We start from the raw sequence: 144,179 nt of genomic DNA on the forward strand, positions 1-144,179 counted from the left end.
ACCTGAAGGTACCACGCTCATCTGTACAAACAATAGTATGCAAGTATAAACACCATGGGACCACGCAGCCGTCATACCGCTCAGGAAGGAGACTCGTTCTGTCTCCTAGAGATGAACGTACTTTGGTGCGAAAAGTGCAAATCATTTCCAGAACAACAGCAAAGGACCTTATGAAGATGCTGGAGGAAACGGGTAAAAAAGTATCTATATCCACAGTAAAATGAGTCATATACCGATATAAGCTGAAAGGCCGCTCAACAAAGAAGAAGCCACTGCTCCAAAACCGCCATAAAAAAGCCAGACTACGGTTTGCAACTTCACATGGGGACAAAGATTGTACTTTTTGGAGAAATGTCCTCTGGTCTGATGAAACAAAAATAGAACTGTTTGGCCATAATGACCATCGTTATGTTTGGAGGAAAAAGGGGGAGGCTTGCAAGCCGAAGAACACCATCCCAACCGTGAAGCACGGGAGTGGCAGCATCATGTTGTGGGGGTGCTTTGCTGCAGGAGGGACTGGTGCACTTCACAAAATAGATGGCATCATCAAGAAGGAAAATGATGTGGATATTTTGAAGCAACATCGCAAGACATCGAACAGGAAGTTAAAGCTTGGTCGCAAATGGGTCTTCCAAATGGACAATGACCCCAAGCATACTTCCAAAGTTGTGTCAAAATGGCTTAAGGACAACAAAGTCAAGGTATTGGAGTGGCCATCACAAAGCCCTGACCTCAATCCTATAGATGATTTGTGGGCAGAACTGAAAAAGCGTGTGTGAGCAAGGCAAACAAACCAGACTCAGGTACACCAACTCTGTCAGGAGGAATGGGCCAAAATTCACCCAACTTATTGTGGGAAGCTTGTGGAAGGCTACCCAAAACGTTTGACCCAAGTTAAACAATTTAAAGGCAATGCTACCAAAAAACTAAAAATGTTATTTGATTTAACCTTTATTTAACTAGGCAAGTCAGTTTAAGAACAAATTCTTATTTTCAATGATGGCCTACTAAGGCCTATGAGCATTTACAATAACTAGAGTGAGATCACTGGGGGGTTATTGATGGGTAATGTGAAAAGTAATGCATGGTTCAGAGATTTGGTAGTCAAAGTGAAAGACACGTGGTGATTCAAGGCAGGCTCATTCAAATTATGCAATTCAACACCAGGCCAGGGAAGCAGAATATTCCAGGTGCATGGTTTATGACACCCGGCATGTGTGAAGTCATTTTTCTCTGGGTCCACTGATCAAAGGGGTACTTTCTACTTAGGCTACAGTATGTTTACATGCCTTTACCCTCTTCAAAACTGACCTCGGTTTTTGAGATGCTGGACAGTGTACCTCTGTTTTTGAGGAATTCATACTCTGTGTTGTGTGAGTGTGTAAAGAAAAGTAAAGGACTTAAATCTGTTTAGATCAGCTGACAACACAAATGCGTAGTCCTATGAATACCATTACCAAGAGATAGCAGGAGACATATGGAGAGCAGGCGAGAGGTAGACATTCACAAGGGAAGAGAGGATGAATGAGGAAGAGCGATGATGCTCGTGTGAGAGAGCGAGAGAGAGAGGATCGATTGTGAGAGGAAAAGAGAGAGAGGAGAGACAGGAAGAAGTGTAAGTGTGTGCGAGAGTTTGAGGAATGAAGGAGTGCAGTCGCACTGAATAACGAGTGGGCCATCCCTCAGACTCGATGCATCATAACAACACTGACCAATCACATCACAGCCTCATGCATCTCCATGGTAACTGGGCTTCCTAGCTCCAGAGGAGGTGGAGACGGGGTGGAAATAAAAAATAATAAAGTGTGGAAGGGGAAAAGAGGAAGAGAGAGAGAGCGAATCGATGTCTTCTGTTTTTTTTCCTCCTCTGATGTCTGGTTTCACACCAAGCGCTCCTGTCCTGCTGCGTTAGCCACATCACAGCTGACGAGACCACAGACCAACACAACAACAGCAGAGACAATAACAACAACGTAGGCTTACCAGACTAAGGCCAGTCGGGGATGGTGCTACTGTAGGAACGTCAGTATGTCAGGCTGATGGGGCTGAGTGCGGGAGATGAGATGGCCCTTCAGTCACTTGATTGGATCTGTTGGTTATGACAAGCTGTCGAGCTGTCTTCCTGCTTCTAAAAGGTAAAACGTATTGTTCTGAGACTGCTCTTCTGTATCAGTTTTGCCGGTTTTTGGTTTGGTGCGTGTCAATGTCTGTGTGTGTTCTTGTATGTCATGCAGACTGAGGAAAGGACTGGAGGAGAGGATGCCACTATAGACTGTTGATACATGCAGCCCTGGAGTATAGCTGGTTTAGGGGGAAACAAGTGGAGTGTGTGGCGTACTAGTCGTAGTGCGTTGCCATTCACCATATTATCACATTCATTCTTCGTGCTAGAACCTCGACTTGTGAGGCTGTACGTGGAGGCTGAACGTCTGCTTTAGGTTAGCTACTGTACGTTTTAGCTGAGCCTGATTGTGTTGAGCCTGAATGTGTGTACTGTGTGCTGCCGGAGTTGTGTTGTTGTTGTTGGTGATCCTGCCACTGAAGCCTGTATTGATCACATGCTGTTAAACATTGATAAAAGTCTGGCATGTCTGTCTGTCTGGCTGGCTGGCTTCAGGGGCAGCAGCGATGCGTTTCAGTGGAATGGAGGCTTGTGATGTGCTGGGAGCCATCACTGAAATTATTATTAGGGGTTCACACAAGTTTACATTTTTTTGGCTTGTTACAGGCTGTTATCCATGCTAGATCAAACAATGATGTGTAATACACAAAGTTAGGCTGGATTCCTTTTTATTTTTTTAAAGGCAATTTGCAATGGGTTTTCAATGGGCATAATCGAAACCATAATAGATTATTTTGTCAAATATCTTGAAATTCTCAACAAAACCTTAGTGGAATATCAAACAAACACTTACACTGTAGAATGGAGGAATTCATAGTTACTTTTGATAAAGTTATAATGCTTTAAGATATGCAAAAATACAGAATGGATAAAAATGTGTTTTCTGCTACAGTTGTGGTCTGTAGCACCACCAAGGACTAGTCTATTATGACATAGAACCCTTGAGAAAACTGTAGGAGACCCCACTGAACCAGAACTTTATCTAGTAAAAATCTGACTTTCTGGGCCAGAGATATTAAAACTGGAATGTAATTTTTAAGAGGTAAAATGTACAAGCAGCCAAAAAGGACAGTCACAGATTTTAACCAAATGTACTAAACATATCAATATAAACTGACTAATGAATCATGCATACGTACTTAGAGTATAGAATAAACATGTTACTTTTGTCATAAATATTATGCTTTAAGTCATGCATATACACAGAAAAAATGTGCGAACAAATACCTTTCTCAGACAGTCAAACTTGGACATTAGCGACCAAATATCTTTCTCAGACAGTGTAGATCCCCTCTATTCAGAAAGGCACTTCTGAACAATACGCACTTTACCTTGTGAGGATCTGACATTCTGGGCAGAGATATTGCAGTCAAAGATGACTTTTTTTTAGGTAATGATAGATTTTGTCCATATTCACAGAATACAAAGATTGAAGATTAATTAATGTATGGTGCATTCGGAAAGTTTTCAGACCCCTTGACTTTTTCCACATTTTGTTACGTTACAGCCTTATTCTAAAATGGACTAAATAGATTTTCCCCAAGGCCTCCCGAGTGGCGCAGTGGTCTAAGGCACTAGCTAGGCACTAGCTGTGCCACTAGAGATTCTGGGTTCGATTCCAGGCTCTGTCGCAGCCGGCCGCGACCGGGAGACCCATGGGGCGGCGCACAATTGGCCCAGCGTTGCCGGGTTAGGGGAGGGTTTGGCCGGCAGGGGGATGTCCTTGTCCCATCGCGCACTAGCGACTCCTGTGGTTAGCCAGGGACAGTGCACGCTGACACGGTTGCCAGGTGTACAGTGTTTCCTCCGGCACATTGGTGCGGCTGGCTTCCGGGTTCAGTAGGCATTGTGTCAAGAAGCAGTGCGGCTTGGTTGGGTTGTGTTTCGGAGGACGCACGGATCTCGATCTTCGCCTCTCCTGAGTCCGTACGAGACAAGACTGTAACTACCAATTGGATACCACAAAATTGGGGAGAAAACTGGCAGCTTCATTAAACACTACCCGCAAAACACCAGTCTCAACATCAACAGTGAAGAGGAGACTCTGGGATGCTGGCCTTCTATGCAGAGTTCCTCTGTCCAGTGTCTGCGTTCTTTTGCCCTTCTTAATATTTTCCTTTTATTGGCCAGTCTGAGATATAGCTTTTTTCTTTGCAACTCTGCCTAGAAGGCCAGCATCCCGGAGTCGCCTCTTCACTGTTGACATTGAGACTGGTGTTTTGCGGGTACTATTTAATGAAGCTGCCAGTTGAGGACTTGTGAGGCGTCTGTTTCTCAAACACTAATGTACTTGTCCTTTTGCTCAGTTGTGCACCGGGCCTCCCACTCCTCTTTCTATTCTGGTTAGAGCCACTTTGTGCTGTTCTGTGAAGGGAGTAGTACACAGCGTTGTACGAGATTTTCAGTTTCACCTGTACCTGTCCTGCTGTGTGTGATGTTCGGACGTACCGATCCTGTGCAGGTATTGTTACACGTGATCTGCCACTGCGGGGACGATCAGCTGTCCGTCCTGTCTCCCTGCAGCACTGTCTTAGGTGTCTCACAATACGGACATTGCAATTTATTGCCCTGGCCACATCTGCAGTCCTCATGCCTCCTTGCAACATGCCTAAGGCACGTTCACGCAGATGAGCAGGGACCCTGGGCATCTTTCTTTAGTTTTTTTTCCAGAGTCAGTAGAAAGGCCTCTTTATGAAAAGCTAACTGACATTTACTCCTGAGGTGCTGGCATGCTGCACCCTCGACAACTACTGTGATTATTATTATTTGACCATGCTGGTCATTTATGAACATTTGAACATTTTGGCCATGTTCTGTTATAATCTCCACCCGGCACAGCCAGAAGAGGACTGGCCACCCCTCATAGCCTGGTTCCTCTCTAGGTTTCTTCCTAGGTTTTGGCCTTTCTAGGGAGTTTTTCCTAGCCACCGTGGTTCTACACCTGCATTGCTTGCTGTTAGGGGTTTTAGGCTGGGTTTCTGTACAGCACTTTGAGATATCAGCTGATGTACGAAGGGCTTTATAAATAAATTTGATTTGATGATTTGATTTAGTGTCCTAAGTTTTCATAACTGTGACCTTAATTGCCTACCATCTGTAAGCTTTTAGTGTCTTAACGACTGTTCCACAGGTGCATGTTCATGAATTGTTTATGGTTCATTGAACAAGCATGGGAAACAGTGTTTAAACCCTTTACAATGAAGATCTGTCAAGTTATTTGGGTCCTGAAAAAGGGGCGTTTCTTTTTTTGCTGAGTTTATACAGTTGAAGTCGGAAGTTTACATACACCTTAGCCAAATACATTTAAACTCAGTTTTTCACAATTCCTGACATTCAATCCTAGTAAAAACTCCCTGTTTTAGGTCAGTTAGGATCACCACTTTATTTTAAGAATGTGAAATGTCAGAATAATGATTTATTTCAGCTTTTATTTCTTTCATCACATTCCCAGTGGGTCAGAAGTTTACATGCACTCAATTAGTATTTGGTAGCATTGCCTTTGAATTGTTTAACTTGGGTCAAATGTTTCGGGTAGCCTTCCACAAGCTTCCCACAATAGGTTGGGTGAATTTTGGCCCATTCCTCCTGACAGAGCTGGTGTACCTGAGTCAGGTATATTTTTGTAGGCCCCCTTGCTCGCACACACTTTTTCAATTCTAACCACAAATTTTCTATGGGATTGAGGTCAGGGCTTTGTGATGGCCACTCCAATACCTTGACTTTATTGTCCTTAAGCCATTTTGACACAACTTTGGAAGTATGCTTGGGGTCAATGTCCATTTGGAAGACCCATTTGCGACCAAGCTTTAACTTCCTGACTGATGTCTTGCGATGTTGCTTCAATATATCCACATAATTTTCCTACCTCATGATGCCATTTATTTTGTGAAGTGCATCTGCCCCTCCTGCAGCAAAGCACCCCCACAACATGATGCTGCCACCCCCGTGCTTCACGGTTGGGATGGTGTTCTTCGGCTTGCAAGCCTCCCCCCTTTTTCCTCCAAACATAACGATGGCCATTATGGCCAAACAGTTCTATTTTTGTTTCATCAGACCAGAGGACATTTCTCCAAAAAGTACAATCTATGTTCCCATGTGCAGTTGCAAACCGTAGTCTGGCTTTTTTATGGCGGGTTTTGGAGCAGTGGCTTCTTCCTTGCTGAGCGGCCTTTCAGCTTATGTCGATATAGGACTCATTTTACTGTGGATATAGATACTTCTGTACCCGTTTCCTCCAGTATCTTCACAAGGTCCTTTGATGTTGTTCTGGGATTGATTTGCACTTTTCACACCAAAGTACGTTCATCTCTAGGAGACAGAACACGTCTCCTTCCTGAGCGGTATGATGGCTGCGTGGTCCCATGGTGTTTATAATTGCGTACTATTGTTCGTACAGATGAACGTGGTACCTTCATGGATGTGGAAATTGCTCCCAAGGATGAACCAGACTTGTGGAGGTCTACACATTTTTTTGGCTGATTTCTTTAGATTTTGCCATGATGTCAAGCAAAGAAGCACTGAGTTTGAAGGTAGGCCTTGAAATACATCCACAGGTACACCTCCAACTGACTCAAATTATGTCAATTAGCCCATCAGAAGCTTCTAAAGCCATGACATCATTTTCTGGAATTTTCCAAGCTGTTTAAAGGCACAGTCAACTTAGTGTATGTAAACTTCTGACCCATTGGAATTGTGATACAGTGAATTATAAGTGAAATAATCTCTCTGTAAACAGTTGTTGGAAAAATAACTAACTTGTCATCCACAAAGTAGATGTCCTAACCGACTTGCCAAAACTAGAGTTTGTTAACAAGAAATTTGTGGAGTGGTTGAAAAATGAGTTTTAATGACTCCAACCCAAGTGTATGTAAACTTTCGACTTCAACTGTATATACACAGTATATAGTTTATTATGGTAGTATGATTCTGCGACCGACAGTACTACCATCCTAGCAAGGTTCCACAGGACAGAATAATAGACCCATGGCCTTGTGAAATGGTGTTTTGACTTCACAAGAGTCATTCTACTATATTATATTAGACACATTTACTGAGTAAAATATCTATGAGATGTCCAGTACATTGAGCTGATATGGCTTGCCCCAGTGTGAAAACCAAACTCCCAGTGAATCCCCAAGGATAAGGTTTTAGTTTTCGGACTGGGCAGCACTGCAACAATCTCAGCTGGACCCAGCAGTGGACATCCCCCAAAGTAATCACCATTCTGGAGCTCAGCCACCTCAGACCCCATAGGGAGAGGATATGACAGACGGACGCTGAGGAGAAAAGCATTAGGCTACCTCACCAGCGGACAATAAAATCCCTCCTGCATTGGTTGGCATGAAGGATGGAATTGGCCCGGAACAGACCCCAAAACAATACACACACACACACACACACACACACACACATGCACATCGGCACACACACGCAGAGACACACACGAGTGCGCAAACACACACACACTGGCTGTGGTATAAGATGTATTGGAAGTGGCCTGCTCACTGCCAAGGCAGACCCTAGCAGTTTTAATGTGATGGTGTCCAGCCTAAGTGCTCCAGCATATTACTGAAGACTGAATACAATACATCACCGCTTGGATTGTCCTGTCTCTGGTCCAGCAATACAATACCTATAGTGCAAATACAATACCCTACCGCAGTGCAAATACATTACCCTACTGCAGTGCAAATACATTACCCTACTGCAGTGCAAATACATTACCCTACCGCAGTGCAAATACAATACATTCAGTATTTTCAGTGCTCTCACATAGAGGAGATGGTGAAACTTCAAAGAGACACTTGGTTATAATATGACTAATACTTTTCTGCTGTGGTCAGAGTTTGTGTGTGTGCGCTACATGTTTTTATCAAATTAAACCTCCGTTAGAACAGCAGCTCACATTAATGTAGGTAACTATAATGGGAATCATTTTAAGCCAATGACGTTAGTGCGGAATGGTTTCAAGCCAATGACATGTAGCAATCTTTGGGAGGGGGAATCCTGTTACGTCAATGACGTAGATTGGTGCATTATTTGGGCAACAATAACTTTAAGCCATTGACATACTGTATCACATTGTTAGTGTCCAGTATGCTCTAACCCAATCTTAATCCAAGACCACCTGTTAATCTCTCTCTCTCTGCCTCTGCGTCCCCTCTGGCTTCCCTGTGACACTCCACTAGCCTCTGTCTCTATCAATCTATTAATCTGTTGGGCTGGAGTGATTATGCCCCTCTCTCTCTCTCTCTCTCTCTCTCTCTCTCTCTCTCTCTCTCTCTCTCTCTCTCTCTCTCTCTCTCTCTCTCTCTCTCTCTCTCTCTCTCTCTCCCTCTCATGCTCTCCCCCTCGAGCAGCCTTCCAACCCCTCTCTCCCATCTCTACTTTCCTCACTCAACCCCCCCTCTTTCTCACTACCCTTTTCCCCTCTCTCCCTCCCTCTTATTCCCTCCCTCCATTCTCTCTCTCCTCTCCTATTAGACAGAGTTGTGTGGTGCTGTGTGTTTAATCTGCCTTATACTAAGCCACCTCAGTCATGTGACTCCCTTAACTCGTCCCTGTCTGTCTGTGTGTGTTGCCATGCTGCCTTGTATTTTGGGAGGCTTGAGCAGACCTCTACTGAAGGAAACGTTGTTTATATTTTGTTTTGTCATTACTTGGACATTGATTGGATGTTGATGCCTGGGACTTGCCGATTGTGGAATTGCATTGTTAGCAGACTGCTGTTACTGCACCTCTACAGTGATTTTAGGAATAACTTTTGGCATTTAGTTTGGACGTTACTGAGAAGTGGCTGGAACATTGGATATAATGTGGACTTATAAAAAATATATAAATATTTGATTAGTAGGTAAATGTTTTGATATATCTGATTCAGGGCTGAATGGTGACTGAGGACATACACACACAAGATGTGGAGAGGAAGTGTTGTCTTGATTGGATTAAGGATTTATATGTGATTATGTCATTCAGTGTCAAGTATTCTCTTCTTACCCTTGCGCGTGTGTGTGTGTGTCATCACACAGACATTTTCTGAGACTACTGATAGTTCTCACCACATAGACTTGACCAAATCAAGTATTATAAGGTTTCCTCTCACCCAGTGTAACTCCTTTCTCTCCTCCTACAGGTCTGAACCATGATGCTTTCCATCGAGGCTGTTTGATGCTGCTGCTGCTTGGGTAGAGCGGCTCGTTGAAACGACTCTCCGCCCCCCCCCCCCCCCCTGTTACCCCCACCCACCAGCCACCATGTTGATCAAGGAGTACCGGATCCCCATGCCCATGAGCGTGGAGGAGTACCGCATTGCCCAGCTCTACATGATCCAGGTGGGTGGTTGCTGGCTAGCATAGAAAATACAGCACACAGAATACATATACAGTTGAAGTCGGAAGTTTACATTCACCTTAGCCAAATGCATTTAAACTTCGTTTTTCACAATTCCTGACATTAAATCCTAGTAAAAATTATCTTTTTTAGGTCAGTTAGGATCACCACTTTTATTTTAAGAACGTGAAATGTCAGAATAATAGTAGAGAGAAGGATTTAGTTCAGCTTTTATTTCTTTCATCACATTCCCAGTGGGTCAGAAGTTTACATACACTCAATCAGTATTTGGTAGCATTGCCTTTAAATTGTTTAACTTGGATCAAATGTTTCGGGTAGCCTTCCACAAGCTTCCCACAATAAGTTGGGTGAATTTTGGCCCATTCCTCCTGACATAGCTGGTGTAACTGAGTCAGGTTTGTAGGCCTTCTTGCTCGCACACGCTTTTTCAGTTCTGCCCACAAATTTTCTATAGGATTGAGGTCAGGGCTTTGTGATGGCCACTCCAATACCTTGACTTTGTTGTCCTTAAGCCATTTTGATACAACTTTGGAAGTATGCTTGGGGTCATTGTCCATTTGGAAGACCCATTTGCGACCAAGCTTTAACTTCCTGACTGATGCTTCAATATATCCACATAAGTTCCTACCTCATGATGCCATCTATTTTGTGAAGTGCACCAGTCCCTCCTGCAGCAAAGCACCCCCACAACATGATGCTGCCACCCCCGTGCTTCACTTTTTTTTCTGAGGTCTTGGCTGATTTCTTTTGATTTTCCCATGATGTCAAGCAAAGAAGCACTGAGTTTGAAGGTAGGCCTTGAAATACATCCACAGGTACACCTCCAATTGAGTCAAATGATGTCAATTAGCCTATCAGAAGCTTCTAAAGCCATGACATAATTTTCTGGAATTTTCCAAGCTGTTTAAAGACACAGTCAACTTAGTGTATGTAAACTTCTGACCCACTGTAATTGTGATACAGTGAATTATAAGTGAAATAATCTGTCTAAACAATTGTTGGAAAAATTACTTGTCATGCACAAAGTAGATGTCCTAACCGACTAGACAAAACTATAGTTTGTTATCAAGAAAAGTGTGGAGTGGTTGAAAAACGAGTTTTAATGACTCCAACCTAAGTGTATGTAAACTTCCGACTTCAACTGTATCATGTAGCATAGTATTGCATGGCTAACATGCGTCAATCAGGATACAATACCTAGCATAGCATGGCTAACACACTGCATGCAGAATACAACATATAGCACATCACGTAGCATTTACGGAATATAACATCGTCCTAAAACAGTGGTCTAGGTCAGAGAGTCATCAGATTGTTGCTGTGACCCAGAAGACCTACTGACCCTAGATCAGGTGTTAGGTGGTGAGGTGAGCTGTGTGTGTTGGTGTGTTCTTGCTTGTTTGTGTGTGTAACATGGTGTCTGGTTGTGTTCATGGTTCAGGTCACCAGTTTAATGTGAGCTTTCTAAGGCCAGCTGGCTCTCCATATGTTTGTCTCCAATGTTTTGCGTACAGTCTCTCTTCTCTCTCTAGAGGAGGAAAATATTAGCACGTTGGTTTCGGGGATACGAACCCACGGTACAGTAGCTACTTTTGAAGAGCAGTTCTTTCCTAGGACAGTCGCAGCCAACCAGACTTCAGGACATTATCCTAGAGGATTATGGGTGATTAGGTCACCTGGTGACCCCTGACGGAATACAGTCTGCTAGACCAACACTTGATGAAGCTCCATGTGCTGCCTGTTTTAATGTTAATGTAAACGTTGTAAACCTTACCCACATCTCTCCTCTGGGGCAGCGTCACAGCTGAGCGGTTGGTAGCCATGGTAACCAGTGACATCAGCAGCAGCGTGGCAGTGGCTGCCGTCATTTGTTTGCAATGAGAATAAAAGACAGAGAGAGGGAAGGTGATTGGGGGAAGCAGATAAAGGGGGCACGGAAGGGAAACGGAAAGAGGGAGACTTACAGAGGAACGGGCAGAGACTGATGGAAAGAGACAAAAAAGAAAGAGAGAGGCAGAGATTGAGATGGAGGGAAATGGAGAAAGAAAAGTCAAAATGATCCAGCCAGTGTTTCCATGACAATGTTACACTGCTGATTTTGCAGTGGTGGAAAAAGTACCCAATTGTCATACTTGAGTAAAAGTAAAGATGCCTTAATAGAAAATGACTTAAGTAAAAGTGATTCACCCAATAAAATCCTACTTGAGAAAAAAATATTTGGTTTTAAATACACTTAAGTACCAAAAGTAAATGTAATTACTCAAATATACTTAAGTATCAAAAGTAAAAGTATAATTTCAAATTCCTTATATTAAGCAAACAAACAGCACCATTTTCTTGTTTTTTTATATTTACGGATAGCCAGGGGATGCTCCAACACTCAGACATCATTTAGAAACGAAGCATGTCTTTAGTGAGTCTGCCAGTTCAGAGGCAGTAGGGATGTTCTTGATACATGTGTGATTTAGAATATTTTCCTTTCCTGCTAAGCATTCAAAATGTAACAAGTACTTTTGGGTGTCAGGGAAAATGTATGGAGTAAAAAGTACATACTTTTCTTTAGGAATGTAGTAAAGTAAAAGTAAAAAAATATAAATAGTAAAGTAAAGATACCCCAAAAAACTACTTAAGTAAAAATACTTGAAAGTACTACTTAACCAAATCACACTGGTGTAAAGTACTTATCTCCTCGATTGGAGTGTGTGTGTGTGTGTGTATGTATGTATGTGGGTGTGCCAAATTAGAGACTAAACACGGAGAAAAGAGGACAACAGACAGTAGGATGGAGAGCCACCTTATGGTGGTCCTATTCAGTATGTCCATTGAAAGACTGGAGAGCTGCAATGTGGACTGTGCTTCATATGATGTATATAATTGGTACTTATTGATACATTACGGTCACTAATTGGTCACATACTAGGCCGACACACACCTGGTTTCCTTGGGCTGAAGTAAGCATTTGTATGGCTGGAAGAGACTGACTCTGCAGTGTAGACCTTGAGGACCTGTTTCATGCTAACTTTGTGTGTTTGTGTGTCTTTTTGCTAACCTTGCGGTATCATATAAAATATTCAGCGGTAACTGGGGCCCAGCAGAAATCAGACCTCAGCAAAGCCAAGACATTACTATTCCTGTGGTACTCTCGGTCTCCGCTGCCCTCTCAGCTTCCAGCCCAGCACAGCATGCCACCATTACTCACACTCATTTCTCTCCATATTTCTCTCTTTCTATCTTTCCCGGGCTGACCCTCCCTGTCCCTCCATGCATGTCTTCAGGCTCAGATACTGTAACCAAGGAACTCTCTTTTGGCTCCCGGGACATTTTCTTTTGTCTTTTTTTTCTTCTTTTTTTAACTTCTTATCTATTTGTCCTTGGTGCCTGGGCTTTACTGTTCCTCTCAGCACACAACTTTCAATCTTCAGGCAGATTCCTGGAAACACTCTTTTCACACTTTTCTGTCCATGACATTGTTTTTCTCACGTTCAACACTTCTCTGTCCTTCACCCTTGCCAGCACGATGTCATAGACGGAAGTACTTTGGGCATCTCAGTAGTTTAAAGTGGCTTCCTCACCTCCTTTTCTCCCTCTGCACTGCTGTCAATGTCAAACCACTGGACAAGTGAAAGCAGATTCCTAGTAGGCTTCCTAACATGTCTCTTTTCCCCACCTATGTCACGTTTTCAAAGAGGAGATGAGGAAAGGAACAGACCTGGGTTCAAATACATGCATATTTAATGAATTGTTATTTAAATACAAATGTTCTGTTCATTTGAGTATTTTTTAAACATTTACATTTAAGTCATTTAGAAGACACTCCCCACTGGGTACACCACGTCATTTCAACGTGAACATTTTGTTCATATTTGGTTGAGACGTTGATCAATGAGATTTCAACCTCTATTCACCCACTCAAAAAGACAGAAGTTTGTTGAATTCCTAATGGGTTATCACTATGCTTTCAACCATCTAAAAGTACAACCAAATTCCAATGGGACTACAATGTCAAATATTTATGCAACAACTTAATGACTTATCACTGTGCTTCATCTAATAGCACAACCAAATGAACAGGATTTTAGTTGAGATTACATTCATTCAAAGTACAGTTCAATGATCAATACTGTTCAAGAGTGTAGGACCTGCCTTGTTGATAGTGTTGTTGAGAAGGCAGAGTAGCGTTTTAGTATGGACAGACTTCTCCCCATCTTAGCTACTGTTGTATCGACATGTTTTGACCATGACAGTTTACAATCTAGGGTTACTCCAAACGGTTTACTAAGGGTTGGTAACAGGCTGATTGGTCGGCTATTTGAGCCAGTAAAGGGGGCTTTACTATTCTTAGGTAGCGGAATGACTTTTGCTTCCCTTCAGGCTTGAGGGCACACACTTTCTAGTAGGCTTAAATGTAAGATATGGCAAATAGGAGTGGCAATATCGTCCGCTATTATTCTCAGTAATTTTCCATCCAAGTTGTCAGACCCTGGTGGCTTGTCATTGTTGATCGACAACAATAATTATTTCACCTCTTCCACACTCAGAATTCTAAATTACAATGCTTGTCTTTCATTATTTGATAAGTTATACTTGGATGTGTAGTGTCAGCGTTTGTTGCTGGCATGTTATGCCTAAGTTCTTGCCAATTAAAAAAATCATTAGAGTAATTGGCAATATCAGTGGGTTTTGTGATCATGAGTCAGTGAATGATGGTGCTGAGTTTGCCTTTTTGCACAAAATGTAATTTAAGGTGCTCTAGAGCTTTTTTTATTGCAATTCTTCATATAATTTATCTTTGTTTCATAGTATAGTTTGTTCTTCTTTTTATTCAGTTTAGTCACATGATTTTTCAATTTGCAGTACATTTGCCAATCGGTTGTGCAGCTAGACTTATTTGCCATTCCTTTTGCCTCATCCCTCTCAACCATACAATTTTTCAATTCCTCATCAATCCACTGGGATTAAAAAAAATGTACAGTCATTTTCATAATTGGTGCATGCTTATTAGTAACTGGAATAAGCAATTTCATAAGTGTGTCAAGTGCAGCATCTGGTTGCTCCTCATTACACACCACAGAACAACAAATATTCTTTACATCAACAACATAGGAATCATTACAAAACTTATTGTATGACCTCTTATACACCATATCAAACCCAGCCTTTGGAACTTTGGTTTTCCTAGATATATTGTGATCACTGCATCCAATGGAATGGGACACTGCTTTCAAGCTCATTTCTGTAACGTTAGTGAAGATGTGATCAATACGTGTTGATGATTTCATTCCTGTGCTGTTTGTAACTACCCTGGTAGATTGACTGATGTGGGCAGCTTGATGAAAGCCAGTCAATATTTAAAATCACCCAGAAACTATACCTCTGTTGATATCACATATACATTATCAAGCATTTCACACATGTTATCGAGACACCGACTGTTAGCACTTGGTGACTATAGCAGCTTCCTTACAAGAATGGGCTTTAGGTGAGGCAGATGAACCTGAAGCCATATGACTTCAACAGTATTTAACATGAGATCATCTCTCATCTTTACAGGAATGTGGTACTGAATATAAACAGCAACACTTCCACCATTGGCATTTCTGTCTTTTCTGTAGATGTTATAACCATGTATTGCTACCACTGTATCATTAAAGGTATTATCTAAGTGAGTTTCAGAGATAGTCAGAATATAAATGGCATCTGTTAATAACAAGCAAGTTATTCATTTCATGAACCTTGTTTATTGAGCTACATATTTTACTGTGGGCTATTTTTAGCACTTTTCTGGGATGCTTGCTTGATTTAATTGATTTACTGGGAAGCTTAGCAGAAGTAGACATGTTCATGTTATTTATGTTAGTGCAGGGTGAGCTGCACACAGTGGACTTCCTGCTAGGGCACACCACCTCAGTGCTAACAGCATAACGCTGGTCTGTAGGCACGTGATTACTGCATACATTAGCGGTAGCATCAGCAGAGGCATTCAGGGCAGTCAGAGGGACATAAATTAGGTTACTTACATTGTGTCTACCAACACCCCTGGTATAATGTACATTTGCCTAAGCATTATGACAACTCAGTGACACAATGGTAGGGATTAACTGAGCTGGGCTTGGGTCATTGATAAGTCATTGTCTCAATGCAGCCTTATAATGCTGTGAAATGATCCAGGAACCCAAATTATTCGGGTGGATCCCATCCTCCTTATAAAACGTGTTTTGTTTCCAAAAGGTATTGGAATTGTCAACAAAAGTTACACCCATTGAACTGCAATAATCACTTAGCCAGTTGTGAAGAGAGAGAGAGTCCTGCTAAAGCGTTCAATGCCACGATTCAGAGGGCACAGGGCCAGATATGATGAGTCTTTTATTAGTGTCTAGCAGGGAATCAATCAATCAGCTCTTTAAAATCCAGTTTCAACTGTTCAGAGCTGCCTTCATAATGTCATTAAAACCCACATGGACTACGATAGAATCGATTTCCATGTCCTGGCGTAGTACATTCGGGAGCAACTTAGTAATGCCATTTACTCAAGCCCCGGGATAGGACATTGTTTTTGCACTAGGAACTGTCACATGTCTTAATATGGAGCTGCCCCAAATCACGGCTGGCGAGAAATGTTACTAATTTTAAAGTTCAATATATAGTGTTACATTAATTTGTAAGAGCCATAACTTTAGGCTATTTTTGTATAACAAAAGTATTATTGAATTGTGTTTGGTTGACAACGCAACCAAATAACATTTAAAGAATGTCTAATTCTTGGATAATTTCATCTGACCCACTGGCTTAATCCTATTCTTTAACTTTTATTTTTGGTTTAGTTGGAGACATGAAACCAACATAGAATTTGTAACTTGTTGACATGTCAATAAGCTATTTACTGTATTGCTAAAGTGATATTGAACTGTGTTTGGTTGTCAATGCAACCAAATATACACAATTAATGTGCTTTTAAAGATTGATTTGATTAGATTGTGGATTGAGATGGAGACGTGAATCCAAAATATCAATGATTAATTTGTAGACAAACTGGAATTAAAGCCAGAGGAACAGATGGAACTATGCAAGCAGGTTCCATGTTATCCAGAATCCTTGGGACGTCCCAACTTTGACGTTCCCCATTGAAGTTGAAAATGGTTAAGGTTGAAACATCACATCACAGTTGAAAAATATATGGCAAATAGAAATAGATGGTCTTCAGAGACAGATGGGAGGGGTTGAGGGTAGCTGAAGGATGGGACTAAAAACGAACAAAAGAGAATTATTGTAAAATATACTGTTTGTAAAATGTATATTGTATGTATACGCTGGAAGTAGAAGCTTAAGTGTTGGTTTCAATTAGGGGAGGGATGGTAGAGTTAGCGGAAAATAATAACGGGGGGGAAAAATGGCTTACGGTTGGGATTAAGGTTAGGGTAGGGGTTTGGGTTTAGGGTAGGGACGTCCCAAGGCTCCCTGATAGCACTAACCATCCAAGTAGAAGATACATCTCCTTCAAAGGTTGATATTTGGTTGTGCTGACAACCAAACACAATTCCATTTCTAGTTTGTCTACAAATGAATATTTCCTATGTTGGATTCATGTCTCCATCTCAACCAAAAATCGGTGTTAAAGAATAGGACTAAATCTAATCTAATCAAACTTTTAAAGGTGCACAAAACGCTCTGCATTTCCTGGTTGCTAAAATTCTAATAGTTTGCCTAATTTAGTGTAGAGAATCAGTGTACCATCTAAACCGCTGTGAAATATATTTTTCATAACCAAAAATATTGTATTTTCAGCTGTTGTACAAAACCGAAAGGAAAAGATACAAAAACAAAATGTAAGAACGGGAAGAAATAATGCACATAGAACAGCTCTACCAATTCTCTCTACTTGCTTTCAATGAGAATTACATATCTATAACTCGTGTTGGCCAAAAAGTTACATATTGCAGCTTTAAATGCACTTTAAATAAAGATTGATTTGATTTAGTACTATTCTTTAACTTAGATTTTTGGTTGAGATGAAGACGTGAATGGGAGACCTAAAGAATAACTGTAGATAGATCAACCCTCCAGTAGGAGGTGCTGCACAGCCTATAGTTTTTTTCTGATAGTGGATATAACGTTGAAGATCTGACGTTGTTTCTATGGTACAAATTCAACATATTTTAAACAAGGTTTCTCTATGCTAAAACTGGGTTACAATGATGACATTATCCTGTGGTTGAAATTTCACCCTCAAAACAATACTTAACAATAAAAATCCAATGTATCCAATCCAATGTATTTTCCAGGTAGATTCCACGTCACAATACAACGACAAATTACGTTGAAACCACATTGATTCAACCAGTTTGTTCCCAGTGGGTCTCATCCAGAGCGACTTACATTTAGTGCAAATAATGTGGACAAATCAGCAACTTTGATTTGAAGTATTTGAAAGTATTTCCAAATAACTTCCTATAAAAAGCCGAAACTATTTTCAAAAAATACTTATTTCCAAATACATTATTTCAGATACCCATAGCAACAAACTAGCCTCGCATGTCACTTCTCTCGAGTTTACATGAATGGTTCGCTATCCATGCAGCGAACCATTCATGTAAGCTTGACAGATCAGGGTGGCATGCGAGGCTAGGACCAGTTTCGTACGCATACAGTCCACACTCAAAGTTTCCAAACGGCCAAACATTCAATGAGATCCAGGGATATGGTGCAACCAAAAGGTTTATTCTTCTTATATCTAACAAAAAAAATATTCTCCAATCAACTTAAGGCAGAGATTACTTGACATGGAAAATACATAATATGACCTGTTTGTATGTCTATATGGTCAAAAAACTATACCACTCCCGCGTCTAGCTAGGACTCCTCCCCCCCCCGAAGGCCCAACTTCCTGCCTTTATCCTAACACACTTACCACAGTACAATGAATGGGCAAGAGGGGGGGCAAAAACTAAGTTACACTAACAACAAATGAATACATCTCAATCAGGTAAATATAAATCATAAAGGTACATACCTAATATTTCATCATATACATTCATATATTTACACAAATGTACATGGAGCTCTGTATGTTCTGTTTTTTATACAAATATGTCCAAATCGGCTCGAACACAGATAACAGACAGGTAGAGGGCAGAACACACACGGATCCCCTACCAAATCAAACCCACCCCGACCCCTCCCCCATGCTCTAATAGAGCCCCACCCCAAAGCCAGACTTAAAGCAGACATGATATACAATGAGTAATATATTCCAATAGTAAAAAAATACAAAGGTATTATAAGACAAAGTTTAAAAAAAAGTCAACTAGTTGTATTTTAAAATAAAAAATATTCTTACTTTGAAATGTCTTTGAAAGTTATTGAAATACCCTAAATAGTATTTGAATTTCTGGAGAGGAAATCACTTTAGACCATTGAGATGATCCCCACCTAGACACTCTCTTACTTCCTTTCTTTCTCTAACTGACGCCTTCTGTTCTGCCCTCGAGGCAACAATTCTCAGGCACAGATATCTCCCTCTCTCTCTCCCTCTCTCTCCCTTCTGCTGTGGAGGAACACAATTGATGATGGGCAGCTCAACCATGGACTCTGTGCATGCATGTGTGTTTTGTCGGGTGTGTGTGGTGTGTTTGTGTGTGTCAGGGCTGGCGTGATGTGACCTGTCAGCGCTGTAATGAAGTGCTGGTCTGCTGCTCCCGCAGTGAGAGCAGACACAGCCACGTGCCTGTGTGTGCGTGCGTGATCCAGCATTAGATTTCTCCCTTGGGGCTGTATCAAAACTAATGTCACATTTCCTTATTAGAGTCTTTCCACCAAATCAATGTTTCCAGACCCTGGTCTTCCAGTACCCTCAACAGCACACATTTTTGGTGTAGCCCTGGACAAACACACCACATTCAATTCATTGAGGAGTTGATGATTAGTTGACAAGTTGAATCAGGTGTGCTTGTCCAGGGTTACAATAAAATGTGTACTTTTGGGGGTACTTGAGGACCAGGGTTGGGAACCACTGCTGCACAGTACACTGACTGAGTCCCTAACCAGACACTCTCTGAGCTTCCACTCATATTATGGAGAGTTTCCACTCATATTAAGCAACAATTACTCCATTCCCTGTGGTAGAGGCCTTCAGAGGGGAGGGGAGGGTAATGTAAGGCCCTCAGTTCTGCTCCTATATTAGATTACATACTAAATGACTGCAATTTCCGAACTGTTCCACCGCCTCTTATGACCTTCACTCCTCACCACTCCCTAAAACCCCATCTCACATCTACAGAAGGCGAGAGAGGGTGCGTCCCAAATGGCATCCTATTCCCTATATAGAGCACTACTTCTGACCAGGGCGCATAGGGCTCCATTTAGGAAACAGCCTTAGTGAGGCCTGGAGGCTACGTTGGAATAATGGGAATTCTGCTGGTGTGATGGGTGACCTAGCTTCTGTTGGATTAACCAGACCCTGTGAGATCAATCTGCTACAGTTTCCCAGCTTGACTGCCGTATTATGCCCTGTTAGGTCTGATGCTTCTTCAGACCTGACTCTGGCCCAAATGGCACCCTATTCCCTATTTAGTGCACTACTTTTGACCAGGGTCCATCGAAAGTAGTGCACTATAGGGAATAGGGTGCCATTTCAGACACAAACTTATGGTCTCAGAGACAGTATCTAAGTCTGAGTGGTGTGTTACTGTGTACCTCCCCACATGAGTAGAATAAAACACTGGCTAACTTACGGGGTCTGACATCTGTCTCCTAGTCTACCAGTGCCAGGGTAGACAGTACACTCTTATAAAAAAGGGTGCTATCTAGAACCTAAAATGTTTTTTCGGCTGTCCCCATAGGAGAACCCTTTGAAGAACCCTTTTTGGTTCCATGTAGGACCCTTTTCCACAGAGGGTGTAGGAGTGCCTTAGGAATTGAGAGGAGCAATCTCTTCACACACACATAAGCAGACAGTCGCATGCGCACACACACACACGCACGCACGCACACACACACACACACACACACACACACACACACACACACACACACACACACACACACACACACTGGTAGCAGCTGAGACATGTAACAGTGCTAGTCGGGAAGGGAAAGTTGCATGATAGTCAATATGCAGCGTATTGATTACTGCAGTAGCAGTCCGTACAGTGCAGCAACTGACTAGAACTCCCTCCCTCATTCATTCTGTCTCTCTTTCTCTCTCCTCTCTCTCCTCTCCATCTGACTCTTATTTTTCTCTCTGTCTCTCTCTCTCTCTTACTCGCTTTCTCTCTCTCTCCCTCTCTCCTCTTCCTCCTCTATGAGGAAAGATGAAAGCTAATACACCACCAGACTGCCAGGAGAGGAAGAGGAGGAGAGAGAGCAGGAGGGAGGAAGGAAAAAGGGACTGGAGAAAGGAGGAGTGACAGGGAGAGGTTTTATTTGGGGGAGGGGAATATTTTGACGTGGCAGACATTTTTCTCCTAACTCACCACTTTGGTCATCATTATGATTAGAATACATTCAGCTTTGAGACGAGGATGAAGTCGTGTGTGTGTGTGTGTGTGTGTGTGTGTGTGTGTGTGTGTGTGTGTGTGTGTGTGTGTGTGTGTGTGTGTGTGTGTGTGTGTGTGTGTGTGTGTGTGTATGCATGTGTGTGTGTACGCTGCAACCAGTTCCACTGAAAAGCAGGCCCTGACTCCTCCGTTCTTCTTCTTTCCACTCCTCTTGCAGAAGAAGAGCCGAGAGGAGAGTTGTGGTGAGGGCAGTGGGGTGGAGATCCTAGAGAACAAGCCGTATGAGGATGGTCCAGGCGGGTCGGGACAGTACACACACAAGGTGTACCACATCGGGAAACACATCCCCTCGTGGTTCTGCTCCATCCTGCCTCAGGCTGCTCTACGCGTGGAAGAGGAGTCCTGGAACGCCTACCCATACACACGCACACGGTGAGAGACAACACACACATACAGATGTAGGATCTTAATTTGAGCCAGTTTGCTACAGATCAAATTTTATGACCAATTTATGCAGAAATCCAGGTATTTCCAAAGGGTTCACATACTTTTTCTTGCCACTATATGTACACACACTTACATCATTACACACACACAAATGTGTGTCCCTGAGGCCCGGAGTTGTGCATCTCTACCCTAGACCCCCTACCTTACACGCCTACACAAATACAAGATGTAAAAGTGACATTCTCCTAAAGCTTCCCCTCTTTCCACAACACACATCCCACTCTATCTCCCGCTCCCCCACTCTCTCTCATTCTCTCTCTCTCTCCCCTTCCTCTCTCTCTCTCCAGGTATACCTGTCCATTTGTAGAGAAATTCTCCATAGACATTGAGACGTATTATAAACCTGACACAGGGACCCAAGAGTGCTTCAATCTGTCATCAGCAGAAAAAAGAACAAGGACTATAGGTATGGCACACACACACAAACACACACACACACACACACACACACAAGCCTACACGCCTTCTCAAGCCTACTGTTCTCAGTCTGTCTGTCTGGTCTTCATGGATTTCAGAGAGCAGTCAGCAATTCGCTGTTTCACACACACTGTGGTCTTTAAGATGCAGACAGCGTGTGTTCCGTCCTATGCTGCTGCTAGTGTGTGTGAGTGTGAGCTGCTGGCTGGCTTAATACTGCAGCGCCACTCCCACAGTGCAGTGTGTGATAGGTGTGTTGTCTGGCCCAGACTGACTCTGCGGGGGACAATTACATAACCACACACACACACACACACACACACACACACACACACACACACACACACACACACACACACACACACACACACACACACACACACACAGAGTAATGTGTATGGGGATAGTAGATCAGTGTTTGTTGCTGCTCTTTGTGTGCTGCAGCACATCTCTCTGACACAGACACTCAAGCACGCAAGCGCACACACAACACACACACACACGTAGCAACACACTCAGGTCGTAGAGCAGAGCAGTGGAGACCTCTAGTGGCTTCTAGCCAGCAGTACTATTGTTCCTCCTTTTCTCAGTTCTATTCTGGTTCCCTCTGCCCTCATTCACTCCAAAATTAGACATAGTCAAGGAATGTCAATAAGTAATCGTCTCATAATTCACTACATGGATCATTTTGGTCCGTGTACTGACTGTGTTTGTGTTCTTCCTCCAGACCCCATTGACATTGTGAAGGACTACATTGCACCCCATGAGTACCTGGTTGAGGAGGACCCTAAGCTGTACTTATCAGAGAAAACCAAGCGAGGACCACTGACTGACGACTGGATCAAACTCATCAACCAGAACCCGACCCAGAACACGGTCATGTGTGCCTACAAGCTCTGCAAGGTGGAGTTCAGATACTGGGGAATGCAGTCCAAGATAGAACGCTTCATTCACGATGTTGGTAGGTACTGTGTGTGTGTGTGTGTGTGTGTGTGTGTGTGTGTGTGTGTGTGTGTGTGTGCGCGTGTGCGCGCGTGCGTGCGCATAGGCGCCTGAGTAATGGCACAAACAGAGCAGCTGTACCCCCACTTTCAAAATAAGGGTGTACATGTACTTTTTTTGCCAGAAAGTTATCACAATCCATTTGGGTAATTTCACATTTTCAATAATTAGTGATGTTTTGAGCTAGTCTGTATTAAGATAAATGTGTCCATTTCTATATGATATAATAATGAACAGATTGCATTTTGCACCCCCTCCCCTGTCGCCTCAAGGTGAATGGTTTTGACCACTCAAAAGTTTGGTTTTGCTCCTGCCACTGTGTTGGTTCAGTGCAGTTAGAAAGCACTAGTTACACCACTGGTGTTTAAAATGAATAGACACCTGCAAAATAACACTGTTTATCTATTTTGCAGTGGTGTAAAGTACTTAAGTAAAAAATACTACTTTAGTCGTTTTTGGGGGTATCTGTACTTTACTTTACTATTTATATTTTTGACTACTTTTACTTCACTACATTCCGTTAGAAAATATTGTATTTTTTACTCCATACATTTTCCTTGACACCCAAAAGTACTCGTTACATTTTGAATTCTTAGCAGGACAGGAAATTTGTCAAATTCATGCACTTATCAACCGAACATCCCTGGTCATCCCTACTGCTTCTGATCTGACAGACTCACTAAACACACATGCTTTGTTTGTAAATTATGTGTGAGTGTTGGAGTGTGCCCCTGGCATTCCTTAAATATTTAAAAATATTTAAAAAATAATTGTGTTAAGTATATTTTAAACTTTAGACTTTTACTTGATTCATTTTCTATGAAGGTATCTTTACTTTTACTCAAGTATAACATTTGGGTACTTTTTCCACCACTGCAATTTTTATGTGCTGTTTAAATTTGTATCGTTGTTTCATGTCCGATGCACTCAGCGTATCGTTATTTTATTTGAGTGGCGCGTGCAAGTTGGGCTAGCCTTGGTGGGCTAGCTCAAAATGCGTTTCCACTGCCTCCAGAAATTAGATGTCATGTTGCTAGGTGGACAATATTTTACTGCAGCTGGTTTCGCTAATGTTGCTAGATAGGTTGCTAGCAAAATTATTTAATTCACCCGTACCATGTTGCAACTAACGTTACCCCATACTCTGCCAGTTCCAGCCAGACTCAGAGCCATGTATTTAGCTTGCTAACGTTAGCTAGCTAGCTAAAATACTACCTTGCTTGCCATGGCATTGGCTATTAGTTGGTTAGCTAATCAAGCAAACCAGACGACAGGTTTGATATTATGTAGCTAGCTAGCTTTCAATATGACCTGGCCAGCTAAAATGACTGCTATAGCTCACGTTAGCAAGCGAAAATAGCTCACGTTAGCTAGCTTGTTTCAACAGTGATTTGCTAGCTAACGTTAGGTAGATAGCATTCGAGGGCTGACTGTTCTCATAAAAGTTTATTGTGTAGTGCAAACATTTATGATGGATCCAGCTATGGTGGAAAACTGCATGGCCGGTAGCTCACGGGCTGTCAATGAGTAGCTCACAAGTATACTGAGAAATAATCAGTAGGCCTATATTACATAATTTAATCTGTGACATATTTTTTCTCCCCAAGCTGTTTACAGGCATTTAACATCATTTTTGTTATCTATTTTCCAAACATCAATCGGTTAAATCACATTGTTAAAATGTTTTCATTCAGTCCATTATTTGTGACAAAAGGAAAACTTAATGTGCAATTTAACAATGATTTTACTTAACCTAACAAGTACAACATTCTAATTATTATTGGCAATATTATTCCTCCCATTTTCCTCATTGTCATGTTATCCTGGCCACATTCTTAACAGTTTGGCCTGTCAATCGATCACTGTGGCTGGGATTGTCAGGGAAGGCGGTGGGATGTTTGTCAGTCACTGCGTTGGTCAAGTTTCAGACCTGGAGAGATGTGTGGCTGGGGAAGGGAGAGAAAATATGAGAAAAAGACGGAGAGTAGGAATGAGAATGAGAGAAAGATGGTGCGGACAGAGAGGGCTGCCTCGCTTCTAGTTCTTAGGAAACTTTGCAGTATTCAGTTTTTTATGTATTTGTCAACAAAACAAAGGAGATGATCTCGGACTTCAGGAAACAGCAGAGGGAGCACCCCCCTATCCACATCGACAAGACCGCAGTGGAGAAGGTGGAACGTTTCAAGTTCCGCGGTGTACACATCACTGATAAACTGAAATGGTCCACCCACATAGACAGTGTGGTGAAGAAGGCACAACAACGCCTCTTCAACCTCACGAGGCTGAAGAAAGTTGCCTTGTCACCTAAAACCCTCACAAACTTTTACAGATGCACAATTGAGAGCATCCTGTCGGGATGTATCACCGCTTGGTACGGCAACTGCACCGCCCACAACCACAGGGCTCTCCAGAGAGTAGTGCGGTCTACCCAACGCATCACCGGGGGCAAACTACCTGCCCTCCAGGACACCTACAGCACCCAATGTTACAGGAAGGCCAAAAAGATCATCAAGGACAACCACCCGAGCCACTGCCTGTTTACCCCGCTATCATCCAGAAGGCGAGGTCAGTACAGGTGCATCAAAGCTGGGACCGAGAGACTGATAAACAGCTTCTATCTCAAGGCCATCCGACTGTTAAATAGCCATCACTAGCGCAGAGAGGCTGCCGCCTTTATACACAGACTTGAAATCACTGGCCACTTTCATAAATGGAACACTAGTCACTTTAATAATGTAACTTTAATAACGTTTACATATCTTGCATTACTTATGTCATATATATATATATACTGTATTCTATACTATTCTACTGTACAGTATCTTAGTCTATGCCGCACTGACATTGCTCGTCCGTATATTTATACACTGCTCAAAAAAATAAAGGGAACACTTAAACAACACAATGTAACTCCAAGTCAATCACACTTCTGTGAAATCAAACTGTCCAATTAGGAAGCAACACTGATTGACAATAAATTTCACATGCTGTTGTGCAAATGGAATAGACAAAAGGTGGAAATTATAGGCAATTAGCAAGACACCCCCAAAAAAGGAGTGATTCTGCAGGTGGTGACCACAGACCACTTCTCAGTTCCTATGCTTCCTGGCTGATGTTTTGGTCACTTTTGAATGCTGGCGGTGCTCTCACTCTAGTGGTAGCATGAGACGGAGTCTACAACCCACACAAGTGGCTCAGGTAGTGCAGTTCATCCAGGATGGCACATCAATGCGAGCTGTGGCAAAAAGGTTTGCTGTGTCTGTCAGCGTAGTGTCCAGAGCATGGAGGCGCTACCAGGAGACAGGCCAGTACATCAGGAGACGTGGAGGCCGTAGGAGGGCAACAACCCAGCAGCAGGACCGCTACCTCCGCCTTTGTGCCAGGAGGTGCACTGCCAGAGCCCTGCAAAATGACCTCCAGCAGGCCACAAATGTGCATGTGTCTGCTCAAACGGTCAGAAACAGACTCCATGAGGGTGGTATAAGGGCCCGACGTCCACAGGTGGGGGTTGTGCTTACAGCCCAGCACCGTGCAGGACGTTTGGCATTTGCCAGAGAACACCAAGATTGGCAAATTCGCCACTGGCGCCCTGTGCTCTTCACAGATGAAAGCAGGCTCACACTGAGCACATGAGCACATGTGACAGACGTGACAGAGTCTGGAGACGCCGTGGAGAACGTTCTGCTGCCTGCAACATCCTCCAGCATGACCGGTTTGGCGGTGGGTCAGTCATGGTGTGGGGTGGCATTTCTTTGTGGGGCCGCACAGCCCTCCATGTGCTCGCCAGAGGTAGCCTGACTGCCATTAGGTACCGAGATGAGATCCTCAGACCCCTTGTGAGACCATATGCTGACACATGCACATTTGTGGCCTGCTGGAGGTCATTTTGCAGGGCTCTGGCAGTGCACCTCCTGGCACAAAGGCGGAGGTAGCGGTCCTGCTGCTGGGTTGTTGCCCTCCTACGGCCTCCTCCACATCTCCTGATGTACTGGCCTGTCTCCTGGTAGCGCCTCCATGCTCTGGACACTACGCTGACAGACACAGCAAACCTTTTTGCCACAGCTCGCATTGATGTGCCATCCTGGATGAACTGCACTACCTGAGCCACTTGTGTGGGTTGTAGACTCCGTCTCATGCTACCACTAGAGTGAGAGCACCGCCAGCATTCAAAAGTGACCAAAACATCAGCCAGGAAGCATAGGAACTGAGAAGTGGTCTGTGGTCACCACCTGCAGAATCACTCCTTTTTTGGGGGTGTCTTGCTAATTGCCTATAATTTCCACCTTTTGTCTATTCCATTTGCACAACAGCATGTGAAATTTATTGTCAATCAGTGTTGCTTCCTAAGTGGACAGTTTGATTTCATAGAAGTGTGATTGACTTGGAGTTACATTGTGTTGTTTAAGTGTTCCCTTTATTTTTTTGAGCAGTGTATATTCTTAATTCTATTCCTTTACTTAGATTTGCGTTGGGTATATGTTGTGAAATTGTTAGAGATTACTTGTTAGATATTACTGCACTGTTGGAGCTAGAAACACAAGCATTTCGCTACACCCGCAATAACATCTGCTAAACACATGTATGTGACCAATAACATTTGATTTGATTTAGTGAATAAGAGAGTGAGTAACAGTTGGAGGGAGAGGTATAGAGAACCATGGTGGTAATAAAGGAAGAATGATGAAAAGGAAAACAGGGAGAAGGAGTGAGAGAGAGAGAGAGAGAGAAGATAAGAAAGGCAGCAGGATTAATTTCCTGCCTGTGTTCTTCTGTCAGCTCATCAGTCTGCATCATGACAGTGATTTACTACTGCTTAAGGAGTCAGCGTGCATCAGTTCGACGTTATGCTGGCGACTAGCCACACCAGCCAAACTCGGCTAGCCGAACTGAAGGAGTGTGCTTGTATTCTCCTTTTAAAAGCCATTCACTTGAAAAATGCAAAAAAAACGTAAATAGTACTATTTGTCCAATTTTATAAATGCCGTAGCCAGTATTTCCTCAAAATAGTCAGAATTAATAAGATAACTCAAGAAATCTGTCATTATATATACACTACCGTTCAAAAGTTTGGGGTCATTTTTAAATGTCCATGTTTTGAAAGAAAGGCAATTTTTTTGTCCATTTTAAAATATCTTCAAATTGATCAGAGTAGACATTGTTAATGTTGTAAATGACTATTGTAGCTGAAAACAGCAAAAAAAAATAATGGAGTATCTACAGAGGCCCATTATCAGCAACCATCACTCCTGTGTTCCAATGGCACGTTGTGTTAGCTAATCCAAGTTTATTATTTTAAAAGGCTAATTGATCATTAGAAAACCCTTTTGTAATTATGTTAGTGTAACAGTATAACTTTAAACCGTCCCCTCGCCCCGACACAGGCGCGAACCAGGGACCTTCTGCACACATCAACAACAGTCACCCACGAAGCGTCGTTACCCATCGCTCCACAAAAGCCGCGGCCCTTGCAGAGCAAGGGGAAACCCTACTTCAGGTCTCAGAGCAAGTGACGTAACTGATTGAAACGCTACTAGCGCGTACCCGCTAACTAGCTAGCCATTTCACATCCGTTACACTAGCACAGCAGAAAACTGTTCTGATTAAAGAAGCAATAAAATTGGCCTTCTTTAGACTAGTTGAGTATCTGGAGCATCAGTGTTTGTGGGTTCAAAATGGCCAAAAAACAAAGACCTTTCTTCTGAAACTCGTCAGTCTATTCTTGTTCTGAGAAAAGAAGGCTATTCCATGCGAGAACTTGCCAAGAAAATGAAGATCTCGTACAACACTGTGTACTACTCCCTTCACAGAACAGCGCAAACTGGCTCTAACCAGAATAGAAAGAGGAGTGGGAGGCCCGGGTGCACAACTGAGCAAGAGGACAAGTACATTAGAGTGTCTAGTTTGAGAAACAGACCCCTCACAAGTCCTCAACTGGCTGCTTCATTAAATAGTACCCGCAAAACACCAGTCTCAACGTCAACAGTGAAGAGGCGACTCCGGGATGCTGGCCTTCTAGGCAGAGTTGCAAAGAAAAAGCCATATCTCAGACTGGCCAATAAAAAGAAAAGATTAACATGGGCAAAAGAACACAGACACTGGACAGAGGAACTCTGCCTAGAACGCCAGCATCCCGGAGTCTCCTCTTCACTGTTGATGTTGAGACTGGTGTTTTGCGGGTTAATTTGATGTTATTTTAATGGACAAGAAATGTGCTGTCTTTCAAAAACAAGGACATTTCTAATTGACCCCAAACTTTTGAACAGTAGTGTGTATATATATATATATATATATATATATATATATATATAAATGAAATCACATTTACATAAGTATTCAGACCCTTTACTCAGTACTTTGTTGAAGCACCTTTGGCAGTGATTTCAGCCTTGAGTCTTGGGTATGACGCTACAAGCTTGGCACACCTGCATTTGGGGAGTTTCTCCCATTTATCTCTGCAGATCCTCACAAGCTCTGTCAGGTTGGATGGGTAGCATTGCTGCACAGCTGTTTTCAGGTCTCTCCAGAGATGTTCGATTGGGTTCAAGTCCGGGCTCTGGCTGGGCCACTCAAGGACATTCAGAGATTATTTTTTGCACTATTGGTTAGAGCCTGCAAGTAAGCATTTCATTGTAAGGTCTATACCTGTTGTATTCAACGCATGTGACAAATAAACTTTGATTTGTCTTGGCTGTGTGCTTAGGGTTGTTGTCCTGTTGGAAGGTGAACCTTCACCCCAGTCTGAGGTCCTGATCACTCTGGAGCAGGATTTTATCATGGATCTCTCTGTACTTTGCTCCGTTCATCTTTCCCTCGATCCTGACTAGTCTCCCCAGTCCCTGCCACTGAAAAACATCCCCACAGCATGGCAAACTCCAAGCGGGCTGTCATGTACCTTTTACTGAGGAGTGGATTCCGTCTGACCACTCTACCATAAAGGCCTGATTGGTGGAGTGCTGCGGAGATGGTTGTCCTTCTGGAAGGTTCTGCCATCTCCACAGAGGAACTCTGGAGCTCTGTCCAAGTGACCATCGGGTTCTTGGTCACCTCCCTGAACAAGGCCCTTCTCCCCCGATAACCCATCCGTAACCGCCCGACTATATGTGATAAAATGAAAATCTGAGGCCAGCACCAAACCTAACCCGCAAATATAGAAAATTTGCTGTACAGTTCCGTTCCCCCCCCCCCCTTCAACGTTTATTGAACAATTAAGTTTTTCTTCCACATTTATTCAAATCAAATCAAATTGTATTTATCACATGCATCGAATACAACAGGTGTAGACTGGTCCGTGAAATGCTTACTTACGAGCCCTTCCTCAACAATGCAGAGTTAAAAAGTAAATGGTAACACGAAGTAACAATATTGAGACTATATATTAGGAGTACCGGTACTGAGTAATTGTGCAGGGGTACGAGATAGTTGAGGAAATTGAGGTAAAATGTACATGTAGGTAGAGGTAAAAGGGACTAGGCGATAATAAGCAGAGTAACAGCAGCGTATGTGAAGAGTGTTAAAGTGTGTCTATGTGTGTGTGGCATCAATATGCATGTGTTTGGTGTGTGTTAGCGTATGTAGTGTTTGTGTGTGTTGGAGTGTCAGTGTAGTATGTGTGAGGTTGTGGGTAGAGTCCAGTGAGTGTGCATAGAGCTGGTGCTAGAGAGTCAGTGCAAATAAAAAGGGTGTCAATGCAAATATTCAGGGTAGCCATTTGATTAACTGTTCAGCAGTCTTATGGCTTGGGGGTAGAAGCTGTTCAGGAGCCTTTTGGTCCCAGACTTGGTGCTCCGGGACCACTTGCTGTATGGCAGCAGAGACTTGGGTGGCTGGAGTCTTTGACAATTTTTAGGGCCTTCCGCTGACACCACCTGGTATAGAGGTCCTGGATGGCAGGGAGATCGGCCCCAGTGATGTACTGGGCCGTACGCATTACTGTCTGTAGCCAAGCAGTTGTGATACCAAGCGGTGATGCCAACAGATGCTCTCAGTGGTGCAACTGTATAACTTTTTGAGAATCTTTTCAGATCTTTTCAGCTTCTTGAGGCGTTGTCGTGCCATCTTCACTACTGTGTTGGTGTGCTTGGGCCATGATGGGTCCCTAATGACGTGGACACCGAGGAATTTGAAGCTATCTACCCGCTCCACTACAGCCCCGTCAATGTGAATGGGGACGTGCTCGGCCCTCCGTTTCCTGTAGTCCACGAATCAGCTCCGTCTTACCGCATTTGAAAATTTAGGCCTATTGAACAGGAGCCTAATGTTTTTCTGAAACAACACATTTCAAACAATAGACAAAGTCAAACAATAAATCACACCTTCCGCATGCTTTTATGAAAAGGCCTACGCACTAATGCCCGATTTTTAAAAATAATGAAAGAAAGAAAAAACACAATGTAGCCTATAAATATGAATTGCACAGTAATTATTATAGATATTTTGGTATGCGTTTTTTTCTCTTTATTCACCACCCACCCGCTGTTCATCCACATAATATTTAATGAACCTAAACCTGCCCACTCCATGGATATAACCGCAGGGACTGCAGGTTATGAGCCAACCCGCGCATCACTAACACACACTGACCTACTGCTGTTTGTTCATATACACTCTCTTCATTTTTACACACAGCTCATTTAATCCTCTCGTGTTACGGCTGAGTTGAATGTTGAATCACCTGCTAGGTGTGTGTGCGTGTGTGTGTGTGTGTTGTAACTGTGTTTCTAGTATGTGTGTGTTGTGTGTGCGACTGCTCTGTGTTGTTGCTGCTGTGTGGTGCTTGTTCAGTACATTATGACTGACAGGTTCATTAGTTTATTTCTAATGAATGTATGCACGATTGATGGGTATTGAGAGAAAGGAAAATAATTATATTGATTGGAATTGAGCGCGAGATCGCTGTGATAATGTTATTAATCTCCTGCTCTTCCCTCTCCCCTCCTTCTCCTCCCCAGGCCTGCGTAAGGTGATGGTGCGTGCCCACCGGCAGGCGTGGTGCTGGCAAGATGAGTGGTACGGTCTGACCATAGAGGACATCAGACAGCTGGAGCTGGAGACCCAGCTAGCCCTGGCCAGGACGATGGCCCAGTACAGTCTCAGTGACACCGAGGAGGGGGCGGAAGTGACCAACGGGACCCCTGCCACCCCCGACCAGGACCAGGAGGGAGTGAAGGCCCTGGGGGAGGGGGGAGAGGTGGAGGGAGGACGGACAGGGCTGGGAGATGCGTTACAGACGCGTGGAGAGCTCACCAAGCAGTGGTCAACTTCGTCCAAGTCGTCTAATAGATCCTCGAAGAGAGGAGGTGAGTGGGGCGATGCATTTCTCTGTTCAATAATTACCAAGTCTCAAATCAACCCAGAGCATGAGAAAATAGTGCCCTCAATCTATTTCCTTTTTCCTGTCCACACAGGAAGCCCCGTCCACCAGAACATCTCAGAGTGGCGGATGCAGAGTATCGCTCGTGACTCCGAGGACAGCACGGACGACGAGTTCTTTGACGCTCACGGTTTGCTATGACATTTTATTTCCAGACCGCTATTACAGTTACTTCATCAGCTGTTACTTACTGGGGTTCTATGACTGTTATTACAACATCAACTGTTACTGATGTCTGTCTCCTCAGAGGACTTCTCTGGGGATGAGGAGATGCTGTTACATGCCAAGGAGATGACCAAGTGGAGTTCCAACGACCTAATGGACAAGATGGACACTACAGAGATGGACGAGGGCCAGGGTAGGACAACACACACACACACACACCTAGTTAAGGCATATATATATGTAGTAATGTATGCGTGTAAGTCTGTAATGTCTATGTTAATATTTTTAAATGTATGTCAATTGTAAAGTATTTTTGTCTATAATATCTTTTTTGTTATGTGTCGGACCCCAGGAAGACTAGCTGTCGCCTTTGGCATCAGCTAATGGGGATCCCAGTAAAATCTAAATCAAAACACATACTGTACACACACACAAGCTCCGTTCGTCATTAAGATTTCAGATCTTCATGTCTTATATCAGGAAGTTAATTTGTTTAATGAAAAATAATTGTCTGTGTGTGTGTTTACAGAGAGCCTGTATCAGTCGGGTGAAGAGTATGCCGCGACCAGTAGTGACGAGAGACTTCTTGAGGTATGCTTCCAACACCTCATCTAGACCCCAGGAAGAGTAGCTGCTGCTTCTGCAAAAGCTAATGGGGATCCAAATCAACAAATAGCAGTATGAAGAATGTATGAGAGTAGCCTAGTAAACAACATGAGTTCTCACTGAGGGTTACTAACTATAGCTTCATCATTTCTTAACAACATATCTTAACAATATATTAACAGCAATGTTTGCAGTCAACCGGTACTGTAACAGTTGGCTTATTGAAGTTGTGTGTCCGTTTGAGAATGCTTTGATCCCATCTGGTCCTAACGACAGCCAGAGGGGGAGGGAGAACATCACAGAGTAACGTCTATCGGGGATAGTAGATCACGCGTAAATACTATATCAGTGTTTGTTGTTGCTCTTTGTGTGCAGCAGCACGTCTCTCTGACACACGCACACACACACTCACACAGGCAGCATCTCAGTGTGTTATCCTCTCTGTGCCCGGCATCACGTCTCTAGTAAACAGAGACGTCGCTCCACTGTCAGGTCCTGCAGACGACCAGCTGTAAGTCTGACCCCCTAGCCCCAGCCCCACAGTGCACTGTGGTTCAGAGGTGGTGTTGTAGCCTTTAGTAGGGTGTTGTGTTACTGTAGGCTGTGAAAAGATGTTTCAGTTCTGATAGAACTCCAATTGGAACTGTCTCTTTTTCTATTCTACTTCCTTTCCATGATTTCACCCCTTCACAGCCACTGTGTATTGGTAACTAATCAACGTCCGCCCTCTCTTCTCCTTCTGCCGTAGGATGGGTCGTCTCAGCAGTGTCTGGCGCCCTCAAAGATCCACGTTCTCCTCCTGGTGCTTCACGGGGGTAACATCCTAGACACTGGAGCAGGTATGCAATATCCCAACACAAACTGTTACAGTAAACACTTACAGTCATCTCACTTTGTTTGTTCTTGGAAAGACAATGTAACAATATTGTATGACTATTTACTCATAATTACTCCCAGGTGAGCCAAATAGTAAGCAGGCGGACGTCAACACTCTGACCGGAGCGTTTGAGACAGTGATGAGGGTCCATTACCCAGCAGCCCTAGGACGCATCGCCATCCGCATGGTTCCTTGCCCCGCGGTTTGTGCCGACGCCTTTTCCCTGGTGTCCAAGTGAGTACACACACATGCACACGCACGCATGCACACATACACATACACATACACACACACATACTCTAACCTTCTATCTCTCCTGACCAGTCTCAGTCCTTATAGTTATGACGAGGGCTGCCTCTCCAACAGTCAGGACCACATTCCTCTAGCTGCACTGCCTCTATTGGCCACCTCCGCTCCCCAGTACCAGGATGCCGTGGCTACCGTCATCCAACGAGCCAATCAGGTGCATGGGGACTTCTTAAGGTCCTTGGAAGGGACATCCTTCTCAGGACAGGTCAGTGCAGAGGACAGGAGTCAAAGTTTCGAGGTTCCGGATGTTTCTGACAGCTATTGCTGATTATTTTCTATATGTTGAACTTAAAGGCGTTCTCTCCTCCTGTAGGTGTGTGTGATCGGGGACTGTGTAGGTGGTATCCTAGGGTTTGATGCTCTGTGCAGCAGTAACGTCACCGTCTCAGAGAGCCAGAGCAGCAGCAGACGAGGCAGCACTGTCAGCGTACAGGTACCTTCCTCTAGTCCTTTAAATTGCACCCGAATTCCCTCCTTTATCTGTGCTGTAAATCGGACTGCTACTAACTATCTTTGCCCCCCCCCCCTCTGTCTCTCTCCTGCCCTGCCTTGCCCTCCATCTCTCCAGGACACAGACCTCCTCTCCCCAGGCATCATAATAAACAGTGTCTCTCCGTCTCTGGAGGGCAGTCGCCATCTTAGTCGCAGTAACATCGACATCCCTCGCAGTTTAGGGCCCGACGACCCCAAGACAATGCTGCCACGCAAACGCAGTGACTCCTCCACCTACGAACTAGACACCATCAAACAGCACCAGGCCTTCCTGTCCAGGTCAGACACAGACAGACAGACAGACAGACAGACAGATAGACAGAGACACACACACACACACACACAGTATAGCGACAATGACCGTCATTGTTATCAAATGTTCACTTTGCCCATGTAACTTTTTTTTATTGTTTACACCCGTCGGCTGACTCTTCCCCCTCTCTTTTGTCACCCCCCTTCCTTCCCTCTCTCTCCCTCGGTTTCTCCAGTCTCCACAGCAGTGTGTTGAGAACAGACCCGGGTTCGAGGCGCTCCAGCAGCAGTACCATGCTAGAGGGAGGGGGGGCGCTCGGGAGGCTGGACTTCGAGGTGGCAGACTTCTTCCTCTTTGGTTCTCCTCTGGGGCTGGTGCTGGCGCTGAGGAAGACTGTTGTGCCGTCTATAGATGGTGAGGAACACCATCAGAGATTGATATCAATAGCCAGTAGACTATACTAGACTATATACTGTAGACTATAGGCTATATTCCGACTGCAGCCAACAGTCTTTGCCATGCATGGAGTTGGCCTTTTAAGGAGTTGGCTAAAGCAGAAATAGACTATAAGCAAAGTTGCCACTTTTCAGAATTGTATTTACTGTATGTGTACAGAAAGTCTCACATTTAGTGAGAAGCTGTAAACTAAGCTAATCGGCGTCTGTGCAGTGAGTGTCTTTTCCTGCAGCTGTGGGGGTCGGGCTCTGACAGGACATCCCTTAGTGAGTTAACATCATAGTTCAGAGGTTAGAAGTCATGTTTTAGATCTCTGACGCCAGAGAAGTCCATTGGCTGTGACATTCAAGGGATGACATTCAAGACACATGTTCCAAAGTAAACGAAGAACTAAGATGATGAGACAGAAGATAAATAGGAGGTTTAGAAAAAGAGCTGAGAGGCAGCAGAGGAAACCGAGGGGGTTGTGACATGGAGTCTTCAGGGGTTCCATGGAGTTCTAGAGAGTTCCAGAGACGTGTTCGTCAGCAGTTGCCTGTGTCACTTCTGGACCCTCGAGACCAGAATCTTTGATGGAAGTTGTTCATAGTATCCTCCATAGTTTGGTCCAATGGTTTTCAATATGTGAGCTTTGGAAGGAACTCCGATAGCTGTTCCTATATGTAAATAACCGTGTTCTCTTTTCATCTCTTGTCCTCTTTCTCTTTCTCTGTCTCTCTCTCTCCAGTCTCAGCGTTGCGTCCAGCTTGTCAGCAGGTGTATAACCTGTTTCATCCTGCGGACCCCTCTGCCTCCCGCCTGGAGCCCCTCCTAGAGAAGAGGTTTCACCAGCTGCCCCCCTTCTGTGTCCCCCGTTACCAACGCTTCCCTCTGGGGGACGGGCACTCGGCTCTGCTGGGTGAGGCTAGATACACATGCACGCCCACAAACTATTCCTTTATGTCTCTGGGATATCTCTCCTCCAAAAGGAAGCACTCAATTCGCTGTGTGCTTTGTCCACATGTCCATCAGCTCTCATAGTGCGATACCTGTGCAGGTATTATCAGGTATAATGTACTATGGGTTACGTCTGTCCATCTTAGCAGTTATAACGTGCTGTACTGTTGTATGTCAGTTAGTCCATGTCTGTTCTGTAGTTACGTCAGTTTATTTCTGCCTCTCTGTCTCCCCCCGTGTCTCTCCTGCCTCCTCCCTTCCTATCTCTCTCCCCCACATGTTCCTCCCCCCTCTCCACATCTCTCCGTCTTCGTCCTCCCCACCTCTCTCCCCCCCCCCCCCCCTTCCCATCTCTCTCCCTCCCCTGTTCGCCCCCCAGTGGAGACGATGCAGAGTAACCCCCAGCTCCTGTTGGAGTCAGTACCCCTGTCAGTACCCCTGCGTTACCAGGAGGGGGGCGTCAGTGAGACTTCCATCCCCGTCCCTGTACTCAACTGGCCCCAACAGGCCGCACAGCTCAACGACAGTGTGTACCCTTTCTCTGTCTCTGTCTGTCTGTCTGCTGCCCTGTCCGCTCTCTGTTTGTCTCTCTGTCTGTCTCACTTTCTCTCTCTCTGCATTTCATTTGTATTTGTAAAAATGTTTTATACAAATACAATTAAATTGATTGTTTGATCAATCCACTTCTCTCTCCCTCCTCCCTCTCGCTCTCTCTGTCACACACACACTTTCTCTCCCGTGTCTCCCTCCTTCCATAGCTGACGTGCTCCACTCCCACTGTGGTGTGTTTGTGGACAGCCAGTACCCGTCCTCCCCGCTGACCGGACCCCCCCACCCCAGGGGCCTCCGTAGGTCCAGCGAGGCCAGCATCGCCAGCCAGGTGTCAGGCATGGCCGACTCATACACCGCCTCTAACATCGCCAACAGTCAGTACTGGACTTTATACTTATACTTTTTTTGCATTTAACAGCAGTGTCTGTGGCTCAGGGAGATGACAACATACATTCTCTGACATTTTTCACACACTGTTTTGTCGTTCTTCAACCCTTGATTCCTCCGTAGCTACTAAATGCCAAAGCAGCCCGTCTAAGAAGCTGGGTCTCCTTTCCCAGCTAGCGCTTCCTAAACTCCCCTCGAGAAGCCCCTCTCCGCGGGCCAGGAAGAAGATCCGACCCTTCCTCTCTCTCGGACGCACCGACTCAGACCAGGGTGACGATGACGTCACCGCTGACGATGACGTCACCGCTGACGTCACTGCCTCTGTCTCCTCAGACTTGCCGTCTGACATCACCGACACGAACTCTGACCCCCCGTCGCCAGACACGCTGATGAACGTAGAGCAAGGTAGTCTGGGTACTGTGGTTTGAATCCTGTGTGACCTCCCCCCCCCCCCCAGGACTACTCCCATCTTTGTGCCTTGTCGTTGGTCTCCTTCAAGCTACAGCTGAACCACTGCAGTACTACAGCTTCTCTCCCTTCTCTTCTCCTCTACAGATTGTACCCTATATGTACTGCAGTGCTTCCCAAACAGGAGTTATGCCAATGTCCTCAATCAAGGACCCAGTCTTTAGCCGGGATAGAAAAGAGGGACCACCATTTGGGAATCACTGATCTTGTGTATGTCCCTCCTCAAATCAAAACTGTCCCTCTGCTCCAGTTCAATCTGCCCCTGAAACTCCATTCTACTCCAGTGTGGACCTGTGACTTTCCGTCTGTACTATAGAGCCTCTCCCCTGGACTGTAAATCTCTGGATGAGCACACTTCCCTCTACTGTGGAACCCCTTTTTGTCTGGAACTGTCATTGACCAGAAATACACATCGACGTCTTTTACAACCCTGTCGTCTTTTCCCTACTGTGATTATGTGTCAGACTTCTCTCTCTCTTTCTGTCTCTCTCTCTCTCTGCTCCCTCTCTTCAGTTGCATCTCGGTGGTGGGGCAGTAAGCGGATGGACTTTGCCCTGTACTGTCCTGATGCCCTCACAGCCTTCCCCACTGTAGCCCTGCCTCACCTCTTCCATGCGTCGTACTGGGAGTCCACTGACGTCGTCTCCTTCCTACTCAGACAGGTATGAATGCTTATGAATGTTCATAGACCTCTTCCACACATCATATTGGAAGTACACTCACAATGCCTCCTTCCTACTCCGAGAGGGAAGAGCATATGAATATTAGTAGCCAAATATAAAGGCATAGCCTCCTATTGGGCTGGTGAATGCTATATGAATGCCCATGTAATTATTCCTGTCTGTTCCTCCAGGTGATGAGGCATGAGAACTCGAGTGTTCTGGAGCTGGACGGTAAAGAGGTGACCGAGTTCAAGCCCTCTAAACCCAGAGAGAAGTGGATCCGCAAGAGGACCCACGTCAAGATCAGGGTGAGGACAGACCACTTCCTAACCCCCTTTTTTTAGGCTTTCTGTCGGCAAGTTGCAGAAGTACTGACCGCAGTAAACGTCTGTGTGTGTGTGTGTAGAACGTGACGGCCAACCACCGCGTGAACGATGCTGTGTTCTCTGAGGACGGAACACAGCTGGTGATGGGACGCTTCATGTATGGCCCTCTGGACATGGTCACCCTCACTGGAGAGAAGGTAAAGCCATACTCATTGACGCCAACTTGTCTTGTGGAACGAACTTTGTTCTGCAACTGAGAAATACTTGCATGCAACTCAATATTTGAGCATAATGTATAGTTTGTCAATGAAACACATGGGCAAGTCAGTCATTATTTTATATAATATACCGACGTGTTCTGATACTGTTATCTGTAACCGCCTCTTGTTGTCTCCCAGATTGACATCCACATCATGACCCAGCCCCCCTCAGGAGAGTGGGTGTACTTTGACACCGAGCTGACCAATAGCAGCGGACGCATCTCTTATGTCATCCCAGAGAGCAAAAGGCTGGGCATTGGAGTTTATCCTGTCAAACTGGTCGTCAGGTAGGTTATGGGTTGAAACACTTTTAAATATCTGATTAGCTTGTTTTCGGGGTGTTTTTGATTAGGAGAACAAGCGTTGAATTATGTGTTCCCCTTTGCCACACATTCTCCCTCCCCTCCCCCCGTTTCTCCTCCCTCTCTCAGGGGTGACCATACATTTGCGGACAGCTACCTGACGGTGTTGCCGCGGGGAACAGACTTTGTAGTGTTCAGTATCGACGGCTCGTTTGCTGCCAGCGTGTCCATCATGGGCAGCGACCCCAAGGTCAGGGCTGGAGCTGTGGACGTGGTCAGGTAGGAACACGATGGGTCTTATTCTATCTTGATTTGTATTTGATGTACTGTTATATTCCTGAACAGGAGTAACACTAGCTAATGTGGCATACAAGTTGTGAATCAGCAAATTAATAACTTAATAGATAATACACCAGACTCTTTGGGGTGTCACCTGTTCACCCACAGCCTGTTCTTACTCTCTCTCTCTCCCTTCAGACACTGGCAGGACCTGGGCTATCTGATAGTGTATGTGACGGGTCGTCCAGACATGCAGAAGCAGCGTGTGGTGGCCTGGCTGTCTCAACATAACTTCCCTCATGGAATAGTGTCCTTCTGTGACGGCCTGGTGCACGACCCCCTCAGACACAAGGCCAACTTCCTCAAGTCCCTCATCTGTGAGGTAAGGGGGGGTAGAGATGAGGGTGTAGGGGTTAGGGTATGGCTTGGGTTGTGGTAGGGTAAGTGTGTTTGGGGTGGGTTGGGGTAAGGGGACTTAGGGTTTTTAAGTTAGATTTCTACAGTCAAAATACACTACATAGCTCGTCGAACATTTCATTCTAAAATCAGGGGCATTAATATGGAGTTGGATCCCCCTTTTATGCTATAACAGCCTCCACTGTTCTGGGAAGGTTTTCCACTAGATGTTGGAACATTTCTGCGGAACTTGCTTCCATTCAGCCACAAGAGCATTAGTGAGGTCGGGCATTGATGTTGGGCACTTAGGTCTGGCTTGCAGTCGGCGTTCAAAATTCATCCCAAGGGTGTTCAATGGGGTTGAAGTCAGGGCTCTGTGCAGGCCAGTCAAGTTCTTCCACACCGATCTCGACAAACCATTTCTGGATGGACCTCGCTTCGTGCATGGGGCATTCCCAAACTGTTGCCACAAAGTTGGAAGCACAGAATCATCTAGAATGTCATTGTATGCTGTAGCGTTAAGATTTCCCTTCACTGGAACTAAGGAGCCTGAACCATGAAAAACAGCCCCAGACCATTATTCCTCCTCCACCAAACTTTACAATTGGCACTATGCATTGGGGCAGGTAGTGTTCTCCTGGCATCTGCCAAACCCAGATCCGTCTGTCGGACTTCCAGATGGTGAAGTGTGATTCACCACTCCAGCCGACGCTTGGCATTGCGCATGGTGATCTTAGCCTTGGCAGTTCAGATCTCGGTAATGAGTGTTGCAACGGAGGACAGACGATTTGTTCAAGCTGTGACCTACCACTTCGCGGCTGAGCCATTGTTGCTCCTGGACGTTTCCACTTCACAATAACAGCACTTAGTTGACCGGTGCAGCAGGGCATAAATTTGACAAACTGACATGTTGGAAAGGTGCCATCCTATGACGGTGCCACGTTGAGTCACTGAGGGGTGTCCGCATACTTTTGTGTATATATATATAGTGTAACAACAATACTGTTTCTAACAGTCCATTCCTCTGTGTATGTGTGTGCAGGCCCATATGAAGATATTTGCCGCGTACGGCTCTACTAAGGATATCACAGTGTACTCCTCCTTAGGCCTGCCCCCATCACACATCTACATAGTGGGACGGCCCACCAAGAAGATGTCCAGCCAGTGTCAGGTACCAAACTAGCTGGTAGAAAGTGCACTGTCGCCAACAAAAAGTTATCAATTAAAGTGTTGAAATGCTTAACTTCCAACTTCAACTCATAAATAGATAGAATGCGCAAATGTGTTCCTATAGATGGATAGTTTAGTAGATGAGGGGATGAGCTGATCTCGTCTCCATTCCTACCCCCTCTCTTTTTCCTCTTTCTCGATCTCTCCCTCCTCTTTGTCAGTTCATCCCAGACGGCTATGCGTCCCATCTGTCCCAGCTGGAGTACAGTCAGAGGTCTCGTCCTGCCAAGACCGCCAGCGCCCGTATTGTTCTCCGTAAGGGAAGCTTCGGACTGGGCGCCGCCGGGGGGGACTACCTCCGCAAGCGCAACCACATCCTGCGCTCCATCAACTCAACTGGGGGGGCGGGCTCTAGCTCCCCTGGCCAACCAGGGCGCACGGAACGCACGCTGAGCCAATGCGAGGTGGAGAGGGAGAGAGCAGGAGCGGGGACCCAGAGGAGTATGAGTATAGCAGCTGGGTGTTGGGGCCGCACCGGGAGCACCAAGGAGGGGTCAGGAGGATTACTCAGCCCAAAATAGGACTCACCAGACTGGGCTACAGGGGGGAGGGGACCCTGCCTGACTCTACCTGGAGCACTATGATCTTTGGACTGGCTCTGAGAGAAACATGGAAGAAGTATGTTTAAGAGAGAGTTAGAGAAAGGAAAGGATGGGATGAAAGAAGGATAAGGTTTACTGAGGGGCGGAAAGTGAGAGGGAGGAGGTGAAAGGAGAGGGAAGGAAAAGGGCAAAGAGGGTGAGCAAGAGGAAGAAGCAGGGTCTATTGAGAAATGGATATGAAAGGAATAGAGAGAGAAGAGATTGTTTGAGTGAAAAGTAAAGCCAGAAAGATGGGAGGTGCTCTGACTTTGCTGTAAAGAATCAAATGACATTTCTACTGTAGCATTAGTCTCACAGTCAAGACTTTTATATAACCTACCTTGGCCACTAAAAGAAAATAACTGGAAAATAAAATAAATTAAAACTAAAAACAAACGATCGTAAGCCTTAATCGTCACCCCCTGAGGGCCTGGAGTGCCTACCCTTGTCTGAGTAATGGTTGAATGTACTCTCTCTACCTAGAGGACAATGGGAATTCACACACATACAAACACCCCAGCTCAGGACAGGCCCGGACATTGGAGCCACAAAAATAAGACTCAAATGGTGATCTGGAGGTCAGGGGGGGTCAGTCTGTAGCCATGGCAACAAGTCAACAACTTCATCTGTTTTTATCCCTCTATCCGCTGAGATACACCTCCTTCCTTCCTTCCCTCTAACACCGCTGTGTCTGGCAATAAGAAACGAGTCCCCTCACACTGCCAAGAGAAGCACCACTACCCTATTGAAAGAGAGAGGGAAGAGGAGAAGCAAGAGGAAGAGGGTTGGAAGGAAAGAGAGACAGAGAGAGATGCAAGACAAAAGGGAGGGAGGGGAAAGGTTATGGATGAGATGGACAATTTCCTCTAGTCTATTCCTGGGCCATTTCTCTACTTTTATCAGTGTGGTACTACACAGCGATTTCTACCGTTGACCTTAGCTCAGCTCCAGTCCTTTTCACTCCGTAACAGAGTAGCTACTGTACTGTACCACGTCTTTCAGTATGGCCTGTGGGCCATCCCAGGCCTTAAACCCCAATGACACATTTATAAAGTCAGACTCTGAAGGATCCGAGGACTGAGCTAGACAAGGCTTGTCATAACAGTAGACATTAGTGACACTTTTTAAACGCTGAACAAACAGAACACAGCAGCAATCCCTTTACCAGACCATCTGCTTGCAATACCTCTGAGACACCAGTGGGGGAGCAGTGTCTTTCTCTGTTTTCCAAAAGCATGATGCTGTTGGTATTCATTCAGTTCATCCTGCGGCGCCTCTTAGCTATCAACCTCTGTCATTACACACCATTCAGTGACACTCCAGTGGACTTCCCTATGATGCTCAGAGCTCTTTCCTCCTTGAGGGATGTGATGAATGCTATTCATTGGACATTACTACATTTCGGTCTGGAATACTGAAAGTGATCTAGGCTTTTCACAGTGATTTAAGCTTTTCAGCGAACCCTCACTATTCAAAGGACAGAAGCGGGACTTTTCCTGATTCCTAACAAACAGACGAGAACAGGCGATGAGGTCACAGGAAGAAGGGTTGTATAACGTTCTGAGAGCAGACAGGATGGCCAGACCTCCTCAGAAGCAGGAAGATATGCGTTGATTCCACTTTATTTCACAGTTTCCCTATCCTGTTTTCTTTTTTACCTGGTTTTTACCTAATAATAACCACCATCTGATACCAAGTTGTTTCCAATTGTGATTCATTATCTGAAGTACCAGAGAATATACAATGTTATTACTTAGCAAATACCAGCTGGTATCGGACTATAAAATAAAGGGTTACTAATGCTTTCACTAAAGCTATGGCAACCTGTACAGAGAATTGTAGATGAACACCTAACTCTCATACTACCTGTTATCTAATACCTGGCACCTACTGTGTGGTTAAGGTATTATCATTGTATTCAATTATATCCCCATTACTAATCACCCAAAGCCAACAATCTCTCTCTCTAGCGGCTGTAGTATCTCAACCTGTTCAACCTCGCTGTTGTTTTTTGCACTAGTTTATGTTGGAGAATCGTGTTACCGTCTCATGTCGCCACATATTGTTACCTTTTTGTAGTGCATGACATAAAAACGATTCATTATTGCAGGGTATATGTGCTGCAGTAGTATGCACACTCGTGTACATTTATTCAATGTCAGGATTACTGAATAATGTAAAATAACGTGCCAAAAAACGAAACAGTTGTTGGTTGTGGGAAGCTAATGTACCAGGCTGTATCCCACCGTTTCTTTGTATTGTGAGAAGAGTCGGGGCTTGCCATTGAGAGCATGACGGCGTGGCTTTAGCTGAAAAGGCACGTGTTCTATACTGTATTTTAACAATGTCAATCAGATTACATCTGATTTGTAGATCTTTTTGAATCCAATATATTGTCCACATCTAAGGGACATAATGGCTAGCTGTATAGGATGTGGTTATGGTTGGACTTTTACTTATAACTTGAGAGCTTGGAAGCTCTAGCATATTGTTTTGATTCTAGGGATATGCTACTATTGCCAACTTGTATTTAGTGCAACCTGTTATGACACCACTCAAGCGCAGTAGCATAGGTGATGATTGTTAGTTAAAGCAATAGTTCACTTCAAAATAAAAATAAAAATTTGTCAGACATTGATCAGACCTATTAAAAAAAGGTTGTAACGTCAGGTCTCTGTCCCACACCATTGGTTGTGTAGATCCAGCTGCATAATGTCACTTTTGAGGTTTGACCAAGTCGTACAAACTTTGATCTTTCAGTGAACTACGACTTTAATGAAGGATGTAGACTAGAGCTGTAGGTGACTATCTGAAAGGCACTAGGGAAGGTATTGGATACAGCCATACTGTTTCCCCTCTGGCCTGTGGTCTGGTGATGATGAGCTGAATGTCCTCTTGCTACATGCTTGGAGAGCCCAGACTTTACATGATCCATGGATATGTCTGTCTGTCTGTCTGTCTGTGTAGATACTGTAAAAATGATACTGTATATGTAGGAATATAATGGTTGAAAGGTATTTATTTACGCAACATGAGTTTAATTTCTATTATGGATCTTTCAGGTGAACAATATTTGAATATGTAGCGTTTTGTTTATGATGAGAACCAACAGTCAGTGGAAGGTGTGTATTTTCTTTGCCAATATTATTGTTTCAGTCGCAGGGTAGCATAACCACAACAAGCCACAGACAGAGACAATCTATCGAACATGCACGAGTATAGACAACATTAACAACATCCACTCTCCCACCCCTTCACACTTCTGCTGTCCCTTTACAAAGGTTAACTGTTAAAGGTTAAATTATTTTATAGTGAAAACAAAACTATTTTTCAAACCGGACCATTTTACAAAGCCTTGACAAAATACTGTATTGCTTCCTATCTTCTGTGAAGGCAGATTTTTTCCCCCTTCAGAATGAAGAAATGTTTGATTGTGAATATGTCAATGAACCTTTTATTTTACCTGTAATATGTGGTGTTTAAAATAATTCAGACTGGGTTAGCCATCAATATTGTATACAGTAGTTATATATCAATTATGTTAACCACTAACCCTTATAGTATGTCTTGAAATGTAAATGTATTCGGAGAATATTAGAATTATTGCCACTTTAGTAGCAGTCTTGCATGTACTGTACTATTAGATGCCAGGTTTACACCCAGTACAGAACATGTTTTCTACTTTATGGGGCCACGTGTGTGACTGAAGAGTTATTATAGTTCAATGCCTTGTAGATATGTAAAGGATAAATAATCAACAAAGGGCTATGCGTTCTATGGAAAATATTGAAGATATTTCCAGAGAACGCATAGAGGCCCGAGTTGATTATCCTTTTTATACCATGGCTATAATTAGAACACATTTTCCACTGAGAATGTGTTCATTTGTTTACTAGATAGCTACAACAGTTGCCTTGGTAAACAAACAGACTTGCTAGTTTAGCTAACCAAACCCTAGATCAAACCATCAGTGCTAGCTTGCTATTATGAAAATGTAATTCAACAATGCCAATGATGTTTTTAATTCGACTTTTGATTTGAAAAGCAGCTCAAACATAGAGCATGTAAGAATTAACTATAGCCATTGAATTCTACCGTGCTGATATACCCTGTGTTATAGGGAAATAATGCATGCTCTAGAATGCCCTTCAAGCCAATCAGAAACAAGTATTCAACAACGCCATGGATAAGTCCCAGTCGGTATTAAATAGTATTACATTCTTGTTGTCTGCTTGTTTAAGTCAATTACAAAACTACATTTGAGAAAAGTACAACATGCCTATAGATTGCTTTTCAACATCGCCTGCTCCCGAGCATTTTCTACTTAGAAATACGTAATATTGTAAGGCTTCCCTCACGCGCCTTTTCATGACGGTGCTAGGAGGCGATGACTGAGTGCTAGCTAGCTACCGACCGGAACATTAAGCTAGCCAAGACCAACAACATAAACAAACGGAAAACATTTAATCACAGGTAAGACATTTAGTATAGTCCGTTTGTAACTCCACTCACTACTTATAGCTGTATAGTCCGTTTGTTTGTGTTGTTGGTCTTGGCTAGCTTAATGTTCCAGTCGGTATCTAGCTAGCTAGCACACTACTCGTCTGGCTGTTAGTGCTGTTATGAAAAGGGGCATGAGGGAAACCCTACAATATTACACTTTTCTAAGTTGTGAAAATACTTGGGAGCATTTAATGTTGAAAAGTAATCTTTAGGCATGCTGTACTTTTCTTAAATGTAGTTTTGTAATTGACTAAAACAAGTAGACAAAGACAAAATTGTGTTTGAAAAAGGTTACGTTTTTGCTGTGAGCCAATGGCGTAACCAAGGTGATGGTTGGATTGTTTTCCCCCTAGGCGGACGGGGCCGCGACGTTCTATCTTATACCGACTAGGAGTATAAACAGGTATAACGAGAACTATATAACAATGTGTTCAGTCGGTTCTGTGCTAACGTTCCACTCCTCCACTCCTTGTCATGGATGTGGCAACGAGTGTATTGCACAAACAGAATGCATTTCAGGCTGACAATGTGTACCCACGGTGTAATTAACACTGTACCTGCTTATGTAGCTGCCATGTAAATACATAGATTTCTGAACATTTTGTTCATATACTGTAAAGTGGGACCAATATATTTAGCTACATACAGTATACATAAAATGTATGTCATTTACTCAAGCATTAGTAATATAAAATGTATACAAGCTTTACTTGATTATTTCCATGAACAGATTGGGAATGTTTTGTATTAGTACAATGCAGTTATGATTATCATAGCACTGTAAATATACATATACAGCGCATTCGGGAAGTACTTTTTCCATATTTTGTTACGTTACAGCCTTGTTCTAAAAATGATCTAAAATCAATCTACACACAATAGAAATTGTTGCAAATGTATTAACATTTTAAAAAAAAAACTGAAATATAAAATGTACAAAAGTATTCAGACCCTTTACTCAGTACTTTGTTGAAGCACCTTTGAGAGCGATAACAGCTCGAGTCTTCATTGGGTATGAAGCTTCGCACACCTGTATTTGGGGAGTTTCTCCCATTCTTCTCTGGAGATCCTCTTAAGCTCTGTCAGGTTGGATGGGGCGTGTCACTGCACAGCTATTTTCAGATCTCTCCAGAGATGTTTGATCGGGTTCAAGTTTGGGCCACTCAAGGACATCAGAGACTTGTCCCAAAGCCACTCCTGCGTTGACTTGGCTGTGTTGTCTGAGGTCCTGAGCGCTCTGGAGTAGGTTTTAATCAAAGATCTCTCTGTACTTTGCTCCGTTCATCTTTCCCTCGATCCTGACTAGCCTCCCAGTCCCTGCCGCTGAAAAACATCCCCACAGCATCATGCTGCCACCACCATGCTTAATTAACCTTAGGGATGGTATTGACCAGGTAATGAGTGGTGCCTGGTTTCCTCCAGACGTGTCTCTTTTTTAAATTTTATTTTTTAACCTTTATTTAACTAGGCATGTCAGTTAAGAACAAATTCTTATTTTCAATGACGACCTAGGAACAGTGGGTTAACTGCCTTGTTCAGGGACAGAACGACAGATTTGTACCTTGTCAGCTCAGGGATTTGAACTTGCAACCTTTCGGTTACTAGTCCAACGCTCTAACCACTAGGCTACCCTGCCGCATTCAAGCCAAAGAGTTCAATCTTGGTTTAATCAGACCAGAGAATCTTGTTTCTCATGGTCTGAGAGTCTTTAGGTGCCTTTTGGCAAATTCCAAGCGGGCTGTCTTGTGCCTTTTACTGAGGAGTGGCTTCCGTCTGGCCACTCTACCATAAAGGCCTGATTTGTGGAGTGCTGCAGAGATGGTTGTCCTTCTGGAAGGTTCTCCCATCTCCACAGAGGAACTCTGGAGCTCTGTCAGAGTGACCATCGGGTTCTTGGTCACCTCCCTGACCAAGGCCCTTCTCCCCCGATTGCTCAGTTTGCCTGGGCAGCCAGCTCAAGGAAGAGTCTTGGTGCTTCCAAACTTCTTCCATTTAAGAATGATGGAGGCCTCTTTGTTCTTGGGGACCTTCAATGCTGCAGAAACTGTTTGGTACCCTTCCCTTTGACCCAATCCTGTCTCGGACAATTAGTTTGACCTCATGCCTTAGTTTTTGCTCTGACATGCACTTTCAACTGTGGGACCTTATATAAACAGGTGTGTGCCTTTCAAAAATAATGTCCAATCAATTCAATTTACCACAGTTGGACTCCAATCAAGTTGTAGAAACATCAAGGGTGATCAATGGAAACAGGATGCACCTGAGCTCAATTTCAAGTCTCATAGCAAAGGTATTTATGTTTGTTATTTTTTCATAAATTTGCAAAAAATTCTAAAAACCTGTTTTCGCTTTCTCATTATGGGGTATTGTGTGTAGATTGAGGATTTTTAAAATTAAATTCTATCAATTTTTGGCTGTAACGTAACAAAATGTGAAAAAAGTCAAGGGGTCTGAATACTTTCCAAATGCACTGTGTGTGTGTGTGTGGTATGTATGTATGTATGTATGTGTGTATATATATATATATATGGTAACATATATTGTTCGAGGTGGCAATAATTTAAGTACATTTTGAGTATATGCAGTTTATTTGACATAAGTGCATAATCATAGAAATAATATTTGAATTTGAAGGCATGTACATAAATTAAATAGTGTTCTGTACCTCTTACAATCTCACCCATTTCCCTTTGTATTTTGTAGCAGGTCTGGATTTCAAATAGGCATTATTAAAGAAGTCTGTAGGAAGTATACTTATGTAATTGATGTGGCACTCTTATTCAAAACACCACCAACATCAGAATTGTTTTGATACCAAGTTTAGTTTTCAAAACAAGGAGTGGGTACAATGTTTAGATATGTATGAACAGTTCCTTTTGACTTTTTCAAAATGTTGTTGTGTTACAAAGTGGTATTAAAATTGATTTAAATGTCTTTTTTTTGTCAACGATCTACACAAAATACTCTGTCAAAGTGAAAGAAAACACTAATATATCTAAATTACATAAGTATTCAACCCCCTGAGTCAATACATGTTTGAATCATCTTTGGCAGTGATTACAGTCATGCTGGTTAAGTCTCTAAGAGATTTACACACCTGGATTGTGCAACATTTGCCCATTATTCTTTAAGCACTGTCAAATTGGTTGTTGATCGTTGCTCGACCACCATTTTCAGGTCTTGCCATAAGATTTTCAAGTAGCTTTAAGTCCAACTGTAACTCAGCCGCTCAGGAACATTCACTGTCTTCTTGGTAAGCAACTCGAGTGTAGATTTGGCCTTGTGTTTTAGGTTATTGTCTTACTGAAAGGTGAATTAATTTCCCCGTGTCTGTTGGAAAGCAGACTGAACCAGGTTTTCCTCTAGGATTTTGCCGGTGCTCAGCTCCATTCCATACATTTTTTATCCTGAAAAACTCCCCAGTCCTTAATGATTACAAGCATAACCATAACATGATGCAGCCACCACTATGCTTAAAAATATGGAGAGTGGTACTCAGTAATGTGTTGTATTGGATTTTCCCTAAACATAACACTTTGTATTCAGGACAAAAAGTGAATTGCTTTGCTACATTTTTTGCATTATTACTTTAGTGCCTTATTCTGTACAGGCTTCATTCTTTTCACTCTGTCAATTAGGTAAGTATTGTGGAGTAACTACAATGTTGTTGATTCATCCTCAGTTGTCTCCTATCATAGCCGTTAAACTCTTAACTTTTTTAAAGTCACCATTGGCTCCCTGAGCGGTTTCCTTTCTCTCCGGCAACTGAGTTAGGAAGGACACCTGTATCTTTGTAGTGACTGGGTGTATTGATACACCATCCAAAGTATAGTTAATAACTTCACCATGCTCAAAGGAATGTTCAATGTCGGTTTATTTTTCTCCCATCTACCAATAGGTGCCTTTCTTTGAGAGACATTGGAAAACCTCCCTGGTCTTTGTGGTTGAACCTGTGTTTGAAATTCACTGCTTGACTTTACAGATAATTGAATGTGTGAGGTACAGAGATGAGGTAGTCATTCAACAATCATGTTAAAGACTATTATTGCACACAGGGTGACTTGTTAAGCAAATGTTTACTCCTGAACTTATTTAGGCTTGCCATAACAATAAAAAATTTGAAAAACATCATTCCACTTTGATATTATGGGGTATTGTGTGCAGGCCAGCGCCAAAACATCTCAATTTAATCAATTTTAAATTCAGGTTGTAACACAACATAATGTGGAAAAAGTCAAAGGGTGTGAATACTTTCTGAAGGCACTGTAGTTCCCTCACTGTTCCATCTCTCTCTCTCTCTCTCTGGATCATAGGTCATTTTACCCTTCCTGGGTGAGAGCTCAATGTATTATTGTCTGTACTGTGGAATAAATACAATTGGACAATAACATATCTGCACTTGTACTTTGTGTTTTCAATACATTTTAAATTTCATGGCAATAGTAGATTATATGATGAAATTGGGTAAAATTGAATGGGATTATTGTAGTCCTTTTGTAGAACCACTTTATAACCTGTAACATCTAGGCAGTTAAGAGTTGAATGCTTTGCTCACATTGAACAACAATGTTTAACATGCTTGCCAAATATTAAGTGTATAAACCGGATTTGATTAAATAGGGGCCTAGATGTGAACAAACACACACCTTCCATAGGTCCTCCAAATAACAATATGGTCATCATCATCGCAAACAACACCGCCCTTCGATTGTGATCTGTCTTTAAGTTTTCTTCCGTATCTCTCCTATATAAATCGTTTGGTAATACCTATTTAATTGTTTCTAGATGACAGTCAAGTGAATTATTCATGCAACTGTGAAAGCTTGCTACTAAAGTCTGCAATATTTTCTTGATAGGTAAGTGTTTTTCTTCAAGGAGATAAATACTATATCATCAGATTATATGACAGATTATTAGTTTGACTTTGAACCTACTATTTCAATTTAATATTGGAAAATGTTAAGTGTACAAACTCTGAAAAGATAATGACATTGAAATAATCCTTTATTTAATTTAAAGGTTGATAAAGTTCAAAGATCAAGGTTCAAAGCTAGAGTAAACTGGATGAGCTCTGTTCGAGACTATCCTATCAACGGGACATTAAAAACTGTAATATCCTATGTTTCAAGAGTTGTTGCTGGATCATACATTGTACAGTTAGCTGGGTTTTCTGTGCATCGGCAAGACTCTTTGTCAACAACAGCTGGTGTGTGATCGCTAACATGCTGACCACACCGCCCACGTTGCCTGCGCGAGCGTTGCAAAATAAATGTACCCATTTTTTTTCACCTTTATTTAACCAGGTAAGCAAGACCTGTCCCCATTTACAACTACAACCTGGCCAAGATAAAGCAAAGCATACATGTTATTCAATCACTTAATTCAAACTGCGAGCGTCTACATAGCGAAGCTCTAAAATATAACTATTTTTGACACTTGACTCTCTGCAAGTCCCGCCTCCAATCTCCTCATTGGTTTTTAGGAGCATATACCCATGTGGGTGATTGAAAGCTAAACAGAGGTCCACAGTCCAGTTGGTGGTGGTAATGCACCTTAAAGTTGGTTGCCAACCATCATATAAAGTCCGAAGAAGAAGACAAAAAAGAAGACTGAAGGAGGAGAGATTACAAGAATATGTGGATTAATTGACGGAGTCCAGGACCTTGTGCATTTCAGGTAAAATAACAACCCAATGTTTATATCACAGGACAAATTAGCTAGCAACAACTAGCTAGCAAGCTAGCTAAATGGCCATGAATATTACATGCTTTTCGACCTGTCCCCAAATTAATATAGGTGGTTCAGAGTTCGTTTTGATATTTCACCCTGTGCGTCCTGATCGCGTCAAGTGTGGATGGAAAAAATCAACATGCGCGCGATGGCGCACTCGGACGCACGCAAGTGCCCGGTCTAGTAAGCATGTAAGATTAAGGAAGTCTCAATGTTTTGCTGGCCTGAATTAGAGTACTTCATGATAAACTGTAGACCAAACTATTTTGGTCTACAGAGAGTTTTCATATATATATTTGTAGCTGTCTATTTACCACCACAAACTGATGCTGGCACTCAATGAGCTGTATAAGGCCATAAGCAAACAAGAAAATGCTCATCCAGAGGCGGCGCTCCACAGAGATGCGTACAAAGCTCTCCCTCACCCTCAATTTGGCAAATCTGACCATAACTCTATCCTCCTGATTCCTGCTTACAAGCAAAAAGTCAAACAGGAAGTACCAGTGACGCACTCAATATGGAATTGGTCCAATGAAACGGATGCTAAGCTACAGGACTGTTTCGCTAGCACGGACTGGAACATGTTCTGGGATTAATCCGATGACATTGAGGAGTATACCACATCAATCATCAGCTTCATTAATAAGTGCATCGATGACGACGTCCCCACAGTGACCGTACGTACATATCCCAACCAGAAGCCATGGATTACAGGCAACATCCGCATTGAGCTAAAGGCTAGAGCTGCCACTTTCAAGAAGCAGAATACTAATCTGGGCGGGACACAGAAATCCTGCTACGCCCTCAGCTCCAAACATCAAACAGGCAAAGCGTCAAAATACAGGATGACAATGATGCTCGTCGGATGTGGCGGGGCTTGCAAACTATTATGGATTACAAAGGGAAACCCATCCGCGAGCTGCCCAGTGACACGAGCTTACCAGATGAGCTAAATGCCTTCTATGCTCGCTTCGAGGCCTAAATGACTCCCACCCCGTAGCAATCACATCTGTAGCCATGAAATGCTTTGAAAAGCTGGCCATGGCTCACATCAACACCATCATCCAAGGAACCCTGGACCCACTCCAATTCGCATACCGCCCCAACAGATCCACAAATGACACAATCTCTTTTGCACTATTCCTTTCCCACTGGACAAAAGGAACACCTACATGAGAATGCTGTTCATTAACTACAGTTCAGCGTTCAACACCATAGTGCCCTCCAAGATCATCACTTAGCTAAGGACTCTGGGACTGAACACATACTGCAACTGGATCCTGGACATCCTGATGGGTCGACCCCAGGTGGTGAAGGTAGGCAACAACACATCCGCCACGCTGATCCTCAACACAGGTCCCCTCAGGGGCGTGTGTTTAGTCCCCTTCAGTACTCCCTGTTCACCCACGACTGCGTGGTCATGCACAACTCCAACACAATCATTGTTGGTGGGCCTGATCACCGACTACGATGAGACCGCCTATAGGGAGGAGGTCAGAGAGACTGCCAGGACAACAACCTCTCCATCAACGTGGGCAATACAAAGGAGATGATCGTGAACTACAGGAAAAGGAGGGCCAAGCATGCCTCCATTCATATCGACGGGACTGTAGTTGAGCGGGTCGAGAGCTTCAAGTTCCTTGGTGTCCACATTACTAAGGACCTATCATGTACCAAACACACCAAGACAGTCGTGAAGAGGGCTATACAAAGCCTAGTCCCCCTTAGGAGGCTGAAAATATTTGTCATGGGACCTCAGATCCTCAAAAGTTCTACTGCTGCACCATCGAGAGCATTCTGACTGGTAGCATCACCGCTTGGTATAGCAACTGCTCGGCATCCGGCTGCAAGGCGCTACAGAGGGTAGTGCGTCCTGCTCAGTACATCACTGGGGTCAAGCTTCCTGCCATCCAGGACCTCAATACCAGCAGGTGTCAGAGGGAGGCCCTAAAAATGGTCAAAGACTCCAGCCACCCAAGTCATAGACTGTTTTCTCTGCTACCACATGGAAGCGGTACTGAATCGCCAAGTCTGGGACCAAAAGGCTCCTTAACAGCTTCTACCCCCAAGTCATAATACTGCTGAACAGTTAATAAAATTGCTACCCTGAATATTTACATTGACCCCTTTATTTTATTATTATTTATTCTTATGTTTTGTACTGAGTCTTGCACAATCTCGATGTACACTCACTGGACTCTAATCACACACTCTCACATACTACACTGATAGTCTAACACACACACACACACAAATATTTACGACACACACACACACACATACATTCACATTCCTTCACACTCTTCACATACGCTGCTGCTACTCTGTTTATTATCTATGCATAAGTCACTTTACCCCTACCTACATGTACATATTACCTCGACTAACCCGTACCTCTGCACAGTGACTCCGTACCGGTACCTCTTGTATATAGCATCGTTTTTGTTATTTTATTGTGTTACTATTTTTCCTTTAGTTTATTTAGCAACTTTTTGTTTGTTTGTTTAACTCTGCACTGTTGGTTAAGGGCTCGTAAGTAAGCATTTCACGATAATGTCTACACATGTTGTGCTCGGTGCATGTGACAAATAACATTTGATTTGAAATCATAATGTGGAATAAGGTAAAGATCAGTCTGTGTTCCAGTACACTCTTAGAAAATAGGGTTCCAAAAGGGTTCTTCGGCTGTCCCCATAGGAGAACCCTTTTTGGTTCCATAAAGAACCCTTTTGGGTCCCATTATAGAGCCCTCTGTGGAAAGGGTCTGACCTGGAACTAAAAAGGTTCTTCAAAGGGTTCTCCTATGGACAGGGGAAGAACCCTTTTAGGTTCCAGAGAGCACTTTTTTTTCTAAGAATGTAATAACAAACACTTTTAATTAATTATTGAATTAATAATTAATATGTAACAACATGTTTATACTGTTATCCAGTGTAAAGTAATGTTATTAAGAGCAACATTTATGTAAAGTAATACCTATGAAAACAATAGTGTTCCTGCAGCTGTACTGCGACTGTATAAAAAGTGAATTATAAAGAAACTAACTCTGCAATATCTCTGTTCTTCAGCACATCTCATTTCCATCAGTTTGACAACTAGGTAAAGACACTCAATGATCAGAAGTGAAGGAATTTCAACATGACCAAATAGAGTGCATCAGAGGTATGTATCCCTCAACAGAGGCTGTCATCATGTTATTTTCAGATCAGTCCCAATTGAAAAAGAAAATACCAAGGAATTTAACACCTAACATTGAATTTAGTCACACCAGACAATATTTTTTCTTAGATTGAAGAGGAAGAAATGCCTGCTTGTCATCTTGAACTGCCAGATGAGATCAGTGACTGGACTAAATATCATGTGAAACAATGGGCTCTGGGAGAGCTTAAGATAGACCCTGAATGTCAAAATATCCTGTACATAAGAAAAACGTTAATGGTGCTTTTTTTAAATACAGCACCTATTGAAATATGGGATGATGTTTCATCAACCAAACTTGATCATTCAAAAGGGAAATGAATGAGTTCAGGCTATGCAATCCATACTCTTTTCACCGACATCATGATGCCCACAGTTACAAATCTGACTTTGTCCTGAATGTAACAGAGTCCGATGCATTGAACTTTATAGAGCCCTGCCCTGATTATAACGCATTCATCAACACAGATAAAGGAACAGAAGAGGAGAAAATGACAAAGTTTACTGATGAAGTTGTTCGTTTTGTGGTAGACTGTATGAACAGCCGCACAACTGGCACCATACATTTTGGTGTGGGTGCCGGATTACCGCGGCATGGGCAAATTTGGGGAGTTTGAGTCAGGGACAAAGATACTTTTGTGAACAATCTGCCTTGTGCCATTGAGGGACATTTTGAGAAAGAACATATTGAAGCAGCCAAGAAAGGTATCAAGACACCCAGGTTTGTAAAGGTTCTCAACCCCAATATGACATTATCAGAAAACTACTGACACTGTGGAGAAAATATTCACCGTGTCAATAACGTGGACAAAAGTATGAGAAAGAAAAAGGCCAATATGAAGAATAAGGACAATGATGCAGGGAAATGTTTTTACATTCGTAGCAGCAGGGATCTACTGCACCCCAATACCATGACAGATTATGACAGCTTTAAAAACATCCAGGCTATTAAAAATCTATCTATTCAAAGAAAAAAGGCAGAGGAGTGCCTCTCTTCAGTCAAAAAAAGCATCCAGGGCTCCAGACTCAGCAATATGATAAGAGGTGAATCGCGTAAACACAGTTCACTTTCATAGCAGCCACGTTGTATTCCTTCTCGCATCTATGCGCTCTCCTCCTCTCACCTTTTCCCTTCGCTTGTGGACTTCAATGCACAACACATCAGCTGTAGAAGACCAGGCGAGAACCTTTCCAAGCCAAACCATATCATAAACGCTACACACTGCCTACATCGGTGTCACCATATTAGCTAAAGTAATGTCATAGTCAACATAGCTAATATAACTAACGTGTTAGTAAACCCGCTACAATCATGCAGTAACGTTACAGTGCACAGTCAGTAAGCAGTTTAGCAGTTACATCCAATAAATTAGTAAAATCAAAATCTTACCTTGACTTGAAAGAGTTCCAGTGGTGTGTTGGATAGTCATACCCAGCTAGCTAACATAGCATCCCTCTGTTTGAGCAGGGTGTTTGAGTAGGCTAAACTAGCTAGCAGTGTCTCTGTTACATCTTCAAGGCCTATATTCAGTCCGATCACATTTCATTGGTTATGCACGTTAAAGGCAATGTTCCTGCGCTCATAGAGAGTATAACACATTCACGGTCATCGCTGCATATTTTGCTGCATATGTCACCTCAATTGGAAATTACCTTTAAATGTCAAGCGAGATATAACGCAGATCTACCGCTGATTCGATTGAATCCCGGCCTTGTATCTGCAGCCAAACGGCTGCCTAAGATAAATACATTGTTTAGACACCTTCTGGGTTGAAGTTATGAGTCACAAAGTCAATATTCCTTATTTCCACCCAGGGGATTGAGAAAATAAAATACAATGATACTTTTTTTCAGATTTTTTCAACTACTGGCATAATCTATAGGTCTATATGTACATACTGTAGGTAGGAATGAGCTATAAATCTGAAGAGAAGCTTTTGAAAAGTTAGAAAGCAAACAAAGCAAGACATTCTAATAAATAAAGCCTTGATCAATTTTCAGTACGTCTGTGTTTTTGTTGTTTATCTACAATGTAACACTTACAACAATACAATATGCAAACAATATATATATATGACTTGTGTTTATTTTACATTTAAAACATTATTTTGCAAAGTGTTAGTATGACGTACTTCCATAAACATTTCTGTAATGACAATTATTGTTGCATATGGGATGCAAAGCTTGAAAAACGGGTAACACTTTACTTGACACAAAGTACCTTTGGGTTGCACCAACATGCATTAACTCTTAAACTAAGTTAAATCAAGGTGTATCTATTAATCTTGTTGCACCAAATTTTAAACCTAGTTTTAAATTAAATCTAGTTAAATTAAATCCTTCCTCTAATATAAATTTAGTTTCACTTTAAACCTAGAACAATTTTAAGCCTGTTGCTCAGTGAATTAAAAAATATCAACTTAGATTAAAGATGAATTCTAAACGGACACTTTAGGTGGTTTAACTGATAAAATGGCAGCATATCTACTGTGGAGAGACCAGAACGAGTTCCTCAGAGAATAATTAGAGACAGGTTGAATCCTGTTGAGTTTTAACTCATTATTAGTAGGCTATTTACGTGCCCATTTTGTACAACAATTGAATTGGGGTTTATGATATGCCCAGCCTTGGTACGAATGATAATGTTATGCAACATGCTGTAAGGGGCCTGATAACGGTAACATTGTAGTGAAGTAGCACTAACGTTTGTTTTAACTTGCATTATAGACATTGATATTTACCTGTTATTTATGCTTACTAAATATCGGTGAGTCAAGTTGTCCTTCGTCATCATAGGGGTTATGGATAGGGGCAAACTGCTGGGGAATCATCTCGCATATTTTATGGGTCACACTGTAGGATCAATTCCCTTGGACGGAGGCCCCCCTCCGGCTCCGGTCTGAAATAGCCCCCGCCTCTCATCTGCAGCATCCTTTTTGGCTTTCGCTTGTAAGTTTTTTCCAGCACACTTTTATTCAATTTGGGTCCCTCTTCTCTTTAATCCGTGTCGATCCATTACATTTGTCGCATAAAATGGCCCAGGTGTCTTCCTTCTTTTTGACAGTGGTGTTGTCTGTCTTTTTATCCTCCAGTGCGTTACTAAATTCCTCCATCAGCTCCGAACTTCTTTGACGTGCCATGATCAGGTGGCTAGCGGACAAATAATACATGTCTAAATAACTTTAAGTAATGCCAATAATACATAATATTGTATGTGAGCTATCTTAGTTTATAAACTAGGTAGCTACAGTAGCTAACGTTAGCTAACTAATTAGTTTTCTGTCTAGTATAGTACTGGCAAATAACGGATTTGATTTCAAATCAGCCAACCCATGAGAACCTTTCACGATGGAGTTGCAGTAGTTCTAACATTACATTGTTATTATTTTATCAAGGAACAGCAACTTTGTGGCCTCATTTGTCAAGTAGGCTAGCTACTTCGTTTCAACTCACGAAATACCTCATATATTGATTAGTAACATGTCACTAATCATAGTTTTAAACCGTTAATCATAGATTTACTGATCCAGATTTTAAATTAAGTGGTGCAACACATCTGATTAATTATAAACCTAAATTAGCTCCAATCCTAGATTAATTTAAACCATGTTGGCGCATCCCACCCATGGTTATAACCATGTCATAATATGTCGTAACAGCTGACAACTTGGCATAACACTGTCATGACACACAAACAGCAAAAAAAGAAACTTTCTCTCACTGTCAACTGCGTTATTTTCAGCAAACTTAACGTGTAAATATTTGTATGAACATAACAACATTCAACAACTGAGACATAAACTGAACAAGTTCCACAGACATGTGACTAAAATCAATGGAATAATGTGTCCCTGAACAAAGGGGGGACTCCTCACCCTCCGATCTAACAGGTCCCAGACGTGCTCAATGAGATTGAGATCTGGGCTCTTCGCTGGCCATGGCAGAACACTGACATTCCTGTCTTGCAGGAAATCACACACAGAACGAGCGGTATGGCTGGTGGCATTGTCATACTGGAGGGTCATGTCAGGATGAGTCTGCAGGAAGGGTACCACATGAGGGAGGAGGATGTCTTCCCTGTAACACACATCATTGAGATTGCCTGCAATGACAACACGCTCAGTCCGATGATGCTGTGACACACTGCCCCAGACCATGATGGACCCTCCACCTCCAAATCGATCCCGTTCCAGAGTACAGGCCTCTGTGTATTCGCTCATTCCTTCGATGATAAACGCGAATCCGACCATCACCCCTGGTGAGACAAAACCGCTACTCGTCAGTGAAGAGCACTTTTTGCCAGTCCTGTCTGGTCCAGCGACGGTGGGTTTGTGCCCATAGACGACATTGTTTCTGGTGAGGACCTGCCTTACAACAGGCCTACAAGCCCTCAGTCCAGCCTCTCTCAGCCTATTGCGGACAGTCTGAGCGCTGATGGAGGGATTGTGCGTTCCTGGTGTGACTCGGGCAGTTGTTGTTCCCATCCTGTACCTGTCCCGCAGGTGTGATGTGCCGATTCTGTGCAGGTGTTGTTACACGTGGTCTGCGACTGCGAGGACGATCAGCTGTCCGTCCTGTCTCCCTGTAGCGCTTTCTTAGGCGTCTCACTGTACGGACATTGCAATTTATTGCCCTGGCCACATCTGCAGTCTTCATGCCTCCTTGCAGCATGCCTAAGGCACATTCACGCAGATGATCAGGGACCCTGGGAATCTTTCTTTTGGTGTTTAAACCCTTTATAATGAAGATCTGTGAAGTTATTTGGATTTTTCCGAATTATCTTTGAAAGACAGGGTCCTGAAAAAGGGACGTTTCTTTTTTTGCTGAGTTTATATTGTAAACTCAGCAAAAAAAGAAACGTCCCTTTGTTCAGGGACACATTATTCAGTTTCTGTTAATCACATGTCTGTGGAACTTGTTCAGTTTGTCTCAGTTGTTGAATATTATGTTCATACAAATATTTACACGTTAAATTTGCTGAAAATAAATGCAGTTGACAGTGAGAGGACGTTTCTTTTTTTTGCAGAGTTTATGTATGGGGGACAGATGAAGGGGTAGTCATTCAGATATCATGTCAACCCCTATTATTTTACAGAGTGAGACCATATAACTTATGTGAGTTGTTATTTTACTTCTGAACTAATTTAGGTTTGCCTAAACAAAGGGGGTGAATACTTATGCAACGACTATATTTTAGTTATTTAATTTGTAAAACTGTTTTTTAAAAATGTCACTTTGACATTATGGAGTATTATGGAGTGTAGATCAATGACAAAAAAATGCAATTAAATATATTTCAATCCCACTTTGTAAAGCACCAAAATGTGAAAAAAGTTCCAAGGTGTAGACATTCTATAGGCACTGTATATGTTAAAATAAAGTTAGCCTACCACCCCAAAAAATACATACAATTGTTGTGACTGGAGATTGTGGTCTGTAAGGATGTCAACATCAGAATAATTCTTGTCAGAACACATACAGCAGAAGGGTCGGTCAGGTGGTTCTTTATTCTTTAAGCCAGGCAGTTACATCTGATGCACACATCAATTATCATAAGGTACCGTAGTCAAGTTCTAGTTACACTGCAGCAGCTAGGTCCAAACTCAGTCCTTTTCATCACTATACATCTGTACCTCCATATTCCCTTTTATAAACAACTTTAAAATGGGATGGGGGGAGAAAAGAGAGACTTTTTTACAAGATTCATAGTACGAGGGTATTTCTTCAGTTAATAGCACATTGATTGCCTTGTAAACAGAACGGACAGATGCGACTGGGCTTGTTAAGAGGCAGGTTGGTACATATAAATATTTATCCTAGCTAGTAACACATACAGCAGTTTTATACAAGCTAGTCATTAGAAGCATTTGTAAGACAGTGTTTCCCCAATATTCTTAGGAGAGGCACAATGTCCCTCAAAAACAACATCATAAGGTTGAAGCCACTGAACATTTCAACCAGTCTTTTTAGATGTGAAGGGTGGCACGCCTTGCCTAAAGAAATGGTTGGGAAAACACTGTTGGAGAAGGTCGTAAAGAGTAGTGCATTTATGTACAGTAGACACACGAGGGTGCAGTTGGTTTATGTAAGGGATAATCAACAAGGGGCTATGCATTCTATGACCTTCCATGGAGTTGCATTATTTTCCAGAGAACGCTTAGAGCCCGAGTTAATTATCCCTTTCATACAATGGTTATAATTTAACACATTTGCCGATAGAAATGTGTTAATTTGCTTTTAGAAATTTGTTCAACATCCACTGAAGTAGCTACAAGTTTACTACATAGCTACAGTAGTTGCCTTGGTAACCAAACAAACAGACTCGCTAGTTTAGCTAACTAAACCATCAGTCCTAGCTTGCTATTATGAAAATGTAATTCAACAATGCCAATAATGTTTTCAATTCGAATTTTGCTTTCAAAAGCAGTTCAAACATAGAACACGTAAGAATGAACTATAGCCATTGAATTCTACCGTGCAGATATACCGTGTGTTATAGGTAAATAATGCACGCTCTAGAATGCCCTTCAAGCCAAACAGAAACGAGTATTCAACAACTCCATGGTATAAAGTACAATCACAGCTGGTTTGTGCATGCATGCATCTGGTTGGCTCCCAGACCAACACATGATCACTTCCTCAACCTATATAGGCTACATGATCAGAACAGGTGGTCAGAAATGTATTTCCTACTAAATCAGTGTTTGTTGCTCTTGGCCCTGTAGAGTTGAATACAGTGTGTGCAGGCTTTTGCCCCAACCTAGCACTAACACATCTAATTCAGCTGATCACGGTATTGTTGATTTGTTGAGTCAGGTGTGTTAGTGCTGGGCTGGAAAGAAAGCCTGCACACACTAAAACTCTCCAGGAGCATGATTGAATACGGTAGTTAAGTTACTAAATAAATACGTTGTTTTGATTCTTAAAATTGGCTGGAGGTAAAATTGATCATATCTTACAGTTTGTCTTATAAAAAGGTGCATAAAAGAAATCCTTCCCCCTTTGTTTAAATGAAAATCGGTCAATAGTTGTTTCACCACATGGGTAATGTATCTATGTACATACATGGAAAGAAGAGAGAATCTGCCCTCGGTTTAACAGATGGATAAATGGATGGATGGATAGATGGATGGAGGATATTTACAAGCAGCAATGAGAGCCTGTACATAGAGAATAGGGCAACACCTCATGATCCTTCAATCATAAAATACATCATAGCATGGATCTTATTTAGGTCTAAACAAATGTCTAAATAATTTGCTTGTAGAACAGTTGTTTCCAGATGTTTTGTGCTGTGACCCCTATTTCTTTAATGCCTTTAAATGTCAATATGCCTCTCTGGACAAATGAAACAATGCTTTAGGCCACAACCCATATTTAGATATTCACAACCCAATCCACAACCCAGTACCGCAATGGGCCCCGGCCATCTTTTAGGGACCATGGCTAAGGACATCAGTTATGTCATGCTTATGACAGTCTCAAGTAGCCTTAATGTCAGAGGGTTCCAGTTAAGTGTTGAGATTAGTGACGTGTGTACGTACACGTGTGTGTTGGAATGTGTGTGTCTAAAGAGCGCGAGGCCTCTTGGGGTTGATCTGTTTGCTCGCCTGCTCCTCATCCTGGAGCGTAGAACGGAAACCCTTCACTTTGTCTGAGAGAGGAAGGGAGAGGGAAAGAGAGAAGGGAAGAAAGATGGGAGGAGAGGAAAGGAGGGAAGAGGGGAGGAAAGGAGGGGGGAGAGAGGAGGGAAGGAAAGAGGGAGGATGGAAAAGAAGAGAAGGTAGAGGCTTAGATATAATCAGTAACATATGCTATGAAATTGTTTCTTTCTTGTTTCTTCCAAATAACATGACATGAATCACAATTCATTTAATGATTGCTTAGTTCTGATCTAGAATCGGTTATTAGAACCCCATATTACCTCTGAGCTCAATGAGGATGTCTATCTTCTGATCCAGGATCTGTTCTAGCTGCGTAGCGTAGGAGTCTACGTCGTAGTCCACTTCCTCTGTCATCTCCAACAGAACCTTCTCATCCTCCAGCCAGCGGATAGACTCCTGCACCGGACATAGACAGGAACACACACAGAGAATGAAATGCCTACTCTGAACTAATTTATAAACTCACCACAAAAAGAAATGTCCCCTTTTCAGGACCCTGTCTTTCAAAGATAATTCGTGAAAATCCAAATAACTTCACAGATCTTCATTGTAAAGGGTTTAAACACTGTTTCCCATGCTTGTTCAATGAACCATAATGAACATGCACCTGTGGAATGGTCGTTAAGACACTAACAGCTTACAGACGAATGGCAATTAAGGTCACAGTTATGAAAACTTAGGACACTAAAGAGGCATTTCTACTGACTCTGAAAAACACCAAAAGAAAGATGCCCAGGGTCCCTACTCATCTGCGTGAATGTGCCTTAGGCATGCTGCAAGGAGACATGAAGACTGCAGATGTGGCCAGGGCAATAAATTGCAATGTCCGTACTGTGAGACGCCTAAGAAAGCGCTACAGGGAGACAGGACGGACAGCTGATCGTCCTCGCAGTGACAGACCACGTGTAACAACACCTGCACAGAATCGGCACATCCGAACATCACACCTGCGGGACAGGTACAGGATGGCAACAACAACTGCCGGAGTTACACCAGGAACGCACAATCCCTCCATCAGCGCTCAGACTGTCCGCAATAGGCTGAGAGAGGCTGGACTGAGGGCTTGTAGGCCTGTTGTAAGGCAGGTCCTCACCAGAAACAACGTCGCCTATGGGCACAAACCCAGCGTCGCTGGACCAGACAAGACTGGCAAAAAGTGCTCTTCACTGACGAGTCGCGGTTTTGTCTCACCAGGGGTGATGGTCGGATTCGCGTTTATCGAAGGAATGAGCGTTACACAGAGGCCTGTACTCTGGAGCGGGATTGATTTGGAGGTGGAGGGTCCGTCATGGTCTGGGGCGGAGTGTCACAGCATCTTCAGACTGAGCTTGTTGTCATTGCAGGCAATCTCAACGCTGTGCGTTACAGGGAAGACATCCTCCTCCCTCATGTGGTACCCTTCCTGCAGGCTCATCCTGACATGACCCTCCAGCATGACTATGACACCAGCCATACTGCTCGTTCTGTGCGTGATTTCCTGCAAGACAGGAATGTCAGTGTTCTGCCATGGCCAGCGAAGAGCCCGGATCTCAATCCCGTTGAGCACGTCTGGGACCTGTTGGATCGGAGGGTGAGGGCTGGGCCATTCCCCCCAGAAATGTCCGGGAACTTGCAGGTGCCTTGGTGGAAGAGTGGGGTAACATCTCACAGCAAGAACGGGCAAATCTGGTGCAGTCCATGAGGAGGATATGCACTGCAGTACTTAATGCAGCTGGTGGCCACACCAGATACTGACTGTTACTTTTGATTTTGACCCCCCCCTTTGTTCAGGGACACATTATTCCATTTCTGTTAGTCACATGTCTGTGGAACTTGTTCAGTTTATGTCTCAGTTGTTGAATCTTGTTATGTTCATACAAATATTTGCACATGTTAAGTTAGCTGAAAATAAACGCAGTTGACAGTGAGAGGACGTTTCTTTTTTTGCTGAGTTTATTAAGAAGCAAAGTGTAAAGAAGCATCGTTCTTGTTTGGAACAATCTGACTGCATTTGACCTAACAAAACAGCATGAAAACGTATAGTGAATCTAACAGCGAGGAGAAGGAACTGTGCTGATCGAGTGACATGTTGCAAGGCTTGTGTGTGGGAAGCAGCCACAAGAGCAGAAAGGAGACAACAGAATAAACTATAAAAACAGACATTACGCGGCTGAATGGCGGTTCAAAATATTGCATGCAATATGGATCCCTTGCGATATGGATTCTGCACATGTTAAAATTGCGATTTCGATGGCAATTCGATTCATTGTGCAGCCCTACTGTGAACTATGTGTGTGTGTACCTGAAACACAGCTCGGTGGTCTTCCAGCACCTGGTCTTCCATCTCCACCAGCTGAGACACAGCCTCATGAAAGGTAAAGAGCTGGGGGGACACCTCCTCTTCCTGGAGAGGAGGAGGGGAGAGAGAGACGCCAACAGAGGGAGGGGAGAGAGAGAGGGGGGGTGAGATAGAAGGATAAAGAGAAAGAAAGAGAGAAAAAAGAGAACGGAGAAAATAAATGTTATATTGTACTATCAACTCATTCTAATACTCTGAAGTATTATTTGACAATAAATCAGTGTATAAGCCAGTATATACAGTGCCCTCCACTAATATACCCTTGGTAAATATGAGCAAAACGGGCTATGAAAAAAATTCTCCAGCTGTGATGCTTGGAGGTTTTTTTGGCCACTTAAACCATCCTCCTCACCGTGCATGGGGTCAATATCGACACACGTCCTCTTCCAGGCAGATTTCTACCATCTCCAGCTGCTTTAATCATCTTAATTATTGCCCTAATAGTGGAAATGGGCAGTTTCAACCGTTAAGCTATTTTCTTATAGCCATTTCCTGATTTGTGCAGCTAAACAACCTTTTGTCGCACATCATTACTGTATTCTCGGGTCTGTCCCATAGTGATGGATGACTATGGGAACTTGGCCTGTGTGTCACCTCATATTTATACCCCAGTGAAACAGGAAGTCATGGCTTACCACTTAAGTGTTCCTATTCACGCAGGTGAACTTAAAAACGTAAAATTTGAAAGGGAATATACTTAAATTAGATTTTACTCATAAGAATTTCTAGGGGTGCCAATAATTGTGGCACATATGTTTCGGAGAAAAATATTTAAAGGTTAGATTTTTGTGAATATTTTGAATGAAAGACCAAGAGGCATTTTTTTCACAGCCCGTTTTGCTCATATTTGCCAAGGGTGCCAATATTAGTGGAGGGCACTGTACAGGGGTAACTGGACAGTAGGTGTGTGGGTGTGTGTGTGTGTGTTTTCTTACGTTTTGTTCACAGAGCAGTTTGAGGTCATCCCTCTGAGGAGAGCTGCCGACCCCCCACTGAGCCTCCAGGACCTCTAGCTGGGTGATGCTGTGTCCTCCCCGCCCCTCCATCATCACCCCTGGGTCCACAGTCAGCTCCTTCACCCTATTGATGCACACAAACACCACACACAGACACACACACACAGGCACGCAAGAACACACATGTACGCACACACATACGCAAGCACACACATTAGTAGTTTTCCCTGACCACATGATCTGACTTTATGATTGTTTAAAACAGTCAATGAACCAATGGGAACGAATGGAGACATTCTTAGGCAGGAGTGTGAAGGACAAGCTATGAAAGAAAAACATGAAAAACAAAAAAACTGCTTCTGAAATTAATGTATGAAAGAGTTAAACATAAGCATGCGACAATTCAGCAATGACAAACTGAAACTGAAGGTTAAAGGTCATGAACAGTCAAAATCATGTTTTTCATGAAATGCATGATATTTGAATAAAATCAGATCAAACTGTGAAAAATGACTGTTGCTTCTACATTGATAAAGTTTGATCATAAAGTTACTGGCCCCCTCCCATGTGTCAAACACTTGTATTCAGGAGGCGGGATTAATAAGGGTTTAGGGTGACATCACCCTAACTCTCTCATTTTAATACACCAATGGTAACATGATATTGTCTTATCTAATTTAAATAAGTACCGCCTTGTAACCAACATCGGAGAAGGCGTATTTTAAGAGGGGTGTGATTTATATAGCTAGATAGCTACTCAACTGGTGTCAAAATCTGTAGGTTGTCAGCAAACATAATTAAAAGTTTACCCTATTAATCTATGGCAAAGATACTTATATATATGTCTGGTATTAGCTAGTTACTGGCTAGCTAGGTATTCAGCCAGCATGGAACAAAAGGGGGGGTCGTTCAAAACTCTGGCTCAGTTGTCATTTTAACACATCCCTCAGTGCTGCTGTGAACCATATCACAAGATACATGCCGAACAGGAGATGTATAAAAATCATTGATGCAATGATTAAATCATTGATGCAAATTCAATGTTGTTTGAGCTGCTTTGTGTATCACCAAATTTTCTTGAGATGATTTTACTGCTAAACTGCTCACTGCATCCAAGTTGCTTGACAGGTGTTTCAAAGAGCTGTCAGTCAAGGCGAGCTCATGAACAGCACCCCGTCCACTTAGCCTGTCTTTTCAAACTTCCTGGTAGTTAGCCATGAGAAAAAAATAACATGTTCTACAATTTGAAGCATTTCTATTCACAACAAATATTATGGGTGATATTTTAGTCACTCAAAAGGATATTTTACATGGGAATCAGAATGACTGTTCGGAACCTTTAAATAAATGACATCAGTGCAGGTTAAATAAATTATATAAATGAAAAAAAAAAGCTGAAAAACACGAGGCCATGCAGGTTTGTAGCCATCCCTTACTTTTATGGTAACCAGACATTAGCAACACTTAAGTCAATGGAAAGGGGTACTTAGGAGTAAAAAATAAGAGTAGGTAAAAGTTACCCCTAACCACTGGTCCAGGATCAGAGCGATATTTTCTTTATGGCCTGACTGGCCTTATAGTTATTATAAGGTTACAGTTCATCTGATCCTAGATCTGCGGTTAGGAGTAACCTCTCACGAGAGTCAAATGAGAGGATGGGTTTGTATGTGAGCTAGTGGAGATCACAAACATAGGAACGAAGAAGATGAAGTAAGTACGGTAGGTAAGAGATTGAGAGGAGAGAGGAGAGACCTGGTGGGAGAGGTGGGAAAGTCATCGTACTCGTAGGTATTAGTGGGGGAGAGCTCAGCACGACTCCCCCCTCCACCACCCTGCTGCTGGGAGAAGGGGATGTCTGATGGGCTGATCCCAAACTCCTTCACTCTGGAGAGGGGGAGAGAGACACACAAAAAGAGACGGAGAAGATCCAGTCAGGATAAGGTCTGATCATACATTAGAGGGTAAATGATTTGTCTCGTATCAAGAAGAGGGAGTGAGACGAGATAGAGAGGGGGAAGGTTATTCTGCAATGACAACTTGAATTAAACTTCTCCCATATCAACCAACAGTCTTAGTAATTAGTCGTTGGTGAGATGTAGACAGTCAGTTAGCGTGGTCTCACCTGTTGGCGTATCTCAGAGTGTTTAGAGTGTTTTCACAGGAAGCCATTCCAGGAGATATAGTGGCAATCTGTGGGGGGAAATAACAGTTACTACATCGTTAGAAAATCATCATAATCGTTGGTGCTTAATAAATAAACATCGAACCAGGCAGTTGTGAAGACCAGGAAGTGTTGAAGGGACAATCTGCTGTAGCTACATCCATTTTTTGGACTTATAAATGAATTATATATATAATTATGAATAATATAACTTCACGAGTTTAGTACCCCATCAGAACCCAAAATATAAGCTTGTTTTACTCTAAACAAAGTACATTTACATTTACATTTAAGTCATTTAGCAGACGCTCTTATCCAGAGCGACTTACAAATTGGTGCATTCACCTTATGATATCCAGTGGAACAGCCACTTTACAATAGTGCATCTAAATCTTTTAAGGGGGGGGGGGGTTAGAAGGATTACTTTATCCTATCCTAGGTATTCCTTAAAGAGGTGGGGTTTCAGGTGTCTCCGGAAGGTGGTGAAAGTACATGTAAACAAACACTGTATAACCTCAAAACATGGTTAAAACTCTCATTTTGATATCATGGATGGTCAGTCCTTGCATCCATAGATCTGTCTATACATTTGAGAGTGGTTACAATTCTCCAGCCCCAACCCTCAGCTTTTTAGGAAACGGGGCGGTGAAAATGCCATTTATTGTTTCAACTGCTGATCGTCACTTTAAAGGAGATGTATGTACAGTATTATCTCACCATGCAGGTCCTGGAATTCTCCCCGATGAAGGAGTCTCTGAGAACCTGGGTCAGCTTGCTGGCTCTGAACGGGGTGTGGGGCTTGTTCCGACCCAGGGCTCTGATACACTCCTTGAGCGCCAGCAGGCTCTTGTTGATCTCGGCCCCCTCCAGGCGAGTCTGGCGGTCAGCGCTGGACGTGTCGGCCCCCCTCTCGTTCCCCGCCAGGTCGATCAGCGAGAACTTGCCGTGCATCTTCCCTCGCCGCCTCAGAATGATCTGGAACACAGCGTGGCTACGGGACGAGTGGGCGTTGGCCGAGGTCTGACCTGACGTCCTGGGAGAGAGGGAGAGATGGAGGGTGGAAGAGGAGGAAGAGCGAGAGATGATAGAGAGGGGGAGAGGGAGAGTAAGCAGCAGGAAATGACTGGCAGGAATAACATCCATATCAGATCTTTAAAATAAGTTAACGCCAGTCAATTAAACCATCCCACTCCACCCCTCCTACTCGCCCTCTGTGGTTTTACCTGCAGCTGTTTCCAACCTCTATGAGTTTGAGGACGTCTTCAGTACATTTGACGTCTCTCTCCTGCAGCCCCACCACCTGCACCTGCTGCTTCCCATCCTCCAGAACCCTCAGCTTGGCTTTCCGGTTCAGCAGGTCAAACACCTAGAGAAGCGCAACACAACCATACGGCCAGGTTAACACAACCACAACAGTCCTTCAGCACACGCAGTTTGGCTTTACGGTTCAACAGGTCAAACACGTACAGAACCACAACCACAAACACGGTCATATAAAACACAGTCGACACAGCCACCCTCCAGGCTTTACGGTTCAATATAGGGGGTTTGAAGATGCATGTATTGTGGTGACTCCACTTGCCTTCCCACTGTAGATCTCAAAGAAGGTGGCATAGACATTGAGGTCCAACTTCTTGTAGTTTGGCTTCTTCAGCATGAGAAACACGTCTCTCGCTGCAAAGAGAGAAAGGGCTTCACTGAAGAGACACAGCTTCACGCAAATACACAGAAAGAGCACGTTTTGAACTAAAGAGAGAGCAACATGGTGTAGTGTTCGTACCAGCCAGTGCGTAGATCCCTTTAGAACAGTCCTGGTTCTTCCCAGAGAAGTCTCCTCCCATAGTCTGAAAGGGAAAGAAGTGAGCTTATCTCCCAAAACGAAGGCAATGTGCCCCCCAAAAAAAGAAAGCCTAGAAAGCGCTTGCTAGCATACAGCATTATCAAGTTAGCGTTCAAGTGTTAGCCGACACGCGCGGGAAGTGATCATCATCGGTGCCACTCACATGCGTTTTCCCACTTCCGGTCTGTCCGTAGGCGAAGCAGGTGGCCATTCCCCTCTCAAAGATGGTCTCCACCAGTGGTCGGGCGGTGAACCTGGGGACAGGGGGGAATGAACGGTTGACTTGAAAAGATAGTTCACCCAAATCACAGTAAAGATACCCTAAATGACAATATTATACTTTGAACTCACACTTTCAAATAAAACCCGTGTTATGTCAACGGGAGTTTTGACACACAGACACACATCTCCAGTTAGAATTCGTCCCAGTACACGTGATCATTTGTGTTCTTGAAAAAACGTACCTCCGCACCAGACGCTATTACCGCTTGGGAGTTGAGAAGGGAAACTTACCGGTAGACCATGTCATTGTCGGCGCTGTCGTCAAAGGCATAATCGAAGCGGAAGGTCTGGTTCTCCAGGTACCTGGTCAGGTCCACCTTCTGCTTGGGTTCATGGACCATCACCACGTCCTTACTGGGGATGGTAATCACATCCAGGTCCTTCATAGTCAACTCTGGAGGGGGGGGGAGAGTTCTGAATAACCCACTGCAACATTTTGAAACATAAATCATGTGTCCATGCGAATGTGTGAGGAGTGCGATGCTTTTGCTGCTGCTAAACCTCTGCATGTAAAATACCATGTAACCCGAAAGTTGGTGTGCCTGCGTTCGATTTATGAAATTTGTACCTTTTTTATTGAGGGGCCGTGCTCGTACACACACACATATCCTGTGCTCCTCATCGATCTGAAAGTTGAAACAATGTCATACAAGACGGGATTTCGTTAGTGGCCAATGAAGACGTGTCACCACTCTATGAAAATAGACCTGCGCCTAACCAGTTTAGCAGACAGATATAGATATAAACGTACCAGATCAGCGGTGGTTAGAGGCCTGTAGTCCAGACTGGCTCTGAAGTCTCTGATCATACACATGATCTCATAGTTAGGCACAGTGACATCTACCTCCTGGGAGAGAACGGCACAGTCAACAGTGTGTGTGTGTGTGTGTGTGTTAATGATGCGTGGGTTACCGCAGTCCCCGCGGATATATTGTGTGGAGGAAAGGCGGATAAAGAAAAAACAATGAATAAAAAAATCCATAAATGGTGCAATTTATACCTATAAGCTACATTGAGGATTTTCTTTCATTATTTTAAGCTATCTGGTATTAGCAAGTAAGCCTAAGCTTTAGGGCCTAACTGTACACGCGCCAAATAGCCTACACTCCAAAAGCCAAATGCTTTTGGGAACACACAGAAAAAGATAACGTCATCTACGGAGGAGAAAGGACACTGTAGGACTTTAATTCAATAAGAGAAAAGCTACAAAATGGAGAGTTGAAAATAAAGAGAAGGGAGGGCCAGAAAAGTCATGTTTGGGAAAGATTTGGTGATGTGGTAAAAGAGGATGATAGCAGTGATGATTGTGAGGCACCATAGTCCCAAGACGGGGAGTTCAAAATGGGCCTATGGCACGTCAAGGGAACTTAGCCTTCTGTTCAGATGGGTTAAATGGAAAGTGAAATCTGGACACTGACTGTAGGTCTATAACCTCTCACATAGCCTTAATATGAACTCCTTCAGAATCAAGCATTTCTTGCAGTAAAAGGATACACCAAATGTAGGCCACATTCTGACTCGGGAACAGAAGATGATTTATTTCTGATTTATTTACGTGATTTATTTCTTTCAGCATCGTGAGAGAATGCAAATGTGCAGTTAGATACCGTCTGTAGAGGTGCTATCTTTATTAGCATAACATAAGCCGATTGTATTTCAACCGCATAAAATATGCATCCGAGCCAAACTGAAATCTTATCAGAAACATGAAGTCATTTGGAAATTACCTTTTTTTATTTAAATTATTTTTGCATTTTATCCCGGTCCCTAAACGTCTTTGCTCCACGAAAGAAGCCGAAATGACAGAGAAAATGTTACCGATGTCAACTAGATTGAAGCATTCATTCTATCGATGTATGATCTTATTCTGGTGAGCAAGGGTTTATTTAGTCTTCTAGGGCAACATATAAGGACAGAAGAGAAGCTGCATGTATCTAATTATAGACAAGTTAACTAACAAATAGCCTACCAAAATGTCGGAAATTATAAGCAGAAACATACACAATATTTACACAACCCCTTCAAATGAGTGGATTCGGCTATTTCAGCCACACCTGTTGCTGACAGATGTATAAAATCGAGCACACAGCCATGCAATCTCCATAGACAAACACTGGCAGTAGAATGGCCCGTACTGAAAAGCTCAGAGACTTTCAACGTGGCACCGTCATAGGATGACAGCTATCTAACAAGTCAGTTCGTCAAATCTCTGCCCTGCTAGAGCTGCCCTGGTCAACTGTGAGTGCTGTTATTGTGAAGTGGAAATGTCCAGGAGCAACAACGACTGAGCCGCAAATTGGAAGGCCACACAAGCTCACAGAACGGGACCGACAAGTGCTGAAGCGCGTAAAAATTGTCTGTCCTCGGTTGCAACACTCACTACTGAGTTCCAAACTGCCTCTGGAAGCAACGTCAGCACAAGAACTGTTCGTCGGGAGGTTCATGAAATGGTTTCCATGGCCGCACACAAGCCTAAGATCACCATCCGCAATGTCAAGCGTCGGCTGGAGTGGTGTAAAGGTTGCCACAGTGGAAACGTGTTCTCTGGAGTGATGAATCACGCTTCACCATCTGGCAGTCCGACGGATGGATCTGGGTTTGTCGGATGGCAGGAGAACGCTACCTGCCCCAATGCATAGTGCCAACTGTAAAGTTTGGTGGATGAGGAATAATGGTCTGGGGCTGTTTTTCATGGTTTGGGCTAGGCCCCTTAGTTCCAGTGAAGGAAAATCTTAACGCTATAGCATACAATGACGTTCTAGACGATTCTGTGCTTCCAACTTTGTGGCAAGAGTTTGGGGAAGGCCCTTTCCTCAGCCCCCGTGCACGAAGCGAGGTCCATACAGAAATGGTTTGTCGGTGTGGAAGAACTTGACTGGCCTGTACAGAACCCTCACATCAACAACCTATGGGATTAATTGGAATGCCGACTGCGAGCCAGGCCTAATCGCCCAAAATCAGTGCCCGAACTCAGTAAGTTGCAGCAGCAATGTTCCAATATCTAGTGGAAAGCCTTCCAAGAAGAGTGGAGGCTGTCATAGCAGCAAAGGTGGTCCAACTCCATATGAATGCCCATGATTCTGGAATGAGATGTTCGACGACCAGATGTCCACATACCTTTGGTCATGTAGTGTACCTACAGTGGCTTGCAAAAGTATTCACCCCCTTGGCATTTTTCCTATTTTGTTGGCTTACAACCTGGAATTAAAATTGATTTTTGGGGGGGTTGTATCATTTGATTTACACAACATGCCTACCGCTTTGAAGATGCAAAATATTTTTTCTTGTGAAATAAACAAGAAATAACACAAAAAAAACGGAAAACTTCAGCATGCATAACAACTCACCCCCTCAAAAGCAATACTTTGTAGAGCCATCTTTTGCAGCAATTACAGCTGCAAGTGTCACGTTCCTGACCTTATTTCCCTTATTTTGTATGTATTTAGTATGGTCAGGGCGTGAGTTGGGGTGGGTTGTCTATGTGTGTTTTTCTATGTTGGGTTTTTGAGTTCGGCCTGGTATGATTATCAATCAGAGGCAGCTGTCAATCGTTGTCCCTGATTGAGAATCATACTTAGGCAGCCGGGGTTTCACGTTTGATTTGTGGGTGTTTGTTTCCTGTGTCAGTGTTTGTGCCACACGGGACTGTTACGGTTAGTTCGTTTGTTAGTTTGTAAGCGTGGTGTTTGTTTCGGACTATACGTGTTTGTGTATGTTCGAGTTTGTTACTGGACTGTTTTCGTTCCCCCCGTGTCTGGGGCAGTTTACGGAGAGCACCCAGTGTATGTATAGTAGGGTGGCCGAAGTTCTCTGTGTTTCATTAAAGGAACATTTGTTATTGCATCCTCTGTTTCCTGCGCCTGACTTCGCACTCCCGACACCCAGTCCTTACAGCAAGTCTCTTGGGGTATGTCTCTATAAGCTTGGCACATCTAGCCACTGGGATTTTTGCCCATTCTTCAAGGCAAAACTGCTCCAGCTCCTTCAAGTTGGATGGGTTCCGCTGGTATACAGCAATCTTTAAGTCATACCACAGATTCTCAATTGGATTGAGGTCTGGGCTTTGACTAGAACATTCAAATGTTTCCCCTTAAACCACTCGAGTGTTGCTTTAGCCGTATGCTTAGGGTCATTGTCCTGCTGGAAGGTGAACCTCCATCACCAGTCTCAAATCTTTGGAAGACTGAAACAGGTTTCCCTCAAGAATTTCCCTGTATTTAGCGCCATCCATCGGCCCTTCAATTCTGACCAGTTTCCCAGTCCCTGCCAGTGAAAAACATCCCCACAGCATGATGCTGCCACCACCATGCTTCACTGTGGGGATGGTGTTCTCGGGGTGATGAGAGGGGTTGGGTTTGCGCTAGACATTGCGTTTTCCTTGATGGTCAAAAAGCTTAACTTTAGTCTCATCTGACCAGAGTACCTTCTTCCATGTGTTTGGGGAGTCTCCCTCGTGCATTTTGGAGAACACCAAACGTGTTTGCTTATTTTTCTCTTTAAGCAATGGCTTTTTTCTGGCCACTCTTCCGTAATGCCCAGCTCTGTGGAGTGTATGGCTTAAAGTGGTCCTATGGACAGATACTCCAATCTCCGCTGTGGAGCTTTGCAGCTCCTTCAGGGTTATCTTTGGTCTCTTTGTTGCCTCTCTGATTAATACCCTCCTTGCCTGGTCCGTGAGTTTTGGTGGGCGGCCCTCTCTTGGCAGGTTTGTTGTGGTGCCATATTCTTTCCATTTTTGAATAATGGATTTAATGTGGGATGTTCAAAGTTTCTGATTTTTTTTATAACCCAACCCTGATCTGTACTTCTCCACAACTTTGTCCCTGACCTGTTTGGAGAGCTCCTTGGTCTTCATGGTGCCGCTTGCTTGGTGGTGCCCCTTGCTTGGTGGTGTTGCAGACTCTGGGGCCTTTCAGAACAGGCGTATATATACTGAGATCATGTGACAGATCATATGACACTTAGATTGCACACAGGTGGACTTTATTTAACTAATTATGTGACTTTTGAAGGTAATTGGTTGCACCAGATTTTATTTAGGGGCTTCATAGCAAAGGGGGTGAATACATATGCACGCACCACTTTTCCCTTTTTTGTTTTTTGTATAATTGTTTAATTTCACTTCACCAATTTGGACCATTTTTTGTATGTCCATTACATGAAATACAAATAAAAATCTATTTAAATTACAGGGTGTAATGCAACAAAATAGGAAAAATGCCAAGGGGGATGAATACTTTTGCAAGGCACTGTAAATCGGGCAAAAGAAAATCCTTCGCCCCATGTCAAAAGATTGTTCCACCGTCTCTGCTGACTGTAGCCTACAGGCATTTTCTCTATTAGCGGGTTAGGGTTGGGTGCAGGCATCAGATTTATACTTTATCACATATTCAGTAGTCGGGCGGTTGTGGGTGAGCAAACTGTGCCCCTACCTGTGCCTTCTTCTCTCTCAGCTCCTGTTGTTGCAGCCGCCTTCTCTCTCGTTTCTCCTGCAGTTTCTCCACCTCCTTCACACAGTTAGATTTCCGCCGCGCTGAACCCGTACAGGGTAGGAAAACACAATTATCAAAAAGAATCCAGCATAAATGTATAATAGTGGTCCATTTTCATTTCTACTGTCCCTTTTCAATATACTTCAAAGCTCTTCAGAGGCAAATACACAAGGCAACAAAAGGATAAAACCATGAGCGCTAAGCAACACATTCAATAAGCTCATAACCCCCCCCCCCCCCCCCCCCCCCCAGCCGGAATAGAGCTCAGCTCAGTGAAAGAGCTATTCTCTGGCTGCCTCTGTATTCTCTCAGCAGTACAGCTGGACTAATAGGCCTATCTGTGTCTGTCTGCCTGGGAGCATTAGATCACTGGTCATGTGTCCCATCATCATAACCCACCAGACTCAACATCACATCTCATCACAGCTCCAATCGGAGATTTACACAAAAAACAAAAAACGACTAGTTGTTAACATGGCAAATGTATGTAACAATAACCAGGACTATTTAGCGATACAAAGCTGCAGTGTGTTTGTGTGTATTACCGTTCTGCTGCTGTTGTAGTGTCATTTGCTGTGTCTGTAGGGCTGTGAGTGCTGCAGGTGGGGGTGGTTCTGGTTGGCTCTGCTGGTGCTGTATCTGACTGGGTCTGGCCCGCGTAGTCCCCACCGCTGCAGCTGGAAAGACACAACATACAGGACATTTTAGTCATGCATGTACATTTTGCTTAGTACATTTACATTTAGTACATGACATATTGTCATTGGGCATCTCATCTTCTTATTGATGGCTTTTTAAATTCAGAATAGGAGTAATGACAGTCCCATATCTGTCATCCTCAGGTGATTGTCAGTAAATGATCTTGACATTAATATGCTATCTCTCCCCAGACCCTCTCTCTCCTGTCCATCTGTGTATTTATCTATTTTAGACTGTTGCTACAGATATCATTTAGATGGTTGCTACAGATCTCTCTCTCGCTCTCTACAGATACCAAGGTCTCGCTCTTCCTCTCTCGTCTCTCTTTATCTCTCTATTGATCTCTCTGTCTCTCTCCCTCCAATATCACAGTGCCTGACGGGTATTTTCACCACGTATTCACAGATGGCACACCTGTTGCTTCTATTGAAACAGAAATAGAGATCTATTACTCTCATGGTACAGTGGGTCAGTAGGATGTTATGTAGCAGCCTGGTTAAACCAAGTGTACACCCAAAATGGCACCCTATTGGCCTCCCGGGTGGCGCAGTGGTCTAGGGCACTGCATCGCAGTGCTAGCTGCGCCACCAGAGTCTCTGGGTTCGCGCCCAGGCTAGGCTGGGTTCGCGCCCAGGCTCTGTCGCAGCCGGCCGCAACCGGGAGGTCCGTGGGGCGACGCACAATTGGCATAGCGTCGTCCGGGTTAGGGAGGGTTTGGCCGGTAGGGATATCCTTGTCTCAGTATGTAAAAAAATAAAACATTTTTTTTATAAATAAAATGTATGCACTCTACTGTAAGTCGCTCTGGATAAGAGCGTCTGCTAAATGACTAAAATGTAAATGTAAAATGTCTATTCCCTGTATAGTGCACTGCAGTTGACCAAAGCCCAATGGGCCCTGTTGAAATGCAGTGCACCATAAAGGGAATAGGGTGCCATTTGGGACACAGTCTCGCGTTGACAGACTTCAAAAGTCTCGTCTTTGCTCAGGAACCTGAGGAGACTTGGAGATCAAAGTTCTGTTGAAGCTGTCTTGCCTCTGTTTTCTCTTGCTGGGGTTTCAGTCTTGGGGGGTGCTATTGTCCGTCGGTTCTACAAGAGACAAAGTAATACCATATGAACGTAAAGAAACAAATGGGACACATGAAAATAGCTAACACTTTCCCATGATTAAAGTATACTGTACAGACGTATGGCTTTTGGCCACAGCACAGTACACTATAAGAGAATGACCTTGGGTGGCTTGATTTGTTTGGCAGCAGAGGCAATAGAGGTGGCAGGAGGGGGGGTCTCAGGACTCTGTACTGCCTCCTCTTCAGGGGCCACATCTGGGTTCAGAGCAAATATGCTCTCCAGGTCAATCTGCATGGAAAGAGGGTGCAACGTACATGTTAAAACTCTGTTCCAGCCTCTCCAACCTAATGTGTGTATGTATATACACACTGAGTGTACAAAACATGAAGAACACCTTCCTAATATTGAGTTACATCCCCTTTTGCCCTCAGAACAGCCTCAATTCGTCGGGGCATGGACTCTACAAGGTGTCGAAAGTGTTCCACAGGGATGCTAGCCCATGTTGACTCCAATGCTTCCCACAGTTCTGTCAATTTGGCTGGGTGTCATTTGGGTGGTGGACCATTCTTGATACACACAGGAAACTGTTGAATGTGAAAAACCCAGCAGCGTTGCAGTTCTTCCCACACTCAAACCAATGCGCCTGGCACCTTCTACCATACCCCGTTCAAAGGTGTGTCATTCACCCTCTGAATGGCACACATACACAACCCATGTCTCAATTGTCTCAATGCTTAAAAATACTTATTTGACCTGTCTCCTCCCCTTCATCTACACTGAATGAAGTGGATTTAACAGGTGACATCAATAAGGGATCATAGCGTTCACCTGGTCAGTCTTCACCTGGTCAGTTTATGTCAAAAAAAAAGTGCAGGTGTTCCTAATGTTTTGTCCACTCAGTGTATATCGGAGGGGTTGGGTGAAAAAAAACAAGACAAATGAACGTCTCGTATGGAATAATAAAGTAATCTCTTAACTCAGGAAAAGACAAGAATGGCACACATGTGCAGTGAGACTGATTAACAATTTACCAGTGACATTTAAGAAGTGAAATAGGCTACCATGTTAAAACGTGTAATCCGAAAGCGGGGCACGCACGCACAAACAGACACACACACAAACTACTTAAAGGCATCCGTAGTCAAGCGGATTTGCTTGGTGTCCTAAAACTTTCAACGCTCCATCTGGTACAAGCTGATATGGGGTCAGACATGACTGATTAACACACATAACACACACACACACACACACACACACACACACACACACACACACACACACACACACACACACACACACACACACACACACACACACACACACACACATAGTACCTCTTTCCCTTTCGTATCTCCATTCTCTATCCATTCCACCGTGACACTCTCGTTGTCTTCATTCAGTGATGTGACCATTGCCTGGTGGATTCGACCTGCAAGAAACATATTATAAACATATACCAGCTTCAGTGTAGACTCCTACAGGTTAGAGAACCATGACATGATGGATTTGTGACCACATGACATGATGGATTTGTCCTGGCTGCCATAGATGGGAGAAAACAGTTGTAGACTCATACAGTCATACACTCTGGCTATTGGAATTCAGCCAATGACCACGACACACTAGATCACACTGACCAAAGAGGATGGCGACGAGACCAGCCAAAATCGGCCAGTATGGGCAGAGGCATTCAGTAACAGATGTGTCAATAACCCTGGATCTGATTGGTTGACATTTAAAAAAGCTTCACATGCATGGCAACATTTGACTGCTTCAAGGCCTTTCGTTATGTTACTGTACGTGCAAAATGGTTTGTTTCCATAATATTTCTAGTGTCATGTGTCATTCTAAATAGCTATAGCCCTTCTTTTATGGATGAGCCCAAATTACTACAAACATAACAAAAATACAGTCAAACAGTTGGTTGAGCAGATCATTTAATGAAATCAAACAAGACAGGTTCATTGCTGCAGAATCACTAAGCGTGTGTCTTTTGCTAGTCCTTCCCTGTAGGTAGAGCAGACGAGAATATAAAAAAATTGCAACTGAACACTATTCACTTTAGACTAGCAAGGACTACTATGTAAAGAAGTAGCTATTAGGCTATTGTCAGTCAGTGGCTAGCTGACTAAAACTCAGCTATTTACGATGGGGTTGAGCGGCGACTAGTGCGGGAGGACTGGCCTTCCGATGTCACATAAAATGAATTCTTTATCAAAAACTATGGATTTCAGCACCCAAAGAATAGCCCGCAATTACACATGACAGGAAATAGGGGAAAACTGATAACGGGTGAACAACATTGTAGTTACTCAACAATAATAACCTAATTGACAGAGCGAAAAGAAGGAACCCTGTACAGAATAAAAATATTCCAAAACATGCATCCTGTTTGCAACAAGGCACTAAAGTAATACTGCAGGAAATGTGGCAAAGCAATACACTTTTTGTCCTGAAGACAAAGTGTTATACTTTGAGCAAATCCAATACAACACATTACTGAGTACCACTCTCCATATTTTCAAGCATAGTGGTGGCTGCATCATGTTATGGGTAAGCTTGAAATTGTTAAGGACTGAGTTTTTCAGGATAAAAAAGAAACAGAATGGAGCTAAGCACAGGGAAAATCCGAGAGGAAAACCTGGTTCAGTCTGCTTTCCACCAGACACTGGGAGATCTTTCAGCAGGACAATAAACTAAAACTCAAGGCCAAATCTACACTGGAGTTGCTTACCATGAAGACAGTGAATGTTCCTGAGTGGCAGAGTTAGTCTTCACTTAAATCAGCTTAAAAATCTATGGCCTGAAAATCTAAGAACTGAAAATGGTTGTCTAGCAATGATCAACAACCAATTAGACAGAGCTTGAAAATTTTTGAAAAGAATAATGGGCAAATGTTGCACAATCCAGGTGTGGATTTACCCAGAAAGACTCACAGCTGTAATTGTGATTCTAGCATATATTGATTGACTCAGGGGGTTGAATACTTATCTAATCAAGATATATTAGTGTTTAATTGTTTTCATATTTTTTCACAAATGTTCGAATTTTTATTACACTTTGACATTACAGAGTATTCTGTGTAGATTGTTGACAAAAAAAATCTTAATTAAATCAATTTTAATCCCACTTTGTAACGCTTCAAAATGTGGAAGAATTAAGGAGTATGAATACTTTCTGAAGGCACTGTAGTACGTGTAACATAATGTAACTCAAGAGCTATGATCAAGGGCTAGGCTTAAAGGAGAATCGCCATATTCAACGTCTCCTGTAAACCCAGATTCTGGTTCAGAGCTGACCGGTCTTCTGTGACTATTCCCATTAAGACAGTTCCCTAAACGATATATACGGCTGAATCCAGTATCATTACCAGGCAGCCAGCACGGCCTATTACCGCACAGGTGGATGCATCCCTGCCAATATAAATCATCAATCCCTGTTAGCCGCCGGGTAGCTTCACCCAGTAATTGAGTAAAGGCTACAACTAGCTGGCTATAGCTACGTCATTCAAGGTAATAAAAACCGATTTGATTGACTGCCGCTATGTCAGACAGGGACCATGACAGTAGGATGAGAATGGGTCTAGTACCGAGCACAGACCTCTATGCCATTGCTAGGCTAGGTATCCAACTCAGCACCCTGCCTGACTGGCTAGGCGCTGCCTTGAAGCAACAAAGATGATGTAGCTAACACGACAGCGCCTCAATGAAAAATGCATCTTTATCTAGCTAGCTAGCGGACGAGGAGAAAGAGATATCTCACTGTCTTACCATCACTCCGTTTGATTTCCACGTAAATGCCAATGAGGATCTTTCCGAAGACAGCGACGGCCATCCCTCATGTGTGTAGTATGTGTGTGTATGTCTGTAGTATGGGGTGTGTATTTGTTTAATTGGAGGGGGACCAAGTCGCGCCGCAGAAAAGAGAAACCGGGAGGAGGTCAGGAGGATAGAGGGAAGCAGTGCGCATGCGCAAAGACTACCCTGCTCCAGCAGAGTGGAGACGCATCCAAGAAGCGAGTTGTCTAACTAGCTACAATTGCTATATTTATGCGATTTTCTGTTGATGTGCATTTATTTGGATGAAAAAGCAGCACGCTGAAATGTGTTCATTGCAAAATAAGAGGCTTATCGGGACTAATTCTATAAATGCGTTTAATTCACGATTTGTAACCAATGATTGAGTAATAGTCGATAAGTATAACATGTTTTATTATAAATGTTTATAATTCAAATAATTATTATATGCATTCATAAATATGATAATAATTCATACATTTTAAGTAAATAAAAAAATGGTTAACACATGGTTAAATGCTCTGTTTTGATTTAAATGTTAAAGGCCCAATGCAGCCGTTTAAGAAAAATAATCTATATCAAATTATTTCTAGGTAATAATTAAGTACCTTACTGTAATAGATTTCCATTAAAATGGGCAAAAATGGCTTTTTAGCAAAAAACTATTTCTAAGCAAGGATTTTGCTAAGACTGGCTGGGAGTAGTCTGAGTTGGGAGGGGAAAACTGAAAACTAACTGTTATTGGCAGAGAGGTTTAGAAATATCTTTGTATTGGTCTATTAACCAATTTAACACCTGGTGATGTCACCATAGAAAGCCGAAACTCCGCCCATGCAAACCTGCTGATTAGAAAATTGTATTTTTAACCATCAAGATTGTAGATTGTATTTTCAACCAGCAACTATCAGGAAAGGGCATTGATAAAACATGTTCCCACTGTTACAGTGTTCGTTTCATCAGCTGTTGTACAATATGATATAAAACACAGGAAACATAATTTTTACTGCACTCGGCCTTTAATCTCCTCTTGTGTTCACCTGCACTTTATTGTTCTGAAAACCAAATCCAGAAGACCCACTAAGCACGGACCGACACAACGTCTTTTTTTGGTGCGGTCCGGACCGGCCTTGATTTCAACATCCATGGATGTTGATTCTTGGTCCAGACCGGAACCAATCATAGACATCTATGTTTCACAAGTTTGGACAGCACAGTACAGGCTAGCCGGCTGCCCAGGCTAGTCATCACAGTACAGTAGAGCACAGCAGAGTACATTACATTACAGTCCAGTAAAGAAAAATAGAGTATAGTACAGCACAATGCAGTAGAGCACAGTAGAGTACAGTAAAGAAAAGTATAGTTCAGTACAGTATAATGTACTCTACTGAACTAAACTGTACTCTACTGAATTAAACTATACTGTACTGAATTAAACTCTACTGTAGTCTACTGTACTCTACTGAATTAAACTTTACTGTAATGTACACTACTGTACTCTACTCTAGTGAATAAAACTCTACTGTCCTGTACCGTACTTTACTGTGCTCTACTGTACTGAACTGTAACGTACTTTGCTGTTCAAACTTGTGACATTTCTGTAACCATTACTGAGAACATTATTGTTGTTGACGTGGTCTGTTGGTTTATTCTGTAGGTTGGACTACTTTGAACATCATCGCTGCCAGTTTTGAAGCTTTTGAAAAAGCTAACATAAGTGTATGTGACAGATAACAGCAATAATAAATATTATATTTTGCAATGTTACTTGTCCCCTCTTTCCTATATTAAATGTATTAAAAAAATATTAGTGTGACATAATGTTTACTTCATTGAGAATGTATGTGCAGTTGAAATTTGGCCATAGAATCAATTATCAAAACAAGACGTATTTTCAACATCTGTAAATTATGTCTTTTCACCTTTCATTCAGAACCTACAATTAATCTAACGTCAATGTCTGTAAAATATGTATTTTAGATCCATATTGTGTGCATCGCAATAGCTGCATGGGAGGAACAATGTGTCTGCATCTCAATCAGTGATGCAGTCATCATTACACACATGGTCTCAGAATGCACCATTGTTTCGCCGTATGAGGGGCTACAAAGAATCACATTGTAGCGTAAGCAAAAAAACTACCACAACTATGTCATTAAGTAGCCTGGTCAGCCGCTATAGTGGGCGCAATGAATCTCCACTATCATCTGGACATAATGTGCCCAGCTGGTAATACATTCGACCGGTCTGTACAAACACATCCTCCATTCAGGCTGCAAAGACATCGGTGTCCTCCATATCTAGCTTTAATGGCGTGCCGCCGAAAATAAAACAGGGGATATATGCGTACTGTTTTAATAAAACAATTTTCCAACGACATTCTCGGATTTTCAGACAACTTCCGGATGTTGCACACCGCATCCAGCCAATCAGGTTACAGCAGCCGGTTGTTTACCCCTGGCTAAACATGGAGCGCAACGTCAGGAAGTGGCATTAGGAAATAGCATTAGCCACTCTAACATGGTAGTGGAAAATTGTTTTACAGTATGCATATTTCCCCCGTTTTTTTCAGACGGCACGCCATAAAGCTAGTTAAGGAGGAAACTGATGCCTTTGCAGCCTGAATGGAGGATGTTTTATTACGAACCGGTCGTCGGGGGACATGAGTATGTTACCGGCAGGGCAATTTAAGCCCTGACGATAGTGGAGATCCATAGCGGCCACTAGCGGCTCCGCAGGCTAGTCAACATTTTCGTAAAAACAGCTATTTTTTTCTAGATCAAGTTGTTTTCTACAGAAAGTTAAACTCTTTTCACATTGACTATTGGAATGGATAATTACCTCTACTTATTTTCATCAAGTTAAGATCAACAAAATTAGAAAGTTGAATGGGGCCACTATAAAGTATGTGCAGGGTTTTGTGAGCAGGTGCAGTCAGATCATGTCATTCCCACGTTGGACCACACCACAGCAGCAGAGGGCCATCTAGGGGCCATCTCTCTCCGGGCCATGTTTCAATACTTTACAAATACATCCTATTCTCACATATACTGTATCTGATTGGGAGATTCTGCCCAGAAAGTGAGAACAGAGGGATGCATTTTGAAAGTATATAAACAGGTCCATTACTTGTATTTCACATGTTGTTGCTGAAGAAAACTATAGTTTGGTGAGTTGCTGGTTAGTTTTGTGCTGTTGTAAATCTAATACCACTCATTAATGTAGGTCAAACAGTCACAACCCAACACACTGTTAGTCACTCTGTGGATGATGATGGTGCATTTACAGTGACTCCCGGTGGCATGTAGCCTAGCGGTTAGAGTGTTGGGACAGTAACTGAATGGGTCTGGTTCAAATACCTGAGCCAACAAGATGGAACATCTGTCTACAGTGTGTACGCTTGAGCAAGGCACTTAACCCTAATTTGCTCCTGACCCTGTAAAACAACGCATTTATCTGGTGTATGTGACAATATATTTTATATATATAAATAAGACATCTGTTAAGGAAGCCAGCAGCAGTAACACAGTCCCTCCTATAACCAGCCCTGAGCGGCAGCTGTCACTTCTACACGGACAGAACCACCATCCTTTCCAAAAGATGAATTAAGCTGCCTCCCTCTCTCTGTCTCTCACTCTTCCCCTCTCTCTCTCTCTCTCTCTCTCTTAAATACACACACACACACACACACACACACACACACACACACCCTGCCTCTCTCTCTCCCTCTGCCCATCAGTCCAGAGGGCCCATCCATTCCCCAAGGTGTCGGCCAACGTTGTCTGGCCTATCTGTTTCCCCAGCAACCACGTCCCTCGCTGTCAGCAGTGAGGGACTACTTTCTGTCTGTTTGCTTTGGATCCCATAGGATTAATGAGGACACAGTACAGCTTAATGGTGTTTGATGATTGTTCTTTGTGTGTTTATAGGAGGGATGTGTGTGTGTGTGTGGGGAGAAAGAGTGTGGGTGTACAATATCATAAATGGACATGCATTTCCTTATGATCAAAGGAAGTACTTAACAAATACACCATTGGCACCAAGTCATATTCATTACATTATCATCACTGTTCCCCAAGCTGATTCGTCAGTCGGACTGTAAGCCCATCTGTAAGCTGTAAACCCATCAGCCCACAGCAACCTGCCATGCATAGGTAATTTGGAGATCATTCACACTATTTTACATACCAATATTTCATGTACTGCAGGGAGGGATCACTGGAAGTCTCTATTTTGCAGTCATGGATCATTCGTGATGCAAGCAGACAGTGCATATGGAGATCCCTTGAAGGGGGTCTGAGAAGGATTTGGGGATTGCTCAATTCCCCCTCAACCAGCCTCCTCTCTACTCTCCACTCGAATAGCACAAGCCTCACTCTCAGGATGTAATAGCCTCGCTCTTTATTTTTTTATTTTACCTTTATTTAACTAGGCAGGTCAGTTAAAGAACACATTTTTATTTTCAATGACGGCCTAGGAACAGTGGGTTAACTGCCTTGCTCTCAGGCTCCATCCAGGACTGCAGTCATGTCTTAGTCTAAGTCAGGTCCCAAGTGGCTCTGTTGGTAGAGCATGGTGCTTCTGACAGCAACATTGTGGGTTTGATTCCCATGGGGGACCAGTACAAAAAATGTATGCATTCACTACTGTAAATTGCTCTGAATAAGAGCATCTGCTAAATGATGTAAATGTATGGTCAATAACTCTGGCATGTATATGAAATGTACACAAGTGACAATAGCCATTTCCACTGTGCAGCCAGGAATGAGTGTGTACTCTCTCACAAGTGTCAGCAATGCTTTCTCTCCCAGAATGCCCATCTAAATTAAGGCATATCAGGCCTGCGTAGCACTAATGATACCTCATTGTTAGTTTCCTTAGAGCCTGCTTTTCAACCTGGTTGCTACTGTAGAGAGGCCTGGCATACGTACCATTCCACTGTCTGGACATACAGCTAACTGGCACCAAGATGACCCGAGAATGGCTTCCTCATTCTCTGTGTGTGTGCTGTGACATGCCAGACATCCATGTCACTGTAGATCTATGTCTCTATGGGGGTGCCACAGGGTTCAATCCTCGGGCCGACTCTCTTCTCTGTATACATCAATGATGTTGCTCTTGCTGCTGGTGATTCTCTGGTACACCTCTACGCAGACGACACCATTCTGTATACTTCTGGCCCCTCTTTGGACACTGTGTTATTTAACTTCCAGACGAGCTTCAATGCCATACAACTCTCCTTCCTTGGCCTCCAACTGCTCTTAAACGCAAGTAAAACTAAATGCATGCTATTCAACCGATCACTGCCCGCACCTGCTCGCCCCTCCAGCATCACTACTCTGGACGGCTCTGACTTAGAGTACGTGGACAACTACAAATACCTAGGTGTCTGGTTAGACTGTAAACTCTCCATCCAGACTCACATTAAGCATCTCCAATCCAAAATTAAATCTAGAATTGGCTTCCTATATCGCAACATAGCATCCTTCACTCATGCTGCCAAACATACCCTCGTAAAACTGACCATCCTACCGATCCTCGACTTCGGTGATGTCATTTACAAAATAGCCTCCAATACCCTACTCAACAAACTGGATGCAGTCTATCACAGTGCCATCTGTTTTGTCACCAAAGCCCCATACACTACCCACCATTGCGACCTGTACGCTCTCGTTGGTTGGCCCTCGCTTCATACTCGTCGCCAAACCCACTGGCTACAGGTTATCTACAAGTCTCTGCTAGGTAAAGCCCCGCCTTATCTCAGCTCCCTGGTCACCATAGCAGCACCCACTCGTAGCACGCGCTCCAGCAGGTATATCTCCCTGGTCACACCCAAAGCCAATTCCTCTTTTGGTCGTCTTTCCTTCCAATTCTCTGCTGCCAATGACTGAACGAACTACAAAAATCTCTGAAGCTGGAGACTCATATCTTCCTCACTAGCTTTAAGCACCAGCTGTCAGAGCAGCTCACAGATCACTGCACCTGTACATAGCCCATCTGTAAACAGCCCATCTATCTACCTACCTCATCCCCATACAGTATTTATTTATTTATCTTGCTCCTTTACACCCCAGTATCTCTACTTGCACATTCATATTCTGCACATCTACCATTCCAGTGTTTATACTTTTTGTTTTCTTTTGTTCTACTGTATTATTGACTATGTTTTGTTTATTCCATGTGTAACTCTGTGTTGTTGTATGTCTCGAATTGCTATGCTTTATCTTTGCCAGGTCGCAGTTGCAAATGAGAACTTGTTCTCAACTAGCCTACCTGGTTAAATAAAGGTGAAATAAAAAATAAAGATCTGAGCTGGATAGAAAAGTCAGGAGGGAGGAGCATTTCGACCAGTGTTCCGTTTTTTCTTAGTGGACAGTGGGAGCCATAGAAATAGAATAACTAGAATGTATGTACGTACACACCACATAACCTTGATTACAATGGGAATGTCCATTTTGGTAATTGTAGTTATATGTGGGGAGCAGAGGCAGGGGAACAGATTCTGTGTCTAATGGTTTCTGGCAGAGATGGGCCCTTAGTCCTGTTCACTGGAGCTGCAACATCCCCCCTAGGGATACGCTGGCTGTTAGAGCCATCTCTCCTCTATTTTATATCACTCTATCCCTCCTCTCCTCCCTTTGTTATACATGTCATTAAAGACATTTTTTTATGCATGTCGTTATCTCATGTACTCTTAAATCTAGGCTACATATCCTCTATATCCCCACACATCCTATACGCATCCATCTTTTTAATAGGAAATGTCTTTTCAACCAATCAATTTACACTGTGTAGAGTCACATTTTCAGGATAGATGGTCGATAATGGTTAGTAATCTGAGGTTCTAAATTGGTATATATACAGTACCAGTTAAAAGTTTGGACACATCTACTAATTCCAGGGTTTTTCTTTATTTTTGCTATTTTCTACATTGTAGAATAATAGTGAAGATATCAAAACTATGAAATAACACATATAGAATCATGTAGTAACCAAAAAAAGTGGTAAACAAATCAAAATATTTATTTTAGATTCTTCAAAGTAGCCACCCTTTGCCTTGATGACAGCTTTGCACACTCTTGACATTCTCTCAATCAGCTTCATGAGGTAGTCATCTGGAATGCATTTCAATTAACAGGTGTGCCTTGTTAAAAGTTAATTTGCGGAATTTATTTGCTTAATGTGTTTGAGCCAATCACTTGTGTTGTGACAAGGTAGGGGTGGTATACAGAAGATACCCCTATGTGGTAAAAGACCAAGTCCGTATTATGGCAAGAACAGTACAAATAAGCAAAGAGAAATGACAGTCCATCATTACTTTAAGACATGTAGGTCAATCAATACAGAAAATGTCAACAACTTTTAGAGTTTTTCAAGTGCAGTCACAAAAACCATCAAGCGCTATGATGAAACTGTCATGAGGACCGCCACAGGAAAGGAAGACCCAGAATTACCTCTGCTGCAGAGGATAAGTTCATTAGAGTTAACTGCACCTCAGAAATTGCAGCCAAATAAATGTTTCACAGAGTTCAAGTAACAGACACATCTCAACATCAACCATTCAGAGGAGACTGCGTGAATCAGGCCTTCGTGGTCGAATTGCTGCAAAGAAACCACTACTAAATGACACCAATAAGAAGAAGAGACTTGCTTGGGTCAAGAAACACAAGCAATAGACATTAGACCGGTGGAAATCTGCCTTTTGGTCTGAAATCTGCCTTTTGGTCTTTGGTTCCAACCGCTGTGTCTTTGTGAGACGCAGAGTAGGTGAACGGATGATCTTTCAACAGGACAATGACCCAAAACACACCTTCAGGCTGTGTAAGGGATATTTGACTAAGGAGAGTGATGGAGTGCTGCGTCAGATGATGCCTCCAAAATCACCCGACCTCAACCCAATTAAAATAGTTTGAGATGAGTTGGACCGCAGAGTGAAAGAAAAGCAGCCAACAAGTGCTCAGCATATGTGGGAAAAATTTCGAGACTGTTGGAAAAGCCTTCCTCATGAAGCTGGATGAGCGAATGCCAAGAGAGAATCTGAAACATAACATTTATTTGGATTTATTTAACAATTATTTGGTTACTACATGATTCCATATGTGTTATTTCATATTTTTTAATGACTTCACTATTGATGACTACACTACAATGTAGAAAATAGTAAAAATAAAGAAAAACCCTTGAATGAGTAGGTGTGCTTAAACTTTTGACTGGTACTGTATGTTTTCAGTATTCATGTCTTGCCTTGGGCAAAGTTTAGGGTAAGGGTTTTTGCTATGGTTGTGTTGGGGTGTTGACATGAAGCTAGGGCTTGGGTTTTGGCAAGGGTTAGGGTTGAGCTGGGGTGTGGACATGAAGCTAAGTTTAGGGTTAGGAGTCTATTAGAACGCTCCCCAAGGCACAAAGAGGATGGGAAAAGGAGGAATAAGGGTGAAATGTGAGAGGGAGGAGGAGAGAGGAGGAGGGGAGGAGAAAAGGAGGAGGCGGATGAAAGGGGAAACGGGTGAGGAGACCTCTCGGGACAGGGTGCATGACTTTGAAGTGCATTCTAGGATAGCTTCACCCACCACTATGATGTTTTCTCATTATGTTTTCATAGGCTGTCCTTCCTGAGGCCTGTGTGAAATCTAAAGGTCCAGGAGAATCCAATCTAAAGGGGATACTATAGGAGAGTGGCAGAAATATATTTTATTTTCTACAGTATTTTTCAGATTGGAGCTATCATTATCAAATCCACTCTTTAACATGGTTTGATATTGTCGTTATACTGGTACTCTTGACTAAGTTTACTAGTCATTAAGGACAATAACATATTGCCTATTCAATCCATGAATGACCTTATAGCCTAAGATTGATGTATGCTTCTTCTCCCTGTCCATCCAAACATATGTCTATAAATTGGGTTTGACAGACGACACTTCCCTATTTCTTGAATTATTTTCACGCTCGTCATGATTTCGTCATGTTAATGGCAATGAAGACATATTTTAAGTCAAACTCTTTATAACGATAATAAGCAGATGATCCTTGGCTTCCTAACGACCGCGTGAGGCCTAGTTGTGTCAGTCCGAGGGATTGTTTACGGTTGTGAAGACGAGAAGACGCTCGTTACATTTTCCTCAAATTTACGGCAAATGCAATTTTAACTCTTTATAATGACAATAAGCAGATGCTCCTTTGCCTCATAATGACTATGAGGCCTAGTCGTGTCAGCCAGAGAGCCTGTCTATGGTTATGGTGCTCTCCTTATTTTGAACATAGTCAGTAGAGAAATGAGAATCATTCAAGTTAGCTCGGGATCGGCATGCCTGACGTGAACTACATTTTAGATGATCTCCTTGAGCTCTATAATGATCCAATACATGACCTCAAACAGAAGCTACTGTATCTAAACTAGCTCTCAAGACAGGAGTGGAACAGAAATCCAATATAGCCAGACAGACCCCGGCGCCAGGATAAAGTGACTAAGGGGGCTGTTGAAATCGGTGAGGGGGTGAGGGGGGGGGGGGGGGTTCTTGCATTGGAATTATATTAAATTATGCTTATATCACGCTATACCACAATAAACATAACGGTCAAATGTCGAGATTCTGAGACCACTGATTGAGTGCTTTTGAAGTGACAGGTTGGCATGAAATCTGTAGCCTGTCTCTGTTATGCTGTATCAGCAGAATGGACAGTGGCCTACACACTAAAGCAAGACCGTTTTGGTAATGAATATAGGCTACAAGATAGATAGGATAATTCACCTATTACAAACAGCCTATGTGAATGCATCTGTACAAACAGCTGTCTTACCAAAATAATGCAAACTGAATGCTGAAGTAGTAGCCTAGTTATTCATGCATGGGAAAAAAAATACTTAATAGCAATATGACTTAGAATACTGACACAACTGTGAATGCAAACAAATGAATGTGAACAGAACAAAACAGCGCTACCAGGTAAGCCACGTAAACAAAATATCAGATCGATAAAGGCATGACACAATCTACACTGAACAAAAATATGAACGCAACATGTGACAATTTCAAAGATCTTACTGAGTTACAGTTCATATGAGGAAATCAGACAATTTAAATACATTCATTAGGTCCTAATCTATGGCTTTCACATGACTGGGAATACAGATGTGCATCTGTTGGTCACAGATACCTAAAAAAAAAAAGTGGGGGAGTGGATCAGAAAACCAGTCAGTATCTGGTGTGACCACCATTTGCCTCATGCAGCGCGACACATTTCCTTCGCATAGAGTTGATCAGGCTGTTGATTGTGGCCTGTGAAATGGTGTCCCACTCCTCTTCAATGGCTGTGCGAAGTTGCTGGATATTGGTGGGACCTGGAACACACTGTTGTACACATCGATCCAGAGCATCCCAAACGTGCTCAACGGGTGACATGTCTGGTGAGTATGCAGGCCATGGAAGGACTAGGACATTTTGAGCTTCCAGGAATTGTGTACAGATCCTTGATAAATTGGGCCGTGCATTTTAAATTGTACCTTTATTTAACTAGGCAAGTCAGTTAAGAACAAATTCTTATTTTCAATGACGGCCTTAGAACAGTGGGTTAACTGCCTTGTTCAGGGGCAGAACGACAGATTTTTACCTTGTCAGCTCGGGGATTCGAGCGGTTACTAGTCCAATGCTCTAACCACTAGGCTACCTGCATACATGTATGCGGTTGTGAGGCCGGTTGGACGTACTGACACATTCTCTAAAACAACGTTGGAGGCAGCTTTTGGTAAAGAAATTAAAATTTAATTCTACGGCAACAGCTCTGATGGACATTCCTGCAGTCAGCATGCCAATTGCACAATCCCTCAAAACTTGAGACATCTGTGGCATTGTGTTGTGTGACAAAACTGCACATTTTAGAGTGGCCTTTTATTGTCCCCAGCATAAGGTGCACCTGTGTAATGATCATGCTGTTTAATCAGCTTCTTGATATTCCACCTGTTAGGTGGATGGATTCTCTTGGCAAAGGAGAAATGGTCACTAACACGGATGTAAACAAATGTGTGCAGAACATTTGAGAGGGATAAGCTTTTTTGCACATGGACCATTTCTGGGATATTTAGTCGGTCCTCGGTTGCAACACTCGCTTCCAGAGGCAGTTTGGAACTCAGTAGTAATGTCAGCACAATAATTGTTTGTCGGGAGCTTCATGAAATGGGTTAACATGGCCGACCAGAAACACACAAGCCTAAGATCACCATGCGCAATGCCAAGCTTCGGCTGGAGTGGTGTAAAGCTCGCCGCCATTGGACTCTGGAGCAGTGGAAATGCATTCTCTGGAGTGATGAATCACACTTCACCATCTGGCAGTCCGACGGACGAATCTGAGTTTAGCGGATGCCAGGAGAACGCTACCTGGCCCAATGCATAATGTCAACTGTAAAGTTTGGTGGAGGAGAAATAATGGTCTGGGGATGTTTTTCATGGTTCGGGCTAGGCCCATTAGTTCTAGTGAAAGGAAATATTAACGTAACAGCATACAATGACATTCTAGATGATTCTGAGCTTCCAACTTTGTGGCAACAGTTTGGGGATGGCCCTTTCCCGTTTCTACATGACATGCACAAAGCGATGTTTCTATGATGAAACATACCGATATGTAGCAATACATCATTTGGGTTTGTGCATTGGAATTACATTCAGATATTAGTCAGACCCCTTGACTTTTTCCACATTTTGTTACGTTACAGCCTTATTCTAAAATTGATTCAATTGTTAAACATTTACATAACTATTCAGACCCTTTACTCAGTACTTTGTTGAAGCACCTTTGGCAGCGATTACAGCCTTGAGTCTTCTTGGGTATGATGCTACAAGCTTGGCACACCTTTATTTGGGGAGTTTCTCCCATTCTTCTCTGCAGATCCTCTCAAGCTCTGTCAAGTTGGATGGGGAGCGTCGCTGCACAGCTATTTTCAGGTCTCTCCAGAGATGTTCGATCGGGTTCAAGTCCAGGCTCTGGCTGGGCCATCTCAAGGACATTCAGAGACTTGTCCCGAAGCCACTCCTGCATTGTCTTGCCTGTGGGCTTAGGGTCGTTGTCTTATTGGAAGGTGAATCTTCACACCAGTCTGAGGTCCTAAGCGCTCTGGAGCAGGTTTTCATCAAGGGTCCCTCTGTAATTTGCGCCATTCATCTTTCCCTCGATGCTGACTAGTCCCCCAGTCCCTGCCGCTGAAAAACATCCCCACAGCATTATGCTGCTACCACCATGCTTAACCGTAGGGATGGTGCCAGGTTTTCTCCAGATGTGACGCTTAGCATTCTGGCCAAAGAGTTCAATCTTGGTTTCAAGAATAAGGCTGTGGAAACAGGATGCACCTGAGCTCAATTTCAAGTCTCCTAGCAAAGGGTCTGCATACTTACAGTACCAGTCAAAAGTTTGGACACACCTACTCATTCAAGGGTTCTACATTGTGGAATAATAGTGAACACATCAAAGCTATGAAATAACACATATGGAATCATCTAGTAACCAAAAAAGTGTAAAATTAATCCAAATATATTTCTGATTTTAGATTCTTCAAAGTAGCCACCCTTTGCCTTGATGACAGCTTTGCATACTCTTGACATTCTCTCAACCAACTTCACCTGGAATGCCATTTCCAACAGTCTTGAAGGAGTTCCCACATATGCTGAGCACTTGTTGGCTGCTTTTCCTTCACTCTGCGACCAACTCATCCCAAACCATCTCAATTGGGTTGAGGTCGGGTGATTGTGGAGGCCAGGTCATCTGATGCAGCACTCCATCACTCTCCTTCTTGTTCAAATAGCCCTTACAGAGCCTAGAGGTGTGTTGGGTCATTGTCCTGTTGAAAAATAAATGATAGTCCCACTAAGTGCAGACCAGATGGGATGGCGTATCGCTGCAGAATTCTGTGGTAGCAATGCTGGTTAAAACCTCTCTTGGGTACGTGAGACGTTAGCGTCCCACCTCTTCAACAGCCAGTGAAACTGCTGGGCACCAAATTCAAATACAGAAATACTCATTATAAAAATTCAGAAAACTAAACATATTTTACATAGGTTTAAAGATGAACTTCTTGTGAATCCAACCACGGTGTCAGATCTAAAAAAAAAATGCTTTATGGCGAAAGCATACCTTACGATTATTTGAGAACATAGCCCAGCAGACAAATCATTACAAACAGTAACCAGCCAAGTAGAAGAGTTCCACAAGTCAGAAATAGAGATACAATTAATCCCTTACCTTTGATGATCTTCATATGGTTGCACTCAGCAGACATTCATTTACTCAATAAATGTTCCTTTTGTTCGATAAAGTCTCTTTATATCCAAAAACGCGCGTTTTCTTCAGTAATCCACAGGCTCAAACGCAGTCAAAACAGGCAGACAAAAAATCCAAATTGTATCCGTAAAGTTCATAGAAACATGTCAAACGATGTTTATATTCAATCCTCAGGTTGTTTTTAGCCTAAATAATCGATAGTATTTCAACCGGACAATAACGTAGTCAATATAAAAGGTAAACAAGAAAGGCACTCTCTCGGTCGTGCGCATGAAAAGCTCTGTGACACTTCAGGGTCCACTCATTCAGACTGCTCTTACGTCCTAATTTTTCAGAATACAAGCCTGAAACAATTTCTAAAGACTGTTGACATCTAGTGGAAGGCATAGGAACTGCAATTTGAGTACTAAGTCAATGGATACTGTAATGGCATTGAATAGAAAACTACAAAACCAACAAAAAAACTACTTCCCAAATAGATTTTTCTCAGGTTTTTGCCTGCCAAATCAGTTCTGTTATACTCACAGACACTATTTTAACAGTTTTGGAAACTTTAGAGTGTTTTCTATCCAAATCTACCAGTTATATGCATATCATATCTTCTGGGCCCGAGAAGCAGGCAGTTTAATTTGGGCATGCTTTTCATCCAAAATTCCGAATGCTGCCCCCTACCCTAGAGAAGTTAAAAGACACAGCGGTTGGAACCAAAAATCTAAAATTTGGACTCATCAGACTAAAGGACAGATTTCCACTGGTCTAATGTCCATTGCTCGTGTTTCTTAGCCCAAGCAAGTCTCTTCTTCTTATTGGCATCCTTTAGTAGTGGTTTCTTTGCAGCAATTCGACCATGAAGGCCTGATTCGCACAGTCTCATCTGAATGGTTGATGTTAAGATGTGTCTGTTACTTGAACTCTGTGAAACATTTATTTTGACTGCAATTTCTGAGGTGCAAGTTAACTCTAATGAACTTATCCTCTGCAGCAGAGGTAATTCTGGGTCTTCCTTTTCTGTGGCGGTCCTCATGAGAGCCAGTTTCATCATAGAGCTTGACGCATTTTGCGACTGCACTTGAAGAAACTTTCAAAGTTCTTGAAATGTTCCGTATTGACTGACCTACATGTCTTAAAGTAAAGATGGACTGTCGTTTATCTTTGCTTATTTGTGCTGTTCTTGCCATAATATGGACTTGGTCTTTTACCAAATAGGACTATCTTCTGTATACCACACCTACCTTGTCACAAAATAAACTGATTGGTTCAAATTAAGAATTAAGAAGGAAAGAAATTCCACAAATGAACTTTTAACAAGGCACAGCATTTCAAATCAAATTGAAATTCATTCCAGGTGACTACCTCATAAAGTGGGTTGAGAGAATGCCAAGAGTGTGCAAAGCTGTCATCATGGCAAAGGGTGGCTACTTTGAAGAATCTCAAATATAACATATATTTAGATTTGTTTAACACTTTTCTGGTGACTACATGATTCCATATCTGTTAATTCTGTTAATTGTTTGTCTTCATTATTATTCTACAATGCAGAAAATAGTAAAAACAAAGAAAAACCCTGGAATGAGTAGGTGTGTCCACACTTTTGACTGATACTGTATGTAAAGAAGGTATTTATGTTTCTTTTATTTTTAATACATTTTCAAAATTTTCTTAAAACCTGTTTTTGCTTTGTCATTATGGGGTAATGTGTGTAGATTGATGAAGAAACACATTTATTTCCTACATTTTAGAAAAAGGCTGTAACGTAACAAAATGTGGAAAAAGTCAAGGGTTCTGAATACTTTTCGAATGCGCTGTATATTGAATTCTGCTTATATCACGCTATACCCAGCTTGAGTGAAAGCCTTGTCTGCGTTAACATTGGACCCAACACAGAACTTTTGACATGAGAAACAAAATGCTGCATCTACAATAACCGAGTATTCCAGCCACTCTCTTTCTATGAACTAGTTGCTATTAAAATAACGTTTTTGGACATGAAACCTGGTAGGATTCTAGGCTAACCTGGGCTGGCTCCTCTGTTCCAAGATCGTCAGGAACAGTCGGAGGTGGAGGGGGCTGTGGAGACATTATCCTGGTGGAAGGGTGGGTACGCACGCGGAGCTAGATGGAACCCGACAGCATCATCAAATCAAAGTTTATTTGTCACCTGCGCCAAATACAACATGCTTACTTACAGGCTCTAACCAATAGTGCGAAAAAAGGTATGTGTGTGTGTGTGAAGATAAGTAAAAAAATAAAACAACAGTAAAAAGACATTTGAAAATAAGAGTAGCAACGCTATATACAGACACCGGTTAGTCAGGCTGATTGAAGTAGTTTGTACATGTAGGTATGGTTAAAGTGACTATGCATATATGATGAACAGAGAGTAGCAGTAGCGTAAAAGAGGGGTTGGGGGGGGGGAACACAATACAAATAGTCCGGGTATCCATCTGGTCTTATGGCTTGGGGGTAAAAACTGTTGAGAAGCCTTTTTGTCCTAGACTTGGCACTCCGGTACCGCTTGCCATGCGGTAGTAGAGAGAACAGTCTATGACTGGGGTGGCTGGGGTCTTTGACAATTTTTAGGGCCTTCCTCTGACACCGCCTAGTGTAGAGGTCCTGGATGGCAGGCAGCTTTGCCCCAGTGATGTATTGGGCCGTAGGCACTACCCTCTGAAGTGCCTTGCGGTCGGAGGCCGAGCAATTGCCGTACCAGGCAGTGATGCAACCGGTCAGGATGCATTCGATGTTGCAGCTGTAGAACCTTTTGAGGATCTCTGGACCCATGCCAAATCTTTTTAGTTTCCTGAGGGGGAATAGGCTTTGTCGTGCCCTCTTCACGACTGTCTTGGTGTGTTTGGACCATTCTAGTTTGTTGTTGATGTGGACACCAAGGAATTTGAAGCTCTCAACCTGCTCCACTACAGCCCCGTCGATGAAAATGGGGACGTGCTCGGTGCTCCTTTTCCTGTAGTCCACAATCATCTCCTTAGTCTTGGTTACGTTGAGGGATAGGTTGTTATTCTGGCACCACCCGGCCAGGTCTCTGACCTCCTCCCTATAGGCCTACCACTGTTGTGTCGTCTGCAAACTTAATGATGGTGTTGGAGTCATGCCTGGCCATGCAGTCGTGGGTGAACAGGGAGTACAGGAGGGGACTGAGCACGCACCCCTGGGGAGCTCCAGTGTTGAGGATCAGCGTGGCAGATGTGTTGCTACCTACCCTCACCACCTGGGGGCGGCCCGTCAGGAAGTCCAGGATCCAGTTGCAGAGGGAGGTGTTTAGTCCCAGGTTCCTTAGCTTAGTGATGAGCTTTGAGGGTGCTATGGTGTTGAACGCTGAGCTGTAGTCAATGAATAGCATTGTCACATAGGTGTTCCTTTTGTCCAGGTGGGAAATGGCAGTGTGGAGTGAGATTGCATCATCTGTGGATCTGTTTGGGCGGTATGCAAATTGGAGTGGGTCTAGGGTTTCTGGGATGATGGTGTTGATGTGAGCCATGACCAGCCTTTCAAAGCACTTCATGGCTACGGACGTGAGTGCTACGGGTCTGTAGTCATTTAGGCAGGTTGTCTTTGTGTTCTTGGGCACAGGGACTATGGTGGTCTGCTTGAAGCATGTTGGTATTACAGACTCAATCAGGGACATGTTGAAAATGTCAGTGAAGACACCTGCCAGTTGGTCAGCACATGCCCGGAGCACACGTCCTGGTAATCCATCTGGCCCCGCAGCCTTGTGTATGTTGACCTGTTTAAAGGTCTTACTCACGTCGGCTACGGAGAGCGTGATCACACAGTCGTCCGGAACAGCTGATGCTTGCCTCGAAGCGAGCATTGAAGTGATTTAGCTCGTCTGGTAGGCAGATTGCCTTTGTGTTCTTGGGCACAGTGACTATGGTGGTCTGCTAAAGCAACACTCAAGTGTTTTAAGGGGAAACATTTAAATGTCTTGGAATGGCCTAGTCAAATCCCAGACCTCAATCCAATTGAGAATCTGTAGTATGACTTAAAGGCTGCTGTACACAAGCGGAACCCATCCAACTTGAAGGAGCTGGAGCAGTTTTGCCTTGAAGAATGGGCAAAAATCCCAGTGGCTAGATGTGCCAAGCTTATAGAGACATACCCCAAGAGACTTGCAGCTGTAATTGCTGCAAAAGGTGGCTCTACAAAGTATTGACTTTGGGGGGTGAATAGTTATGCACGCTCAAAATTTCTGTTTTTTGTGTTATTTCTTGTTTGTTTCACAATTAAAAAATATTTGGCATCTTCAAAGTGGTAGGCATGTTGTGTAAATCAAATGATACAAACCCCCTAAAAATATTTTTTAATTCCAGGTTGTAAGGCAACAAAATAGCACAAATGCAAAGGGGGGTGAATACTTTCACAAACATCCTTTATCTTTCATCCAGTGTGCTCCTGTGTTCATCACGCTCGGTCTGCCAAGCTGCTTCTTGTCATTTATTTCAGTATGGCCGCTTCATGGTTTCATGATAATTATCTGAACTCTTCAAGATCTGTCACACACCGTCAACATGAGGGTAGCAATTCATTTTCTCCTCTGACGACGCGTGAGCCGTCCCCTGAACCCAGATTACATTTCTTTGTCAATTTTATTTGAAAATGTATATTTCACCAAACGGGGGTGCCATTCAGATTGTCACGTGGGTCCGCGCTCAGAATCCATCTGATTCTCTGTCAGTGGAGCACAGAGCTGTCACAATAGAAATCAATGGTGTGATGGGGACAACCTGCTGTGGATGACAGGGGAAAGAGGAGGAATGAAACGATGCGGGTCAGTAGTGTGAATGCTATTATTATTAGATATGCTTTTTAATTCAGAGATGTTGCCACATGAATCAACATTTAACAGATACAGGAACATTTATTAAAGTAATTATAAAACATTCATTTTATACCACCACAAACAGCTTATGACAGTATAAGTAGGATGAAGAAATTATATTGTGTTCAGTCAGCCTATGAAGGGTTTCCAACCAGGTTTCAGATTTGACCTTTTGACATCGCTGGCCTAGTGGTCTAGGGACTGTTAAACTAAAGGATACTTCTCTCATGTGAAACCCTACTTTCCTCTCTTTCTTGCGACGCAGTAGGCCTACATAACAAATGGGCCAAGGTATACTGTGCTGTAGCAAATGGTCCCCTCAGATGAGCAAGCTCACATTCTCACATCTTACAGTGGGAGAACATTTCTTGATCTCTCCTGGATCCTCTGAGAACATGCGTCGACAAAGCTGCTGGGGAGAAGACTTGATTTCTTGATGAAATATGCATGGTGTATTCAGCGCAAAAAAATATGTCACCACCATCTTACTCCAAACAGCATTCGCATGATCTGCCTTTATGAAAAATGTATGTGTTGTTGTGTTAGGAAACTTCAGCACAGCAAACATCAGACCGATTAAGAAGAAATCAAAGCGCAGATCGTCACAGAGGAATAATTAATTCTCTTTTCAAGTGCTGTTGGTCGCCACAAACCTACACAACACTGGGAGAAGCCTCGCATAAACAACTTCGCACATGTCCCACAGCTCTGTGCGCAGTATAAGAATCAGGACTCAAACAAAGTTACACTCCTAAGACAAGTCATGATTTAAAAAAAAACACACTGAACTACAAACTATTGCACCGGGTAGGAAAATACATGAATGAAATAATGATATGGGGAAAAGAGAGACAACAGCACATTCAAAATGAGGTCTATGGGAGGTTAGCATTTACGCAACAGAGTTATAGAGACCAATGTGTTGATGGAAAAAAATGATACGCCTGCACTTCATGTTAAAAGATGATCTTCAAAGTATGACCAGACACAGAGAGCCTTTAACCCTTGTCCTGTCTGTCTCTTTCTTTGAGGTGTGTGGATTTATTTATGGCTGATGGGCTTCTCAGGGCCTTGTCCTCGGAGTCAGAAAAGAGTCACCCATGAATCACCTATACCCAGATTAAAGATGCCTGCCTACTGTAATTAATAACCAACCAGCTCCTCTCCTCTCAGCAGGACCAGGAATTGAAGAAGGCCACTCAACCATAGGGTGCTACTGGCTTCCTGCAGTTGCAGTGCATGACCTATAGAGGATGCTCCTAACCACACTGACTGAACAACACTGATGCACTCATTCCCCCCATGCACACACTCACGCACACATACAGACATACACACAGACGTGCACATAGCTCCTCAAAGGTTTTCTACACTAGAGAGGGGCCTTTATGCCAACTGAAAAAGTGCTGACCACAGATGTATACACATCACCATATGGTGAGAAAACAGTTGAATTTAATTGTGCGCCAAGTGATCAGGGTTTTCAATCTGCTGCCAATGATTTGTCAGTTGGCACTGAAATGTTTAATTCCAGACAACGCTAGACTAGATACGGTTGCACAACAGAAAACCCTCCTTTCCTCAGGTAGGCTAAAGACAAGCTATTTTAACTAAAGTTTATTTTCAGTGTCTCTCTGTCTCTCTCTCTCCCTTATTCCCTCCCTCCTGCCTTCTCTGCCTACCCCATCTGTCTGACTCTTGCCCAGTCCGCTGTGAATTTGCACAGATATTAAATGAGATCCATCTATCTCCTGTCATACAGCCGTCCCCCCCCCATTCATCTCCTCAGCAGAGGAAAGAGAACGGAATACCAATCTACCCTGACCACCCTAATTCTATGAATCCACCCATCTCTTCCCAACTGTATAGAATCCAGAGAAATAGAATTCTAATTATGCGCAGACCACCATAGTCCCTGTGCCCAAGAACACTAACGTAACCTGCCCAAATGACTACTGACCAGTAGCACTCACGTCTGTAGCCATGAAGTGCTTTGAAAGGTTGGTCATGGCTCACATCAACACCATTATCCCAGAAACCCTAGAGCCACTCCAATTTGCATACCGCCCCAACAGATCCACAGATGACGCAATCTCTATTGCACTCAACACTGCCCTTTCCCACCTGGACAAAAGGAACACCTATGTGAGAATGCTATTCATTGACTACAGCTCAGTGTTCAACACCATAGTGCCCTCAAAGCTCATCACTAAGCTAAGGACCCTGGGACTAAACACCTCCCTCTGCAACTGGATTCTGGACTTCCTGACGGGCTGACCCCAGATGGTAAGGGTAGGCAACATCACCTCAGCCACGCTGACCCTTAACACAGGGGCCCCACAGGGGTGTGTGCTCAGTCCCCTACTGTACTCCCTGTTCACTAATGACTGCATGGCCAGGCACGACTCAAACACCATCATCAAGTTTGCCGATGACACAACAGTGGTAGACCTGATCACCAACAACGACAAGACAGCCTATAGCGAGGAGGTCAGAGACCTGGCCGTGTGGTTCCAGGGCAACAACCTCTCCCTCAACGTAATCAAGACAAAGGAGATGATTGTGGACTACAGGAAAAGGAGGACCGAGCACGCCCCCATTCTCATCGACGAGGCTGCAGTGGAGCAGGTTGAGAGCTTCAAGTTCCTCGGTGTCCACATCACCAACAAACTATCATGGTCCAAACACACTAAGACAGTCATGAAGAGGGCACGACAAAGCCTATTCCCCCTCGGGAGACTGAAAAGATTTGGCATGGGTCCTCAGACCCTCAAAAGGTTCTACAGCTGCACTGCCTGGTATGGCAACTGCTCGGCCTCCGACCGCAAGGCACTACAGAGTGTAGTGCGTACGGCCCAGTACATCACTGGGGCCAAGCTTCCTGACATCCAGGACCTCTATACCAGGCGGTGTCAGAGGAAGGCCCTGAAAATTGTCAAAGACTCCAGCCACCCTAGTCATAGACTGTTCTCTCTGCTACCGCACGGCAAGCGGTACCGGAGCGCAAAGTCTAGGTCCAAAAGGCTTCTCAACAGCTTCTACCCCCAAGCCATAAGACTCCTGAACAGCTCATCAAAGGGCTACCCAGACCCCTCTTTTACGCTGCTGCTACTCTCTGTTTATTATCTATGCATAGTCACTTTAACTCTACCCACATGTACATATTACCTCAATTACCTATTGTTATTTTAGTGCTGCTGTTTAATTATTTGTTACTTTTTATTTTCAATTTTTTACTTAACACTTTTTTTTCTTAAAACTTCTTAAAGCATTGTTGGTTAAGGGCTTGTAAGTAAGCATTTCACTGTAAGGTCTACACCTGATGTATTTGGCATGTAAAATCAAATTTGATTTGATTTTACATGTAGGGTAAATTCGGAAAAGAGTGGGACGTAATATAAACTGGGACAGCTTAATCCTGACACATTTATTTATTGTTCTGACAAGAGAAAATCAAAACTATTGTTACAAAGCTCTTGCAGAGAAACCACAAAATCACAACAATTCATTGGTGTAACATCATAGAGGGGGGCAGAGCAAGCTTCAGACAGGAAGCTCACCTCGCAAAGCTTATAAGGTTATAAAACTGTCAAAAATAATGCACTGTGCCAAATTCTGATGTAAATGTGCATACTATGTGCCGGTGCATCAAAATAAATTTTAAAACGTTTCCAATATTATGTTGAAATGTTGAAATTCAGTCATTTTTTGTTGTTGTCTCGCTTTACCAACCATAGCTAGCTAAAGTAGGACGGCATGGAGTAGCTATAGTGGGACAGTCCTATAGGATTTTCCAATGGAGGAAAGACATCCTGTACTTAGGTTATACAGGTCTCTGGTTCTTGTGTTCATTATTTATTGTAGGACTGTTATTAGTACTGTTATTTGAGTGAATTCAGAAAAAGTGGGACACTTTTTGCATTTCCGTCTTCTGTAACCTCTTCAGACATCTATCCAACATATTAGCCCGGCAGGTGATACATTTCTGAAATCCTCAGATGTTTCCTAATCCCACAATTTTGAATTGAATTGTCACTGGGTACAATTAGGACTGTAATAATGGTGTCCCTGTTTATCTAACCTGCTGTCCCAGTCTATGTTGGATAGATGTTGAAAGAGGTTACAGAAGACGAAAAATGTCCCACTTATTCCGAATTCACCATACACGGAGATCCACGGTTGATAAGATGGCAAAAGACTGACACAGTGAAAAGAGCCAAGGGCAGTGTGCTAGTAGGAATTAACATGTGTGATCCACCCTGACACCACTACCCAATATGGATATTACAGATAGGGAGGAGAGGTGGATTTTATTCTACTGAGGATCTCGATTGAGAAAATATAAGGAATATCCCCTTCGTGTGGTGCAGCAGCCATTTTCCAACTCCTCTCTGACTGAACAAATGTCTTTGAACCAGATAGACTCCACAGTTGGCATGAACGTTTCCCCTTCTAAATGATTTATACTTTTAAGTGGAAGGAAGAGACCTGTTAAAGTTAAGTTTACAGGACACAGAGAATGTTCTGGCTTTTATTCTAAATGACAGCTTGGCGAGGGAAGGGTTGTGAGAGGACAGCTTTAAGATATTGCTAACTGCCAGTGTTTTTAAATGATTCAACGTTTTTTTTTTTATACAGAAAGGCTACCGGAGGTATGTACCATGGAGAGTTTTCTGGTGACAAAAGCAACAGTATGTTACCAGGTATATTGTAGACGTTCATATAAATCCTGTTGGAGAAATTGCCACAATATGCTACTTCATGTGGATACCGATGATCTGAGAGAAAATCTATGTGCTATTGTCTTCCATATGTACTGTATGTGTTGCCACAGCACAACCTCTCAGTCTTCAGTCTCCCGAGGGATCCACTCTATAGGTGAAAAGGTGTCTGATGTGCTGTTCACTCTGTGTTCATCTATTCTGGTCCCGTTCGGGCCCAGGCTCAGCTCAGCTAACCCCCCGAAATGTAATCGCTGGCTGGGGCAGGCAGCGCGGTTGTCATGGAAACCCAGCACCCATCCGCCATCTTTGATTTGGATTGAAGCCAAGGTTGTGATTAGCTTCCTCTCCTCTCTTTTCTCCGGTCTTTCTCCCATATTTTTGGCAATGCGGCTGCTCTAAGTGGTGAAGTGGTGCTAAATGAGGACAAAGAGGGGTCCGGTCTTGAAATAGGCTGAGATGCACCAAACAACACACCTCAATTACAAAAACAGCATCAAGAGTGTCCACACACACAACATACTGGCCATGGCTACAGTATGAACCGTGGTGTCTAGATGTCTATTACCAGCCAGGGCCTAAAACACACGATCAATACCATCCCAGGGACTCATAATGACCCAATTACCGTCTGGAGGTTTGTCAATGCCACCTCTCTGAGGACGCTGTGTGTGTGTGTGTGTGTGTGTGTGTGTGTGTGTGTGTGTGTGTGTGTGTGTGTGTGTGTGTGTGTGTGTGTGTGTGTGTGTGTGTGTGTGTGTGTGTGTGTGTGTGTGTGTGTGTGGGGTGGTGCGTGTGTTTACTGCCACGTCTCTGAGGAAGACCACACAGACACGTACAGCCAGCACAGGAGTAACCCCATACATTTTTAACACTGAGTGTGTGTGAGTGTGTTCACCTTTTCTCATTCCCCACCCACACAATGACATTTGAGAGGAAATGGCGGACTGGCAGAATCGTACGTACACAATCCTGTTCATGTTGTTGTGTCCTTATGGTTCACACTCGATGTTGATGTTAGGAAGTCCTATAGTGATATTTACGTGGGTTTCTAAAGCTGCTTCTAAAGGTTAGCGAGGGACGGACGATCTACAGATGACTCTCTGCATATTGTCAAAGGCAATAATAATCAGAGGAGTAATCTAAATCCCACACGGACCCAGGTTACAACACCAGTGCTTTATAGGAAACGAACATCCAGTAGGCCTACAAAGGCAGTGACAGGGCCAAAATGGAGACTTATCATTTAGTCAATACTACATCTGTTCTTCTGGGATTGTTCTATTCTCATGATGGATGTCATCAATACATTTTGTTCCTCTCGACCGGCGGATATTCGTATGAAGGAGAGTTATAGACCGGGGGGGGGGGGGGGGGGGGGGGGGCACTCTACTCAGACCGTTTAGTTCTGCAGTCCTGCTGATTTCTGTCTCTCCTTGGTTCTTACTCCCAAAAGGTTTTGCTTTTCAGCAATCAAGTTTTCAAGATATGTAACTTTCAAAATACAGCAATCGTCCCCCTTTGATGCATTTTGCAATATATAACACGGGATTGCTGACAAGCGAAACCTTTTGGGACTAATGAAACAATTACCAAAACATCGTTTTTGGGTGGAGTTTTCCTTTAATTGGCTGGGCCAAATCAAATCAAATGTTATTTGTCACATACACATGGTTAGCAGATGTTAATGCGAGTGTAGCGAAATGCTTGTGCTTCTAGTTCTGACAATGCAGCAATAACCAACGAGTAATCTAACCTAACAATTTCACAACAACTACCTTATACACACAAGTGTAAAGGAATGAAGAATATGTACATAAAGATACATGAATGAGTGATGGTACAGAACGGCATAGGCAAGATGCAGTAGATGGTATCGAGTACAGTATATACATATGAGATGAGTAGTGTAGGGTATGTAAACATATAAAAGTGGCATTGTTTAAAGTGGCTAGTGATACATGTATTACATCAAGATGGCAGCAAGTAGAAGTCAGTTATGGCTGTGAAGAAATGGACTCTTACAGAACACATCCATCAACACCCAGAGATTTTGTTAGAGGGACGGAGGGAGTGAGTGGGAGAGAGAACGAGAGAGAGATTTTGAAAAAGCTTTTATTAGTCACAATGCTACAGCGCCTATCTCTGCATCGCTGCCTCTCTCGCTCTCTCTCTCTCTCTCTCCCACCCTCCCTCCTTCCCTCTCTATGTGGTACAGGGTAAGAGTTGCCTAGGCAGGCAGATTTAATAAGCAGGCAGCAAGAGGGGCGTTTTAGGGCCTTTAGTATTTAAACTGAACAAAACTATAAATGCCACATGTAACAATTGCAATGATTTTACTGAGTTACAGTTCATATAAGGAAATCAGTCAATTGAAATAAATTCATTAGGCCCTAATCTATGGATTTCACATGACTGGCAGGGGCGAGGTAATGGGTTGGCCTGGAAGGGCATAGGCCCACCCACTTGGGAGCCAGGCCCACACACTGAGAAACCTGGCCCAGCTAAACATAATTCGTTTTTCCCCACAAAAGGCTTTATTACAGACAGAAATACTCCTGTTTCATCAGCTGCCCAGGTGGCTGGTCTCAGACAATCCCGCAGGTGAAGAAGCCGGATGTGGAGGTCCTGGTCTGGCATGGTTACACGTGGTCTGCGGTACTGGCAAATTTTCTAAAACGACGTTAGAGGCAACTTATGGTAGAGAAATAAACATTCAATTATCTGGCAACAACTCTGGTGGACATTCCTGCAGTCAGCATGCCATTTGCACGCTCCCTCAAAACTTGAGACATCTATGGCGTTGTGTTGTGTGACAAAACTACACATTTTAGAGTGGCCTTTAATTGTCCCCAGCACAAGGCGCACCTGTGTAATGATCATGCTGTTTAATCAGCTACTTGATATGCCACAACTGTGGATGTGGATGGATTATCTTGGAAAAGGAGAAATGCTCACCAACAGGGATGTGAAGAAATTCGTGCACAAAATTTTAACGAACATTTCAAGGCTCTTTTATTTCAGCTCATAAAACATGGAACCAGCACTTTACATGCTGTGTTTATATTTTTGTTAAGTAGAGTATTTTTAAGGATCCCTCTGCTAAGACAGCCGCTACTCTTCCTGGGGTTCAAACAGGAATAAAACTATTACATCCCAATAAAACAGCAGCCTACATCATAAATAAAACAATACACCATACAAGACATTATTACATTATTATTTACATATACAATATTATAATATTACAATGTGTGTGTGTGTGTGTGTGTGTGTGTGTGTGTGTGTGTGTGTGTGTAGAGTGTGTGTGTTACAGTGTGTGTGCGTGTCTCTTCACAGTCCGCGTTGTGCCTTGAGGTGTTGCTTTACCTGTTTCTGAGATCTGATTTTACTGCTCGCTTGAGTTACTTGATGTGGAAGCGAGTTTCATGTAGTCATGGCTCTATGTAGCACTGTGTGTTTCCCAGAGTATGTTCTGGAAAAACACACAGTGGTGTCATGTCTAGTGGGGTATGTACGGGCGTCCGACCTGTATATTTGCTGTTGGAACAGACAGTTCGGCGCTTTCAACCCGTTTAATCCCTCTCACAAAGACAAGTAGTGACGCAGTCAATCTCTTTGCTACTTTCAGCCAGTAGAGATGGGACTTAAGGGCCAGCCGTGCTGCTCTGTTCTGGGCCAACTGTAATTTGCCTATGTCCTTCTTTATGGCACTTGACCATATAACTGGGCAGTAGTCCAGGTGTAATAAAACCTGGAGGACTTGTTCGGTTGATTGTGTGTCAAGAAAGCAGAGCGGCGCTTTATCACGGACAGACCTCTCTCCGTCTTAGCTACCGTTGCATCAATATGTCTTGACCATTTCAGTTTACAATCCAGGGTTACACCAAGCAGTTCAGTCTCCTCAACTTCCTCAATTGCCACAATATTAATTTCAAGTTTCAGATGAGATTCAGGGTTTGGCGAATGATTTGTTCCAAATACAATGCTTACAGTTTTTTAAATATATATTTAGGACTAGCTTATTTGGTAGCTGACGTGTATAGTGTTGAGTCATCAGGGTACATAGGCACTCTGGCTTTACTCAAAGGTTTGCCGGTGGGTCATTGTGTCAGTCTTGTGAGTTCATTGGCATGCAAAGTGTGCATGTGTGTGTGTGTGTGTGGTTGTTGGCTGGTGACTGGGTCAGATGCAGCCTATAAATGCCTCTGCTAAATGAGTGTAATTATTTCTGGCTGCAGGTGACTCATGCATGTTTTATTCCCCATCTGGACCTGTACAGTACACAATGGTCTTAAACGATCACTCTCTCTTTCTTTATACTGTAGAACTTCTCACTCTCTCTCGTTTTCACTCTCTTTTCCCTCGGTCACTACTTCTCTCCCTCTCTCTCAATCTGTTCCTCTCTCTCCACCCTTCATCCTTGTGTGTGTGCGTGTGCATGAAGCACGAGCCAACGTTTGTGTGTATTGGAGGGCGAGAAACAGATATTTGGTTCGTTCTTGAATTCTGGTGGCATTTGGGCCTTTTGAAAAAAAATGACCTTCATTTTTGTAGATAAAAATAATAATAAATGTATCTGGTACATCTTTCCATTCCAAATCAACTAATATGGTAGCTTAATGACTTTAAACATGTTTTACCAATATGATAACATTTTGCCACCAGTAGGACTTGTAACACCAATTATGGTAAGACCAATGAGACATTTTAGGTAAATTAGGATTTTTCTGAAATTGGTGCCACAAATGCGAAAGGTCATCAATCCTTTAAAATAATTTACTAAAGTGATAGGATTCATTATTTTGCTCACAGTGTTATTTCCCTTCATTTAAATTGCGTGACACCAATTGACACTTTGGATTGAGACACACCAAAGTATCAATAGAATCCTAAAATGCCTGACATACTAAAAAGGGTGGGATTAACCTAATCATTTCCTTTAATATACACACCTCCCACAAGGAGAGTTTGCCACTGGAGAGAATGCTCAAGGTCCTTTTAAAAATTAAATTTGATTTATTTCACCTTTATTTAACCAGGTAGGCCAGTTGAGAACAAGTTCTCATTTACAACTGCGACCTGGCAAAGATAAAGCAAAGCAGTGCGACAAAAACAACAACACAGAGTTACACATAAACAAACGTACAGTCAATAACACAAAAGAAAAATAGAACAATCTATGTGCAGTGTGTGCAAATTTTATATCTTTGTAATGAAGGATTTTCAAGGCAGTAACACCAATTACATAGAACTGAGGGACATACATCATACTAGCAAAAATTACATCATACTAGCAAAAAATAGGTATGTTAATATCCTTCTTTGTTTTTATTGATCCATACAATATTTTAAATACATTTGTTCACTTTCTAGCATTCAAAAAAATCCCCAAAACATGTCACTACAACTCTACACATCATTACTAGGACAAGCAAATTTGCGTACCCTAAGTACTTTAAACCATGCATAAACATAAAGTGTTGCAGTATAAATTATTAGAATTATTTTTAATCATTGATAAACAGTTCAATATAAAGAAAAACATATATGACGTGTAGCCATTTGTCATTTTAAAAAGTGTTGGTTGCAAAGGCAAGGGACACACTCAAGAACGACCCATTCATATTCAAGCTGTGAGAACATGCATGTACAAGAGATCATTAGCCAGAGTGAACCTCATACAGTAGCTACATGCATGTTTGGTTCATTCCTGTTGTCTGGTATGCAGGAGACATTAACATATGCATGATATGTACATGACGGATGCCTGAACCCTACAGTGCCTTGCCTGGCGCTGAATTAGTATACATTATGTGTCACACCCCTCATTGACTTCACAAATTGGATTCTGTGGGATGGCGTTGTCGAGCTGTGGCCGCTGTACACACACACTCACACACACACACATTCCTCTGTCTCGCAGAAGCCATTTTCAGCTGAGATAAAAGCAATCTTTGGTAAATGTGTGTATAGTATATTATAATGACTTGGCTGGAGGTGGCTCAGTGACTTTGAATAGCGGAGGAGAGGAAGCGAGGAAAGAAAGGGAGGAGAGGATAAAGAAGAGAGCAGAGAGCTTGTTTTGCAATGAAAAGTAAAAGCTGAGACATTAAGCCTTAGGTTGTGTGTGTCTGTGTGAGTGAATGAGTGAGTGAGTGAGACAGAGATAAAGAAAGAGAAAGAGAGAGAAAGTGAGAGAACGAGAGAGAGAAAGAGAGAGACAGCCACAAAGAGAAAGTCAGGGATTGATCTATTCTAAAGGACACGGTAAAGAGGTCACAAGGATTAGAGTGAATTTACACCAGTCAGTGTGACAGTGGCTCTGTATATCTCTGTGTGCACAGTGTCACCGTGTGTGTATATCACGGTGCTGAATATATCACTGTGTGCTACCCCAGCTCACTCAGAATGAGCCATACATATTACTGTAATAAATAAAGGCTATTTATATGTTAGAATAAGAGAGGAGGAGAAAGAAGAGGGAGAACAGGAGAGAGAAAAAATAAATCACATCTCACACCTGATCAGGAATTGTGACTTTTGGTCTCCATAGCAACTGAATAGTAGGTATGGCCTAACTTGCTCCCTGAAGCGATGTGTGAATGAGTACATGCATGTGATAGTGTGTGTGTATGTGTGTGTGTGTGTGTGTGTATGAAATTAATGAATTCATAATTTAAAAAAAATGTTTGTGTCAAATCGCCAATTGGCAACCCATCCCTTATGGGATTAATTGACACATAATAGACATGATAATTCTTATTCCGGTGTTCTCTGCAGTGCGCATTGCATGAAGAGTGAAAAAATGTAAGGTAAACATCTATACATAATAGTAAATAAGGTTATCCAAACAATAATTATATCCCTAGAGCAGTAAAATAATATACATACATACATACATACATACCCACTGTATATATACACATACATACATACATACATACATACATACATACATACATACATACATACATACATACATACATACATACTGTACATACATACATACATAAACATATACAGATAAATAAATACAGAAAAAAAGAAACAGAAGGCATTTGAACCCAGTCTGGCACAAAGAGAAGATTCATGTGGGAGACAAGCCTATACACAATCTACAGTTGAAGTCGGAAGTTTACATACACCTTAGCCAAATACATTTAAACTCAGTTTTCACAATTCCTGACATTTAATCCTAGTAAAAATTCCCTGTCTTAGGTCAGTTAGGATCACCACTTTATTATAAGAATGTGAAGTGTCAGAATAATAGTAGAGAGAATGATTTATTTCAGCTTTTATTTATTTCATCACATTCCCAGTAGGTCAGAAGTTTACATACACTCAATTAGTATTTGGTAGCATTGCCATTAAATTGTTTAACTTGGGTCAAACATTTAGGGAGCCTTCCACAAGCTTCCCACAACAAGTTGGGTGAATTTTGGCCCATTCCTCCTGACAGAGCTGGTGTAACTGAGTCAGGTTTGTAGGCCTCCTTGCTCGCACACACTTTTTCAGTTCTAACCACAAATGTTCTATAGGTTTGAGGTCAGGGCTTTGTGATGGCCACTCCAATAACTTGACTTTGTTGTCCTTAAGCCATATTGCCACAACTTTGGAAGTATGCTTGGGGTCAATGTCCATTTGGAAGACCCATTTGCGACCAAGCTTTAACTTCCTGACTGATGTCTTGAGATGTTGCTTCAATATATCCACATAATTTTCCTCCCTCATGATGCCATCTATTTTGTGAAGTGCACCAGTCCCTCCTGCAGCAAAGCACACCCACAACATGATGCTGCCACTCCCGTGCTTCACGGTTGGGATGGTGTTCTTTGGCTTTCAAGCCTCCCCCTTTTTCCTCCAAACATAACGATGGTCATTATGGCCAAACAGTTCTATTTTTGTTTCATCAGACCAGAGGACATTTCTCCAAAAAGTACGATCTTTGTCCCCATGTGCAGTTGCAAACCATAGTCTTGCTTTGTTAATGGAGCAGTCGATTCTTCCTTGCTGAGTGGCCTTTCAGGTTATGTCGATATAGGACTCGATTTACTGTGGATATAGATACTTTTGTACCTGTTTCCTCCAGCCTCTTCACAAGATCCTTTGTTGTTGTTCTGGGATTGATTTGCACTTTTCGCATCAAAGTACGTTCATATCTAGGAGACAGAACGCGTCTCCTTCCTGAGCAGAATGACAGCTGCGTGGTCCCATGGTGTTTATACTTGCGTACTCTTGTTTGTACAGATGAACGTGGTACCTTCAGGTGTTTTGAAATTGCTCCCAAGGATGAACCAGACTTGTGGAGTTCTACAAAAAAATTCTGAGGTCTTGGCTGATTTCTTTTGATTTTCCCATAATGTCAAGCAAAGAGGCGCTGAGTTTGAAGGTTGGCCTTGAAATACATCCACAGGTACACCTCCAATTGACTCAAATTGTGTCAATTAGCCTATCAGAAGCTTCTAAAGCCATGACCTCCAATTGACAAATGAATTTCAGATAAAGGAGATAAACTAGAATCAGGACGATTTTTGTTGGAGCGGATGGTCGGGGGCCGGAACATACATAATTTAAATAATTTGTAAGCTGCAAATTGACTACAACTAAGCCCAAAAATGTATTATATTTGAAAATAACAGTTGTTTCATACCTTGATTATATTGAGACACAATCACATAAATATTGTATTCATGGGAATACTTGGTGAAAAGATTTCCCAAAATAAATTAATTTTTAGTTGAATTCCTGGTGATTTTAGTCTTTTTTTTCTGGTGATTTGTGTCTTTTTGACCAAAAAACTTTGGGGGGGGGGCAAAATAATTCAGTCACGGGCCTGTTCAGGTTAGGGGGTCAGGTGGGGGCTTTGATACGAACCCTGTTTAGGATTGTACGGACTCCGATTTGAATGAGGGTTAGGTCAGGTGTCCAGTAGGGTCTCTCTTCTCTTTAATACCCCCTCTCTCTCTTGCTCCACCCCTTCTTTTTCACATCCCCTTTCTCTAACACGGAAACCAAACCGGCTGCTCACGTGCGTCATCGTGCATACATTTATTTTGTCCCCCCACACCAAACTCGATCACGACACGCAGGTTAAAATATCAAAACAAACTCTGAACCAATTACATTAATTTGGGGACAGGTCGAAAAGCACTAAACCTTTATGGCAGCACTTGCTAGCTAATTTGTCCTATTTAGCTAGCTTGCTGTTGCTAGCTAATTTGTCCTATTTAGCTAGCTTGCTGTTGCTAGCTAATTTGTCCTGGGATATAAACATTGAGTTGTTATTTTACCTGAAATGCACAAGGTCCTCTACTCCGACAATTAATCCACACATAAAACGGTCAACCGAATCGTTTCTAGTCATCTCTCCTCCTTCTAGGCTTTTTCTTCTCTTGACTTTATATTGCGATTGGGAACTTTCATAAATTAAGTGCATTACCGCCACCGACCTCGTTCGTCTTTCAGTCACCCACTTGTGTATAACCAATGAGGAGATGGCACGTGGGTACCTGCTTCTATAAACCAATGAGGAGATGGGAGAGGCAGGACTTGCAGCGCGATCTGCGTCAGAAATAGAACTGATTTCTATTTTAGCCCTTGCCAACGCAGACGCTCGTTGGCGCGCGCGAGCAGTTTGGGTGAAATAATTGAATAACATAGATTTCTAAAATTATTTTGCAATGCTCGCGCACGCGAAGCAAGCAGTGTAGTCAGCCTGTAACACTCCTCTCTCTTTCGCCTTCCTTTCCTTCACCTCCCTCTTCTCTCTCCTGTGTGTTTTCCAGTTCTGACATTCAGGTTGCTGGACCCTGGTGGGCCCCTCCCTGCAGGCCCTAACGTGTTTATATGTGTGTGTGTGTCAAATCAAATCAAATATTATTAGTCACATGTGCCGAATACAACAGGTGTAGACCTCACAGTGAAATGCTTACTTACAAGCCCCTAACCGAAAGTTCAGTTTCAAAAAATATGGATAAGAATAAGAGAAAAGTAACAAGTTATTAAAGAGGAGCAGTAAAAAAGAACAATATATACAGGGGGGTGCCGGTACAGAGTCAATGTGCGGGGGCACCGGTTAGTTGCGGTAATATGTACATGTAGGTAGAGTTAATTAAAGTGACTATGCATAGATGACAACAGAGAGTGGTAGTGGTGTGGAGAGGGGAGTGGGGACAATGTGAATAGTCTGGGTAGCCATTTGACTAGATGTTCAGGAGTCTCATGGCTTGGGGGTAGAAGCTGTTTAGAAGCCTCTTGGACCTAGACTTGGTGCTCCGGTACCGCTTGCCATGTGGTAGCAGAGAGAACAGTCTATGACTAGGGTGGCTGGAGTCTTTGACAATTTTCAGGGCCTTCCTCTGACACCGCCTGTTATAGAGGTCCTGGATGGCAGGAAGCTTGGCCCCAGGGATTTATTGACACCAAGGAACTTGGAAGCTCTCAACCTACTCCACTGCAGTCCCGTCGATGAGAATGGGGGCGTGCTCGGTCCTCCTTTTCCTGTAGTCCACAATCATCTCCTTTGTCTTGATCATGTTGAGGGAGAGGTTATTGTCCTGGCACCACACGGCCAGGTCTCTGACCTCCTCCCTATAGGCTGTCTCGTTGTTGTCGGTGATCAGGCCTACCACTGTTGTGTCATCTGCACATTTAATGATGATGTTGGAGTTGTGCCTGGCCGTGCAGTCATGAGTGAACAGGGAGTACAGGAGGGGGCTGAGCACGCACCCCTGAGGGGCCCCTGTGTTGAGGATCAGCATGGCGGATGTGTTGTTACCTACCCTTACCACCTGGGGGCGGCCCGTCAGGAAGTCCAGGATCCAGTTGCAGAGGGAGGTGTTTAGTCCCAGGGTCCTTAGCTTATTGATGAGCTTTGAGGGCACTATGGTGTTGAACGCTGAGCTGTAGTCAATGAATAGCATTCTCACATAGGTGTTCCTTCTATCCAGGTGGGAAAGGGCAGTGTTGAGTGCAATAGAGACTGCATCATCTGTGGATCTGTTGGGGCGGTATGCAAATTGGAGTGGGTCTAGGGTTTCTGGGATGATGGTGTTGATGTGAGCCATGACCAGCCTTTCAAAGCACTTCATGGCTATAGACATGAGTACTACGGGTCTGTAGTCATTTTGGCAGGTTACCTTAGTGTTCTTGGGCACAGGCACTATGGTGGTCTGCTTAAAACATGTTGGTATTACAGACTCAGACAGAGAGAGGTTGAAAATGTCAGTGAAGACACTTGCTAGTTGGTCAGCGCATGCTCGCAGTACACGTCCTTGTAATCCGTCTGGCCCTGCGGCCTTGTGAATGTTGACCTGTCTAATCTGATCACACAGTCTTCCAGTACAGCTGGTGCTCTCATGCATGTTTTCATATTTGCCTCGAAGCGAGCATCGAAGTAGTTTAGCTCGTCCGGTAGGCTCGTGTCACTGGGCAGCTCTCGGCTGTGCTTCCCTTTGTAGTCTGTAATGGTTTGCAGGCCCTGCCACATCCGACGAGCGTCAGAGCCGGTGTAGTACGACTCGATCTTAGTCCTGAATTGACGCTTTGCCTGTTTAATGGTTCGTCGGAGGGCATAGCGGGATTTCTTATAAGCTTCTGGGTTAAGAGTCCCACTCCTTGAAAGCGGAAGCTCTACCCTTTAGCTCAGTGCGGATGCTGCCTGTAATCCATGGTTTCTGATTGGGGTATGTACGTACGGTCACAGTGGGGACGACGTCTGTGTGTGTGTGTGTATATTGTTACCAGACCTGCTGGAGATGGAGAGGGGATTAAGGTCTGCAGTCACAAGTGATTCAAAGTAATAATGTGGAGAAAGAAGATGGCCCATCAGAGAAAGGACGGGGGGGGGGGGGGGGGGGGGGGAGAAAAGAGAGAGAGAGAGAGAGAGAGAGAGAGAGAGAGAGAGTACTGTGTATTTACTTCTGAAGAACTGTTCCTCCGCGTCTTCCAAACATTTGCTGTTTTAACTAAAGACCAAACCACATCCATTAGACATTATTACTTCCATGTTTCTAATCAGCTCATTCTGTCAGGATAGTTTAGTGGTGGTCTAATCTGGTCCAGAGACATTCATTATATCTCCTTAAGATACAATCAAATGTTAATGGCTCCCCTCTGGTGAAACGCCTCTGCTTTAACTAAGGCTTTAAAATGAACTTATCAATGTATTAATGTCTTCCCCTCCATCTGTCATAAATCTTACAGGGGATGTGTTTTACCGAGCGGTCAGGCCGAACGGAGAGGAGAGGGGGTCTTACAGTGATCTGTTAATCGTGGAGGTGAGGTGCCTATAGGCTCGTTAGGTTACATCATAAATGGGGATCATTAATCATGGGACTGGAGAGACGTGTAACAGAGCGCACTGCAACCCGGCTCTGAAGCTATTAATTAGTAATTCATTATAAACCCTCCACCATAAATAAGAATAAAAGTAGGGGATTCAGCAGGCTTTCACTATAATACACTGGGGAGGAGAGAGAGATGGAGCAGAGAGGGAGAGAGAGTGAGAGAGTGGAAGAAAAAGAGGGAGAGAGTGGAAGAGAGAGGGAGGGAGGGAGAGAGTGGAGAGGGAGAGTGGAAGAGAGACAAAGAGGGAGAAAGAGCGAGAGAGAGAGGGAGAGAGAGAGAGGGAGAGAGAGAGAGGGAGAGAGAGTGGAGAGTGGAAGAGAGAGAAAGAGCGAGAGAGAGAGGGAGAGAGAGAGAGGGAGAGAGAGAGTGGAAGAGAGAGAGAGCGAGAGAAAAGAGCACGTTGTAGGAAAAATAAATGACAGTTTGTTAAATGGATTGCAACTTTTGTTTTGTGGTAGTGAAAGGTTTTCTTGTAAAAGCACGCTCATAGAGTACAGTCAGTTTGAAAATCCTTTGTGTCTTTGAGCTAAACAAATATAGACAAAGGCTGTATCTCACCTAGGCTACTAGCCTGGATAGGTCTCCACCATATTGCTTTCACCCATCACGTTCTCTAAAATCAGTGATTATAAAGGGGAAAGAAGGTAAGCTGATGATATTTTCTCTCATCGTGAGTCAGTAGCCAAAAGGTAGCCTACACCCCAACACCACCACACCCATCAACAATCTGGGAGGCCCTCTTTGTTGCTAGGTAACAGCAGAGGAGAGTTTCCTGCCTCACCCCCATCGAGGACTCTGATTGGACTGCAATTAGTGTTCCGCTAGGGTGTGCTGATTGGAATCCGTTTTGGTTCAAGACACTTTTGTAGCATAATCAAAGAAAAGTCACATTCATTAAACAACAAAAAATTGTATATTCCATTTAAAAGAAAAATTGAAAACATTTAAAGAAAAAAAGTTGACTGTCATTACTTTACAGTCCTAGTTAAAGAGAAGAGCATCTTTATTAAGGACTTCAAGCTATGCATTTAAATAAAACATTATTTTTTTTAAACATATTTTGCTTTTGAAAACAAAACTCTTCAAAAATAAAATAATTGCTATTTTTTGTCATGGTAACATTTATGAACATTTTATTGACAGCTCTTGTTCCAGATAGTGACATGTTAGATTCCCTTTATAGCTGTGAAACGTAAGGTTACTGACTTGACAGGCCAAGGACCCCAAAATGAACATGACGGTGACACCATCCCTCCGAGCCCTGTTGGTTCAGATCAAAGAAAGTGATGAGTGAAGAAAGACAAGAAAAGGAGAGTGATGGGTCTTTCATCCTTAAGAAGAAAGCTGATAGGCTACAGATGGATGTTTAGAATGTGGCAGCTCGTAACACCGGCCGTGTTACAAGCTGATCTGTGGAAAGGTTCAAGACGGAAAGATTGACCCGTTTTTAAAATCCTTGGAAAAAAAATGTTTTGCTTGAAGCTTTTTTGCTTGAAACATGTTTTTTCTATTTTAACCCCCCCCCCCCCCCCCCGCTTTCAAGTCATATTCAATCAACCAAACTGCTAAAGACATTTCTTCATGTTAGACATCTGTCTTTCTCCATCTTTAGGAAGAGATTTGAGGTCTGATTTGAAGCCTTTTGAGGAGCTTGGGGAGATTACATTTCAGATTGCAGGTTGATGGGTGAGTTACTTGTGTACTTGAGATACATAACTTGAGCTGCATCCAAAATGGCACCCTATTCCCTTTAAAGGAGACTGTGTGTGTGTGTGTGTGTGTGTGTGTGTGTGTGTGTGTGTGTGTGTGTGTGTGTGTGTGTGTGTGTGTGTGTGTGTGTGAGCTAGTGTGTTAATTCATTGCTATCCCACCAACCCAGGGGAGCCGCAGGGATTAAGTAGGCCTATCTCCCAAGGACACCCTTTCAGGTGTGTCACTCTCTCTATTCCCCTCTGCCTCCTTTAATCCTGTCTCAACACCCCCTGCAAACCTCTTCAAAACACACAATTCAGCTTCTTCTCTGTACAACCCTTTGAATTTACCATCAGATGTCCTCCATTTCCCCCAGCCCTGTATGTTGTGTCAGCTACCTAAGAACTACCTAAGCTATGCTGCGTTTTAAAACTCTCTCTCTTCTCTATCTGCTGGGGGAGGTTCTGCCGCAGGATGGATCTATTGTAATTTCATATAAGTACCACATAGGCTATAAAGGACATGGAGGGTTGGTCTGTAAAATGCCACTGAAGCTGGACTCTGTATGTGAAGCTCTCAACAACAACAACGAGCCTTTCTGTTGTGCAGCAACCAAACGGAAGGTGGATGAGACGGTTTACTCCAAATACATGAAACCGTGTGTGGTACTGATGAAAGATGCCACATGACTTTGATTCAATGCCATAATCATTATCAATTTTCATCTGTCAAGAGAAGGCTCAGATACCGGGGCATATCCACACCAACTGGTTGATGGACTGCTGAATGTTCTCTCTTGCTTTCTTTGTTCTTTTTCATTTCTATCTCTGATAAGCTTTGTTCTTTTTCATGTCTATCTCTGATAAGCTAAAGCTACTCAGGAAAGGGCTAAAAATAGCTCATATTACTATACACTGAGTGTACAAAACAATAGAAACACCAGCTCTTTCCATGACATAGACTGACAAGACGAAGCCAGGTAAAAGCTATGATCCCTTATTGATGACACTTGTTAAATCCACTTCAATCAGTGTAGATGAAGGGGAGGAGACAGGTTAAGTATTTTTAAGTCTTGAGACAATTGAGACATGGATAGTGTATGTGTGCCATTCAGAGGTTGAATGGGCAAGACAAAATATTTAAGTGCTTTTGAACAGGGTATGGTAGTAGATACCAGGCGTACCGACTTGAGTGTGGGAAGAACTGCAACGCTGCTGGGTTTTTCACGCTCAACAGTTTCCCGTGTGTATCAAGAATGGTCCACCACCCAAAGCCAACTTGACACAACTGCAGTGGCGTGTATCCATGGATGCCGAGGGAAGCCAGGCTTCCCCAAAATATTTACCAAGAAAAAAAGAAAAAAAACGTATACAAATAATGTATCTTTTATTTCTCTGTGTTTCCTAATTTCCCTACAATTTGCAAGAGGCTGAACATATCTCACTGGAGAAAGCATCCGAGCGAGCAAAACAGTACCCCTCTGTCTCTGTATGTGTAGGCCATCTATCTGGTGCTGTCTGCTCAAAAAGAGAATGACACTGTTGCCGCCCGTAGCATTGAATGCAAGGGAAGCCAGTGAGAATTTGGCCTCCCTTGATACAAAAAAGTATAAAATAATATCCAATCAGCATTGAGCTAAATTGAGTGAACTCAACTGTGAATGGTGTCAAGGAAAGCCAGTTTGGATTTGGCTTCAATCCAATCACATCGAGAGCAATACGGCATTGATGGAACAACTTACAATTGTTGCATCTCATTGTGTTGTTATCCCCTGGTGGCTAGCTAGCTAGCTAAAATTTCCTAAATTAGCCATGGATGGATATAAGGATTTGGACTTGTGGTTTTACTTAATTCTTCGTACTGGCCAATGATTATAACGGTGATTTTGATCCAACCATTAATTATTTGTTGTGCCCCTGGCCTGAGAGGATGGAAGTTCAAAATGTAGCTAGATGTAGAAGGTTAATGTTAACTAGCTAACGTTGCCCATAAATGGAAGTTAGGCTAGCGAGCAAGCATTTTAGCCAGGCATTAATATGGAGTTGATCCCCCTTTGCTGCTATAACAACATCGACTCTTCTGGGAGGCTTTTCACTAGATAATCTAACATTGCTGCAGGACTTGCTTCCATTTAGCCACAAGAGCATTAGTGAGGTGAGGCCACTGATGTTGGGCGATTAGGCCTGGCTCACAGTCGGCATTCCAATTCCTCCCAAAGGTGTTCGATGGGGTTATGGTCAGGGCTCTGTTTAGGCCAGTCAAATTCTTCCACACCGATCTCGACAAACCATTTCTAACCATTTCATGCTGAAACTGTTGCCACAAAGTTGGAAGCACAGAATCGTCTGAAATGTCATTGTATGCCGACTGTTAAGATTTCCCTTCACTGGAACTAAGGAGCCAGAACCATGAAAAACAGCCCCAGACCATTATTCATCCTCCACCAAACTTTACAATTCACACTATGCATCTCCTGGCATCTACCAAACCTAGATTTGTCCGTCGGACTGCCAGATGGTGAAGCGTATTCATCACTCCAGAGAATGCGTTTCCACTGCTCCAGAGTCCAATGGCGGAGAGCTTTACACCACTCCAGCCGGTGCTTGTTATTGCACATGGTGATCGTAGTCTTGTGTGTGTCTGCTCTGCCATGGAAACCCATTTCATGAAGCTCCCGACGAACAGTTCTTGTGCTGACGTTGCTTCCAGAGGCATTTTGGAACTCGGCAGTGAGTGTTGCAACCGAGAACAGCGGTCCCGTTCTGTGAGCTTGTGTGGCCTACCACTTCACGGCTGAGCCGTTGTTGCTCCTAGATGTTTCCACTTCACAATAACAGCACTTACAGTTGACCAGGGCAGCTCTAGTAGGGCAGAAATTTGACAAAAAGTTGTTAGAAAGGTGCCATTCTATAACGGTGCCACGTTGAAAGTCACTGAGCTCTTCAGTAAGGCCATTCTACTACCAATGTTTGTCTATGGAGATTGCATGGCAGTGTGCTCAATTTTATACACCTGTCAGCAACGTGTGTGGCTGAAATAGACAAATCCACTAATTTGAAGAGGTGCCCACATGCTTTTGTATACAGTGCATTTGAAAAGTATTCAGACCCCTTAACCTTTTCCACATTTTGTTACGTTACAGCCTTATTTTATAATGGATTACAAAAAAAATTCCTCATCAATCTACACACAACACCCCATAATGATAAAGCAAAAACAGGTTTTTAGAGATTTTTGCAAATGTACAGTACCAGTCAAAAGTTTGAACACACCTACTCATTCTATGGTTTTTCTTTATTTTTACTATTTTCTACATTGTAGAATAATAGTGAAGACTTCCAAATTATGAAATAACACGTATGGAATCATGTAGTAACCAAAAAAGTGAAATAAAAATATATTTGAGATTCTTCAAAATAACCACCCTTTGCCTTGATGACAGCTTTGCACACTCAGAGAGGTGACCAAGAACCTGATGGTCACTCTGACAGAGCTCCAAAGTTCCTCTGTGGAGATGGGAGAACCTTCCAGAAAGACAACCATCTCTGCAGCACTCTACCAATCAGGCCTTTATGGTAGTGGCCAGACAGAAGCCACTCCTCAATAAAAGGCACATGACAGTTTGCCAAAATGCACCTAAAGGACTCTGACCAGGAGAAACAAGATTCTCTAGTCTGATGAAACCAAGATTGAACTATTTGGCCTGAATGCCAAGCGTCACGTCTGGAGGAAACCTGGCACCATCCCTACGGTGGAGGATGGTGGTGGCAGCATCCTGCTGTAGGATTGTTTTTCAGCAGTAGGGACTGGGAGACTAGTCAGGATCGAGGGAAAGATGAATGGAGCAAAGTACAGAGAGATCCTTGATGAAAACCTGCTCTAGAGCGCTCAGACTGGGACAAAGTTTCACCTTCCAACAGGACAAGGACCCTAAGCACACAGCAAAGACAATGCAGGAGTGGTCTCTGAATGTCCTTGAGTTCCCAGCCAGAGCCGCTGCGACGCTCCCCATTCAACCTGACAGAGCTTGAGAGGATCTGCAGAGAATAATAGGAGAAACTCACCAAATACAGATGTGCCAAGCTTGTAGCGTCATACCCAAGAAGACTCAAGGCTGTAATCGCTGCGAAAGGTGCTTCAACCAAGTACTGAGTTAAGGGTCTGAATACTTATGTAAATACGATATTTCCATTTTTAATACAAATGCAAAAAAAAATGCTTTGCTTTGTCATTATGTGGTAATGTGTGTAGACTGATGAGTGTAAAAACGATTTAATCAATTTTAGAATAAGGCTGAACGTAACAAAATGTGGAAAAAGTCAAGGGATCTGAATACTTTCTGAATGCACTGTATATAGTGTAGGTCGTAATATGGCTTTCTTTTCCTGGCTCGGCTTCCCCGGTGATTTTACCCACGCACCGCTACTGCACTACTGTGGGAAGCATTGTAGTCAACATGGGCCAGCATCCCTATGAAACGCTTTTGACACCTGATGAATTGAGGCTGTTCTGAAGGCCAAGGGAGGTTGCAACTCAATATTAGGAAGATGTTCTCAATTTTTTGTACACTCAGTGTAGCCTTAGAAATAAGGTTCTTAGAAATAAGGTTCTTGAAAGCATTAACTTGCTCACATCATATATTAGCTTTTTTTGAGACTCGATAATTTATTTGATACAGCAGTAGCAACACAAGGATGTAACATCTACAGAAGAGACAGGAATGCGTATGGGGAGGTGTTGCTGTACATATTCAGAGCCATATCCCTGTAATGCTTAGAGAAGATCTCATGTCAAGTGTTATTGAAGTGTTGTATGTACAGTCGTGGCCAAACGTTTTGAGAATGACACAAATATACATTTTCACAAAGTTTGCTGCTTCAATGTCTTTAGATATTTTTGTCAGATGTTACTATGGAATACTGAAGTATAATTACAAGCATTTCATAAGTGTCAAAGGCTTTTATTGACAATTATATGAAGTTGATGCAAAGAGTCAATATTTGCAGTGTTGAGCCTTCTTTTTCAAGAATCTGCCCTGGCGTGCTGTCAATTAACTTCTGGGCCACATCCTGACTGATGGCAGTTCATTCTTGCATAATCAATGTTTGGAGTTTGTCAGAATTTGTGGGTTTCTGTTTGTCCACCCGCCTCTTGAGGATTGACCACAAGTTCTCAATGGGATTAAGGTCTGGGGAGTTTCCTGGCCATGGACCCAAAATATCGATGTTTTGTTCCCCGAGCCACTTAGTTATCACTTTTGCCTTATGGCAAGGTGCTCCATCATGCTGGAAAAGGCATTGTTCGTCACCAAACTTTTCCTGGATGGTTGGGAGAAGTTGCTCTCGGAGGATGTGTTGGTACCATTCTTTATTCATGGCTGTGTTCTTAGGCAAAATTGTGAGTGAACCCACTCCCATGGCTGAGAAGCAACCCCACACATGAATGGTCTTTATGAGGACTTTACCCCAGTCCTCAGCAGTCCAATCCCTGTATCTTTTGCAGAATATCAGTCTGTCCCTGATGTTTTTTCTGGAGAGAAGTGGCTTCTTTGCTGCCCTTCTTGACACCAGGCCATCCTCCAAAAGTCTTCGCCTCACTGTGCATGCAGATGCACTCACACCTGTCTGCTGCCATTTCTGAGCAAGCTCTGTACTGGTGGTGCCCCGATCCCGCAGCTGAATCAACTTTAGGAGACGGTCCTGGCACTTGCTGGACTTTCTTGGGCGACCTGAAGCCTTCTTCACAACAATTGAACCGCTCTCCTTGAAGTTCTTGATGATCCGATAAATGGTTGATTTAGATAAAATCATACTGGCAGCAATATCCTTGCCTGTGAAGCCCTTTTTGTGCAAAGCAATGATGACGGCACGTGTTTCCTTGCAGGTAACCATGATTGACAGAGGAAGAACAATGATTCCAAGCACCACCCTCCATTTGAAGCTTCCAGTCTGTTATTCGAACTCAATCAGCATGACAGAGTGATCTCCAGCCTTGTCCTCGTCAACACTCACACCTGTGTTAACGAGAGAATCACTGACATGATGTCAGCTGGTCCTTTTGTGGCAGGGCTGAAACGCAGTGGAAATGTTTTTGGGGGATTCAGTTCATTTGCATGGTGAAGAGGGACTTTGCAATTAATTGCAATTCATCTGATCACTCTTCATAACATTCTGGAGTATATGCAAATTGCCATCATACAAACTGAGGCAGCAGACTTTGTGAAAATTAATATTTGTGTAATTCTCAAAACTTTTGGCCACGACTGTACACGTGCCTCATCTAAGCCTATTATTTTAGGGTGTTGCTATAGGCCACCAAGTGCTAACAAGTCAGTATCTAGATAATGTGTGTGAAATGCTTAATAGTGTGTGATGTTAACAGAAAGGTCTATTTTCTGGGTGACCCGAACATTGACTGCTTAGCAACTGTCCTCTCAAGATGAAGCTTCATACTGTGACTAATGGCTGTAATATGACCGATTATCTCTCAACCAACTAGAGTGCATACCAATAGTGTTGGATCTGTGCCATCCGCTTGTATTGATCATACCTTCACTAATGCTGCAGAACTTTTCTCCGAAACAATATCAATTCCCATTGGCTGTTAGTGACCATAACATTGTGGCAATATCAAGGAAAGCCAAAGTGCCGAAGGTTGGGTCCAAAATAATTTTTAAGAGATCATACAAAATGTTCTCAGGACTTTTTGTATAAGGTGTAAATAATGTATGTTGGTGTGATGTGTATGAGGAAGTGAATACAGATGTAAAATGATTCATGCCAATTGTTGACAAGCATGCACCAGTTAACTGTGAGAACTGTTCGAGCCCTCTGGATTGATGATGAATTTAAACATTTTATGTTTCAAGCAAATTATGCAAAACAGGAGGGCGATGAGCCAAGTAAAGCCCCCCCCGGCCAAACCCTCCCCAAACCCGCCAATTGTGCGCCGCCCTATGGGACTCCCGGTCACGGCCGGTTGTGACACAGCCTGGGATCAAACCCGGGTCTGTACTGACGCCTCAAGCACTGCGATGTAGTGCTTTAGACCGCTGCGCCTCTCGGGAGGCCAGAAACTGGCTACTCTATATTTAACTGATATCGTTGGCAAGGTAACTGCTGTTTGACTTAACAAAAAAAAATATATATATTCCCAGTGCTGAGTTAGTAGTGTAACTGACATGTAACTCAGCTAATGCATTACATGTTTCATCCCCTCTCGACTGAAGTTCTGTCTGAAGTGAATAAACTAGCTAGCTAGCTAGTAGCTACCACAGCCAGTTCTGCTCTAGCCTCTAGCTATCTGTCAGGTAGCAGTATCTAACAGCTCTTGTGTGTATGAAAATGTTTTGTAGCCTTTGTTTTGTCCCGTTTCAACAGAAGTAAATTAACTTGGCTAGTTTTCACTAACTTTAGTTATTATTTTTGCCTCAATCACACTAGACCCGAGTCAAACGATGAAACCAGCGGCCATACAGCACATTGTGAGTTTTTATTATTTAGTATAGCAATGTAACATTATTGATCTGTTATATCCCTAGCTAATTCTCTACTTTTCACACTGACACGGTATAAACAGTTCTACAGGCTTCACTGTCATAGTGCACAGTCAGTACACAACACTATGCTCATCATGTCTTAGTAGGATCAGATGGTGACAGGTGTCCCAGCAGGGTCAGACAGCCAGGTCAGACAACCAGTCTATGGAGCTCAGGTGAATTTTGCAGTATATTATAACAACCAGTGAATGGATACAAAGTTCCAATCTTGAGTTGATGGTTAGGATACAGTCTGGGATCTGGGAATAATGATCATTTCAATTATTGAACCATAGATTCTATTCTTAGATAATATCATGTAAAAACGTACACCAAAGTAATTATTTGTCATGCCTCATCTAAGCAGGTGCAGATGGTAACAGGGGTCTCATCAGGGTCAGGCAGCCAGGGAAGACCAGTCTGTGACGGCGCTGAGGTGAACTTTTGCAGATGCAACACTTTATTCTCTCTGTGCAGCGAACACTGGACAAGCCAGAAGCTTCAAAGATTGAAACTATTTCAAGACAGTCTAACAAACCTCTAAAGTTGATTTCAAAACTGTATTAAGGGTTGATAGAGGCTTTCCCCGATGACACAAAACATGTAAAACAAAGGGGCAGGGCTGGGCGATCCAGCAATATTGTGTGCAAGTAAAAAGAGATCTAAAGTACTATTAGGCAGTGTTGTAGTACTCGAGACCGGTCACTCTCGAGATCACATTGAGTGTCTCGGTCTTGTCTCGGTGTCGGATACATTTGTACTCGGTCTTTACTCGGTCTCGGACAGTAAGGACTCATAATTTCTTCCCGAGACCAGCGGAGTAAAAAACTCATCATTATCAGCTTCCATTCAGTCAGAGCATAAAACCGCATCGCCAGGCCAAATATATACACTCCTTTCTTGAAACATTAATATTGTAATGACCTGGCTAGATCATAAAGGAACAATTGTCCAGACAGAGGTTTGAGTTTACGAATTTATGGTTTATTAACCCAACTCCACACAGGCTACTGTTTGGCCGTAGCCCACGCCAAATAAATGAAAGATACCCTATAAAACAACCGTGATCTTGTCTTAGGGAGACCAGATGTAAGAGAGAGAACAATGGCTAAACATTGTCTTAACTTGCGATGCTCCACCCCCCCCACAAGCCACTCTACCAACCACCAGGATGCCCGGCATCAGAACATTCCAGGCATTCCCATGATTGGCAGATAGCAGGTTTATTGGCGTGTCAGACCCCGCAAACACTGGGTACTGGTAAGTACAACACAACCAACTAATAGCATAACACATAACACACAGCCCCCCCCACCACAAAGGGAACAAACATAGTCTCTGAAGTGACCCAGAGGTCTCCTTTGCCTGCCTGGCCGTGATGGTTGCAGAGTGTCCAGATATGAAACAGGAGGCTCAGTCCGTGGCAGAGGGCTGCCCCTCTGGGGCACAGGGGATAAAGGCAGGGGTATGGGGGACAAGGATGCGGGAACGGGAAATACAGTCCGTGGCTCCGGGGAACCACACGGTGACACAGGGAGGGACACTGGGGGAGTGGGTTGTTTGGAGCCTTGTGGGTGCCTGGAGAATGTCATTGCCAGAGAGGGGAATTGTGGGGTCCCTGGGGTTTGGGGAGAAGAGGCCCCTCTGTATGGGGTTAACCTGTCCCGGTGCAGAGCCACCTTTTGTCCCCTGGGAGAAAGCTGCACCCGGTAAACAACCTCCCCTACCCTCTCCAGGACACTGCAGGGCCCCACCCAGTAGCTGTCCAACATGGGGCATCTACCTTTCTTTCTTAGGGGGCTGTAGATCCAGACCAGCTCCCCAGCCACAAAGTGCCTTCCCCGGGTGTGCACGTCATAGTTCTTCTTCTGCCTCACACCTGCATTCAGCAGCTGCTCTCTAGCGAAGGTGTGGGATGTCTCCAGGCGGTCCTGGAGTCTCCGGGCATACTCCGGCCCCGGGGGAACAGGAGGGCTATCCAGGGGCCGACAAAACTCCATCTCCGCAGGGGTGCGGATCTCTCTCCTCAGCATGAGGAGGGCAGGCATGCAGGAGGTGGAGTCTTAGACAGTGGAGCGGCATGCCATGAGGACCATAGGCAGGTGCTTGTCCCAGTCACGCTAGTGTTTGGCAGAGACGATGGCCAGCTACTGTCCAAGCATTTTGCTCCACTAGGTCATCACTTTGAGGATGGAGAGGAGTAGTGCGGGTATTGTGCATACCCAGCCTCTCACACATGGTGGCGAACACACGGGACTCAAAGTTTCTGCCTCGGTTGCTGTGGATGGACTCTGCAGCTCCAAACCTGCTGAACATCCCCGCTGTCAGGGCTTTGATGATGGTCTTTGCCTCCATGTCAGGCAGAGCATAGACCTCGGACCATTTTGTGAAACAGTCCATGGCCGTGAGCACCAAGCGGTTTCCACTGTCTGTGGTGGGGAATGGCCCAACTCAATCCACTCCCACCCTCTCCATGGGAGCCCCAACTGGGAACTTTTGGAGCTGAACATGAGAGCGGCCTGAAGGGCCCTTTCTCGCTGTGCAGTTGTCACAGCGGCCTCCATATTCCTCTTGTGCCCCAGTAAAAGCTCAGACGGAGGCAGCGGAGTGTTTTTGTGACCCCAAAGTGTCCAGCACCGGCTGTAGGTCTGTGTCCCGTCCCTGCTGCTGCCCTCAATCAGCCACGTCGAAGGTCTGCAGCTCACAGCAGACAGGCCCGCTCGCCCGACACACTGTGGCACAGACCCCTCCTCTGCACACAGCTCTCTCTCACGACCTTCTCTCCGCTCACAGCGGCACCCGTTTGCACCCTCCTCCAACCAGTGTGCCACCTGTCCCTCTGGCTTTCTGAAAGACATGAGCCACTGAAGAGCAGAGTGGTCAGTCCTTACAGTAAAAGGCAGGCCACCCAGGTAGTACTTGAAGTGTTTGATGGAAGCCGCAACAGCAAGGAGCTCCCGCCGGGTGACACAGTAGCGGCGTTCATGTCAAATGTTTGCTGAAATACGCCACCACTCTCTCCCCCTCTGGCCCAGCATCCCACCCATGCCCACATTGCTCACGTCTGTGTCCAGGATAAAGGGCAAGGTGAGGTCAGGGGGGGGGCGAGCATGGGGGCCTCGGTCAGTGCACGTTTGAGGGAATTGAAGGCCTCCTCGCACTCCACTGTCCAGGTGATGGCCTTGTCCTTCGGCAGCAGGCGGTTCAGGTGAGCAGCGACGCTTGAAAAGCCGTCTCAACTGCCACAACCGTTCCTGCTGTTCGGGGTCAAGACCAACACAGTTCCTCCCCCCTATCTCCCTCACTGCAGACAGTGTCCTCTCCTCTCCCATCTGGGGTAGCTGGGCTGGTGGTGCGCGGCCCAGGCTCACGGAGGGATGTGTCTAGGAGGTAGCTGGGGGAATGTAACACACAGATGTGGGGGAGGGGGGGCAGCCATGAGTCTCTGCTGCTTTAACAGTTGGAATAAAGGGGTTGTTGGGTTGTGTGAATGTGACATTAGGGGGGGCCATGGTGACTGCTGGCCCCCACTGGAAGCTCAGTGTGCCCCATTTAGGTCTAACTGGCAGCCTGTGCTCCTAAGAAAGTCCAACCTCAGGATACAAGGGTCCTGCACAGCCGCCACCCACACAGGATGACGCACATTCCTGCCCCCTACTATCAGAGTCATTATTCCCTTCCCTTTCATGGGTGCCAGCTCACCTGTGACTGTGCGGAGCTGCACAGTTGTGGACTCAAACTGAGTCCAACCTGGCACAATATCCGGCCTCACCAGGGTTACTGTGGACCCAGTGTCCACCAGGGCAGAGCAGGGCACAGTGACAGGGACATGACAAAAGTCCAACACAGGTCCGGCCCACCACAACAACAGGCTCCATCCGCTTGCCCTCGTCTGTTTCTGGGGGGCGTGGAGCCTTGCTCCCCTGTCTGTGTTGTTGGGCTCCTCCTGAAGATGGTGGTGGTTGGGAAAGAGAGCCAGGGTTCCGCACTGCCCCGTCTATGCGGACCCCGAGCCGTTTCCCTGAGCTCTGGGGGACATGGGGCAATCCCGGCGCAGATGGCCTGGCTGGCCACACCCCCAGCAGACCCTAGGACCAGGGTGTGTGTTTCGTGTCGCCTATAGCGACACAGCACGAATGAGTTCAGTCATTTCAGCCACCCATGCAGGCTTTCTAGCTCTGGGCTGCTCTGCCGCTGCTCTGCCCCCCAGCCCGCACAGTGGGTCTGTCTCCTGCACCCCCACCGAAGCCCCAGCCCACACCAGCTCCCTCTCCAAAGCTATCTGCAATGACTCAGGATGAGCCAGCTGGGTCTGTATGCGCCGCTCCGTAGGAGAGCCTGTATGAACTGGCCCAGTGCTAGCTCGCTCTGCACGGAGGGGGGCATGTGAGCATATGCCCCCCAGAGAGGCTCTCAATGTCATTAGCTAGCACTTGTAGTGGCTCTCCAGGCTTCCAGCGTCTATTACTCAGTTTGGAGCGCAACAGCCCGGGCTGTACACACTGTCCAAAGCGCCTCTTCAGTGCTCCCACTAAAGCCCCCTAATCACATCTGTCCTCGGGGCTAATCAATATGAAAGAGGACAGAGCATCATCCGTGAGGCACAAAGCCAACTGCAGTGCCCTATTTTCATTCAACCACCCCCAAAAATGAGCTAACAGTTCAAACTGAGCATGAAAAGCTTCCCAATCTGCCTTAACGGAGTACTTCGGGATCTTAACAGATACGTACGCAATCGGGAACTGGGCACTACCATGTTTGTTTACATCCTGAGCCCCAGATTCCTCGTCCCGCAGCGTCGACATCACCCCTTCGGTCCGCCCACCAGAATCTGCGCGAAGCACATTCGACGAAGCACTCATGCTCGCTTCAGTCACCATCATTCTAGCGATCTCCCTCAAGCAGCCGCTGTGCTCCGAAGCCCTGGCGATCTCCCCAGCCAGATCCTCCGACGTCCATGCACATGCACCTCCTTGGCCATAATCATCCCCTACCTCCACCTTCACTTTCGGATTCCCTCAAAGCATTTTCAAACCCTGTTCTCACGTACGTTAGCTAGCCACGGTAGTCAGCTAGCTAGCTGGCTAACTTTTTTCTACGTTTTTACTTCTGACACCAATGTAATGACCTGGCTAGATCATAAAGGAACAATTGTCCAGACAGAGTTGAGTTTACAAATTTACAGTTTATTAACACAGGCTACTCCCCCCACCACCCACCAGGACGCCCGGCATCAGAACATTCCAGGCATTCCCATGATTGGCAGATAGCATGTTGATTTGCATGTCGGACCCCACAAACACTGGGTAAGTACAACACAACCAACTAATAGCATAACACATAACACACAGCTGTCTGTGCGGGTCACTGCAATCTCTTTTAACAGCCATTATGTCTACTATAGACATGTTTGCGCAGTGGCGAACCAATAGGCCTTCACTGTGTGACAGATTCGTGATTCTTAAAAGGACAGCAACCATAATACCAGCGCACTCATGTAGGAGAGTGCACTTTCTGTAAAACAGAAAGGGCCAGTGGTGTAGTGGAGGCTATATGCAAGTATAAGCCTTATACCCACTTATTATTACCCACTTATTTTTCAGTGGGCATTGATTATACTGACTTCTTTATCCCTATTGATGCTTATTAAAGTAGTGTAGTGGAGGTATACGATTTATCAATTATGTAACGTTAGTGCAATAGAGAAATCATGCACAAAGTAGCCTACACAATCGCAAAGCACGTGAAATATATTCACATGTGCGCGCGCACACAGTTTCAGCGGAATATCATCTGCAGGTAGCAATAGTCTGCAGTTCTCAACTGGTTTTGACATGGAGCAGCTCACGGAAGAATGACATCGCTAGCCGGTAGGGAAGGACAGACGTTTCAATTTCTGATATCTACCAGTAAATGCTAACTAAGGCAACAATGGGTATGCAAACCAGGCACAGAAAAAGTTTAGTCCGAAGTGTTGGTTAGTAGGCTATTTGTGATGCGCAGTTGTCATCATGCACTGTTTGCATCAGGGGCGTAGACATGGATGGGCCTGGATGGACCCAGGCCCACCCACTAGGGAGCCGGGCCCTGACAGGCCCATCCAATCAGATTGATGTGGTTCATCATTGTTGTGGACTTAGACCATCACATTTTTCATTTTTTTTTTATAAAAAAAGTGATTTTGAGAGTGAAAATCGGACAAATATATAGATTTATTTTTAATTTTTAAAGGAAATATAGGATTTTTCACGCAGGCTGCCTTTCCTCGCTGGGCAGGCAGTTTGGGAACTTTTTGGCAAAACTAGAGTATACCCACTTCTCCAGCCACCACTACACACCTGCGTAGGGCCGATGGAAAGACAGCAGTCACACACAGGTAATGTTAAAGATTAAGCAGTCCATAAACTTGGACATAATAAGCCAGTAGGTCACAATCATAAGAATACAAAACACAACCATTAAGAATTTCCCAACGAAATTTCCATCTATTACTTCCCATTGCAAAAAAACATTTAATGTTTAGCACACAAAGCAACCAGGGGTGTAAAGTTTGTGGAACTGACAGCCTTTTAACTTCTTTGCAGATATGAAACAAACAGACAATCATAATATCAGTCAAACATATCTAATTCCAAGTTTATGCTATAAAACCAACTTTATAAGAGGTTTTAAAAATAGGTTATATTATTTGACTCAACATTCCATGGCGTACACTAAGGCATTGTTGGCAGAATAAATGGATGCAGTTCAATGCATGATTAATATAATTCACCAACACATTTCTTGGTATTCCAAAAAAATATTGCTATCAGGTTGTAAATCACAGTTGGACTGGTACATTGTTTGTTGCCTCCAGTCGGGATGCACTGTTTCAGTTTCTATGACTCAATATTCTGGACAAAAACGGACGAATGTACTGTAACTAAAGCTGGGAATGCCAATACAATCAAACTAGCAAGGGCAATGATCACAAGTCAGTCATAACGTGGCTAATAGGCTAGCGTATCTATTTATGAAACAAGCTAAAAACACAGAGCCTAACATTAGCTAGATAGCTATCTAGCTAGTTTCTAGGAGGATTTCATGTCTTGCCATTGGAGGAGTGGGTAAGTGACTAACTTTTTTCACCTCATATTGTATTTTGGTGGCTATACACAGCTACAGATGCAGATGTCACTTGGTTAGCTAGCAAGAACTTAAACAACTGTTATCCAGTTAGCATATCTCTTGCGTTCGCAAATTCACTCTGGCTATCTACTCCGATTTCAGAGCACTCTCGTCTATGTGCCAGAGCGCAGAACAACTGATGAATTTATGAATGCGCAACACTCGCTGAATATGACAGGTGACAGTAAACGTAGGCAAAAAACATTTATAGTTAGTCAAGAAAACTCTAGATAATATGTTAACAGCCTAACCAGCTCTGCTACAGCGAGTAAAATGGTCAGAGTGAGGTGTTCGCTCATTTGTGTCTGGAAGTAGCTAGCTAGCAACTGAGCCAACTTTAGCCAGTTAGCTTGGGTGCTTGGTTGGGACAAACATGCATTGGCAAGCAAGCAGCAGAGGAACAAGTTCAAAATGTAAGAGGACTTCCGTGGTGTTTGCAGAAATCTATTAAGTTGTATTTTGTGGCTTTGGCGAATGCGTTCTAATAATTTAAAGTCGCGCCGTTGCAACTGCCTGTAAACACACATTCCAGTTCAAGGAGAATGATGGCAGGATCGTGTGGCAAATACTTGTAGCTCTGATTGGCTATTGCGCACCGGTCTGTTACAGACTCCGTTCCTGGACAAGACAGATGTTTTCATTCGGTTTTATTTACCGCAGTGTCTAATTGTCCAAAATGCATGGCCGCTTTCCCGCTCTATATTGCTAAAGAATTTTCACACATTTTTATTTTATTTATTTAACCTTGATTTAACTAGGCAAGTTAGTTAAGAACAAATTCTTATTACAATGACGGCCTAGGAACAAATGCCTTAGTATACGTAATTCCTAAACGTTCTAAGAATTTATGAAAATGTGAAAATGACCATATCTAAGTAGTTACTTGTCAGATTCTTTTTTTGAAATGTCATATTCTTCCTGTGGATGTATATGAACAGATTTTAATAAAATGACATGTTTCTAAAATGCTGTCAGTTCCACTTTAAATGCAACAAAGTTTCACGCACATAAGTTATTTTCTAACAGCAAGCGCGCTGCAATAAAAAACATTCCACTCAACATATGATGATAATTTGAAACTTTACTTATTTTTAAAAGTTATTCTTGAAAAGGGAGAAGCTAACAAATTAGCAACAACATCCTCTTTGATTGCAGCTGCTGCAAACTAGCCGACAACCAAAGCTAGCTAGCTAGACCTGGGAAAACTACTGCTCGCTATTGCTCAGTGACCCAGTTGGCCTTTAAGGCAGAAGTTTCCATGTTTTTGTAAAAATAACGGTCCTGCCCATTAAGTCAAAATTTGATTGGATGATTCCATTGTCACTCCAAGATTTTGCCCTAATACAGTTGAATGGCAGATGTCTTTATCTAGCTTCTGATGGCCTAGCCAATGGCTGACTGAGCTAGCTAGATTTATCTTCCCATAGACCAGTAAAGAAAAATCCTGACTGGATTTTTTTCCCCCTTTAGTGTAAATCAGAATATCATTGAAAATAATGAAATAATAATCATAAATAATATTATAATAACTATTTCATAAATCTTTAGCCCTCTGAAGGCGTAGTAGGCCCTCATTGTTCCCCACTGTGTTTGGGTTAGTAATCATGAAAGTCTAAAGAATCCATATGTTGTTCTGAAACATGAACACTGAAATACTGTACATTTCTAACTCTTATTATGGTGGTGATTTGACAAAATTACAATCATGGTCTTGAACTGGACTATGGATAATCCTGAATAAATCGTGAATAATGATGAGTGAGAAAGTTAGACGCACAAATATCATACCCCCAAGACGTGCTGACCTCTCAACATTACAATGGCAGGGGAGGTTAGCGTTTTTGTGGGAGTATGATATTTGTGCATCTATAACTTTCTCACTCATCATTATTCACGATTCATTCAGGATTATCCGTAAGCATGGTAGCGTCCACATTAATGTAGAAGTGTTTAGAAACATATTCTATTCTTATTTACAATAAAAGTGACCCCAGTATGAACCTAAAAAGGTCATATTAACCCCCGCCAGGTTATATCCCCCCCACTTCTAAAACCAGAGTTGCACCCCTGACTATTTTACCAATAAAGTGGAAAATCTCAAGTGAAATGACAACATTGAACAGTGAACCATCATATTTTTGTATTAAAGATCTAATAATGAAAGTGAAGGATTGCCTGTTTAGAATTTGGTCAAGTTTGTGTGGTAGAGGTGGAAAAAATATTGTTATTCATCAATAATGATCAGCTACCAGGTATAGACCACCTTGATGGGAAACTATTGAGAATGGTAGCAGACTGTATTGCCACCATTATTTGCTAGATCCTTAACCAAAGCCTAAAGGAGTGTGTGTCCACAGGCGTGGAAGGAAGCTAAAGTAATTCCAATACCTAAAAATAGTAAAGCACCCTTTGCTGGTTCTAACAGCCGCCCAATCAGTTCGCTGCCTGTTCTTAGTAAACTGATGGAGAGAATTGTGTTTGACCAAATACAATGCTATTTGTCAGAGAACAAGTTAACTACTGACTTTCAGCATGCATTTAGAGAAGGCCACTCACTCAGACAGATGATTGGTTAAACAATAACACCAATAGGATGATAGTGTGAGCTGTATTGTTAGATTTCAGGGCAGCCTTTGATGTTACTCATCATAAATTGTCGTCTAAGAAACTCACTTCGTATGGCTTTACAGCACCTGCCATCACAGGGTTGGATAGGTATTTATCCAATAGAACCCAGAGAGTGTTCTTCAATGGAAGCTTCTCTAACATCAGATATGTACAGTGTGGTGTCCCTCAGAGCAGTTGCTTTGAAAAGTTCCTCTTCTCTATTTTTACTAATGATTTGCCACTGGTCTGACACAAAGCTAGAATGACTATGTACTGCGGATGATTTCACACTTCACGTCAGCACCCAAAGCCAGTGAGCTCACTGATAAGGAGTTACAGTCAGTCTCCGAATGGGTGATTAATAATAAACTGCTCTTAAGTTCATCTAAAATTAAAGCATTGTATTGGGTTGAAAACATTCTGGAAGACCGAAACCTCAGCTGGAGTCGTGTATAAAGGGTGTGACCATTGAGCAAGTTGAGGAAGCTAAACTCCTAGGTAAAACATTGGATGGTCAATTATCACGGTCAAGTCATATTGACAAAGTTGTTGCGTGTTTTTGACACAAACATCAACCGTACTAGTTGTTCAGGCTCTGGTCTTGTCAATTGCAGACTTAGCCAAACTAACTAACATCAACAAGATGCCAGTCTTTCCTGGTTGAGGGTTGACGAGAGATGAACTGATTCTCCTAACACCATTTTTTTTTTGTATTGTATGTACTATTTATTCATTTGATTGTTTGTATATAGTTGTATTTGAAATTGACTGTCCTTGTTGTTGAAAAAACATGTGTTATGGCTTTTCAACCTCTGCCACATCGTGGATTCAGAACTATCTATCTAAAAGAACTGTGGGGTTTCTTTAATGGAAGCTTCTCTAATGTCAAACATGTAAAGTGTGGTGTACCAGTAGGCCCTCTACTCTTTTCTATTTTTACCAATGACATGCCACTGGCATTAAACAAAGCATGTGTGTCCATGTATGCTGATGATTCAACCATTTATGCATCAGCAACCACAGCTAATGAAGTCACTGAAACCCTTAACAAAGAGCTGCAGTCTGTTTTGGAATGGGTGGCCAGTAATATACTGGTCCTCAACATCTCTAAAACTAAGAGCAATGTATTTGGTACAAATCATTCCTTAATTAAGTTCTAGACCTCAGCTGAATCTGGTAATGAATGGTGTGGCTGTTGAACAAGTTGAGGAGGCTAAATTACCTGGTGTTACCTTAGATTGTAAACTGTCATGGTCAAAACATGTTGATTCAATGGTTGTAAAGATGGGGATTGGTCTGTCCGTAATAAAGAGATGCTCTGCTTTTTTGACAACACACTCCAAAAAGCAAGTTCTTCAGGCTCTAGTTTTGTCTAATCTTGATTATTGTCCAGTCGTGTGGTCCAGTGATGCAAGGAAAGACCTAGTTAAGCTGCAGCTGGTCCAGAACAGAGCGGCATGTTTTTCTCTTCATTGTAATCAGAGGGCTGATATAAATACTATGCATGCCAGTCTCTCTTGGCTAAGAGTTGAGAGACTGACTGCATCACTTCTTTTTATAAGAAACATTAATGTGTTGAAAATCCCAAATTGTTTGCATAGTCAACTTACACACAGCACTGACACACACACTTATCCCACCAGACATGCCACCAGGGGTCTTTCCACAGTCCCCAAATCCAGAAAAATTCAAGAAAGCTTACAGTATTATATAGAGCCCTTATTGCATGGAACTTCCTTCCATCTCATATTGTTCAAATAAACAGCAAACCTGGTTTCAAAAAACAGATAAAGCAACAACGCCGCTCCCCGTTGTTCTGTATTATGTCATTCTGTATTATGTTTCAGGTTTTTTGTGGACCCCAGGAAAAGTAGCTGCTGCTTTTGCAACAGCTAATGGGGATCCTAATAAAATACCAAAAATACCAGTATTTTGTTACTCGTCGTGTTTTTTGTGGACCCCAGGAAAAATAGCTGCTCCTTCTGCAAACGCGAATGGGGATCCGAATAAACCAATCCTTTCATGTTCTCTCACTGGTTCTTTGTTTACATACTGTGTCTGATGGTGAGGTGTGTGTGTGTTTGTCTGTGAAGACTTAACACAGCCTAGTACCACCACATCTAATGACATAAATTAGCATGACGGACACGGTGCATTAAGCCAATGGGATTGTGAATAGGATGGCGTCGCTCCCGGCTCTGACACGGATTATAAGGAAGGCTGCTGAAACATTACGTCTCTCTATTCAACACATACACACTAAACAGCAGTATGTAGACTCTGCCTCTCACCACTGATACAGTGTCAGATGTTTTTCCCATCTACCTAATGGTTAAGGTTGTGGGTAAGGGAATCTGATCCTAGATCTGCGGTTAAGGCCAATGACAATCTTGAGCCACCCTACAAATAATGGTGGCACTAAGGACAGGAGGGGAATTCTGCAGCATCGTTCATTGACATGCACAATCAGATTATCAGGACATAATATATTCCAAGGACCGGCCCGGAGTGTGATGGATGGTTGGTGCAGTCTAATCTCCACCAAGGTGCTTTGTCCAGCGTCATATTTCTTCCCTCCCTTCTGGGAGAGGGATGGGAGGAAGGGAAGTACAACTCAACTCATTACTTCAGGGGTTTGTGGGTTTAAGTACTTTTTTCAGGGTTGAATCCTAACCTCAGTTATGTAGCAAAACTAAACTACTTCAAACTTTTGTGTAACTAAGTGGTGACATTTGACATCCAGGACACAGGTCTTCCACACCTAACCAGCAATTGACTGACCTTGTGACCATTCTTCTGTGACAAGAAGACTCTTAGAAATGAATGAATAAAGGAAGCTCAAATCCATCCTTAGAAGGAGCGAGACATTGATTAGAGTAGGCCGTGTTGTTGTTGTACCAGGAGAACTATGAAGGTTAAACTACAGGAGCAGAGAAGGAGCTCTAACCAAGCATTCACGAATGTGAAGAGTTCACAAGATGTGTTTATGTTCACTAAAATCAAACACAATGCAGATCCTTTTCTACACACACACACAGGAATCGCAAGCAGTAGCCACGCTCTAAAGCGAGTGCATCGATCGGACAATACCGCTTTAGAATATGGAGGTGACAATTATGGGAATAACATAGGTGGAATCAAAGCATTTGGGTCAAGCAAACTAAGCCCATTGATATATATATAAAAAAAATATCCATATTAAATGACAAAATATCACACTTTTGAACAATCATCAAATATGCAGCATTTAATGTGTTTTTTGTTGTTGCTGGAATGTAAAAATTGCTCTAAGCTCCTAGTGGTATTTGCAAGATTAGAACAGCTTCTCTTCTCTTACAGTCTCATTTCGGCAAAAAAACGAATCTTGTTGTTTTGGAAAAAGAGGGAAGCGCCCACTACCAAATTATGGCTCAGCGAATTGGCAAACACTGTACACTTAGAAAGGATTAGATATATTCTGAACAATAAATTATCAACATTTGATCAAATCTGGCAGCCTTTCCTCTCTTACTTGGACCATTCGGCGCTGTGAATTTGTACTTTTTAACGCACTCTCAATAGTAATATTTTAATCCACCTTTGGGCAGCATGTGCTGGCACCGCCACCCGAGCAGTCGGGAGGGGAATAAGGGGAAGGGATAAAGGGGGGAATAAGTGGGGGGTGACACCTACCCTCTTTCTTTCTACCTGTCCCTGTTCTGTATGTCTTGTTTTGTAATATTTGTTTTGTACCCAGAACTCTGGGTCTTTTTGTTTCTGTCTGCTCTTGTATGTTTAGATAAAAATTGTATACCTGCCTTTTATACCTATACACCATTCCTGTGTGTGTTCAATAAAAAATATTTGAACGGAGAACAGCTTCTCTTTTCTACCTGCAGTATCCTATAAGAACGGTCAAGGTCAGATAATGCCTTTGTTGGGAGGGATTATTGAAAGAAGGTAACATACCAACAGCCACGTTGTACAAATCGATAGAAACAGTTAAAACAAACAACAGTCTGAACAAGCAGCACAGCTCCAGTAACCGAGGTACCAGTCTAGCAGTAGAGGCTCCATTTCACCTTTGCTAATATGCTCTTCGACCTCCTTCTAGAATGTTGTGTGTTTAAGGGCCTGCTGCCTGTCTCCTGATAAAGGATCAAAGTCTACCACCGTGCAACAAATCACAGAGCAAGAGATGTCTATCCACACAGGACTTTTACAAGATAGGAAGTGGAATGCAGACATCCACCAGTGCTGTGGCCGTTAGACTGAAATGGATACCGAGTCTCTTTCCTCTGGCGTCTGGACAGTCTCTGTGGTGTGGTAAAGGTGTAGTATAAAGTTGTCCCTTGACAGACTGATCTCTCTGACCAGCTGTTCCTGGAGCAGGAAGGAGACGCGTCGATATGAGAGACAGGAAGGGGAATGATTGATGGGTGTGACGGCAAACACAGGATATTAACCAATTGGATGAGATGAGTTAGTGCTGGGCTGGAACAAAAATGTGGGCTCTCTCAGGATCCCCCAGAAATAGATTGAGAAACAGATTAGTTCTCAGTACTGAGGAGGTGGGTGGTGATATTACCTCAGCTGTAAAAGGTTGTTCTTCCAGAGGTAATGAGAGAACAGAAATCTGGAGACAAAACAAGGAGAGAGAAAGAGAGAAAAAAGAGAGAGCGAGACGAGAGAGGGAGAGAGATAAAGACAGACTGGAGAAGAGAGCAAAGTAGAGAGAACATTCCCGTCCCAGATGGACTGGGAATCTGGGAATGAGAACAGGATAGTGGTCTGGTTCAGCCAGGATGTGTTTGTGTGTCCCAGCTGTGTGATCCAGTTTATCTTTGGAGCCAGGTACGCCGATGGGGTTACAGAAACTCCCCACTGCCAGGCTATTTATACAGGAGATACTGTACCATTCAAGGTGTGTATGTGTGTACATGAGAGAGGAGAGAGAGAGTGTGTGTGTGTGCAGGCAATGTTCAGATGTTGGCATGAGAACACCCAGTCTCAGTTTCTCTAACATTCTTCTAGAAGCTGAGTGTTGGGGCGATCATGCAGTGTACAAGTAACAACCCCAAATAGACTTCAGGGAACACTATCTCTTGGAATAAATCTATATAACATTGCATGTTAGGGAGTCTTATCTTGCTTCCCAAATACAAACGAAGGCAGAGATATACAGGCTTAATCTCAACCCCTTAACCCCGACCATTTTACCTGGTTCCTGTTTAGTATGGTTCATTGTTAGTTTGGAGATTTACTGCGGTCATTTCTGTTAAAAACACTTCAGATGTAGTAAATTCAAACAGTGCTGATTGACTTGTTATGGAACGGCTATCGGGGGTCAAAACATTGTCAACAGTAATGTTTGGAAGCATCTAGGGCTGTTCCTGTTCCTCCACCCCCCTCATTCTGTGGTTCTAACTAGAATTTCCTGTCCAGTCTACAGTCACCCTGGTTGCCGTTGACGATAAGAGATAGGAAGAGGAAGGAATACCCCACTTCCTATAGTCATCTAACCAAGGAAACTAAAAGGGGGACTTTGCGTCCGCCTGTAAAAAAATAAATAAAGATCTAGGGGAAATACTGCTTTTGTAATTTAATGAAACAAGCAGACAACAAGAAAATTGTGTTTGAAAAAGTTAAAGTTGTTGCTGTGAGCCAATTGGGTAACCTAGGTAGCCACAGGTTGTTTTCTCCTAAAAACCGACCAGGACTGTAGAGGGATGTAAACGTTACAGTCCAGATGATTCTGTGGAATTCAAAACTACATTTAAGAAAAGTACAACATGTTTAAAGATTACTTTTAAACATTGCTCGGGAGCAGGCATTCTCAATAGTTTGAAAAACATTATATTGGGGGGCTTCCCTCATGCCACTTTTCATAACGGTGCTAGCAGCCACGTGAATGAGTGAGTGCTAGCTAGCTATTGACCGAAACATTAAGCTAGCTAAGATCAACAACACAAACAAACGGACTACACAGCTGCAAGTAGTGAGTGGAGTTACAAACGGACTATACTAACACAAGTAAAATGCATTACCCGTGATGAAATGTTTTCTACACACATAGCTACTTGTACCTACTTAGACACCGGGTCACCAGGTCCCACACCGAATAGCCACAGGGTTCTTCTCGCAGTATCTATTTCCCTACGTGGAGCATTGTGAACTGTATATTCTGATTTTTGACCTGGTTACATGTAGATTGAACAACACAACAGCTTTTTGGCATATTTTTGTATAACTAAACACTGATGATGAAGTTGGCTCTTTTACAATTGGGGTCAAAAAAAAAAGGTTTGTTTTCCCGAATTTGTGGGTTTGGTCGAGGGGAATTCCTTCGTATGGCCTGAATATCGACTCTGAGTATTATAAACATCTCAGAATACCAGGAATGATAAAGAACAGAACACTTGGAATACCGCCTAAATACACCAAACACAACGACTATAAGACTGTTTCTGGGAAACAGACGAGCGGGAAAAAAAATAACTTGACTTCCTTTTTACTACTACTCTCAGTGGATTCATTATTTTCCAGACGCGTTCCAGGGTTTACATTCTTGGATAAAAGAAAGTAAAACCCAAACATAATGTTTCTCAACTGATGACGCAGCGTAAAATAGCAGAACTAGAAAAAACAAACACCACACAAGGTCTCCTCTCAAAAAACTAATTTTAATTAAAACAAAAAAAAGTTGAATCATTAACAAGTTTATAAAACAGTGATTTAGTTACATAAATAAATTGATATCGGTGTATCAAATCTGAATTTCAACTTCATGAGCAATGCTGACACTGTTGAAGTACAATCGTTTACCTATCATAATAAATAAAATGGAATATGAATTATATTTCTGCCTCTGGACAAAGGAACTACGGACAAACCTCTAGGGGAGGAGGGGACAAGAGACACTAGACAACGTTTCTGCACCCAAAAACAAACAGAGGAGAAGGGATTTTCAAAGCACTGAACACAAAACCATTCAGCTAAAAATTAAAGACACTAAAAGTTGTAACCAAAGTTGGTTGGCTTTTTAAATTTAATGAACGAAGTTTGGTAGTTAGAACTCCCGTTTGGTTGTTTTAAAGCATTAAGACAAGGCAAGAAAGAAGGCTGTTCTCGTTGAGGAATTCTAGAGAGAAAATAAAAAAATTCAAAAAGAGAGAAACATAAAAATAAAAAAAGCGTAAAAAAAAGTTGGAACAGTCAAGACCTACATAGCAACTTTCTGTCCTGCACAAAGTCAGGGAGTCAGCAGAAGAGGCATGTTGTACATGTTGGTTGGTTGTGGAGGCATGTACATGTTGTTGGTTGGTTGTTGTGCATATAATGGAGCTTCATTTTTGTAACTTGATCACTGCGGAAGGAGACACGAGGCGTGGTCAGGCCAAATTTTTACGCTGATTATTAGTAAAGAGTCAGGGGTTTTGTCAGATCTACATTTGACGGCTTCATAGGCACTGGGCCCTTGTTCTACATCTGTAATGCTAAGGCTCACTGATCTGGCTCCTGGGAAGTCTCTCTCTTTCCTCTTCTTCTGCGGTGCCCAATGAAACTGTGTCTACAACTGGAGGATACATATATTTTGCTGGTCCATACAAAATACAACATCCATGTCCTGTTTTGCAAACAGCCAGTTCCTGTCAAGCAGTCCAGTGGGTGTCAGTCTGTCTGTCTGTCTCTGCGGGGTCACCCAGCTAACAGTCCTACTGAAGTGACCCCTAACCTTTGACCTTTGTCCTGGCCCCTGATGATGCAACGCAAGGCGACACATTTTAATTGTCCTTCTGATATGTTTTTGCTATAAAAACCAAGGTACTGCAGCTTCAAGTATTTTGCATTACATAGAATATTATTTATAAATTAGTTAACGTATACATTTGTTTTTCACTATTCAGACATATACTATTATATATACACAGTACAATAAAATGCTCTCACTCTTTCTTTTTTCACTTTCCTTTTTTTTAGAGAAATCCCTGAGAATGTATGTTGACAGTTGCTAAGTTTTCCACAAGCGCAAGCACTATGACAGTATAAGTGTGTGTTTTCTGCGAGGGTGTGTTTACAGTGTTCCTGCAACCGCGTGAGTTTCTGAGTGTGGGTGTGTTTTTCTGTGTTTATTTGCTTGTTTAGTGTGTGTGTGTGTGTGTGTGTGTGTAGCATCAGGGTGAACAACACTGCAAAGCCATGGCAGACAGTCAGACTGGAGTTGGTGATCACTGTTACTCAAGAAACAAAAACAGTAAATTAAAGGAAAAACAAGAAATGTGAACTGAACTGTTTGTTTGTGTTGTTCTTTTACGTCTACCGTTTGCACACTTTGACTACACTGAGTGGGGAGGGAGGGGTGAGGACAAGGGGGGAGTAAAGCTGGGTCCGTACGAGGTACTTGTCACGTCTGATGGAGTTGCTCCGTTTGGTTTAAGCCGTGTTTGTCTCTGTGAGCGTTTAACAGAAGGGGAACAGGAGTGCTATGAGGACAT

General features: G+C 43.2%; 2 protein-coding genes across 4 annotated transcripts; one reads left to right on the plus strand and one right to left on the minus strand.

Annotated features, from left to right (window-relative positions):
* Window positions 1-9,375: 9,375 nt before the first annotated feature.
* On the plus strand, window positions 9,376-41,865 carry LOC120026322 (membrane-associated phosphatidylinositol transfer protein 2-like). Of its 3 annotated transcripts, XM_038971159.1 has the most exons (25): window positions 9,376-9,453; window positions 21,182-21,396; window positions 21,759-21,877; window positions 22,616-22,849; window positions 31,839-32,186; window positions 32,295-32,390; window positions 32,508-32,618; window positions 32,955-33,016; window positions 33,780-33,870; window positions 33,989-34,142; window positions 34,233-34,422; window positions 34,531-34,650; window positions 34,786-34,988; window positions 35,198-35,376; window positions 36,146-36,316; window positions 36,734-36,880; window positions 37,113-37,280; window positions 38,275-38,423; window positions 38,615-38,731; window positions 38,830-38,946; window positions 39,148-39,296; window positions 39,441-39,590; window positions 39,789-39,972; window positions 41,029-41,157; window positions 41,378-41,865. In XM_038971159.1, exons 1-25 carry the CDS (start codon window positions 9,376-9,378, stop codon window positions 41,735-41,737), a joined length of 4,041 nt encoding a protein of 1,346 aa, XP_038827087.1. In that variant the 3' UTR covers window positions 41,738-41,865. The 3 variants fall into 3 exon arrangements, with proteins under 3 accessions (XP_038827087.1, XP_038827088.1, XP_038827089.1); XM_038971160.1 differs by lacking the exon at window positions 36,734-36,880; XM_038971161.1 differs by lacking the exon at window positions 36,734-36,880 and having other exon boundaries at window positions 35,249-35,376.
* A 19,775-nt stretch (window positions 41,866-61,640) lies between these two features.
* On the minus strand, window positions 61,641-79,156 carry LOC120025613 (kinesin-like protein KIF2A). The gene is made up of 19 exons (XM_038970161.1): window positions 79,068-79,156; window positions 77,893-78,021; window positions 77,697-77,751; window positions 76,507-76,632; window positions 75,902-76,002; window positions 71,221-71,316; window positions 71,038-71,095; window positions 70,701-70,863; window positions 70,351-70,441; window positions 70,128-70,191; window positions 69,930-70,021; window positions 69,571-69,713; window positions 69,065-69,380; window positions 68,309-68,376; window positions 67,939-68,070; window positions 66,166-66,310; window positions 65,174-65,275; window positions 63,153-63,288; window positions 61,641-62,882 (listed from the first exon to the last, which is right to left on the minus strand). The coding sequence occupies exons 1-19, from the start codon at window positions 79,143-79,145 to the stop codon at window positions 62,797-62,799; spliced, it is 2,181 nt and encodes a 726-aa protein (XP_038826089.1). The 5' UTR covers window positions 79,146-79,156; the 3' UTR covers window positions 61,641-62,796.
* Window positions 79,157-144,179: the final 65,023 nt, after the last annotated feature.

The sequence above is a fragment of the Salvelinus namaycush genome, chromosome 31 (genome assembly GCF_016432855.1).
Source record: "Salvelinus namaycush isolate Seneca chromosome 31, SaNama_1.0, whole genome shotgun sequence".
In the NCBI taxonomy this organism is placed as follows: domain Eukaryota; kingdom Metazoa; phylum Chordata; class Actinopteri; order Salmoniformes; family Salmonidae; genus Salvelinus; species Salvelinus namaycush.

Coding starts and splice junctions, on each gene's coding strand:
- LOC120026322 (XM_038971159.1), top strand. CDS start 9,376: ATGTTGATCAAGGAGTACCGGATCCCCATGCCCATGAGCGTGGAGGAG. Junction 33,871..33,988: donor CATCCTAGACACTGGAGCAG/GTATGCAATATC, acceptor AATTACTCCCAG/GTGAGCCAAATAGTAAGCAG. Junction 34,423..34,530: donor GGACATCCTTCTCAGGACAG/GTCAGTGCAGAG, acceptor CTCCTCCTGTAG/GTGTGTGTGATCGGGGACTG.
- LOC120025613 (XM_038970161.1), bottom strand. CDS start 79,145: ATGGTCACATCACTGAATGAAGACAACGAGAGTGTCACGGTGGAATGG. Junction 69,714..69,929: donor TTGAGATCTACAGTGGGAAG/GCAAGTGGAGTC, acceptor GCGCTTCTCTAG/GTGTTTGACCTGCTGAACCG. Junction 69,381..69,570: donor GAGGTTGGAAACAGCTGCAG/GTAAAACCACAG, acceptor CCTCTCTCCCAG/GACGTCAGGTCAGACCTCGG.